Source organism: Arachis hypogaea, chromosome 3, assembly GCF_003086295.3.
Source record: "Arachis hypogaea cultivar Tifrunner chromosome 3, arahy.Tifrunner.gnm2.J5K5, whole genome shotgun sequence".
NCBI lineage: Eukaryota > Viridiplantae > Streptophyta > Magnoliopsida > Fabales > Fabaceae > Arachis > Arachis hypogaea.
In genome coordinates, this window is record NC_092038.1 from 132156699 (window position 1) to 132300023 (window position 143325).

A 143325-nucleotide genomic window follows, 5' to 3' on the forward strand; every position below is an offset into this window, starting at 1 on the left:
ACTTATCGTATCCCAAAGCACCTATTTGATCTTAATCAAGTATCCTTGAAAAAGGATGACAAATAAAAGGAGACGAATTTTATTTCAACGAATATTGCTCAAAATTACACCACTTATTATGAAGTATCTGATTTTTTTTAGGATTTTTTAAGGAAATATTGGTCATTTGAGAAATAATGAAAAAGTTTAATATTTAGGTTCGTTAAATATTTATGTAATTAAATAATGTCAAAAATTTTTTGTTAAGTTTTATTTTTTATGTATTTAAATATAATGTATATAAATAATATTTAATAAAATATTAATATTTATGTTTAAGAAAAAATCACTAAATGTGTCAAGTTTTATAATAATAATAATAATAATAATAATAATAATAATAATAATAATAATAATAAATAGTATATGATACTATTTTTATATACAGTATTTTTTTGAAAAGGTAATTTTAATTAGGAATATAATTTTACTGTGCATGTATTATTACTCATTTTATTATTATTATTTGTCTTTGGAAAAAATGAGAAGGACATATAATGAAGATATTTGCCTTTCGAATAGTGCAAGTTCATATACCATTCTCAAAAATAATATATATTTTATTCATCTTTTACCAAAAGAATGATGTATTAATACTATTATTGGCTTAGGCAATGTGATCGAAAGCTCTGGAGGAGCGATAATTTTGTTTTCTAGAGGAACAAAATTCATAATAAATAATGCACTATTGTCTACTAATTAAGTCTCTAAAGAACTTGTTAAGTTTTAAAGATATTTGTCGAAATGGATATCATACTGAAGTAATGAATAAGGAAAATTATGAGTATTTATATATCACAACTCATGATTCAAATAAAAATGTTATATTAGAAAAATTACCTTCACTTTTATTTGGGTTATATTATACTAAAATTAGTGTAATTAAATCACATGCCTAAATGAATTTATAATTTGTCATGATCGATTGGGTTATCTTAGAACAACCATGATGTAAAGAATTATTGAAAACTCACATACACATTCACTAAAAAACCAAAAAATTCTTAAATCTAGTGAATTTTGTTATGCAACATATTTTCAAGGAAAACTAATTTTAAGACTATCTTGAAATTGAGGCTCCTGAATTTCTAGAAAGGATTTAAGGTGACATATGTAGACCTATTCATCTACTATATGGATCTTTTAAATATTTTATGGTCCTATTAGACGCATCTTCGAGATGATCACATGTGTGCTTATTGTCTTTTCGCAACTTGACGTTTGCAAGATTACTTGCTTAAATTATTCGATTAAAAGCATAACTTTCAAAAAATTCAATCAAAACAATTCGCTTTGATAATGCTAGTGAATTCACTTTTCAAGCCTTTGATGCCTATTGTATGACTAACAGAATAAGCGTTGAGCATTCAGTAAATCATATTTACACACAAAATAGATTAGCAGAATCACTTATTAAACGCCTCCAATTATTTGCTAGACCCTTACTTATGATAACAAATCTCCCAACCTCTGCTTGGAGAATGCAATTTTACATGCTATAACACATACTCGTTTAATGCTAACATGTTACCATCAATTCTCTCCTCTGCAATTAATTTTTGGCCAGTAGTCAAATATTTTCCATTTAAGAATATTTGGGTGTGCGATATATATTCCAATTGTCCCGCCTTATCACACCAAAATGAGACCCAAAGAAAATTGAGGATATATGTTGGATATGATTCTCTCTATAGTGAAGTGTATTAAGATACAAATTGGAGATGTATTTAAAGTCTGATTTGCAGATTGTCATTTTGACGAATCAAAATTTTCAACATTAGGAGGAGAGAATAAGCTTCTTGAAAAGGAACTTAATTATAATGCATCATTCTTGATGCATTTAGATCTTCGATTAGGATAATGTGAACTAGAAGTTCAAAAGATTATACATTTGCAAAGAATAGCAAATGAATTGCTTGATGCATTTTCTGATATGCAAAAGATAACTAAATCCTATACGCCAGTTGAAAATATTCCATTTTGAATTGATGTCCCAATTCGACAAATAGTTATCGAAACAAATTCACGTCAAAAGTTTGGTAGATCTGTCAGTTATAAAGACAAAAATTTTCGAAAAAGAAGAAAGATAAATACTATTTCTGTTGAAAAGGATAAAGACATAGTAAAGATACTTACAGTTGTCCAAAATTCTGATATAGTTTTGATGCCAAAGGACATTCAGGTGCTTGAAAATTGTGAAAATGATAAAATCCCGATAAATTATGTCTTTACAAGAGAAAAATAGAACCGAAATAAAGTAGTTGTCAATGAAATATTTGCATATAATGTGGCATTACACATTATGCATGAAAGTAAGGATCTTGAACCAAGAACAGTCGAAGAATGTCGATAAAGGAATGATTGGCCAAAATGGGAAGTAGTCATGAAGGCTGAGTTAGACTCACTTGCAAAGCGTAAAGTTTTTGAACCAGTAGTCCGTGCACCAAAAGATGTAAAACCTGTTGGATACAAGTAGATTTTTATAAGAAAATAAAATGAAAAAAATGAAGTTATATGCTACAAAGCTTGACTTGTAGCACAAGGTTTTTCACAAAGTTCCGATATAGATTATGAAGAAACATATTCTCCTATAATAGATGCAATAACATTGCGTTATTTTGTCAGTTTATCCACATACCATAAACTACATATGCATCTAATGGATGTGGTGACAACTTATTTATATAAATAATTAGATCCTAATATCTATATGAAACTTTCTGAAGTACTAAAGGAATCTAAACCATCTAACGAATATTTGTAGGGGTTATACTCAGTAAAATTTCAAAGATTTTAATATGGTCTAAATCAATATGGAAGAATGTTGTATAATTGTCTTACTGAATATCTGGCAAAAAACGGATTCAAGAATGATGATATTTGTCCATGTATTTTTATAAAGAAATCTGCATATATATTTATTATAATTACTGCGTACGTTGATTATTTAAATATCATTGGAACTCCTAAAGAGATTCCAACAATTATAAAATCTCTAAAAAAAGAGTTTGAAATGAGAGATCTTAGAAAGACTAGATTTTGTCTCGGCCTACAGATCGAGTATACAAAAAATTGTATCTTTATTCATCAAACAAGATACACAGAAAAGATCTTGAAGAGATTTTATATGGATAAGTCACGTCCATTAAGTACCCCAATGACCGTAAGGTCTTTAGATGTGAAAAATGATCAATTCTGCCCTAAAAAAGAAAATAAAGATATCATTGCTTTGAAGTACCATATCTTAGTGCCATTAGAGCACTAATGTATCTTGTTAATAATACACGACCTGACATATCATTTGTTATAAATTTACTAGTAAGGTATAGTTCCTCTCCAACCAGAAGACATTGGAATGGAATCAAACAAATCTTTCGATATCTCCATGAAACAGTTGATATGGGACTGTTTTTTGCACATGAATCCAAGTCACAATTAGTTGGCTATGCAGATACATGATACTTATCTGATCTACACAAAGGAAGATCTCAAACTGGGTACCTATTCACATACGGTGATACAGCTATATCATGGAGGTCCACAAAACAGATGATAACAACAATATCCTCTGATCATGCTGATGAAACACTAACGATAAATGAAGCAAGTCACGAATGTTTTTAGTTTAGAAGTTTAATCCAATATATTCTATCATCTTGTGGACTAACTGATAGAAAAATAGCTCCAACTGTTCTATTTGAAGATAATATAATATGTATTGCTCAACTTAAGGGTGGATACATCAAAGGTGATAGAACAAAACATATTTTTCCTAAATTTTTCTTCACTAATGATCTTCAAAATCAAGGAACACTTGATGTCCAACAGATCCACTCAAACGATAATTTGGCAAACTTATTTACAAAGTCACTTTTGAAATTCTCCTTTGAAAAATTGGTAAATCAGATTAGGATGCGCCGATTTTGAGATATTAAATAATGTCGACAATAGGAAGAGATTATGCTCTTTGTTTTTTGGTTAGATTTTTGTTCCTATTAGATTTTTCTTGACAAGATTTTTAATCAAGCAGTCATCATCACAAAGAATATATTGTACTCTTTTTTTTCATTAAAATATTTTTCATTAGATTTTTGTTTAATAAAATTTTAATGAGATATGTTTTTAATCGACATACAAAGAGAAGTGTTACAATATAAATGTCCCATCAAAATAATTTTAGATGGTGCAAATATTAATGGTGAACGGTGCTAAATTTTCAAGGTTAGGCTCAATATTAATAAAATTTGAAAAGTGAACATTATTAATTTTATTTTTTATAAAATTTAATTTTAATATAATAATAATATAAATAAAGTTTACATACATAATTGTTCAGTTATATAAGCTAAGTATACCTTAATACACAAACATTTTGAATTAATACATGATTTGAAAACTGCATTCAAGATGTATTAATTATATAAAATTTATTAATTTTAAAATTATTATTTTAAAATTTTTTTAAATGCGACCGCAGTGTATCAATTTTTTTATTATTAATGTAAACTTGAGTGAATAAAAATATTTTGATGAATAAAAAAATAAAAATTTAAATGTAATTATTTTTATATAAAATTGATAGTTAAAAATTATTAAATAATTTAATAAATTTAAATAAATTATTATTTCTAATAGGTTTTAACTAATTAATTATATATAAAATTATTTGTATGTAAATTTTTATTATTAAAAAGAAAGTTATATTTGTGCTTATCAGCTTATGCATGCATGATGCATATACAGTATGAAAAACATTTTAAATGCACAGGCACAATTATTTTAACTGTTGATATTATATATATTTTTTATAATTCAGATGAACAGTTAAAATAATTAGTACACCAATATTCTCGGTGCACTTGAAATCTTTTCTATAATATGAGATGATGAATTGAAGGAGAGGTGCAGCATGGTGCGACCTTCCGCACGAACATGACTGAAAATTCCAACAAACTGATTTTCTTCTCCTTTGTGTTCTGCATGCATCCTTCTCTACACGTAGCCGAACCTCAAACGTGGCCATGCATCATTTGTTCGTAGGTGTCACACCAGGCCAACACAAGCCCATTTTTCCAAATTTTGACAATAATAATTCGTTTGATTCAACCCAATATATATGGTTTATCTTAACATTACAAAAATAAAAAGTTTTAATTAAAAATATAAAAAATTTAAATTTTTAATATATTTATTTTATATTTATTAAATAAAAATATTTAAATTTTTTTAGTAATAATAAATTTATCATATATTCTAAAAACACATATTAGCTAAATCCATATATATAATAAAAAAATACAATTAGTTTATCTTTTAATTAATTAAGACCTAATAAAAATAAAAGACGTATGGTTTCAAGTATAAAAAACGAGAAATAATATATATATGTAGTACTTTTGTGTAAATTTTTTTTATATTTTTATTTTATTTTTATATTGAAAGTGACTAATAAAAAATAAACAAATGAAAACATATTTTTATAAAAAGAAAAGTAAACATCATTTTTCATATAAAATTGATGGGGAAAATGATTTTCGTCTTACTTGTTGGCGCCCGCCGCCCATGAGTTCATCTGTCCATGACACATGCATAGAGGTCGAAAAATAATAATCGTAGTGGAATCAATCATTTCTAAAGCTTTTTTCGAAAGAAAATATATTATATTAGAATTACAACCTAGCTGCATGTTGAGCTGTTGTTTTTTCTTTCTGCATTTGTCAATATATACTTAAGCTAAGTTTTATTTGTGAATATCATAAATTTATAATAAACATTTTATAATGAATGTATTGTTTATCTTTTAAAGTAATCCGTGAATGAACACTATCATTGATAATAACTATATATAGTAAGTACATAAGACAAAGATTGGTTTCTTGTTAATTAGAGGCGTGGAAATTGCCGTCCAAATGCAGCAGATGGCTTGTTAATTTGACAAACGTGGAAATTAAAGCGACGAAGAAAGTGTCATATCTTGGGAATGATAAGAACTCTCCAAACCCAAACTTCAATTTCTTTTCCTCACGCCAAAGCAGGTAAATATGGATGGTAGAGCAGAGAGAGAGAAAATCTATGTCGCCCTTGGGAATAATGTGCTTGAAGGAATTCACACTTTGGCTTGGACTCTCAGTAAATGGCACTCTCACCCAATTTCCATAATTATTCTGCATGTCAAATACAATAACACTTGCAACCATCTTTCAACACTACGTAAGTTCTGATTCTCACACATTTCTGTATCATCAGTTTAATCAACATTTTACTTTCTAAAAACAGAGCAGATTGAAATTTGCGTTTTAAAGATAGTTTCTTGAAGTTTTCAATGACTATAATCCATAAAAATTACATTTTAAAATTACTTTAATCAAAATAAATATAATAAGAGTGGTAGATCTTTGGTGATCAAGATTATAATGACTAAACGCAGCTAAACTTTGACTGACCAATGAAGATATGACATGTGAAGAGTTAGATTCTTATTGTTAGTGATTACTCCATAACAAAAGAATAAATAAATTGGCTAAAATGATGTGTATAGCATGTGAGCCTTTTATTTTAAATCGTCTTATTTAAGTTCAAATAAAAAGCCCACATGATATATACATCATTTTGGTCAGTTTATTTACTTTTTGGCCTTGCAATAATAACTAATAATAAGAGTCTATCACTCTAACTAACAACTTGTACCAACTCTTCACGTCATGTGTTTATTGGTCAGTTAAAATTTGGCCACTCTTAACCATTATAACCTTAGCCACCAAAGACTTATCTTAAGAAAAAATACAAAATGACTTTAATAATTAAAGAAAAAGTATAGATAACCAACAATATTTTTGAACAATGTGTGAACTATGTGAATTAATATGGTTAAAAGAGTAAATTAATCTTAAATTCAATTAGTAGCATTAAATTATGATGTAGCATATTTTTATTTGATTGGTGATTATTCATGTTGTTTAAGATAGTAATTATTTACCTAACACTCCCCATAATTAAATATGGATTATGCTAAGAAATCAATAACTTTCTTGAACAACATGAACAACGAATTTTAAAATGAGTTCAATTCAAATAAAACACACTACATTCCAAATTACTCTCCTAAATCTTAATATTAAAATAATCATCCACATACATAGTAAATTGAACATCCAATATATCTATTATTCATATTATTTAATATTTTTATTATCTACTTGTACTTTTCCATTAACATTATATTGAAGTGGAGTTCAATTGAGTTTTCGCTTATAGCTTATTGTTTTGAGATATTATTTCAGTTGGGAATTTTCCAGAAGGCATTGCATGTGATGTTAAAATGGAGAGAATCCGGAAAGGCGAGGAAGACAAAATCGACAAGATGCTTTCCAAGTATATATCCTTCTGTGACAATGTGAGGAAATTAAATTCAAATTGTAAATGAAATAAAATGATGGAATTATATTATAATATTATACTGAAGCATATTTCCAGGTACCAGCTGAAATACTTGACATAGAGCAATTTGATGAACCTGTTCAAAAGCGCACAATAGACTTAATTTATGGTCTTGGAATTACCAAATTGGTCATGGCATTCTCATTCATGAAGGCTTCATTGTACGTACTCTCTCCCTTGTTCATTCAAATATTGAAAACTTAATTGATATTATTTCCTTTTTGCTATGTATGATTTAGGAAACAAAAAGATGCGATGAACGCAATGTTGTATGTTCATAAGCAGAAGCCTGGGTTCTGTGAACTGTTCTTTGTGTGTGAAGGGATACAAGTGTTCCTCCGAGAGAAGGATAATGATGAGACAGTAATGGAGGATGATAATGGTGTCACAGTTGCAAGAATGAAAGATAATAATAATAATAAGTCAGTTGCCAAATGGTGCCTAGAAGGACTAATATTCAGTAACAGTAGAACCATTGATTCCGATCCTACAAGTTCTTCTTCATCCTCCGAGTTCCCTCTTATTAACCAAAACCTCTGGGAATTTTATCTCCGAGAGATTGAAAATTATTATCAGGAATTGCTGTCTTTGAATTTGGAGGAAGAAAACCACAACTCAGATTTTCCACCTACTCAGTATGAGAGCCTCAGAGAGGAACTGAATGAAGCATACAATAGGATCCAGACAAAGAGAAAGGAAGCCAAGCAGAATATAGAGAGACATGAAAAGGCTGAATGGGCTATTTGGTTCTGCAACCGTCGGGTATGTTATATATGTTCTATCAGTTTTGTACTTTGTAGCACCTGATATTCAAAATTATTTCAATTCTCATCAGGAAGAAGAGCTTGAGAATCGAATCAAGGAAGAGGTTGCTGCAAGGGAAGAACTAAAGAAGGAACTGGAGAGAAAAAAGGAAGAAGTAGATGAAATAAGTGTTGAAGTTGAAGAGACTAAGAAAATGGTAATACAAGTGTCAGAAACAGAAAGACAACAAAGAAAGGTAATAGAAGTGAAAACACAGATTCTTGGGGAGATTGAAGAGTTGAGGAGACAAAGAATAATGGGGAGATCAAGGAGGGTGGTGGCAGAGGCAGTGAATAATAATGGTTGTTGTGTTTTCAGGGAGTACAGAGAGGAGGAGATCGTGGTGGCCACACACAGCTTTTGGGATGAGTTGAGGATGAAAGGTGGCTTTGGAGGATGGAGTAATGTGTATAAAGGAAGGATCAATGGTTATACAGTTGCAATCAAGATGCTCAATTCTCTTCCTGCATTCTCCCAACTACATTATTTCTTAGCTAAGGTAACATAATATGAAGGCTTTGAAATGAAATGTAAATTTAGTTTTAGTTCAACCCAATTGAGAAATCAGTTAGTTAGGTACTGGCTCCAGCTGGCAGTATTTGAAGTCAGTTGCATTGGTTATTTAGAGGTTTTCACCACAATTTTTAACTGCTACTAACAATGCCAAGAAAATAGATTTCTCTCTTGCTCTATCTTCTCTGCAATATTCTGTTGCTGTTTCTTCTCCTTTCATTTCTTGCATTGCAAGTCTTTGATACCATTTTACAGCATGTGATTGAAGCAAGGTGCCAAAAATATCTCTCTTTCAAGTCACTAATAAAAACTTACATCTTAAACCAAAAAGAAAAAAGTTAATAAATTAATTCAACATGGGCTTGGGATCTGGAAATTTAATTCCTTTCCTTTTGCATTTTGTTTCAATGAACATTTTCAGGTGAAGATTCTTGGCAGTATTCGGCACCCACATCTAGTTGATATGCTAGGCTTCTGCTCTGAGCCCAAATGCATAATTCTAGAATACATGGACAGTGGGAGCTTGGGAGACATTCTACATTGCAGGCTAAGAAGATGGTCCTTATTGTGGCATGATCGGATAAGAATAGCGATCGAAGTTTGCTCGGGCCTGGGCTTTCTCCATGAATCTCAGCCCAGGCCCATTATTCATTGTCGCATCGACCCATCCAACATCCTCCTAGACCACAACCTTGTTGCAAAGATCACAGGCTTTGGGCTTCATGGATGTGGTGAAGAATGCAATGTTGGGTCTGATGTAAAGGCGGTAGGGGTTTTGCTGATGCAACTTTTGACCGGAAAAAGAAATTTTCTGGGTATGGTAAGGGAGGATATTTTGGATGGAAGTGGTGGGAAATGGCCATTGGATGTAGCAAAGGAAGTTGAGGACTTAGCAAAGAGGAGCATGTCCAATGAAGACATGAGCATTGCAAGGGTCATGGAGGAACTCAATGAGATTAGAAGAAAGCATGATAGTATAGCTTGGACAAGAATTGATTAGTGGGACTTATTCAAGATTTAGAGCCTTTAGAAGCTTCAATTTCATTGATAGACATAGGTGCAATAAACTTTCTTGTGAATTTACTCATGAGTGCATAAATGGTATGCTCTTCTAAAGAAAAATCTAATGCATTTCTTTAAAGTCATTTTTTGGTACTAAGCAAAAACCATACTGCTATAGTCTTACAACATTAAGCACCTGAAATTACAAAATTGAATTATTAATTTGTCCAAAAAAAAGTAATAAATGTACAAGTACAATGAATTTCTTCTTTCGTTATATCCACCTAACAATTTGACCTATATGTATTTGAAAGTATCTGTGTGATTTTACAATCAAAATTAGAGTTAAGCCTGTTCCTATCTAGTGAAATGTGGCTAAATCCATGTGTGTCATATCTTTATTCTCCATGAACTGCAATGTCTTCTATGTGCCAAGCCATGACCTACTGTTTCAGTTTTTCTCCCACAAAACTAATAGACAGATGAATCAGAAAAAAACTAGAATTCAGACTCCTCCTAAACATTTAGCCCAACACAAGCACCGAGCAACTTTCTTTGGCAGAGAATATGGAGATTTGAGTGAGGGATCAGTGGCAATGTCTTGTGTTTGTGACCATGTGTACACCCCTCTTTCTTGTGCACTTCCTGGGACTGTGTTGTCCAGAGTGAATGCCACTAACAATGTAATCACCATGTTTAATGACATTAGAGCGTTGATTGCAAAATCAAGCTGAAACATTTTAAACACCTAAAGTGATTAGCTCATATATATTCATATTTACAAGTAAAGAAAGTGCATTCTTACTCATATGTTGTTTTGGAGAAGTGCTTACTTGTTTGATGCCTGAATGAAATGGTCCATCAGATGCAGCACCATAAGGGACTAGATAACCGGGAAGTATGAGAGTGGCTTGAGGCTGATATTGCTGAAAATAGTAAGGGATGGACAGACCAAGGAACAATGAAATGCCAACTATTGCCATGTTCCTAAAGCTTCCTGACTGACCATAGTGTAAGTTTGACAGACCCAATGCTGCAACAAGAGCCCACATAAAACACAGTACAGAAGCAGCCAAAGCCTGTGGAATGGAAGCAAGAAGGGCACCCACTTTTCCTACAAAAGTAAATGGAATAGATTAGGCCACTAAATATTTTTTCTATTGCAAATTGTACAAGACTATAGAAGTTGACATCCTATAACAATTTCGAATCTTGATACATTTGTTCTTTTTCACTAAATCTTGATGCTTTACCCATAAATGAGAAGAGGATCAGGAATGCTGCTCCAAGTTCAATTACCCTCCTACTCGCCACCTTAGTGGTTTCAATTGTGTGCACATTTTCTGTGAGAGTTGTTGAGCCAGTACCTGAACCCCAAAGACCAGCCAATATACTACACAAGCCCTCCAATGCTATTCCTCTACTCACAATTCCTGAACTTGGAGGCTTCAAATTAGCTCTCACAGATAACATGTGATAAGTCCCAACCTGCAAAAATAATAATTGATACTTTACACTGCGGTTTCATCTTTGGGTTTTAGACTTTTAGTACACTCATGATAATCAAATTTCTGCAAGTATTGAGTAATGTACTTACTGAATCAACAGAAGCAACAAGTGACACTACGGCCATGATTATGCAAGTCCTAAGATGGAAAACAGGAAGACCCCATTGTAGAGGGTAGGGGATTCTGAGCCATGCAGAAGTTGACAATGCATTTGATATATCCGTCCTGCAATGCTTCATAGTATCTGCATGCTTTCTGCATGAATCGTTCAAAATGTTTGAGCTTGGAATGTTGGGATTGCACCCTTTGTAGTTGTATGCTCCCCCAGCGGTTAAAAATGATGCATATATCCAAATTATTGTAACACTCAGGGGAACCTGTAAATATTAAAAATTATGTTAAACACCAGAATTTATTATATACATTTAATTATGGAAATTTAGTATACTTACAGCATAAATTCGAAATATGTGGTGTCCAAAGATAGATATCCCTCGAAGATGCTTCAATTAAGGAAACAAAGGAACAATGATGTGAGTGTAGGAAAACTATTGACATAATTTAATAATAAATAGATAAAAGATCCATGGCTTATAGACTCACCAGTGAGAACATTATAACCAATGCTATCTGTGGAATGCTAATTTCCAAGCAAGTGCCAGCTTCTGGAAAACCATAGCTGAAGAATGCTAAACCTACAGCAGCAACAGTTGGAGCCACCACAATGGGATTGATTATCCTATAACAAAACTTTTGTAAGTTGTTTAGAAAATTGAAACATTGTTATTATACTTTAATATCCTCATATTTAATAAGGTAGCAGATTAGCAAAATAACAAAGTGAAATTCACTCAGTTCAACACAAACATAAAGGAGGATCATATGCAGCTTCTTGTTACCTGAGAAGAATAGACATTAAACCACTAAACCCCAGGATGAATTGGAATATTGAACCAACAATTATAGCTCCTTGGAGTTCCCTCATTATGTGCCTAAATTTCTGCATTTATCCACAAACAAACAGAATTATAATAACTAGATTTAGTCCCGTACAATATGCGAAATTAATACTATAATTTTTTTTTTGTACAAATTTTTTAGATGATTAAAATGATAATAGAGGAATTTTGAGTTTTATAATTAGTTATAAAACAATCTATATAGCTCTTAAAAAAATATAACAAATTTTATAGTATATTACACTTAATAATATAATAAAAAATTATATATATTGAAGTATTTGTTTGTAGTATTTTTAACTCTTAAAAAAAAGAATTGTATTATAATAAATTTTGTAGTATAATAAAACCTAATTCTACCAATCTATTTTATATATATATATATATAGTACTTGTTTAAGTATAATTTTTGATAAAGTATAAAAAAAAAAGTCAATCTTTTTTCTATTTGGTTTTGATAAATTCTAGTATTTTTGTAACAATTCTTCTTAATATCATTGAATATCAATTAACTTCACAACTTATAATTTTATCTTGAAAATTCAAAAGTTTATAATGAAAATATAATATATATATATATATATATATATATATATATATATATTATTTGATCTATAATGCAAAATATATAAAAATAGAGTAATATTTTAATAAATAGAATTAGTTAATAACAAATAAATAATATGAAAGTTATTTTCTTAGAAAATAATCTAATAATAGTATTAAATTCATTATTAACTAGGAAATCATGCTAGTAAATGCCATTAGATGAGAAAAGATAATAAAGAGAATAAATTTAAAATTCTATAAAAATTATAACTTGGCAAAATAGAATAACTATAAGAGATGTCATTCTCTAATTGCAAGAAAACATGGGTATCAACCTTTGTATAGATAAGATAGATAGGTAGATGCATCAAAGGACAAAGCAGTGCAACGGAAAAGGTTCTGTTGGCTCAAAAAGTAGCAATATTGTACAACGCAATTGTAAATAGCTTAGCATGATTTATATTATTTGATGTAACTGTAAAGCCTGAAAGATCTTAAGAATGATGAATCAAAGTTTCCTGTTTGTCAGTAAACTCACATGTTCTGTAAGATTTCGAAACTCTTCAGCATTCATGATAACTAATGCTGGTGCCAGATACACAAATGAGCTCCCTTGAACAAGAGGCAATCTGGTACCAAAGTAGGAATGCAAAATTGTTGTGACGCCAGAAAGAAACAGCACCGTAGAAATCACATTAGCAGTATCCTTCTGTCATCATTTGTGTAAGAACAATGAAAATTAAATATTATTCCTTGTGCATAATAATCATTAGATATAACGGCAGATGCTTACATCTGATCCACCCATTGTTGGTACCATGATTAATGGGATTAATACTAGTGAGCCAGCCAATGATAAGTAGTGCTGCAGGGTGTAATATATAAGAGATACTGCAATTAAAGAGGCAAAGATGTAAGTCATATAACGAAGTACTGATTTTTTAGCTAATTAACCTTGCAACATATTAGTAATTACATGCCTAAACTATAGTGTAATAGTGTTATGTTCAAATATTTTCATATATGAAACTGATAGGAACAGAATACATTGAAATATTACTTAGGCATAAAGATTCATCATTAAATTTTCCACCAAAATTCAAGCTAAACAAAACCACAGTATTTTCAGAATCCAAAATTGGTATCCTGACTATAATGCTTATAAGAGGCAAGCAATGACAAATAGAATGGTGAATTTAAACTGACCTATACCCGGGTTTTCTGTGACACCATACTTCAATTCTGATAGTTCCTGCCACCCTTGAACGGAATGTTCCTCACCCTCAGGATACAAATTAACCTTAACATCTCCATCAGCTACACCATCCTCCTCCTCCTTTTGATCCGCCACCAGAGCAACCGAAGAGGCTCCATGGCCATTTCTATCCCAATTCATATTCACGATTCTAATTCCATTATCATTGGCATTAGCATCACCATCCCCTCTTAACTCAACTTTCTTCCCATCATCATCATCAGCAGCTGAAACTGAAGCCAAAACAGGCTCATCCCCATTTCTCCTCTTCCAATTTTGGCTCCTCAAAGTTCCATCCCATCCATTAGCATCTTTTGGCCTCAGAACTCTCCCCTTGTCACTCTTCATGGCTCCATGCATTGAATTCGAACCAGAATCTGGTTCAATCTCATCACTGTCCCTAACAGGCCTTGCCAGCCCAAGAACCGGATCAATCTCAATCTTGGGAGAGGACCCTTCTCCTTTATGATCATCAACAACACCATTCTCCACATCAAACCCAACGCTATCAAATTTTTCACTGGCACTAGTCCCAGCTTCCCCTGAGTAATCAGATACAGATACAAAGCCGGTTCTCTTTGCCCATGATCTTAACTCCTTTGGATTGTGCTCACTTCTTGGCACAAAGGGCTCAACTTTGATACCGCTACTTGGACCATTCCTCTTGCCATTGCCACCCTTCATAATCTTTCCCCTGCCCAAGAATTCTGAGCTTGACTCAGTTTCCATTGAAACCTTTTTTTCTTATCTACCTCAAAACTTCCCCTAGACAATGCAAACAAATTCAACCCAATATACTACAAGGAACAAAGTTTGAAGCTTTTTAATGAACAGGAACAATAGGCTGCATCACAGCAAGTGAACAAACTCCATACAGTGAGAGTAGAAGCAAAGGTACAGTGAGATGAGTAAATGCCTAAATGGTGATGAATGAGACAAGAAGAAAGAGAGTACTATGATGTAATTTTTGTGGAATAGATGTACGGTTACTGTTGAAGGATGCAGAATGAACAATCTGACTATTGAGACATGAAAACATATTTTATCTTAAATTAAACTCATTGCAGCTCGCAAGTTGCATTCAGTAACCGTCAAGCGTGACATTAAACTTACCGATAAATTCTATGATACAGTCAAGTGTTGATGTTGACAGAGGAACCAGCTACCACAACTGCACAAGAATCCTCAAAATGGAGGAAGCCACCAAAGCTCTTCACTATTCCATCTTCACTTTGTCTTTATTTTATTATTTTAAATCTTATTCTCTTGTAGACATTTCTCTTTGGCTGCTTTTTGGAGGAGCTATGTGCGAGTCTTTACTTTAGATTGAAGTTTCATATTCTTATTCTTTTATCATAATTTATGCAGGATCTCAGGGAGACTCATCACCGAGTGGAAGAAGTGGAGTAGTTTAATTGCGGTGTGTGCAGTGCATGACAACGATGATGATTGTATGATGGGAAAATATAGAACTTAGTGGTGGTAGCATTGATGGTAAAAGAATATGGTAGCATTGCTGTGTCAAAATCACATTAGTTAATATTATTAGTGATGGATTAGAATGGTTAAGTGGACCAATAAGAAAGTGGATATTTTGGACATGAATTGTTACATTTTTGAAGACTTTGAGCTTCAAAGATAAGTTTGTCTCTGTAAAGTGCTCATCCAAAAGAAGAAGAAAAGAGCATACTTTCCTTTTTCGTTTGAAATACTGCAAGTGTTTGTTTAAGTCTACAACTTTAAGAATCAGCCAACTGCATGTGAAACTTTAGCCTTCATTTATTATTATTGGTACTTGATAGTATAAGTTTATTGTTAAGTTATGATTAATGGGGGAAAAGCTTTTATCTTTTTTTCTTGTTATAGTTTAATCGTTACGTTAAAGCAATGTATATTAGTATGTAATTAGAATGAGAATCCGGTACTCAAGGCCAAGGGTTTTGATTTCCACAAGAGAACCTTTTTCTTTATTTTTTCGGGCTTAGCTTTCAAAATAAAAGAAAGAAAAGAAAAATTATAGTGAATATATTGCATCAAGCACGAAACTAACTTGTAGTATCACTCTTGGGGGTGTTAAATTAACATTGTTATTCACTCTGATGATTGATTGATTAATAATGATGTTTAGAATGCAACGTAAGGTTGGTGATGCAGCTTTGATTATCATCCCAGACCAAGATAAGCAAGCGCCGAAAGGATAAAACGATTAGAGAGCTATGAATACTGGAAACATGGTAGGCAGAAGTAGGGTTATTTGTCTTCATGATTTTGAGTGCACGATGGTTATAAATGCCATAATGATATGACATTTGTAAATTCATGTCCCGCACAAAACCACCTGCGACAGAAACATCTGCACGTTGTAGGTTGCCATGTTAGGATCCAGCACTTATGACAATAAATTCCCTGCTGATGATACTTTTGTCAACACCTAATTCCTGGTAGATTGAAAAATCAGTGTTTTCACTCTATCCAAAAATTTTTAGACTCTCTAATAATGACTATCTCGTAAAAATGCTTTATGCTTAAACAACTTGACATAAAACAAGAGTTAAAAGATCCAAACAAACAAGCTAATTTGCTAGAGATGGTTCAACTTAAGTTTGTAAAAGATGCAAAAGGAATGATATATACGCCCTTCAGATTAGACCAAAAAGCTTTCAGGTACTCAAAATAACAAGAAAAACATTTGAAAACGAGAAAGCAATACAAAATATGAATAATTATTTCCATCCAAAGGGGTCAGAAACTGTATATGGATATCATTCTTCTCCTTCGTATATGACTACTTGTGTAACACACAAGCCACTTGACAGATAGTTAAAAGGATTGAACTATAGTTGGGTTGTTTTACTAACTAAGATGCAGGCTGCAGCACAGGGTTGAATCATCAAGATCATATCCTAATTAAGCTAGCTAACTTTTCATCAATTCCGCTGCTGACCTAGTGTAACAAGAAACAAAAAAATTAGTCATGACCAATTGCAAAATTCTTATTCTGCTAAAAAAGCACAACCAGAAACAAGACGACAAAGTGACACACCAAATCCCGTTGATATCTTTCTTCTAGTGATCCAACTCCAACTCAAATTCAAACACAGCAATTACAATTTAGTTTCAATTTCGGACTGAAATTCGCCAAATTGCTAACTTTCAAATTACGAAATTCAATACAATCTAAAACTAAGGAAACGAAGAGATTGCCAATACATGAAACATCCTGAGAGCTGGATTATCAACACGATGAAGATTGCAACAAGCATTTGTACAACAATTTTTCTTTTTCGATTACTAATTGAAGAAAGGAACACAATTTTGTAATAGGATATAGACATCTTGATCTTAGGGTTTTTGTTCTAGAATGCAGAAGCGGAAGGTGAAGGAGAGAAGAGGCGCTCGACGTGTTGCTGCTGCTCACGGAAGCGTCGCCTGAGGTAGTTTTCGAGTATCTCCATGACGGAGACGAAGCGCTTCATCTGCTCCAGCTGGCGGCTCAGCTCCGCTTCCCGAGCCCTGGCACGGGCAAGACGAGCCTCCGTCTCCGCCAGCCGATCCCGCAGATCGTCCACCGCCGCCGATCCGTTGTGGCCGCCGGAACGGCGTGACGGCGGTGCGCTGAAGATGTCTCTGGATAAGGATCGCTGCTGCCCGCAACACATGGTGGAGGGTCAAGATTGTGAATTGGGAACTCACGATTGAGGGTATGACTTGAATCACTTGATTGAACCCACGCCTTTTATTAATTTATGAGTAATAGTCCAAATAGGTTCCAAGAAATTTATCATTCGATAATTTTGTTTCTGACAAAATTTAACTAAGATTTTGATCCTGAGGTTCTCAGATATCCCCATATACGTTCAAAATCATTTGATCCAGTTAAAGTGGTGACGTGTCTGGTGATAACAATACTGAAATTTTGTGTGAAATATGGTGATAACAATACTGTTTATTCCAAGCTCAGCTTTCTTTTAGACGTTCAAAGGAGACAGTAATTAGGGTAAAGAATTCGGAGAGTGTTAGTATTGAGACAATATCAGCTGCAACCAGTGACACAGTATTTAAGTTGTTCAAATTCATTCCAATACGAGAGTTGAACCAGTCTTTCAAGAAATGATGCTTTTAAGAATTAGTGTGAAAGTTGTTGTCTTAGTTATGTTACCACCTTTTGTTATGTTGGAGGAAGAAGACGTTATGTTGTTTAAAATGGTTTCGTTTACTTTATGTTGAAGAAAATAAACTTTCTTTTGACTTGATTTGGTTTGTGTTGCTATCAAAACCAAATATTTGTGTGATTAACTTGTTTGAGTTCTCAGGCTTATGTTACCATTTTGATAAATGAACAGACCAATGTCAATGTGTTTTTAAGGCTTGCGTTGAAGTAAATATAGCTTCTTTTAACATCACGAATTATAGGTCAAATAGGTCCCCTAAAATACTATTATAAGACAAATAGGTCCCCAACATGAAACGGCGCCGTTTGCATTCTCTGTCTAAGTGGGGACGAATTTGTCCTCCCCGAAACGATGTCGTTTTACCCCTGGTTCCAATACGATGTCGTTTTGTCCAGCATGGATGGGGATCAAAATGTCCTAAAGGTGAAATGTCACAGTTAATCTGATACATCACCACTTTAACCGGATCAAACAATTTTGGGGACATATTTGGGGGATATCTGAGAACCTCAAGATCGAAATCTTAGTTAAATTTTATGGAAGACAAAACTGTCGGATGATAAATTTTTTAGAGACTTATTTAAGGTATTACTCATAATTAAAAAAATACGTAAAAATTTATAAAATTTAAATCAAATTTACAATGTATTTGTTGCTGTAAATTCTTTTAAATAATAAAACTACACAAATAGACCGAAAATTTGTTGCATTTTGTCAATATTTTAAAATAGGAAATATAGCGGGTGAAAAGTAAAAACTCACATGGTAACATGTACCGAGTCCATAAGTATTGAATTCGACCTAATTTAATTCTGGAACTCAATCTAATTCAATTGGAATGGTCAATTTATGGTTAGTAGAGTAAGATGTGGTACAGATTTATCAATTATTTTTTACATATAAGTTATTTTTGGATACAAATTTATATAAGTTATTTATATTCACACTCGCATGTTTTTCTTGGTTCTGTTGCTGTATGTTCTTTTTCCTTTTTGTTGCTGCACATTCTTCTTCTTCATCTTCTTTTTCTCCTCCTTCTTCTTCTTTGTTATTTTTCTCTTTCGTTATTATCATCACCAATACTTAGGGGTGTTCGCGGTGCGGTTTGGTTCGATTTAAGGAAAAAAGTCATTCGATCCGAACGCTTAATTTATGTGCGGTGTGGTTTAGATTGGATAAAATTATTTTAGAAATCCAATCCGATCCAATTACAAGCAGTTTGAATCGGTTTGGATTTGCGGGTTTTTAAATAAAAAAAATACATATAACAAGTCTCAACATTAAATTTTAAATAATCAACAATGACATAACAAGTCTTAACAATATCTTAAAAAACCAACGATAACATAATAATAGAAATAAAATTATAGGTTAGTTAAAATAAATAAATAAATAATATTTTGAACATAAAATATTTATTAAATAATAATAATATATGAATAATAGAAAAATATATAACAAAGTGAACATGTTATAAGTATAATCGTAAATATAATAATAAAATAATAATATTATAGCACATTGTGCGATTTGGATTGGATTGGATCGGTTATGAAAAATAGATCCGAAATCCAATCCAATCCAGCGGTTTGCAAAAAATAGAATCCAATCAAATCCGAATTAATACGGTTTTAATCGGTTTTCGATTTAGATTGGATTGGATGAGCAGTTTAATTTGGATCGGTGAAGAACGAAACTCTTGCGCGATCTAGAATTTTCACAAATATAATCGTGTTGTAAGTATAGCTTCTAGACCGATAAGAATTCCTTTCTTACAAACGTTTTGGTTGTCACAAGTAACAAACCCAATAAAATTTATAAACCGAAGTATTCAAACCTCAGGTCGTCTTCTCAAGTAATTGCAGGGAAGTATGATTTATTATTGGTTATGGAAAATAGTATTTTTGGGTTTTGAAAAATGTTTGAACAAGAGAAATAAATTGCAGGAATTAGTAAATCAATAACTAAGAAAACTCTTAGAAATGTATGAAATTTGGAAGTCCTATCCTAGTTATCCTTATCAATGGTGATGAGAATTATATTTTTGCTCCCACTAAGTTAACATCTAACTATGAAGGTAAGTCAAGTGGACAAATCAATTTAACACCTAAAGTCCTAGTCAACTCCTAAGGAAAGACTAGAGTTATAGGAATCTAAATCAATAAGCAAAGATATCAATTATCAATCACGATGAGTTTGACAACTCAAGAGTTACCAATTAATCAACCAGAACCAAGAATATAAAAAGCTAAATAAAAATCATAAGTCTGAAATACCTCAAATTGTATTAAATAGAAAATCAATCTAAACATAAAGAGTTCATAAACTAAATTGAGAAAATAAATAAAAGGAACATTGAACCTGTAATTGAAGAAGATAAAAATATTTCTAAGTCCTTTAAGAGGAATCCTAATCCTAATCTAAGAGAGAGGAGAGAACCTCTCTCTCTAAAAACTACATCTAAAATTATGAAAAGTGAATTATGATCTCGTATCTTGAGTCTCTGCATGTTCCCTGACTTTAATCTGTGTTTCTAGGACGAAATCTGGGTCAAAACGTGGCCGAAAATTATCTCCAGCGTATTCTGTAATTTCTGCAGATCGCGCAGGTCACACGTACGCGTCAGTCACGCGTACGCGTCATTCAGCGTTTTCCTTGCCACGCGTGCGCGTCGGGCACGCGCTCGCGTCGTTTGCGCAAACTCCAATCCACGCGTACGCGTCAGCACGCGTACGCGTCGCTGTGATTTTGTCCAGATCGCGCGCACGCGTCAGCCATGCGTGCGCGTTGCTGTCTGCTGGTTGTCTTCTTTAATTCTTGTGCTCCTCCCCTTTTTGCAAATTTTCTCTCTATTCTCTAAGCCATTTCTGCCCTATGAAACTTGAAACACTTAACACACATATCAAGGCATCGAATGGTATAAAAGAGAAATTAAAATACACAATTTTAAAGCTTTAGGAAGCAAGTTTTTAGTCATAGAATAAATTTGGGAAGGGATTGTAATATCATGCAATTCACATGAATAAGTGAGTGAAAAGCTAATAAAAACCACTCAATTAAACACAATATAAACCATAAAATAGTGGTTTATCAATCGGTTTGAATTTGAACACCCCTGCCAATACCACCTCCTCCTATTCCTCTTTTTTTTTCATTGGAATTTCTCCTCCTCTTTCCTTTTCTTCCTTCTCCTCCATCATCTTCATTATCATCATAATCATCATCGTTATAGTCATCATCGTCGTCTTCTTCTTCTTATACGTATAGTCGTGATCACTATCGTAAAATTTTTGCCATATTCATGACGTTCCCAAATTCAAAATTAAAGAAAATATTTTTGTACATTTGTAGTAAAATTTCGATGTAAGAGTTCTAAATCTGAATTGTTATTGTGATGAATATGTTCCATTCACGTTTCGTTGTTTTTTGAAAATATTTCGGTGTATTTTTATTCTAATAAGTTCTGCATAATTCAAAACTCTTTATCTTCCTCTTCCTCATCTTCTGCTACTGCTTCTTCTTCTTCTTCATTATCATCATCATTTTTTTATTCATTTTCTTTTCTTGTTTTGCCTTCTCAAATTTCTTCTTGTTTTACTCTCATAACAAGAACAAAAACAAAAAAATCAAACAAAAAAGAATAAAAAATACATAATACTGCGAAATTACTTGAAAGAGGATGAACATACATTCATTCAATTTAAAGAAAGAAAGAAATAAGAAAAAAAAAGAAAAAAATGCATTAAAAAAGAAGAAGCAGCAAAAGATGAGGAGGAGGAGGAGGAGGAAGAGAAATTGTTTTGAATTATGCAGAACTTATCAGTACATATACACCAGAAATATTTAAATAATTCACGTAATATCTTAGTTTTACACTGAGCAAATACACAAAAATGTTTCCTTTAATGCTGTATTTTTTTCTTCTTTTTTTCCTTATTTGTTTCTTTATTTTAGTTGAATGAATGTAAGTTCATTCTCTCCCAAGTAATTTTGTAGCATTATATGTTTCTTCTTCTTTTTTGTTTAATTTTTTTGTTTTTATTCTTGTTAACAGAGTAAAACAAGAAGAAACTTGAGAAGGTAAAATAAGAAAAAAAAGATGAATAAAAAAAAGGAAGATGGTGATGATGATGAAAAAAAAGAAGCAGCAAAAGATAAGGAAGATGATAGTGAGGAATCAAGCAAGGATCAAGGTTGCGGTTCAAGATTTTTATAAATGTCTGTACCACCAAGAAATTTCTCCAAATGTAAGCTTTAGGGATGGATTAGTTAATCGGCTAGAGAGGGAGGAAGCTGAAGCCCTAGAGGCGTTACCATCAGTAGAGAAAGTGAAAGAGGCAGTCTGGGATTGTGAATCTTTTAAGGCTCCAGAGAGTGACGGATACAACATAAATTTTATAAAGAAGTGTTGGAATGAGATTGGAACGGATTTCACAGCAGCTGTGATGAGCTTTTTTTAGACAGCAAGATTACCAGCAGACTCTAATGTCACATGGGTACCGTTGGCTCCGAAGTTCGCGGGGGCTATGAAGATAAAAAAATCTCAGACCTATCAGTATGGTTGGATGTGTCTATAAAGTTTTAAATTGTTGACAAGAAGAATAAGGAGTGTAATGCCAGGTTTAGTGGGGGAATCTCAATGTGCCTTTGTGAAGGGGAGAAAGATACATGATGGAGTTTTAATTGCATGTGAAACTGTGCAATGGTCGAATTGAAAAAGAACATGGAGGGCATGGATCAGGGAGTGTTAGATCGACATCTATCTCGATCTTGGTTAATGGGTCACCATCGAAACCATTTAAGATGGAGAGGGGGCTTCGTCAAGGAGACCCATTATCACCGTTTTTGTTTGTTCTAGTGATGGATGTGCTTAACAGGATGATCAAGGAGGCAGTAAGGAAAGGCCGAATATCTCCACTCCTAGTTGGTAGAGATAATATAGAGTTATCACACTTACAATTTGCTGATGACACTATTTTATTATGTCCGCCAGAGGAGGAGACAATGAGAAACTATAAGAGGCTCCTGAGGAGCTTTGAAATGATGTCTGGTTTGAGCATTAACTTTGAGAAGTCCAACTTCACACCAGTGAACTGCAGCCAGGAGTGGGTTAGACGGATGTGTCAGCTACTGGGTTGTCAGGAGGTGACCCTACTAGTGAGGTATATTGGCATTAGCTTAGGAACAAATCTGAGATCGGTAAAAATTTGAAAATCGGTTATAGACAAGGTGGAAGAGAAATTTAGTTTGTGAAAAACAAAGGTCTTTAGTAAGGCTGAAAAGCTGGTGCTCATTAAGTTGGTAATCAAAAGCCTGCCTGTTTATTACTTGAGTTTGTATAAGATGCCAAATGCGGTTGCACGACGAATCATCTATTTACAGAGGAGGTTCTTCTGGGAGAAGAATGATGGATGTCCTGGTATGGCTCTTGTGAAGTAGGAGATGATCCAAGCACCAAAGAAGTTAGGAGGGTTGGGGGTGGGTGATGCAGTGGTCCGTAATGCTGCTTTTCTGTTTAAATGGTGGTGGCGATTCTCTAAAGAGGACTGTCCTCTATGGAAAAAGATTGTGTGTTCCTGTAATAACTTGAACCCAAATCACTTGTTGTCAACTCAGAAATTACTAGAAAGAGGTGGCCCATGGAGAAACATATGCCAAGTGCAAATAAAGGATCAATATGTAAGGCAGAAGATGATTGATGGCCTTACTATGGAAGTAGGGGATGGTAGATCTACCAGATTTTTGGAGGATACATGGCTCCAAGTGAAAAAGTTGAAAGACTATTTTCCGAGACTCTTCTTGATTTCAAACAAAAAAGGATCAGTTATTGGGGATTGTGGGTTCTGATATGGGATAGAGTAAGTTTGACACTTCCAATAGAAGAGGGAACTATGTCAATGGAAGACAGATATCTTGGACTAAATGCTTCAGGTCTTGCAATCTGTTAGATTGATAGCAGAAGTGTAAGATAGAGTGGTTTGAAAATTTGACAAGGAATGAGTTTATTCTACTAACTCATTTGTGCAGGTTTTACAGAAAGAGACTTTAGATGAGGAGTTTCTGAGATTCAAATTCACCAAGAAAATTTGGAAAGGTTTAGTTCCGCCTCGTGTCAAGTTGTTTACTTGGTTTGTATTGGTTGACCGGGTCAATACAAAGGATCGGCTAAGTAGGCTGAGAATCTTACAACAAAATGATAATTTGTGCGTGTTGTGCAAGAAAGATGTTGAAAATATACAACACTTATTCGTTATTTGTGAGTACTCTTGGCACGTGTGGTGTGCATGGATCTCGAAGTTTAGTCAGGTGTGGACTGCACCCGATACTTTGAAAGAACTTTTTGAGAGTTGGAGATCAATGTCGACAAGAAAAAAGATGCGCAAGTTCTGGCTAGTGGGGTTCTTCTCAGCTGTTTGGAACATTTAGTTACAATGGAATGATGTCATATTTCACATTAAGACAATAGGGGTTGTAGATTGCGTGGCTCAAACTTTTTCATGTGCTAAGGAGTGGTGTGGTAAATAACTCATGTTGTTGATGGCTATGTCGGAAATGACATAAGAGTTATCTTGTCTTTTATTTTGTTGTCTTGTCTTTCATTGCTCCACTTAAGTGTTGAGTTCCTTCTTTCAAAAATTAAAAAAAAAAATAAAAGATGAGGAGGAGGAAGATGAAGAGTTTTGAATTATGCAAAACTTATCAGTACATATACACCGAAAATTTTTAAACAATACACATAAATATCTTAGTTTTACATTGAAATTTGCTGCAAATACACAAAAATGTTTCCTTTAATGCTGCATTTTTTTCTTTCTTTCCTTATTTCTTTCTTTCTTTTAGTTGAATGAATATAAGTTCATTATCTTCTAAGTAATTTTGCAGCATTATGTGTTTTTTCTTTTTCTTTATTTGATTTTTTTGTTTTTATTCTTGTCAAGAGAGTAAAATAAGAGAAAACTTGAGAAGATAAAACAAGAAGGAAAAGATGAATAAGAACAAAGAAGAACAAGATGATAATGATGATGAAAAAGAAAAAGAAGAAATAGTAGAAGATGAGGAAGAGAGAATAAGAAGAATTTTGAATTATGCAGAACTTATCAATACACATACACCGAAAATTCTTAAACAATACACATAAATATCTTAGTTTTACACTGAAATTTGCTGTAAATACACAAAAATATTTTCTTTAATGCAGAACTCCTACATTACATTTAATTCAAACCATCAATGATGAACAACGATTTTCACAAACAAAAACATTATTTAGCTACAGAATCATAAAGTACTAACGAAAACATTAACTAGAATCGAACCACACCTCAACCACTTGATTGGATTCAAAACAATAATCCATTTCGCTTTGGTTCAATTAACAATTTGAACTTGAATAATTCATTATTTTTAACAATGAGATAACTTGGAAGAAGAAGAAGAAACACATAATGCTGTCAAATTACTTGGAAGAAGATGAATCCATATTCATTAACTAAAAGAAAGAAAAAAATAAGAAAAAAAAAGAAGAAGAAAAGATGCATTGAAAAAAATATTTTTGTGTATTTGTAGCAAAATTTCCATGTAAGAATTCTGAATCCGAATTGTTATTGTGATGAATCTGTTCCATTCTCGTTTCGGTGTATTTTAAAAGTATTTCGGTGTATTTTGGTTCTAATAAGTTCTACATAATTCAAAACTAGTCTTCTTCCCCCTCCTCATCTTCTGCAGCTGCTTCTTCTTCATCTTCTTATTTCATATTCTTATAATTCTTTTTGGGAGAAAAAAACAAACAAAAAAAATTACAAAATGTTACAAAATCAATAGAAAGAGAAGAAAAAAAAATATAGCAACAATAATAGTAATAAACAGAAGGGATAAGTATGATTTTGGTCCCTAACGTAGAGGCCGAAAATCGATTTCGTTCCCGATCTTTTTTTTTTTACTCTAAAATGGTCCCCAAAGTTTTAGTCTGTTTTAAAATCGTCCACCAAAATACCCTTCTCCCTTCACCCTAAAATCAACCAAAATCAACCACCACCAGAACAGAAGCCTACGCACAACCAAAACCACCACCACCACCACCAGTATCATCATGGTCATCATCATCTTCATCAGAACTTTCTCCAAAATCAACCAAAATCAACCAGAAGTCTAAACTGAACAAGAACCCACCACCACCACCACCATTATCATCATGGTCATCATCATCATCATCGTCAGAAAATTCAAGCAACATGCACTTTGAACAATAATCAACAAATTCAACAACAATAATATTCCAAATTCAAATTTCAACAATAATAATATTCCACAACAAATTTCACAAAAAAAATTTAAGAATTTCACAAAAAATCCAGTTCACAGAAGAAGCTGGTGGTGGTGCAGTGGTGCGGTGCAGTACGGCAGGACGGCGAAGAAGAATAAGAAGTTGTTGGTGGTGCGGTGCGGTGCGGCAGAACGGCAGGGCGGCAGTGCGGCAGCGCGGTAGTACGGCGATATGGCGGTCCCCCTTCTCTCCCCCCTCCTCCCCACCCTTTTTCTCGCGCCCCTTTTTCTCTCTCCCCACCCCCCACTTCTGTATCCTTTCTTTCTTCTTTTTTTTATTTTATATTTATTTTATTTTATAATTTTTTAATGAGGGGTAATTTAGTAATAAAAAAATAAAATTGGTAAAAAAGACGATTTTAAAATAAACTGAAATTTTTGGGACCATTTTATAGCGAAAAAAAGGCCGGAGAGAAAATAAATTTTCAGCCTCTACGTTGGGGACCAAAATCATACTTATCCCTAAACAGAACGACGATGGGATGAAATATGAGAAGAAAAAAAAAGGAGAAACACAAAAAAAAAAGGAAGAAGAAGGAAGATGAGGAAGAAGAACACGAGATACAAATATTAGAGGAGGAACGCATACATTTTATAAGTGGATTATGTTAGATTAGGGTTAACTTGTTGTATGTCAAAAATACTTGTGTGTAACGGAACTGCGGATTTATATACAGGTAAAATTAGGTGTAATGAACATTAAACACACAATTTTTTTTTTGTAAAAATTTAAAATTACTAAATTAATTATTTAAATTATTAATTAAGTATGCTTGTTTTTTTATAAAATTAAACTAAAATAAAAATAAAATTTAAAAAAAATTCATATATGACAATTTTATAAACCACTAGGTAAATTCATAAATCCTAAGTTAATTTTGTTCGTTTCTCAAATTTTTTTTTACCTAGAAATCGTAAGTTTTTTTTCCTTCTTCCATGGTTGCAATTCTATTTTATTATGTATGAAATATGAAATGATTAAATTTTATATTTATTTAAAAAAATAAAAAAGTATAGATAGATAATGAAAATATTAAACAATGTGAATAATGGAATATTAAATGTTCAATTCAATAGTTATGCAGATAATTATGTTCATTATTTTTAATTAGATGGTTATTTATTTTATTTGATTTACTCATGTACAGTTAATAATAACTGGATATTCAATTCACTAGGTATGCATGAAGATGATTATCTTAATATTAAGGTTTAAGAGGTAATTTGGGATGGAATATTTTTTTATTTTATTGAGTCAATTTCAGAACCCATTATTCATATTATTTATAAAAGTTATTGTTTACCTAGTAAAATTATAAAAAAAAAATTGGTTTTTATATGGCAGATAGAGTATGGTTGAGAATTTTAGAGTGAGAATAGAATTAGGTTTGAGAGATTTTCATCTGACCGATAGAATAGGGTTGAATTTAAAAAAAAAATTAATTCACAAGTCAAATTAGGATAGAATCCAAATTCTATTATAATGTATCCATTATCAACCCTAAATAATTAAAAAAAATAAAATGATTATTCTCCTTGAAATATTGAATAAGAGGGAACAGAAATTTCAGTCCAGGCCAAGGTTTCATTCATTGATTTTAGTTATCCCTGCCTCCAAACACAAACAACAATGGTTTCTCAGACGGTTGACCTCTTGAGGGAGGAGCTCCCCGTCGAACAACAACCTCTGCACTTGTCCTCTGACATCAAAACAGGTCTTGTGCTCGTCGACCTTGTCAATGGCTTCTGCACCGTTGGATCTGGCAATTTGGTACTTTCGTTTTCTCTCTCTTCTTCCTTGAAGCTTGGAACACCATATGTTTGTGATTTTGATCCACTCTTTCTTTTGTCTTTTTCCTTGGCCTTTTGTTCTTGTCTCATTTTCTTATGTTGTTGCTGTGTTTTTTTTTATCTTATGGGTTTGTCTTTATGTAAAAGAATCCTTTTTTCAATCTTGTCGTGTAGGCCCCAAGGCAACCGGATAAACAGATTTCTGGGATGGTGGATGCAACGGTGAGGCTTTCAAAAGTTTTTGCTCAGAAGAATTGGCCCATTTTGGCTTTCCTTGATAACCATCACCCGGACATTCCTGAGCCTCCCTATCCTCCTCACTGTATTGCGGGAACACATGAAGCAAATTTGGTTCCTGGTTAGTTGTTTGCTTTAGTTTTATAATGTGATTTTCTCTTGTTGCTACTTTGCTATTATTGCTCATGTTGTTAATGCAGTAATCGCATTAGTACCAATAAGCGGTTAGTTATGTTATGTGCACATATAGTGTGTATGTACACATAACATGTTTATGGTTTGAATCCATAAAATTATTATTTGGTGTTGAAGACACATGCTGACTCGTTTGGCTGATGAACCAAATGCAAAGAACTCCTGTGGTTGGAAAATGAACCAAATGCAACACTCAGGCGCAAAGATTGCATTGATGGATTCGTTGGCTCAATTGAGAAAGATGGCTCTAATGTCTTCGTTGATTGGGTGAAAAATAATCAGATAAAACAAGTAAGTATTTCCTAGAGTTTGAATTTGATTCTATCCTTTTTCAGGAAATTTTCTTACAGTAGAAGTAAGCAAGCAAGTGCCATGATATATCTACCAGAAAAATAATTGCCACCGTGTTTCACTAAGTTTAAGTTGCTATAGGAACTTCTAGTAGTTTTAAAACTGGTAACATCATGTAGTCATTCGCATGGAAATTATTTCATGCCCAATAGTATCTTCACCAAACCTATCTAGTATCTACCTTATCGAACACTCATGGTTGCCGAGTCATTTCTCGAACCCACAATTCTTTTCCCTGGATATTACTTTCATCAATCTTGAGGTTTTTGCTGAATCTATGAAGCTATGGCTTTTTCATGTAATAGGTCTTGGTTGTTGGGATATGCACGGATATATGCGTGATGGATTTTGTCAGTTCAGCTTTAGCTGCAAGGAACAGGGGTTTACTTCCTCCTCTGGAGAATGTGATTGTGTATTCCAAAGCTTGTGCAACTTATGATATTCCATTACATGTAGCCAAAACTAACAAGGATGTTATATCCCATCCACAGGTATTTTATCCAGGCTTGCTTTGTTGCATATAGACAACTTCAAACATGCAAATCTAGGTTGCTTCTGGAATTCTGGATTACTTTCATAGTTTAATGCATTACGATGAGTCTACTAACCTAAAATGTGGCTATAGACGTCTAAGGCTGAAAGGATACTATTTCAGTTTGCACTTTCAATTGATAGATGACATCTATCTATTGTATACACCTATGGGTAAAAAAGGGAGGATAAACAATGCTTATTCTCTAGTTTACATGAAATGGAACAGAGACAGTGAATAATATTTGGCAGTGTATACATGGTTATCGACAATCAAGTTGCATTAAATATGATTAATTTGGTCTTGCAAAAAGTTTAGAAGATTGAAAGTGACACACTATTGTTATTACTTAAAAACGTTTCTGTAAAAGTTTCCCCCCCCCCCCCCCCCCCTTTGATGTTGCAGGAGCTGATGCATCACATTGGCCTTTACATATCCAGGGGAAGAGGAGCCAAGATAGCATCAGAGGTCTTATTTGATTAACCGAAAGAGCATTAACTAAGTTTTAGTGTGTTAACGCTGTTATTATAGTTTTAAAAGTGTTGGACGAATGTTATTGTTCTGGACTTGTTTTCTTCTTGTCCTTGACATAAACTTATTTGTACAAATCAGTCCTGGTTAACAATAGTATTTTTTAGAAGTGTGGACCACCAGGATACTAATCTCGGATGTGAAACGGTTTAATTTAGTGTGCAGAAATTGGGTCCTCTAGTTTTTGGAGTACAAAATCGGACTTTTAAATTTTTTGAAATCGAACCCTTTGATTTCTATTTAAAAAATTAAAAAATTGAGGAACACAAATTGGATTCTTTAATTTTGGTATCTTCTACAATTTTAAAAAAATACTAAAAACTATAATGTTAAGATATATTACTCATCTTATTCCAAAGAACAAAAAAATTAGCCTCTTTTCATCATGTAGCTTATTAATGATTATCTTATCCTATTATGCGTCTAATCTTTTAAAGGTCCCTTTTGGTTCTGAAGTTATTTTTTCTTTAATTATTTGTAAATAATGAAAACAACAATTAAAGATGTAAATTTGTACAATTCTAATATAAAAAATTTATGTTTTATTTTTAAATAAACAAGTTCAAATTCCTGAATAATAAACTATAAATCTATAATCCATTTCAAATTAAATTTTAGATGAATAATTATATGAAATTATATACAATAAAATATTTTTAATATAAAACATTTTAAATTTATTATTAGTTTACGTATTATCTAATCAATCTCTAAATAATATTAAAATATAATATATAGTATAATTAATTTACATTTTGCACATGACACAAGTCTCACTCTAATTTGGTATAATACTGTAATTTTCAAAATTAACTTGCAAACTCCTTAAAAAGTTATTTAAAGTAAGAAGTTAAAAAAAAGAGTAATGTTACACATCATAACTGATTTTTGTTATATTAAATAGACCAATTTGATTGGACTAATTAACAAAAAGACTTAGATGTATAGTATTATTTAAAAAACAATAACTTTTCCTCTTCTCAAAGCTATCATATCATTGTCATATCATTGCAAATTTAAAATAAATATTTTTATGATTAAAAAAAATCACAAAATAATTTATTTATAAACTATTTTTAATATAAACTCTTATCTAGAATTTAACTAAGTCGTTTATCCAAAATTCCAAACAGACTCTATCTTTATCCATAATGCTTAGCTTGCAACGAGCAACTAGTCTAAAATTACACATAAAGTTCGCCTATGAAAATTTCTACCATTTTTATCCTCCAAACAAACATTGCTGAAGGTTACATGCTGGATTGATTCCACTTCTGATACTGCATAGTGCATACTTCTTCAGCTTTATCAACTAACTAACAATATCCATTGTGCCATTGTCCTTCTTTGAATAACCAAATAATAAAAGCCAAGTCTAATAGAGTTTCTCAAGAAACAAACATAATGATGCTGATGCATAAATAATTTTTTAGAGATTTCAATTTTTAAAGATGCACCAAACCAGTGGAGGACTCAGAAATATTGGCACACATATCCGCTGTTTCTGTCTCATTTCTGCTCAGTCTTTACAAGTGGTTTAGTGTTAATATGTCACGAACATCACGTACGTTTAAGATTCATCTGCAAGGTTGATTCCATGATATGTGAACATTCAAGTGAAGGAAACTTTTTCTTTTGAGGAAAATGAGAATTTGTTTACTTCACTTTCAATGAGGATGTCATAGTAGTACCATTGCACATAGCATTTTGGTGTTTAAAAGACATGCAGAAAATGTAATAGTTGAATATGTCAGAGATAAAGCACAGAATAAACAAGCACAAAATGAATATCTTCCTTTCAAGTGGAAAAGGCACTCTAATATCTCAACTCAGCTATCTAATGAAACCAGTCAAAGAATAATAAAAGAAAAGCCGAAAAGTAAAACAAAAGCAGTACAAAAATTGTACACATGGCTACTTATCTTTTGAACCACGGTGTTTTTTATGCATTCCAGGGGTCATTTTTGAGAAGATGTTTTTATTTTGTTTCTTTGGTTTGACGCCAAAGATAAATGACTTGAGAGGAATCCGGTTATGAGACTCGGAAGATTTAATTGGCTGGTTTTTATTGTGAGTTGATAGCCCAAATTTCTCAACCATCTTTAGAAGAACCTTCTCAACATCAATCTGGAGAGTTGTTATGATATCAAGACCTGTTTGGAGTCCATCAGAAATCTTGTTATTCCCTTGTTTCATGTTTAATAATTCGCCTTGAAACTTGGCTGCTTGATAGCTTGTGAACGTGATTTCATCATCTTCAGCACTGGATTTCAAGGCTGTTAGTATTTCTTCCTGCATATCACACAAGGACCTGAATCTCTGATCAAGTTCTTCTTTCAGCCCTACAATGCTTTCCATCCACGCTTGCATTTCGATTCGGATGGCTGCAAGGTGTTTGTAAAGTGGCCGTACATCTGATCTCAAAGAGTATCTTGTGCTGCTACTTCCCTCTGAAGATTTCCATTTTTCCTCAAGTTTTCTTTCCTCAATCAGCAAGTCTTTGACCTGGGTTTGATATCTCTGTATCTCAGTGATAGTAGCAGTGAATCTCATCCAGAAATCTAAATTCTCCTCCAGAAGTTCATCAATGCTCATTCGGAACTTCTCTTCAATGGCTGATATAGGCTCAGGCTCTTCCATATTTAACATTTCCTCAATGGGATAACCCCTTGAAAGGGTGGGTTCTCTTTGTAAAATCTCCTCAATGGCTTGAATCTCTGCTGTCTGCTCTGGAGGTAAATCTTTCATAGCCTCGCTTCCCTTTAGGCTTTTCTGCAGGAGACTTAGTTTCTGACGCAGGAGTCTAATCTCTTCATCTTTCATGGCATTTGCACCCCTCAGTTCTTTAAGCTGCAAAGATGAATCAAAGAGAGCATCTTGAGTTTTCTTCTCTAACTCAGCAAGCTGGTTCTTCACCTCTTTGTAATTCCTAAGAGCATTGGTATACTCCGTCAGCAAAACCTTTTCTCTGCCTTCCAATCCCCTTGTGAACAACTGCTGCCAATCTGGGCTATCTCCTAGTGCTTGTGTCGAAGCAGTCTTCGAGTCTAATGGAGATTCCCTCTCTGCCGGGGTTGCCTCTTCTTGTGCTGACATATTCTTAGCCTCAACCTCCTCCTCCTCCTCATCAGACTTCACATTCTGTACTTTCTCCGACAGAGTGTCAAGGTTACATTGTGCTTCCGTGAAATGAGTTTCAAGGTTGCTATTCTGGTCTTCAACCACTCTGTTTAGATTCTGTACTCCATGCAGCTTTTCTTCCATTTCTCTCAGTTGCTCATTCAACTTAATCTTGTCATTCATCATAGTTTCCTTATCACATTCAAGAACTTTAATAAGAGCATTAAGTTCATCAGTTTGTGCTTTCCATCTCGCTACAAGAGCTGACTGTGAGGAAACAGCGGATTCTAAGCTGACCACTTTGTTGACCAGCTCATCAATCTTCTCTGCCATTTCAGTCACAGTGAGAGTTGTATGAGAGCCAGCCTCAAAGTGTTCTTTAATCTTCTCCTGTAGTAACTGCACCTCCTGTTGATGCTGACTTATTTTATCAGCATCTTCTTCCAACTCCTTTGTTTCTGCATCATCTTTTGCATCCTCTGGATTGTCATGTAACTCATTCACCAGAGACATCAACTTCCCCCGGGTTTCCTTGACCCTTTTGGACTCAACCCTGGTTTCATCTTGAGATTCTGCCTGTTTTTGTTGCAAGTGAGCCAATGTCTCTTGGCAGGATTTAAGAGCAGCTTCTGCCATCAAACGGCGAGCTTCCTCGTCCTCAATAGCAACACCTTGGCCGCCAAGCTCATCTTGAAACTGAGAAACTTTCTCCTGAAGCTTCTTGATCTGCTCATCAGTGTCCTTGTACCTAGCAACGGAATTATCATAAGAGCTTTTCAGAAACTCTTTAACAGTTTGTAATGCCAGAATCTGTTTCTGGAGCTTGTCAACCTGCTCAATTAACTCGTCTTTGGTCAAACCAGATTTCTTAGGAGGAAGAGTGAATTTAACTTTTGTGGCTGGCTTCTTAGTAGGATTGAGCTTCTTTGTTGCCGTCTTTAAGAGATTCTTCAACTCTTTTGTTGGAGGCATTGGAATATTCCCCTGCATGAAGCCTTCAGGTGGGGTCTTCTTATTGGGTCTTGGTGATCCACCATCATCTTCATCTTCATCAATGTATGTGACTTTATCCGGACAGTTAGCAGCTATGGTGTTGTTGGCATTTTGCAAATCTCTTGATAAGTGATCGTACCGATCAGCCAAAGATCGGTAGGCACGAAAACATTCTTCCACAAAGTTGATCAGCTCCGGTCTCCTTTTGTAGTACATTTCTGCTCTCTTTCCGAACGAGTCTCCCTCTTCCTGTAACAGCTTCAGAACAGCTTGCACTTTTTCCTCCATATCTGCACTTTTTCTTATATCTTTTAGCTTCACATAAAACCTATCATGTTCCGCTCAACCTTATAATATATATATACCATTTTATTTGCACACAAATCAAACTTAATTTGGTTATATTGGCTGCGTTTGTTTTTTTTAGAGAAAAACAAGACAGTGACACAAAATCGTATTTGACAAAAGAGATATGGACAGAAAGGACACAAAAACACTAACAAATGACACAATTTATTTTTCATTTTTTTTTCATTATTTTTGTTAATTTTTTATAATTATATTTTTATTATTATATTTTTCGTCTCAATTTTTTTGAATAAAAAAAGATAATAAATTAGATTTTTATAATTTGTTATAATTTATTATGATACAAAACACAAAATCTTGTGTCTGTCTTATCCTGTTCTCAAAGACGACGACGACGACAACAACAACAACAATAATAATAATAATAATAATAATAATAATAATAATAAGATAGTATTGAAATGAAAGCAGGAAAATAAAAGTGACCTTGGAGGTTCTGTTCCACCCATTTGGATTGCTTTGTTCTGATGTGACTGGCCCACCACCATGTATAAGCATTGCTTGCAGCTCTTTGCAACATATTGGTCTGTTACTTGGTGTTCTTTTCTTGTGTAAAAATGAGAATCAAGAACATGCAAACGTCACTCCATGTGTCTAGAGAGGAAACAGAGGACATTTGAGTTTCTTCACAAGAGAAAATGAAAGATTGGTTTCAGCATAGAGGAAGAGAGAAAGTGTGATGAGTAAGTTGTAGTAATGAGAACATGGAAGAGAGTGATCCTCGCCCGAACTTGATGTCCCAACCTTCCTCCTTTGACTGCAAAACATAGACTAAATCATCCATCCACATCGCAACTCATGCCACTTCTCCATCCTCACTTCTTTTGCCAATTCAAAACATCAACTCATCATTATTCTAAAAATATAAATATTCTATATACTTATTCTTTGCTAATTTATATATATGTTCAATAATTAATACTTTGGTTTCAGACAAATCTATAAGTTACTCCGTTTCTTCATACACATTTTTATTAATATTCTCTAATAAAATAAAAGGACAAATTAATCGTTAATATTTTCTAAAATAACTAATTAGTCTTGAATTTTTTTTAAGAAGAATATGATTGAGAGATTAAATTATCTGAAATTTTTAAAAATAAAAAAATTATTTATCTTCTTTATTATGGACAAATTTTTGTTTCAGATCAAATAATTTATCTTTTTTTTTTTCGTGAATAAAGGAACACACTCTTGATTTTATTTAGTTAACTTTTTAATAAAGTTAACCGAAATTATCCAAATCATCAAATTTTGGTTTGATAGTTAATCATTAAAAAAATTACATACGCATAGTAAAATTTTAATATAATAACATAGTTAATTGTTAAAATAACCAAACCTTGATTTTATGGTTGATATTTGTATGGCATCCTTTTTTTTGTATTTTAAGATAATTCTACTCTATGATATTCCGAAGGGCGAGATATATTTTAATTTCTTGATTATTTATTCATGGTTGAAGAGATTTTGAATTTTTGTTGGATGATAAAGGGCAGAGTCTTATATTAGGAACATTGAGTTGAGAGGTGAATATAATTTAAAGCGAGGTTAAGAACGAACATATTAGTCAATAGTTTAAGTTAATATATTATTTTTATTCTATTAAAAATTAGAATCTATAATTTAATTTGTAATGTTTAGAGTTAGTCAAGTGTTGATTAAAATAATAAAAAAAATATCTTTTGTTTGATAACTTTAAAAAACAACCTATACCAGAAAATAAGAAATGTTATAACACAAATCATTGAGGGGTTTGAAATACCCTATTTCTTGCATGACACCCCATCCAGTTCCAAATTACTTAACTCATTCTCCTTGTAAAGCCTTGTGCTTAAAGAAAGTGTCATTTTCTCATCTCATCTAAAAGAAAAGTGTTTCTTCTATGGAAGTGTATAGATAATACATTTACCAAGAATGTGACAGAATGCCAAAGAATCAAACTACTCTAAGACACTTATGGAGATATAACAATAGTACCTAATGAACTTTCAGTTACAAATCATTTTCAGCCGGCAAATTGCCACCATTCTACATGTGATAGCCTTTGGTTTCACTTCAGCTTCATGTGCTCCACTACATCCATAGGCCATTATTTTGGTACAAAGAGTTTTAAATGATTGCATTGGACTGAAAAGAGAAATGAATGGCAAACTAAGCCATCAACGTTAAAGAACAAAATATATTTTGCACTTCACTAATTATAATCTCATAATTTATGTACTTTTTTTGCTATTTGATTCATTCGGCTAATCCATCCAAATAGAAAAGGCCGTGTTGTTGGCTTCTTTGAGTTGCAACCGTAGAAATCTACTCATAACACAGAAGCATATAAAGAAAAAAAAGTTTACCAATACAATAATATTGAATTAATGATATAAATTTTTTTAATCATATTTTTGCTACCTTTTTATATTCATCTGTACATATAAATAAGACAATAGAAAACGGTATCTACAATGAAGGGACTAGGCAATAGGCATTCAAGCGTCTCTAGCACTTTTTTATTGTAGTCTTCATTATCTTTCTAGCTACCAATAGGGTTGAGAATCATAGAAGATGAGGTTGGTTTCTTCCTACGCTTCAAAATTCTGAAGACAAGCCAGCCATTGTTCCATGTAATTCTTCCCAGCTGCATATTTTCATAACTGTGTAAGCGACTAAATAAAGGAAAAATGCTCAAAATGATAAGAGTAAGAAGAACCGAAATCAATAGAGGTTTGAACTTACAAAGAGATGTCTAACCCAAAATCAATGGCTTAAAAAGAAAATCATATATATTCAAAACAGTTATAGGAAAAATTACCAAAGGAATGACTTTGACTTTGTGCACTTGGATTTGGCAAAACATAAGCCTCTAAACCCTTTCACTTGTATAACTAATTCCCAAGAATCAATATAACAGAAAATAACAAATCCAATTTTACAAAAGGGCCAAAAATATAAAAAAAAAAGGCAACATTCCTATAACTTTTGTGAAAATGGTACAAATTTCTTCATATAATCAATGAACAACAAGGCCAAACCAACCCCAGATACTAGAAAGATTACTCTCAACATAAAAACAAGCTCCCTTTAACAAAATTAGTAAAATTAATAAAACCAAAAGTATATGGGAAGAAATTAAAAAATGCAAAGCAAAAAAAAGAACTTACTTGAAGAAAACTCATAAGGGAGGTTCTGGATGGCACTCAAGAGCACGTTGTTTGAAGCTTCTTCCACCTCCTTGCAGCCATGTCTATAGCAAGGAACCAGGACTGCAAAACTATCATCGTCATCATCATCAACATCACTACTCTGAAAATCAGAACCAAGTGGCTCCAACCACCCAATGGACCAATCAGAATCATAATCATAATCAGAGTCAGAACCATCAGATGGAACCAACACAATATCCTCGTACTCATCCCTATCAACCCTCCTCCTCCTCTCTTCCCTTCTTTGCCATTTCCTTCTAACCCCCCTCTGAGCTGTTGGTGGGGCCATCTTTGTCTCCCTCACCAAAGGGAACTTCACCATCTCAGAAGAAGATATTGGTGAATTCACAGTGGTGCTATTATTACAAACTGGCTCCTTCTCCTTCCCACTCCACAAGGGCCATGAGAAACGGGTCAACGACAAAGCCATGATTTTTCAAACTCCAAATAGCAGCAATTCAAATCTGAAGCTAAGCTCTCTTTTCAAGCCAATATGTGAAAGAATGAAGGAAAAAGCCGCAAACTTTGAGGTCAACAAAAAATGGTTCCTTTTCAGTTGCAGCAGTTACTACTATATATTAGGAAATGATCAATATAACAAGAACAAAAATGGGGGCATGAATGAATCTAACCCAGCTGAGAACAAGCTCATTTCATATGAATAAAGCAATAACTTTGAAGAACAGCTTCTGTAAAAAATTTTGCAAGGTCCTTCTTTTTCTCCCTCAATTATCAAAACCAGTTCAGCAAGTTAATCAATTATACTTGATGGTCCATTTAACAAAACCGAGACACAACGGGGGAAAAACAAAGCCTTCAACTTTTTGAAGAATTTGCTAAACCAATTAAAAAAAAAAAGTGTATCTTCAGAGTTTAAAGATAGCAGAAAGCTAACTATCAGAATTTTCTAATACAAAAATTTTCATCATCTTCTTTGTTTATTGTGAAAACAAGATGATAAACAATAAACCAAAAGGAAGAGCTGAATCAAAGGCAATGGAGGAACAAGGTTTCTTTTTTTTTTTTCACTCACACAGCAGAGTTTTTCTTTTCCTTTTTCTTTTTTTGTTTTCTTAATTTATTGGGAGAAAGAAAGAGAGAAATTGTGGTGATAAATTGATAATGTTGAGAGTGACTCGGTGAGTTGGGAACCTTAACTCGGTAACTCAGTGTGACTCCATGGAGCAAAAAGGTCTCCCCAAAACCCTTGGGTTACGCTGAAGAAACAATTGAGACAAGAAGCTTTCTTTTCAAGTCATAGAAGATTAGAAGAAGATATTTATTTCTTTATTTCTTTTTTGTTTTTTGTTTTTTATTTTCTTGTCTTGTCATATCTGACGGTTGAGATTTCGTCGTTAATTGTGATCTTACGCGGGGAGCAGCAGGGTCTTACTGCAAACCCTCATTCAATTTCCGATGGCCCAATAGCGTGGTGAATTTGAGGCCCCGTTTTCCGACACGTGTAAACGAGTCAGCCTCTGTCTTGTTCACTTTTTAGTTTTCTTTTCTACCTTTTTTTTAATTTATTATTTTTTAAGATTCTTTATAATTTAATTTTAATATATTTTATTAGATAAAAATTGTAATTTGTTTTATTAAAATAATAATGTAATTAATAAACCAATTCTAATTATAACGAATTAAATATAATATCTGTTGCTCAATAAAACATAAAATGAATAAAATTCTAAATAATAAAATAAAAATATATCGCTTTTTATAAAAGATAGAAAAATAAAAGTTATATTAAAAAAAAATACATGATAAAAGAAGTAAGAACATTTGAATAATAATTTTTTTCTGTGTCGTCAATAAAAAAGTAAAACGGTAGAATAAAGGAGAGAAAAAACAGCCAAGAATAAAATTTATTGAAAAATTGTAAAATAGCTTAATGGATTAAAGTGTGTTGTACCTATAACACAAGAGTTATTACTTATTAGGACTGTATTTATTTCTAAAAATAGAATAAGATAATATATTGAGATAGTGATATAAATTTTTGTATTTTTATATTTTGGTTAATGATAAATTAAAATGAATTATAAAAATTTAATTTTTTTCTATTTTTTTATTAAAAAATTTAAAAATATATATAATAATAAAAAATATTTATAAAAAATTAAAAAAATAAAAAATAAATTATGTTTTTGTATCTTTTTTATTATGATAAATATAAAATACATTAATTTAATATTTCTAAACAAAATACTTTTATCTATATCTTATTTATTAAATATAATTTTATATTTCTATATTCTTATTTTAGTATTTTATTTCTATAAATAAACGGAGCTTAAGAGTTAGGAACAATAAAATGTGGTGTACCAATAATCAACAGTTCCTTTGCTAGAAATAATTTTTGAATTAATTATAAAACAAAAGAACTAGAAATAATTTTTGAATTAATTATAAAACAAAAGCTAACAAAAATGTGGTAAGAATTAATCAATAAAAATATAATAAAATTCTTCAATATACAATTTTGGATTACTTTTAATTGAAAATTTTTATTTTAAAAAGTAAAGTTAAAATTATAATCTCAATCTAAAAACAAATTTCTAACTTTATTAATTCATGAGTCAAATTCTTTAACTTATTTTAGATCATTTTTACTTTACACAAATTATAAATTAAGAATAAAAATTTTGTTAACTATCGACAAAAACTTTCAAAAATATTTTTGTTATTTAGTTTGTGTTAATTTTTCTCTAATATTATTTTCTGAAATATTTTAGTTTTATCTTTAGTATCAATTTTTGTTATAATCAATAATCAATAAATTTTTTATTCCAATTTCAAAAAAAAATATTAAGGATGAAATGTAAACTTTACTTTTAAGAATAATACTACTAATTTATAAAATTCAACTCGTTTTTCGAAGAATGGAAATACAAGGACAAAATTTTGAAAATGTTCTTCAAACATCCAAATATTCAATACATCATCATATAGCGTAAAGACATTGACTCTATATCTTTCGAATTGCTAACATATAAATTCCTTTTTCGCTCTTAAAGTTTGTTAATATTCCATCAAACACCTAACTATAATGCTAACATAACATCACGCTAATATTTTATAAACTACATAAATAATTAAATGTATGTCAGCTTCCTTTGATATTACCCTTAATAAACATCAACATTGATAAACTTAGATTGGCATGCCATTTTCAAAAGAAAGAAAGTGAGCCAAACGAGCAAAAGTCAACCAAAACAGGTTTCCTCAGGAAATTATCCGTCTTTAATTAGAATAACTTTTTTTTTGTGCACCGTCTTTAATTAGAATATATGAATCCGATACTTCTACGTTATTTAACGTTGCTTTTTACAATTTGATTTATTTGACATAGTTTTTTTGACAGGCAAAATAAGTAGTTATCATTCATGAATAAAACTTATAATATCAAATAGGGCCAAATTACAGATATAGAGAGTTTCTTCGATCCACACTGAATTTAGATAGCTAAGAGCCAATTGAGTTCATTCATGTGTTACTTTATTACCAAATTTCTTGATATGAGAAAACGAAATCGATCTAAAAAGACTAGAATAATAGAAACAGTCAATAATAAAGCTACTAAAATAATTTCGGCTATATTTTCTGTTTTTCAGAACATTGATCACTTGAATATTATTATTTTTTAGGATTATTTTAAAAAGGCAATATTTATGGGCTAGTTTAAGACTCATTGCACACGCATACGCTTCAGCTTCAAAGAATAAGAGTGACAATTCCATGTTCTGCGTGGCTGCTACAGCAATTCTTTCACACCAATCCCAAATAACTGCCCCTATCATAATTGATCATTCTCCTCCTTTACCTGCATCAACAATAATTTTTCACAGGTTGGGTAGTGGGGATTCCCACTTCCCAGCACTTAAGGCCCCATGAGGTGGTTGGTGAGTGAAATTGATCTCTAACTTCTTATCCATACAAGTTTTTTGGAAATCTTCATTGGCTTTTGACATCCCTTCTACTATCTCTTGAGGAGTTCTCCACTTAACTTCGAATACTACTTCATTTCGAGCTTTCCAGAGGGTAGCCAGGCTATGACAGAAGAGACTTTGATTTGCATGGCTGAGTTCGACGATGGATGATCTGATCCATTCCACGTAGGAATTGGCACGGATGGAAGATGTTTTCACCGCTAGGGGATTGCAGAACCAGAATGCACGGGCAAATTCATAGTCCAAAATCAGGTGAGTTTCATCCTCTTTCCTCCAACGCCTGGGGGATAGGGGTGACACTTGAATTCCTCTCTTTTAAAGGTTGATCCTTGTCGGAGTTGAGCCGTTCAGAAGTCGCCAGACAAAATTGAGAGTTCTGGGATGGGCTTTGATTTTCCAAAATTATTTTCAGATATCTTCTGTTTGGCTTGCTGATGACTCTGTGCTGTTAAGATGGGCTTCGTGTTCTATTAACCGGTGGTATGCATCTCTGACTCTGAACTTACTATCTTATGAGTACTTCCAATAATATTTGTCTTGCTATCTGGTTAGAGGAATGAGAATTTTTTGAATCTGCTCTGATTCGAAAAGTACAAAAAGGTTTTTAATTTTCTGGACATCTCATATAGTTCCATCATCACACATGAGGTCCCTTACCACTGCATCGTTTTGGATATTTGGTACTGTGCTCCAAATTTTGTATCCATTTTGGTTTGGTAGCCATGGAGATCCCACTATTTTGATCGACATTCCATCTCCCATTTTTCATAAGCCTCTCAACTCTAGGACATCTATTGCACTCCTTATACTTCGCTAGGTATAGGTTGGGGCAAACCCCACTTTTGAATCTAAGAAGTTTGATATTGGGTAGTATCTGGACTTGATTATCCTTGCTGTGAGGGACTCCAAGTTTTTTATTAACCTTCATTCTTGTTTGGCCAGTAATACTCGATTAAAAGCTTTGAAATCTCTAAAGCCAAGACCACATTCTACTTTCCTTTTGCTTAGTTTGTCCCATTCAATCCAATGTATTTTTTGTTCCCCATTCCTGCAGCCTTAATAGAACTTTCACACCATTGTGTTCAAATAATGACAGTGTCCTTTCAATATCAAAAAACAGTCCATTATATAGGTTGGAATGGATTGAACAACTGCCTTGATTGTGAAAATTAGTAAAGTTAATTTTAGAAAATATATAAATAAATAATAACTAAATAAAATGAGAGGTAATAAACAATCTTAGTTTATAACCTTAGAATTTTAATGGTTGAAAAAGAGAAGAATTATATACCTCTAATGGACGGATGGTTCATATTGAAGAGACTTACCTATAAATTGAGTTTTTCTTTAATTCATTTCAATCAAGTCATCCAGATAGAATAACATAATATTTCTTTGAGTAGTTTTCTCCTATATAGAGAGAGAAGTGTGTTCTCTTTTTGTCAAGAGAGAGTGTTATTGTAATCTCCTTGTGATAGAGAGAAGTTGTAATTCTCAAAGAAAATTATTCAATTATTTCCATATTTTATACGAATTTCTAATTTGTCATCTTTATATTTTGCTGTGTCATTTATCTAGTACCTAACAGTGGTATCAGAGTCAAAGATTGCTTATTAAAATATTTTTTTTCCCGCTGCGAATTATCGTAAAAAAATGGCAGCAAAGTATGAAATTCCAAAATTTAGTGGGAATAATTTTTCCATATAAAAATTGAAGATAAAATCCATTATAAGAAAAGACAATTACGTGACAAAAATTGAAGGTAGACCCACTGGAATTACAGATGAAAAATGGAAGGAGATGGACAACAATGTTGTTGCAAACTTACACTTGGCACTAGCTGATTCATTTTTATCAAGTGTAGCAGAGAAAAAGACAGCAAAGAAAATTTGGGATGCTCTCACCAAATTATATGAAGTCAAGTCACTTCACAACAAGATATTCTTGAAGAGAAGACTTTATACTCTTTGAATGAGTGAGTCCACGTTGGCAACAGATCACATCAACAATCTAAATACGCTATTTTTCCAACTCTCATAATTGGAATATACCATAGCAGAAAACGAACGTGCAGAGCTCTTACTTCAAAGTCTACCAGATTCATATGATCAGCTTATCATTAACTTAACTAATAATGTTTTGACTGATTATCTTTCTTTTGATGACATGGCTGCTGTGGTTCTTGAAGAAGAATCTAAGAGAAAGAATAAGGAAGATAGATTAGAGAACTCAAAACAAGCAGATGCTTTGTTGATGACAAGAGGAATATCAATGGAGCGTGGTTCTAGTGGGAGTCAAAGTAGACCAAAGTCACAAAGTAAGAAGCAAGTCAAATGCTACAATTGTGGTAAGAAAGGACACTTCAAGAAAGATTATTGGAATAAGAAGAGTATAGAGAAGGTTCGAGAAGGATCAAGTTCTCAAGGATGTGTTGCGAGCACCTCTGATGATGGAGAAATCCTGTATGGCGAAGCAACAATTGGTTATAAAGGCAGCAAACAGCTCACTGATATTTGGATTGTTGATTCAAAAGCAACATGGCACATGACTCCTCATCGTGATTGGTTTTGTACATATGAACCTGTCTTGGAAGGATCGGTATTTATGGGAAACGATAATGCCTTAGAAATTGTTGGAATGGGTACTGTCAAAATAAAAATGTTTGATGGTTCTATTCGTTCACTTCAAGGGGTAAGACACGTGAAAGGCTTGAAGAAGAATTTGTTGTCGATTGGGCAATTGGATGAACTTGGTTGTAAGATCCACATTGAAGGTAGGATCTTGAAAGTTGTTAAAGGAGCTCTTGTAGTAATAAAAGCAGAAAAGATTACAGTAAATCTATACATGCTTGTGGGAGAAACTTTGCAAGAGGCAGAGGTATCAGTTGCTTCAACAAGTCAAGAACAAATGACGATGATATGGCATTGCAAACTAGGCCACATGTCAGAACGAAGCTTGAAGATTCTTGTAGAACGTAATCTCATTCCCGGGCTCAAATCGGTAAACTTACCATTTTGTAAGCACTGCGTTACAAGCAAACAACATAGATTGATATTTGGTATATCAACTACTCGGAGCAAGCACATATGGAGTTGATTCATTCTTATGTGTGGGAATCGCCGGAGATGTTCTTAGGAGGAGTAAAATATCTTATATCATTTATTGATGATTACTCTAGGAGGCTATGAGTGTACTCGATCAAGAAGAAGTCAGACGTGTTTGCGATGTTCAAAGAGTTCAAAGCAAAGTTAGAACTTGAATTTGGAAAGAAGATCAAGTGTTTAAGGACAGATAATGGAGGAGAATATGTTGATGGTGATTTTCTAACATTTTGCAAGCAAGCAGGTATTCAACGATAATTCACAGTTGCATATACGCCTCAGCAAAATGGTGTAGCAGAGTGAATGAATAGGACTCTCCTAGAAAGAGCACGAGCTATGTTGCAAACTACAGGTTTAGCCAAGTCTTTTTGGGTAGAAGCTGTTAAAACCGCCTGTTATGCTGCAATAGGGTTAAAGACACCAATGGAGATGTGGCAAGATAAGCCACCTAATTATTCTTCTTTACATATATTTGGTTGTCCTGTGTACGTGATGTACAATTCCCAAGAAAGAACAAAGATAGACCCAAAATCTAGAAAATGTATATTCTTGAGTTATGCTGACGGAGTTAAGGGGTATCGTCTGTGGGATCCCACTGCCCGCAAGGTAGTTGTCAGTAGAGATGTGATATTTGCAGAAGATGAATTGCAAAAAGAACAAGAAAATGACAGCACTATTAAAGAGATAACCACTATTCAAATAGATAAAAAATGCAGAGAATTTGATCTTTCTGAAGCAGAACCACAGCACGAAGAACAAGAAATAGATGCTAATGACATAGAAGTTCGTCGATCTACTCGACAAAGAAGAACAGCATCATGGCACTCAAATTATGTTTTGACAAACCATGATGCATATTGTCTTTTGACAGAAGATGGAGAGCCAACAACTTTTATGGAGGCTATGCGCAATCCAGACGCTTCTATGTGGATGACAGCGATGCAAGAAGAAATTGAGGCATTATATAGGAACTATACCTGGAAACTTGTTGAACTTCCAACAGGTCGAAAAGCCATTGGTAACAAATGGGTTTACAAGATCAAACGAGATAGTAATGATCAGGTGAAACGATATCGTGCAAGATTGGTTATCAAGGGATATGCTCAGAAAGAAGGTATTGACTTCAATGAAATATTTTCTCCAGTGATGAGACTAACTACTATTAGAGTAGTTTTAGCTATGTGTGCTGCATTTGATTTACATCTAGAGTACTTAGATGTAAAGACTACTTTTCTTCATGGAAAACTTGAAGAAGAGATATATATGCTCCAACCAGAAGGTTTTGAATAACAAGGAAAAGAAAACTTGGTTTGCAGGTTAACTAAATCTCTGTACGGTCTAAAGCAGGCGCCAAGATGTTGGTACAAGAGATTTGATTCTTTCATTATTAGCGTTGGATACAACAGACTTAGTTCAGATCATTGTACCTATTACAAGAGGTCTGGTGATAATGATTTTATCATTTTGCTGTTGTATGTGGATGAGATGTTGGTGGTAGGTCCCAACAAAGATCAAATCAAAGAATTGAAGACTCAGTTGGCTAGGAAGTTTGATATGAAAGACTTGGGACCAGCAAACAAGATTTTAGGGATGCAAATTCACCGAGACAAAAAAGATAGGAAGATTTGGCTATCGCAAAAGAATTATTTGAAGAAGATCTTGCAATGCTTTAGCATGCAAGAATGTAAGCCAATTTCAACCCCACTTCCTATGAATTTCAAATTATCCTCAAGTATGTGCCCTAGTAGTGAAGCAGAGAGGATGGAAATATATCGAGTACCGTACGCATCAGCAGTGGGAAGCCTTATGTATGCCATGATCTGTTGGTGCACGAAATTGCAATCACACTTTTTACAATTCCGCACAACTAACCAGCAAGTGCACTGGGTCGTCCAAGTAATACCTTACGTGAGTAAGGGTCGATCCCACGGAGATTGTCAGCTTAAAGCAAGCTATGGTTATCTTGTAAATCTTAGTCAGGATATCAATACTTATCAGGGTTTCTTGTGAAAAGTGAAAGAACATGAAATAAGTACTTGTTTTGCAGTAATGGAGAACAGGCTGAGGTTTTGGAGATGCTCCATCTTCTGAATCTCTGCTTTCCTACTGTCTTCTTCTTCAAACACGCAAGGCTCCTTCCATGGCAAGCTGTATGCAAGGGTTTCACCGTTGTCAGTGGCTACCTCCCATCCTCTCAGTGGAAATGTTTAACGCACCCTGTCACGGCACGGCTATCCATCTGTCGGTTCTCAATCAGGCCGGAATAGAATCCAGTGATTCTTTTACGTCTGTCACTAACGCCCCGCCCTCAGGAGTTTGAAGCTCGTCACAGTCATTCAATCATTGAACCCTACTCAGAATACCACAGACAAGGTTTAGACCTTTCGGATTCTCTTGAATGCCGCCATCAATTCTAGCTTATACCACGAAGATTCTGGTTAAGGAATCCAAGAGATATCTACTCAATCTAAGGTAGAACGGAGGTTGTCAGGCACACGTTCATAGTTGAGAATATGATGAGTGTCACGGATCATCACATTCATCCGGTTTAAGAACAAGTAATATCTTAGAATGGAAGCAAGCATGATTGAATGAAAAAACAGTAGTAATTGCATTAATCCATCAAGACACAGCAGAGCTCCTCACCCCCAACCATGGGGTTTAGAGACTCATGCTGTGGAAGGTACACAAAGAAACGTGTAAAGTGTCATGAGGTCCAGATACAATGTCAAAAGATCCTATTAATAGTGAACTAGTGACCTAGGGTTTACAGAAATGAGTAAATGACAGAAAAATCCACTTCCGGGCCCACTTGGTGTGTGCTTGAGCTGAGCATTGAAGCATTTTCGTGTAGAGGCTCTTTCTGGAGTTAAACGCCAGCTTTTATGCCAGTTTGGGCGTTTAACTCCAATTTCTATGCCAGTTCCAGCGTTAAACGCTGGGAATTCTGAAGCTGATTTGCAACGCCGGTTTGGGCCATCAAATCTCGGGCAAAGTATGAACTATTATATATTGCTGGAAAGCCCAGGATGTCTACTTTCCAACGCCGTTGAGAGCGCGCCAATTGGGCTTCTGTAGCTCCAGAAAATCCACTTCGAGTGCAGAGAGGTCAGAATCCAACAGCATCTGCAGTCCTTTTCAGCCTCTGAATCAGATTTTTGCTCAGGACCCTCAATTTCAGCCAGAAAATACCTGAAATCACAGAAAAACACACAAACTCATAGTAAAGTCCAGAAAAGTGAATTTTAACTAAAAACTAATAAAAATATAATAAAAACTAACTAAAATATACTAAAAACATACTAAAAACAGTGCCAAAAAGCGTATAAATTATCCGCTCATCACAACACCAAACTTAAATTGTTGCTTGTCCCCAAGCAACTGAAAATCAAAATAGAATAAAAAGAAGAGAACATACTATAGACTCCAAAATATCAAAGAAACTTAGCTCCAATTAGATGAGCGGGACTAGTAGCTTTTTGCTTCTGAACAGTTTTGGCATCTCACTCTATCCTTTGAGGTTTAGAATGATTGGCATCCATAGGAACTCAGAACTCAGATAGTATTATTGATTCTCCTAGTTAAGTATGATGATTCTTGAACATAGCTACTTTCTGAGTCTTGGCTGTGGCCTAAAGCACTCTGTCTTCCAGTATTACCACCGGATACATACATGCCACAGACACATAATTGGGTGAACCTTTTCAGATTGTGACTCAGCTTTACTAGAGTCCCCAATTAGAGGTGTCCAGGGTTCTTAAGCACACTCTTTTTGCCTTGGATCACAACTTTATTTCTTTCTTTTTCTTTTTCTCTTTCTTTTCTTTCTTTTTTTTTCGTTTTTTTTTATTCACTGCTTTTTCTTACTTCAAGAATCAATTTGATGATTTTTCAGATCCTCAATAACAGTTCTCCTTTTCCATCATTCTTTCAAGAGCCAACAATTTTAACATTCTTAAAACAACAAATTCAAAAGACATATGCACTGTTCAAGCATTCATTCAGAAAACAAAAAGTATTATCACCACATCAAACTAATTCAACTAGTTTCAAAGATGAATTCAAAATCCTGTACTTCTTGTTCTTTTGTGATTAAAGCATTTTTCATTTAAGAGAGGTGATGGATTCATAGGACATTCATAGCTTTAAGGCATAGACACTAAGATACTAATGATCATGTAATAAGACACAAACATAGATAAACATAAGCATAAAAATTCGAAAAATAGAAAATAAAGAACAAGGAGATTAAAGAACGGGTCCACCTTAGTGATGGCGGCTTGTTCTTCCTCTTGAAGATCTTATGGAGTGCTTGAGCTCCTCAATGTCTCTTCCTTGCCTTTGTTGCTCCTCTCTCATGATTCTATGATCTTCTTTAATTTCATGGAGGAGGATGGAATGTTCTTGGTGCTTCACCCTTAGTTGTCCCATGTTGGAACTCAATTCTCCCAGGGAGGTATTGATTTGCTCCCAATAGTTTTGTGGAGGAAAGTGCATCCCTTGAGATGAATATCTCCATCTCCCATGGCTGGAGGTGGAAGCTTTTGCCTTCCCTTTCCTCTTTCTAGAGGTTTCTCCGGCCTTAGGTGCCATAAATGATTATAGAGAAACAAAAAGCAACGCTTTTACCACACCAAACTTAGAAGGTTTGCTCGTCCTCGAGCAAAAGAAGAAAGAAGAGAGAGAGTGGTGGGGTAGGTGGGGATCCTGTGGGGTCCACAGATCCTGAAGTGGCAAGGATAATTCATCCCTGCACCAAGTGGTGAGAAAAAATGCTCCTTCTGCCAATCCTGGCGTTAAACGCCGGGCTGGTGCCCATTTCTGGCGTTTAACGCCAGCTTGGTGCCCATTCCTGGCGTTTAACGCCAGTCTGGTGCCCCTTTCTGGCGTTAAATGCCCAGAATGGTGCCAGACTGGGCGTTAAACGCCCATCTGCTAGCCTTACTGGCGTTTAAACGCCAGCAAGATCTTCCTCCAGGGTGTGCTGTTTTTCTTTCTGTTTTTGCTTTTTCAATTAATTTTGTAACTTCTCATGATCATCAACCTACAGAAGACATAAAATAACAAAGTAAAAATAATAAATATAACATTGGGTTGCCTCCCAACAAGCGCTTCTTTAATGTCAGTAGCTTGATAGTGGGCTCTCATGGGGCCTCACAGATACTCAGAGCCATGTTGGAACTTCCCAACACCAAACTTAGAGTTTGACTGTGGGGGCTCTGTTTGACTCTGTTTTGAGAGAAGCTCTTCATGCTTCCTTTCCATGGTTACAGAAGGGGAACCTTGAGTCTTATAGTTTGCATTGTCTGTAAGCCACGGAGCTTCCTGAATAGCAAATAATTGCTCATCCGGAAAGATTTCAGAGATCTCAGTAGGAGGGAGGGATGCTCCTGCTACTGGTTCTATCCGGGACAGGTGATCAGCTACTTGATTTTCTGTCCCTTTTCTGTCTCTTATTTCTATATCAAACTCTTGCAGAAGCAACACCCATCTTATGAGCCTGGGTTTTGAATCCTGCTTTGTGAGTAGATATTTAAGAGCAGCATGGTCAGTGTACACAATCACTTTTGATCCTACTAAATAAGATCTGAACTTGTCAATGGCATAAACCACTGCAAGTAACTCTTTTTCTGTGGTTGTGTAGTTCTTCTGTGCATCATTTAGAATACGGCTGCCATAATGAATGATGTGCAGAAGCTTCCCATGCCTTTGTCCCAATACTGCACCAATGGCATGGTCACTGGCATCACACATTAGTTCAAATGGTAATGTCCAGTCTGGTGCAGAGATGACTGGTGCTGTGACCAGCTTAGCTTTCAGGGTCTCAAACGCCTGCAGACACTCCTTATCAAAGATAAATGGCGTGTCAGCAGCTAGCAAATTACTCAGAGGTTTGGCAATTTTTAAAAAATCCTTTATAAACCTTCTGTAGAATCCTGCATGCCCCAGAAAGCTTCTGATTGCCTTAACATTGGTAGGTGGTGGTAATTTTTCAATTACTTCAACTTTAGCTTGATCCACCTCTATTCCCTTGTTTGAAATTTTATGCCCAAGGACAACTCCTTCAGTCACCATAAAGTGACATTTTTCCCAGTTTAAAACTAGGTTGGTCTCTTGGCATCTTTTCAGAACAAGTGCTAGATGGTTAAGGCAGGAGCTGAATGAGTCTCCAAATACTGAAAAGTCATCCATGAAGACTTCCAGAAATTTCTCTACCATATCTGAGAAGATAGAGAGCGTGCACCTCTGAAAGGTTGCAGGTGCATTGCACAGACCAAAAGGCATCCTCCTATAGGCAAATACTCCAGAAGGACATGTAAATGCTGTCTTCTCTTGTCCTGAGGATCTACTGCAATTTGGTTGTAACCTGAATAGCCATCCAAAAAACAGTAGTATTCATGACCTGCTAGTCTCTCTAGCATCTGGTCTATGAATGGTAAAGGAAAATGATCCTTTCTGGTGACTGTATTGAGCCTTCTGTAGTCAATACACATGCGCCACCCTGTAACTGTTCTTGTAGGAACTAGTTCATTCTTTTCATTATGAACTACTGTCATGCCTCCCTTCTTAGGGAAAACGTGGACAGGGCTCACCCAGGGGCTATCAGAAATAGGATAAATAATCCCAGCCTCTAGTAACTTAGTGACCTCTTTCTGCACCACCTCCTTCATGGCTGGATTTAGCCGCCTTTGTGGTTGAACCACTGGCTTAGCATCATCCTCCAATAGGATCTTGTGCATGCATCTTGCTGGGCTAATACCCTTAAGATCACTTATGGACCACCCAAGAGCTGTCTTGTGCGTCCTTAGCACTTGAATTAGTGCTTCCTCTTCCTGTGGATTTAAAGCAGAGCTTATGATCACTGGAAAAGTGTCACCTTCTCCCAGAAATGCATATTTCAGGGATGGTGGTAGTGGCTTGAGCTCGGGTTTAGGAGGCTTATCTTCTTCCTGAGGAATTTTCAGAATTTCTTTTATTTCCTTTAGTTCCTCCAGATCAGGCTGAACATCTTTAAAGATGTCATCTAGCTCTGATTCAAGACTTTTAGTCATATTGACCTCCTCCACCAAAGAGTCAATAATATCAGTGCTCATGCAGTCATTTGATGTGTTTGGATGTTGCATAGCTTTGACAACATTCAACTTGAACTCATCCTCATTGACTCTCAGGGTTAATTCCCCTTTTTGGACATCAATGAGGGTCCGTCCAGTTGCTAGGAAAGGTCTTCCTAGAATGAGAGTTGCACTCTTGTGCTCTTCCATTTCTAGCACTACAAAGTCAGTGGGAAAGGCAAATGGCCCAACCTTGACAATCATGTCCTCAATAATGCCTGATGGGTATTTAATGGAGCCATCAGCAAGTTGGAGACATATCCTGGTTGGTTTGGCTTCTTCAGTCAAGCCAAGCTTTCTGATAGTGGATGCAGGTATTAGGTTGATACTTGCCCCAAGATCACATAGAGCTTTCTTGGTACACGTACCCTCTAATGTGCATGGTATCATAAAGCTTCCAGGATCTTTAAGCTTCTCTGGTAAGCTCTTTAATATGACTGCACTGCATTCTTCAGTGAGAAAAACTTTTTCAGTTTCTCTCCAATCCTTTTTATGACTTAAGATCTCTTTCATGAACTTAGCATAAGAAGGTATTTGCTCAAGTGCCTCTGCAAACGGAATCTTTATTTCAAGAGTCCTTAGATAGTCTGCAAAGCGGACAAATTGCTTATCCTGTTCCGCTTGGCGGAGTTTCTGAGGATAAGGCATCTTGGCTTTATATTCTTCAACCTTAGTTGCTGCAGGTTTATTCCTTACAGAAGTGGTTGAAGAAGCCTTTTTAGAGGGATTACTGTCAGCACTCTCATGTGTCTGATCCTCCCTTAGCGTCTGAACGCCAGGATTGGGTGAAGATTGGGCGTTTAACGCCAACTTCTCTCCCTTCTCTGGCGTTTGAACGCTAGAACTGGGCAGGGAATGGGCGTTTAACGCCAACTTTCCTCCCCTTTCTGGCGTTTGAACGCCAAAAGTAATCCTCTCTGGGCTCTTACTGTCGTCAGAGGGATTTTGGACAGTGATTTGGTTATCCTCTGTCAATTGTTCCTTATTTGGATTTTTGCTACTTTGAGCAGTGTTATTCAATGTCTTTCCACTCCTCAGTTGAACTGCTTGACATTCTTCTGTTATCTGTTTAGATATCTGCTATTTTGCTTGATTCAACTGCAGTTCTATGTTCTTGTTAGCAACTTTAGTTTCATGGAGCATCTCTTTAAATTCTGCTAACTGTTCTGTCATCAGGAGCAATTGTTGATTAAGCTCAACCATCTGTTCTTGAAGATTAGGATCAGTGGCTACTGCCATGACTTCCTCTTTTGGAGAGAACTCATTGCTAGAGTACAAATATTGGTTTCTAGCAACAGTGTCTATAAGCTCTTGAGCCTCTTCAATTGTCTTCCTCATGTGTATAGATCCACCAGCTGAGTGGTCTAAAGACATCTGAGCTTTTTCTGTAAGCCCATAGTAGAAGATGTCTAACTGTACCCACTCTGAAAACATTTCAGAGGGGCATTTTCTTAGCATACCTCTATACCTCTCCCAGGCATTATAAAGGGATTCATTATCCTCTTGTTTAAAACCTTGGATGTCCAACCTTAGCTGTGTCATCCTCTTTGGAGGGTAAAAGTGATTTAGGAATTTGTCTGATAACTGTTTCCATGTCTTTATGCTTGCTATAGGTTGGTTATTCAACCACCTCTTAGCTTGATCTTTTACAGCAAATGGAAACAGTAATAGTCTGTAGACATCCTGATCCACCTCTTTATCACGTACTGTGTCAGCAATTTGTAAGAACTGTGCCAGAAACTCAGTAGGCTCTTCCTGAGGAAGACCGGAATACTGGCAATTTTGCTGCACTATGATAATAAGTTGAGGATTTAGCTCAAAGCTGCTTGCTTTGATGGGAGGTGTACAGATGCTACTCCCATATGCAGCTGTAATGGGGTTAGCATATGACCCCAGAGTCCTTCTGGACTGTTCAATCCCACTTAGGTCCATGATGGATAAAGGGAAATGATATGGATTGCAAGTGGATAAATTTTTTTTTTTGAATTAACTGAAAAAAATAAAATAAAACAAAAGGAAAATAAAATAAAAATTCGAAAATTAAAAGAGAATAAGATCAAAGCAAATTGAAAACTGAATCAATTAGTTAATTAAAAAGATTTTGAGATTAGCAATTAAAAAGATATGATTGAAAAATTTTATGAAAAAGATTTGATTTTTTTTTTTGAAATGAGGAAAGAGAAAAACAACAAAATGACACCAAACTTAAAATTTTTTTGAAAATCAAACACTAATTTTCGAAAATTTTAAGGGAAAAACACAAAAAGGACACCAAACTTAGAATTTTTACGGATCAAAAGGGACTAAAGACATGCAAATTCGAAAATTAAGAGAAAAACAAAAGCATGCAATTGATACCAAACTTAAAATATGAAACTAGACTCAACTAAAAGACTCTAAACCAACAAAAATAAAACAGTCCTAATCTAAGCAACAAGATAAGCCGTCAGTTGTCCAAACTCGAACAATCCCCGGCAACGGCGCCAAAAACTTGGTGCACGAAATTGCAATCACACTTTTTACAATTCCGCACAACTAACCAGCAAGTGCACTGGGTCGTCCAAGTAATACCTTACGTGAGTAAGGGTCGATCCCACGGAGATTGTCGGCTTAAAGCAAGCTATGGTTATCTTGTAAATCTTAGTCAGGATATCAATACTTATCAGGGTTGATTGTGAAAAGTGAAAGAACATGAAATAAGTACTTGTTTTGCAGTAATGGAGAACAGGTTGAGGTTTTGGAGATGCTCCATCTTCTGAATCTCTGCTTTCCTACTGTCTTCTTCTTCAAACACGCAAGGCTCCTTCCATGGCAAGCTGTATGCAAGGGTTTCACCGTTGTCAGTGGCTACCTCCCATCCTCTCAGTGGAAATGTTCAACGCACCCTGTCACGGCACGGCTATCCATCTGTCGGTTCTCAATCAGGCCGGAATAGAATCCAGTGATTCTTTTGCGTCTGTCACTAACGCCCCGCCCTCAGGAGTTTGAAGCTCGTCACAGTCATTCAATCATTGAACCCTACTCAGAATACCACAGACAAGGTTTAGACCTTCCGGATTCTCTTGAATGCCGCCATCAATTCTAGCTTATACCACGAAGATTCTGGTTAAGGAATCCAAGAGATATCTACTCAATCTAAGGTAGAACGGAGGTGGTTGTCAGGCACACGTTCATAGTTGAGAATATGATGAGTGTCACGGATCATCACATTCATCCGGTTTAAGAACAAGTAATATCTTAGAATGGAAGCAAGCATGATTGAATGAAAAAACAGTAGTAATTGCATTAATTCATCAAGACACAGCAGAGCTCCTCACCCCCAACCATGGGGTTTAGAGACTCATGCTGTGGAAGGTACACAAAGAAACGTGTAAAGTGTCATGAGGTCCAGATACAATGTCAAAAGATCCTATTAATAGTGAACTAGTGACCTAGGGTTTACAGAAATGAGTAAATGACAGAAAAATTCACTTCCGGGCCCACTTGGTGTGTGCTTGAGCTGAGCATTGAAGCATTTTCGTGTAGAGGCTCTTTCTGGAGTTAAACGCCAGCTTTTATGCCAGTTTGGGCGTTTAACTCCAATTTCTATGCCAGTTCCAGCGTTAAACGCTGGGAATTCTGAAGCTGATTTGCAACGCCGGTTTGGGCCATCAAATCTCGGGCAAAGTATGAACTATTATATATTGCTGGAAAGCCCAGGATGTCTACTTTCCAACGCCGTTGAGAGCGCGCCAATTGGGCTTCTGTAGCTCCAGAAAATCCACTTCGAGTGTAGGGAGGTAAGAATCCAACAGCATCTGCAGTCCTTTTCAGCCTCTGAATCAGATTTTTGCTCAGGACCCTCAATTTCAGCCAGAAAATACCTGAAATCACAGAAAAACACACAAACTCATAGTAAAGTCCAGAAAAGTGAATTTTAACTAAAAACTAATAAAAATATAATAAAAACTAACTAAAATATACTAAAAATAGTGCCAAAAAGCGTATAAATTATCCGCTCATCATCTGTACAAGACCAGATATTGCTCAAGCAGTTGCGGTGGTAAGTCGATTTATGGCAGATTCGGGTAAAGAGCATTGGAATGTTGTTAAGAGGATCTTGAAATACATCAAAGGGATCTCGAATGTTGCATTATGTTTTAGAGGATCGGAATTCATTGTCAATAGATATGTCGACTCAGACTTTGCAGGTGATCTTGATAAATAAAAATCTACTACAGGCTATGTGTTTACACTTGCAGGAGGAGCTGTGAGCTAGCTATCTAAATTACAGACTGTTGTAGCTTTATCTACTACAGAAGTTGAATATATGGCAGCTACACAAGCATGCAAGGAAGCTATTTGGATCCAAATGTTGATAGAAGAACTCGGGCACAAACAACAGAAGATTTCTGTGTATTGTGATAGTCAGAGTGCCTTGCATATTGCAAGGAATCCTGCCTTTCATTCAAGAACAAAACACATTGGAGTGCAATATCACTTTGTTCAGAAAGTAATAGAAGAAGGAAGTGTTGATATACAGAAGATTCATACTAAAGATAACCTAGCAGATGCCATGACAAAATCAATCAACACAGAAAAGTTTGAATGGTGTAGATCCTCATACGGCCTATGAAATACATGAGCAACATAAATTTTGAAAATTTATCAAAATTAGCTTTTTAGTGGGAGATTGTGAAAATTAGTAAAGCTAATTTTAGAAAATATATAAATAAATAATAACTAAATAAAATGAGAGGTAATAAACAATCTTAGTTTATAACCTTAGAATTTTAATGGTTGAAAAAGAGAAGAATTATATACCTCTAATTGACAGATGGTTCATATTGAAGAGACTCACCTATAAATTGAGTTTTTCTTTAATTCATTTCAATCAAGTCATCCAGATAGAATAACATAATATTTCTTTGAATAGTTTTCTCATATATATATATAGAGAGAAGTGTGTTTTCTTTTTGTCAAGAGAGGGTGTTATTGTAATCTCCTTGTGATAGAGAGGAGTTGTAATTCTCAAAGAAAGTTATTTAATTATTTTCATGTTTTATACGAATTTCTAATTTTTCATCTCTATATTTTGCTGTGTCATTTGTCTGATACCTAACATTGATTAGGGTCTCCTTCCCCGCTCTAGATAGGTACCCTTCCTTCCAACCTTTCAACTTCTTTCAGACTCTATCCTGAACAAAATCAAATACTTCTCTTTTAGATTTTTCTACGGATGTAGGTAAGCCTAAGTATCTGGAGTGATGATTTACTGTCTTAATTCCAAGCCACTCTTGGATGAAGATCTGTCTATTGGTCGGTACATTTCAGCTAAACGAAACCTCAGATTTGTACAGGTTTATTCTCTGTCCTAAAAATAACCGTGTTACGGTGCACTTATGTGTGAAATAAGTGAAAAAAGAGGATAACCGTTGAAATAAGTGAAAGCACACATAAGTGCACCGTAATACGGTTATTTTTTTCTAACTACCCATTATTAATACTATTGCTTCTTCCATTCACTTATTTTCATCCATTGACGATTTTTTATTAGGATTTATATAAAAAATTAAAATTTTGTTTGTTGTATGAAAATACATAAAAATTTCGTTTGTTATATGAGTGTACATAAAAATTTAAATAACCTTATTCCAGAAAGAACTCAAATGGAGATGGATTGATTGGTTGGATGATTTCCGTTAAAGAATAAGAGTTCATCCCTGTTCGATCGAAAGAAAGCTAACCGTGTTAATAGTGGACTGTTTAACGGTGCACTTATGTGTGCTTTCATTTATTTCGAAGTAAACGTGTCAACGTGCTTCTTTTAAATGGACAATCCATTTTTTCTATTATTTAAAATGGACTGTTTATTTTTTTATTATTTAAAATTGTTCATTTTTCCTATTATTTGAAACGTTCTATTTGTAAGAATTTAATCCAATTTAAATTATTAATATTTTTTTATTAGTTTTAAAAATTATATTTAATTATTTATAAATGCATATATCTCATTTACGATATATAAAAATTGAAAAACTACACATATCTCGTTTACATTGTAACCGAGATACATGCAAAATTATCTCGTTTACAATGTAAACGAGATAAGGAAGAAGTATTTATTTTAGTAAATATTTTTTACATTATTTATTTTTTAGTAATTATTATAATTAATTTATTTATTAAAATAAAAAATTCTTATAATAAGTGATTCCCCCAATAAGATAATTGCATAAAAAAATTTTAAATTCGAGATTTTATGTCAATAGGTGTTTGTATTTCTCATTAATTTTATCTTTTAGATTTGGAGGTATTAACCAAATTTATATCAATGATCTCAATTTGAAAAATAAATGATTCTTTTTGGTAGGTTGCTCTTAAAATTTAAAAATCGTGCTAAAAAAAAATATAAAAAATAATAATTATAAAAAACAATAAATAAGAAAGAATAAATATAAAATATAAAGAATTGAAAATTGTAAAATTTGTATTAAAATATGCAAAAACGGATAAAAATTCGAATAAAAATAACATAATTTAAATAACAAAAAAAAGAATCTCTCAATACTTACACGCACTCATGACTCATGTTTTGGTGTGAATAAGAATTTTTAGAGTGAGTGTGAAAATAAATGAAAACTCACTAATTTATTGAAACTAATCTTATTTATAGAAAATAAAAATTCTATGGTAATTGGTATAATATTGGATTTCAAATAAACTTATACTTCAAGTAGTTTTGAACTTTAAGAAAATTTGGACTTCAAGTAGTCTTGGATCTCAAGTAACGGTATATTCCAATGGTATAATACAATCGATTGAATTTTGTACGTGACTAACGGTATATTTCAATTCAATCAATTGGTATGATCATTCAATTGATTGAAATGTGATGTAAATAAGTTTTTTTTCTGCATTCAATCGATTGGTAGGATAATCCAATCGATTGAATTTTAAATCGCGCCGTTCTCAATTTTCATATTGTTTTTATAAATTTTGAATCGTGCAGTGACTAATGGTTTATAAATTGATTGAGTTATGTGAAACCTGAAATTCAATCTATTATTTTGTTAATTCAATCAATTGATTTTCTAAGAAACACGATTTCAAAATCCTCGACGGATGTAATGTGTCCAAGATAAACTTTTAACTGACTGGAATTACTAAAAAGTTATTACGATTAATGGAAGATCTAATTCATTATTGTTTTTTGTTTTTTATTATTAATAAACATAATAGATGAATGATTAAATAATAATTTATAAAATAAAAAATAAATTTTATAATTAAATAAAATATATAGAGTTAATTTGTAATTAAAATTAAAAATATACTATTTAACCGTTATTGAAAAACTTAAAAAATATATTTTGTTATGAGATCATTTAATAGTCCAAACGTTTTGAGACTATCGAATCCGGTACCATGCTAATTGGTATAATATTGGGCTTCAAATAAACTTATACAGTTATACTTCAAGTAGTCTTAAACTCTAAGAAAACTTAGAATTCAAGTAGTTTTAGACCTCAAGTAAATTTAGACTTCAAATAGTCTTGTACTTCAAACAAATTTGGGTTATTGGACACCAAACATAAAGTAACTAGACCATAAAACCTAACTCATGTTGTTCATGCATATATGAGTTTTGACTTTAACTGTTGAATTTGTTTCAACGTTAACTATTTATGCCAAATTTTGACACAACAATAAGTAATTAATATTTTTGTATTTGTCTAATATTTTAATAAATATTATCAATTTTATTTTTTACTAAAAATACTAGTCCCTTATTTTTTTTATGTAAATAATATTAAATTTATAGAGAGATTATGGCCTTTATTCCAATTTTCAAAGGATTTAGCTACAAATTTTTTTATAAAAAAAATATACAAATTTTAAAAATTTAATATATTTATTATGTATTTATTAAAATAAATATTTTTAAATTTTTATTAATATGATTTAACTAACATGTGTCCTAAATATTGTTAATAATAAAAAATTTTAAATAAACTATTTTAATAAATATACAATGAATACATTAAAAATTTAAATTTTGTATTTTTTTCTATAAAAAAATTTAACTCATAATTTTATCATGTAGACACATATTAACTAAAACGTTACTAATAATAAGCTTATGTATGTTAACCAAAAAATTAAATACATATTGATTCACATTCACTTTCCTTCCTCCACTAACATTGCTTCTTCTTGTATCATTCCCATGTATTGGTCTTGCTGCAGTTTGCTTCTAATTGTTCAACCCTAAAATTTCTCTTCACCAAATCACGCAAAAGTATAGAACCAGCAACTTTGTTGATATTTGGCCAGCATATAACTAGAAAAAAATTGAGTTATTGGATGAAATATCACATCAATCTCACACTATTAAAATCATTATTAATGACTATTTAATGACTACAAATCACAAAAAAAAAAACTATCGGTTAAAAAAGAAAAGAAAGGAAAAGTGGAAAACTATACGGCCACAAAATCCAACTAGTGCAAATTGTAATAATATTCGCACAATATAAAGTTGCCAGGACTTTTGGCGAAAAAATAAAGGAAAATTTGAACGAAAGGAGAGGAAAATTTTTTATCACGTATATCTAAAATTAAAAGGTGTTCAATAATGCTCATTTAGTTCTCAGTTTTACCCTTGTTCGTCTTATAGGCTATGGCTGACATAATACATAGATCTGATATTTTTCTTTGAGATTATCTATTTGATATTAGAGCAATTGGAGATTAATGAAAAACTTATAGTAGAAAAATCAAGTAAGACGGTTAGACCAATAGATTATAGTAGTGGTTTACACGTGATGAAGATAATCAAATTGGCCGCAAAGTGAAATGTTTAATGTGGCCACTTGCATTTTCTAAAAGATGGATGCCGTTTTCTTTTTCTTTTTTTAACCCTTTGGTATGTTGGATGCTATTTTGTATGTTACCTTCCCCACTTGGGCACTCTCCATGGGCCTAGCTAAGACAATCAAATTAAACGACAATATAAGATGTTTAATAATGTCTTATAGTTTCCTTAACACTTCCACAAAGTGTTGAAAATCTCAATTGGAATTTTAGGCTCGTAGGCTTTGGCGTTGTCTGCGCCGTATTTTTATAGTTAAGATTTAAGATCAAGCAAATAAATCCTCTTCAAACGTATATAAATCAAAGACTTGCCTATAATATATATATATATATATATATATATATATATATATATATATATATATAGAGAGAGAGAGAGAGAGAGAGAGAGAGAGAGAGAGAGAGAGAGAGAGAGAGAGAGAGAGAGAGAGAGAGAGAGGTTTGTAGACAATCAAAGTGGAGTGCATATTCATCGAATCTACATATGCGAAATTAAACTATATATATGGTGTGTCTTGTGACAATGCCATGAGCGAGGAATGAAATAATTATGTCATTTGAAGATCCCACAAGATATAATGACTTTAGAATTCAAGTATAGCACCGATATTTCAAAGCAGTTGTCGATCAACATCTAATATGTATCTAATACAACACTTCATAGATATTTTTAGACTTCGTTTTATATTATAGAATTCTTTGTTTTAAGTTTTTCAAATTTATATATGCATAAAAATGGAACGTTTATACATAATAATCAATATGACAAATAAACTTTAGTGTGTTTATACTGTTTTTTATTTAATCAAAATTAAAATCATTACTTCACCCTTTTTAATTTGTGGTTTATATTGATCATGTTAATTTTACACTAAGTTAATATATTATACCACAGCCATATCATCATGTATTATGATTTTTAAACCATCTTATTTTCGTATAAATACCGTATTGTATCCATTGTATATCGTATTTGTGTTTGTGTATGTGATTCAAAGCATATAATGTAAGAAGAATATAAATTAACAAGCGGGAGAAATTTACAATTCATACACGCTAAATAATTCGATCAATCACATCACAGTTATCAACTAAACAAAAAAAAAAACGAATATTATTTCTAAATGCCTCGACTGATTTCTTTTATAGAACTTGTGTAATATAATAAAGGATAATATATATATTTTTTAAAGTTTGATAAAAGTTTTAAAAATATCTTTAAGTTTTATTTTGTTTTAATTTTATTTTAAAAGTTTTTGATTTGCATCAAATATACTTCTGACAGTTAATTTTTCAAAAAATTTAAAACTTATTCAATAATAATTTCATAAGAATAACCCTCAATACAAATAAATCAAATATAATTTTTATATATTATTATTAGATTAGTCTTAAATTTTTTAAAAATTTAGTCATTGAGAATATATTTGATGCAAATAAAAAAATTTTAAGATAAAATTAAAACAAAATAAAATTTATAAATATTTTTAAAACTTTTACCAAATTTTAGGGATAAAAAAAAGATACTTTACCGTATAATAAAATATCAACAATGCTAGGAAACCAACTCTATATAAGCCAAGAATCAGTCAATTGGTAAACCAGAGACACCGGTGACTTTAACCGGATGTTGCTACTGATAGGCACGGATGTTTCTTTTTTTTGTAAATTGGATGGTTTTGGATATGATTTCTATGTTTCATGTGTTACGCATTAATAAAACATAATTAATTATATGGAACTAACTAATGAATGATCAAAGCATCTGTTCCGTGATTCTCTCCTATTATTAGCGTATATTCCCTCATGTTTTGAACGTGGTCAACAATAATTTAAAAAATAAATTAAATTATAAATTAATAAAACTAATTATAATTAATTATGTTGTTTCATTCTTAACTGATTATTAGTTGGTCCATATACTTTTCCATAAAATATTGTTCGCCATTATTTGGGTTGACATCAATGATTTCAGCTTATAAGGCATAGTTGATAATAATGTTCATATAGGATGGTGCATGTTATCTCTTGAAAAGGCGGAAAGTTAGGCTAGTTATTTTTTTTTTACGATATCTCTAATTTAATAGGTTAATTTGTAAGCTGTGTTTGTTTATAGAGATAAGACATTGAGACAAAAATACAGAGATATAAAATTATGTTTGATAGAGAAGATATGGATAGAAATAATGTGTTCAGAAATATTAAATTAGTATATTTTATGTAACAAAAAAGACATGGATACATTAATAAGAGACACAACTTATTTTTCATTTTTTTCATTATTCTTGTTAATTTTTTATAATTATATTTTTTATTATTAAATTTTTTCATCTCAAAAATTTAAATAAAAAAATGAAAATAAATTAGATTTTGATAATTTGTTCTAGTTTATTACTAAACAGAATATAAAAATACAAAATTGTGTGTCTTTATCTATTAGTGTCTTTTTCTATTCTGTTCTCAATGTTTTGTCCTATTCTATTCTAAAAAATAAATACAACCTTATAGCATTGTGGATTGGAGTTTCATTTAAATCTGACCAATGAGTTGGTGTATAATTTGTGTGTGGGCTCACTATAGATGAGCTAGGCTATGCCCCGAACTTGAGCCCAATATATTGATCCAATTAAAAAAGAGATGCCTAAGCACGACAAAAAAAAAACAAGACATGCCTAAGGTCGTAGAAGAAATGAGAGTGAGAGAGAACAAATCTTTGATCAACGGCTAGTTTTTCATTTGAAAAGCCGGATAATAGTGCTACCACAAACTAACTTTCTCTTTTTTTCTCCCATCAAAAGCGGTTAGTGTAGTGTAGTAACGGTAACTTCTGATTTCTCTTCTGCTTCTCCAATTTCCGTTTCACTAACACAGCACTTTCTTCTGCCAATTTCTTCTTCAAATGCAGCATTATTCAGATCTATAATTCAGGTCAGTTTAAGTGTTCCGCTTCGTTTTTGCTCTTGAAACTTGTGTTCTGTAATCTTGAATTCTTGATCTTATTGTTCAATATTATCATAGTTGTTTTGCGTTTGTTATATGTATAGTCTTTTGTCATACTATGTTAGTAACTGCCTTGTGCTTATAGAAAAATGGCGACAGTTTGTTAGTCTTTATAAAATGTAAGATTCTGAAATTGCTGTGAATTTGGGTATGCTTTTCCTTGTATTCCCATCTCACTAGGGTTTCTTGAAATAGATGCAGTCATATAGTAGATTTCCTGGGAAAAAATACTCTCAAATCGCGATATTTACGGATAATAGTCATAATACAAAGAGAATACTTACGGAGAAAGATATTATATTTACAAAAAACTTGTATTGATTTTTGAGGGTTATATTCCTTTTGGTCTTGTTTATTTTTTGCACACTGCTACCATTACTAATCATACGTACAAATTAAATTAAATATATAGAAATGGACAAGGTTTATGAAGAGCTGGATGAAGTTAAAGCTGAAGTTGATAGACTCAAGGCAGAACTAAGAGCCAAGACTGATTCACTTGAGAACTTGAAGAAATCTCACAATGCACAGGTCAACCAGATTCAAGAAGCAAGGCTCAAAGCTGAGGAGCGGAAACATGAACTGCTTCGAAAGGAGGATGAGATTGCGGAGGCAAATCAGGCTTGCCAAGATCTCAAGGGGGATTTGAATAAAAAGGAGTCCATCATCAAACATCTCAGTGCTGCAAACGACAAGCTTCGAGCCGATTGTAATGAGAAGCTTAAGAAGTGGGAAGATGAGAAAAGGGATTTGTTATTGACCTTAGAGGAATCAAATGAGAAGGCGGAGAACCGTGAACAACAGATTAATCTATGCAGGCAAGAGATTGAACGCCTGGAAGGCTATCTTGCAGTTTCAAACAAGAAGTGTTCTGAATCGCAGAAAGGCCTAAGAGCTTCCACAGAGCTAAGAGAAAGAAATGACATGTTACAGGAGTTAGAAGAGGAGAAGAGGAAGGTGGAAGATCAATTGAAGTGGAAGAAGGAACAGTTTAAGCATCTAGAAGAAGCACATCAAAAGCTCAAAGAAAACTTCAGGTCCAACAAGAAAGACTGGGACATGGAAAAGTCCACATTGCTTGATGAGATTTCTTCACTGCAAGAAAAGTTATATTCTCAGATCAGAATTTCTGATGATCTAAAACATCAGCTACAGACATGCCACCAAGCCCTTGCTCATGTAGAAAGCCAGAAAAAACGTCTGCAAGTTGAGGTTTCAGATTTAAAGGCACGGCTAGATGATGCTAGTAGTGAGTACCAGGATGCTAAGTCAGAGCTTGACTGCTTAAGCTCTCGACTTGAAAAAGATATTGGAGAGTTGAGATATGCACTGAAAACAAAAGATGCATATCTTAGAGAATCAAAGTACAGAATTGAGAAGCTCGAGCAAGAAAACCAAGAGTTAAGAATTCCCCTCAAGGAACTACAGGAAGCTCAAATTCAAGAAGCTGGAGCTACATATTCTCAGTCAAAGCTGCGGTCAAAGCTAAAAAACTTGGAACAAGCTCATAAAGAGTGTGCTTCAACTCTTCAGGTTAAAGAAGCAGAATGGAAATCTCAGCTAGAGAAACTGGCTAAGGACCTGAATAGCTACGAGTTTGAGTTGGAAACCAAAGTTGCAGCAACAGAAGAGCTGAAGAAGGAGTTGGAAAGATCTCAATCTCTGAATATTGAGATGGAGTTGCTGAATGAAGAGATGTCTGTGATGCTGCTAGTGTTAAGACAGGGAGTTTCTGAGGCTCAATTGAACCTTGCCAACTATAAGGAAGAGATGGATGTAATGAACAGGAAGAGAGAAGAGAAGGTTCTGCAACTGATGAAGGAGTTGGAGATTAAAGAAGCTGCTTTAATCAGTGTCCAGAAAGCTATGAATGTAGAGCGCGAGAGAGCAGCGTGTCTAATGAAGCAGGTTGAGTCCTTTGGAGTCTCCAAGGAACTTCAGCATCCGCTTGAAGATGAACTTGATAGGCACATGGAAATGTTGGAGGAATCAAACATATGCCAGCTAATCCTCAAAGATAAGGTCATGGAGATGGAATGTGAATTGAAAGACCAGCTTAAAGAAGTTCATGATGCTTTAGACAGTGCAAATGTTGAATTGGATGAGACAATAAGTGTGAGAAATGAAATGGAATTCGAGTTGCAGATATGGATGTCGATCGTTGAACGTTTGAAGAATGATCTTGAAGAGAACCACATAGTGCGCAGGGAACTGGAAACTTCACTTCTCACACAAGTAGATGTTGCTGAAAGCCTCAAGCAAGAGAAAGATATCTTGGTCTACAAGTTGGAGGAGCAAGAGATGAGAATAGACCAATTGAATCAAGAGCTGAAAGTAAGGAAGGAAATTACCTCAGAAATGGATGCTATACTACAGTTAGAACATGTGAAGGAATTGAATCATCAAATGGAGACAAAGGTGCAAAACTCAGATGATGTGATTCAGAAACTCATGATTGAGAATAGAAATCTGATGGAAAATGTCACAAGATTGTCATTAGAAAGGAAAAATCTGTTGCAATTTGTTCAGGGATTGGGGGATAAAATCAATGAGTTCTCCACTGTAGACTCTCAATTAATGGAAATGCTCAAGACCATGGCACAATCTTTTGAGAATGATGGTCAAGGAGGAATATTAATTTCAAAGAAGGATGATCGTTTCTTTGTAAATGAAAATATGTTGATTCATTCTCCTACAAGTAGAAAGAAACTTGAAGTCACTTCTGATATAAGATCACCCTTTAAGGAAGTCAACAATTAGCTACAATGCATGGCATGACTGCTTCTTTGAATTGCAAATGGAATTCACTATTCCACTGAGTATTTGTGATGCTGCTAAACCTTTTATTTCTCTCTTCCACTAGATACCCATTTAACAAACTCAATATCTAACTTGTCCTGTATGAAAACAATGTTCTATCTCAATATGATTATATTTCTGTCATATTGAACTATGTTGTGAACAATGCAAACAATGAATTTGTTGGATTTGGCTCCTCTGAAGTTGTTCATTTACTTTAGAGAGAAAAGTAATGCAATCTAAACCATTGATAATATAAATGTTTCTGATCATCTTAAATAAATAAATGCATTAAAAGAAGTTAAAAGTAGATTTTTTAATAAGATTCCTTGAAAATTGTGCGACAACTGCAGCAGCTTCCAAGACCGCGTGATTTCTTCCTTTTTATTTCATCTTCTTTCTATTTTATTTTGTTTTTTCTTTCTTTTTCTTCAACAAAAAATTATTTTCGGTTCTATTTTTTCACAATATTTAATTCTCTTTTTATATTTTATTATCATGTTCTTCTATGATATTGTTAGTGTTTTGGTTATCTTCTTCTTTTTTATTTTTGTCTTCTGTAACTTACATTTAAAGTTTTGTTATGAAAGAGATTAATGGTGATCACTAATAATTTTTCATTTTTTATGAATCTTGAATAATTTTTTAAAAAATCTGATAAAAAATAAAATTAATTTATTTAAATTAGGTCAAGAAATGTTTTTTATTTATTTTTTATTTTAATATAAAAAAACTCATATAAATGTATTCAATCTTTTTTACATAGAAATATAATTAAAAAGAGAAGGTTTAATCATGCGGATATATCGGATCGGATCCAACAAAAAAAACGCTGATATCATATCCGATAGAAATTATGTGAATCAGATCGGATTCGATCCGCCCCCTAAAGTTACATCTCTCTCGCCCCCTCCCAATTCTGGAGGCATAAGTTGGCCTGATATACATTGTCTTGCCATTAATTAAGGTAAATAGTTTGAACAGCAAAGCTCCACAACGCTTCTAGGATTTTTTATAAGATCTAATGATGGTTTATCGCTGGTATAATAGATTGTCCTTTTGAATTTTGTTTCTAATATAAAAATATAAAAAAAACAAAGACATAAAAACAAAAACGAATATCTTAATGTGTTACTTTTAGAAAGTACTGAACATTAAAATATTTTCCATCTCTATCTTTTTAAAATGTATTTATTATCTACTCTTTCTATAATTCCATGTTAAAGACAATAACCAAAAGCAGCCATAAAAGTTATGATTTGTGTTGCTGATGGTTAATTCTGGTAGAACTATGTTTCAGACATCTGAAAAGTATTGCATAAGGATGCCAAACAAATGAAACTCATCATTTGATTACTTTCATGCTGCAATTATTGCATTGTGAATCTATGTTCCAGCCTTCCAGGCATGAAATTCAACATCATTCTTACAACTAATTAGTTTCATTTAAGATATCTTTCACTGATTGGATAGCATAATTTTTTATTCAGATTGTACTCACGTGTATACATACATGGTTGCACAGAGGAAGAAAGCTCTCTCAAAATCAAAGAAGGAATAATGTGCAGCTTCTATTTATTTTACGTTAAATCTAGGATATATATATACATATAAAAGAAATGTCATGTTTGATTTTGGTCTACAAATATTTATAAGGAAAAGTAACTTCCTATAGTTGAGTTTTGTTTCTCAATTTTGCTGCTATGGTCTATGGCGCTCTCTGCATGAAATATCTATAGATCAAAATAATATATTACTAAAAGTATGATTTTAGCCTTAACCCAAACTATAGTATGGACTATGGAGATTCTCTAACAGAAAATCAAGCATGATATACTGATTTTTTTAACCCCTCTAGATTTAACCCAAGAGGTGTTGAATATAAAAAGAAATATAATGCATTTTATATTTATGGTAAATTTAAGTTAAAGTAAATTAAAACTTGGACAATACTTTTCATAATACCAAGAGTTCAACAATGGCAGTATGGAGTATGGAAATTATGTTTTATGGCATGCTATCAGTCTAAGCTGTTAAAAGTTAAAACATAAAACAAATATGCTAAGTATCTCTTTCCGATGGCTAAGCAGCACTCTAGTCCAACTTTATACCATAAAATAGACACATTGTTGTACATAAAAAGGACAAAATATCCATGTCAAGAAACTTCTAACATATATGAGAGGCCGTTTCATTGATATTCCTTTTTCATTTTCAATTTGTCAAGTAAAATATTTAACGTGAAGGCGAAGGCGAAGGCAAGAAGGGAGCCCTTAACAACCCCCAAAACACGCAGCCATAAATCAATTCATCCAGCGCATTCAGTTCAGTTCAATATTGACACTTCACTCCTCACATGCTTTACTTTTTGTGCCTTAGGCTTATATCCTTCAAAAACGGAACAAAGAAACAGCGCGTAATAAATATACTTGAGAGCGAAGGGTGAACAAACATGAAGCGCAGAATATTTGTGACCCATAAAAGCCCAACACCCACAATTCCATCCCAAAACGACGCCGTTCTCCCTCCCAAACGAAACCAAACACACTCCCTCCATTTATTATCGCTCACACAACAAAAAACAAACAACAATCCAAAAAGCCATATATTAGTACTACGAACCAACACCATGTAATTATCATCATAAAATTAAAATTAGAATACAAATTTAATAAAAAGCTCTCCTTATTTAAATTTCTTTTTCTTTTTCTTTTTCAATTAAAATTGTATACAGTAGTGTATTGTATTTTGTTCCACTTTATTGTTGGTTTCAAATTTGAAGCTTCGAAATCTGAGTCTGAGGGAAAAAGGCAAAAAGCAGAGGGAGGGAGCAATGGCGGAACACAAGAACCGCTGGAGCTGGGATGTCACCGGATTCGAGCCTTGGAAGTCCTCGCCGTCGTCCTCGCCGCCGGTCGATCAAGTCGATCGGAAACCTACTGCGCCACTTGTGAGACGCTACTCCGTTTCGCCCTCGTCTGTTCTTCCTCCGCAGTCAAAGCAGTCCACGGCATCCAAGGTTCAGCGCCTGCAGGAAAGGCTCAAGGTCATGCGTTTTTTCACTTTCATCTCTTACTGTAGCCAGCTGTTTTTTCTTCTTGTTCTGCTCATTCATTCCGGTCGCTGATATTTTAGCTTTTCTGGTGTGTTCTGCCGAGATGCGAGTGCTTGTAACGACAGTGTTTTAGTTTAGGTCTGTGCTGTGATTCTAGCTTGTTTCAGTAGTTGCTTTGATTGTGCTTGAGGTGCATCATGTGATGTGAAGGTGCTGCATGTGCCTTTGTACGAATACTTTCATTTCGACAGGTGAGTTTGAATCGAAGAAACTAAGGAGGATGGGTTTAGTGTGTAAAGTAAGCTATAGTTCATGTACAACTTCCTTTACGGGTGCAGCATTTGAGGATTCTTGTAGAATTTGACAGTAGTATGGCAATTTGACATCAGAAATTGCAATTGGAGTTTGTAGTTAGTGGTAGGTGAATATATCTTCTCGGTAACATGAGGGGAGTGCGCTCATGACTCATTTATGTGTTTGATAGAGGATTTGGCTTTTCTTGATTATGTAAACATAGGTGTGGGAACAAATTCTCCGTTGTCAATGGGTGAACCTCAATTAACTTCCGGAAGGATGTTGCAAATTATGAATTTAGTCCTAGGGTGTGTTGATGTAGGAACAATATGGCCATGGAGAATTTCGGGGAAAGAAAGTTTAGATCCAACAAAGTGCTGGTTTGGACAATTTGAAGATGTAATAGTGCATTTTAATATTGTTATATAATAAGGATCATTGCTTGCCACCATTTAGAAAACTTTGTGGCACGGTGCTAGTGGTCTATGTTCTACAATTTAATCTGTTTCCTTTATATGATATGTAACAAATGTAAGCTAAACAACTGGGTTGTTATGTAGTCAAATACTTGTATCTTATAAAATGAATTATGAAGCTCTTTTCTGCTTAAGGATAGATCGTGTCAATGAAGTGTTTTGGACTTTTTGTGTTTTGCATTAAATTTGAACCTTGGTACCACCATTCATACAAAAGAAAAAAAAATGGTTGCAAGAGATAATAATATCTAGAATGTATTTTATACTATTTAAATAATGGTTCCTTATTTCAGGTCAGTCCTGCTGGTTGAATTATCCTTTTATGTTGTATCCTTTGCAACTCTGTTCAAGTCATGTGCTAACAGTATCATCAGATACTTTGTGCAGCTTGCTAAAGAAGACCATTTGCAGCTCAGACATGAAGTGAGTGAACTTCAAGAATATTCAAATGCAAAACTTGATCGAGTTACACGATATCTTGGTGTTCTTGCTGAGAAAACCCGAAAGCTAGGTAAGAAACTGACTTGTGTTGACTAGACTAGAAAAACTTGACCGTTGGCTGGTTATGCTAGACTAGAAAAAGTTTTGGGATTTTACACCAACATGAACTTTTTTGCTTGATTGGATAACTTAATTTCTTTGACTATTGAGACTTATGCTCTAAATTCTTGTTGGGAATTGGGAATCTTGTTTTTACACACTCACAGGTTTGATCATAACATAATGAGAAATATGGCACCTTTTTATCTCAAAAATGCATTTAGTTTCTTGGAGTTGTGCAAAATTTGTCATACTTCAACATTTTATTTGGTAACTTATTTTATTTTATTTTTTTGTTTTCTTGGGGGTGGGGGAGTGCTGCCATGTTAAAATTTTGATATACTGATTGTACCATTTTTGAGACGTAATTTGTCTTTATGGTTTTCTATCGTCAATTTTTTAATTTCATTGTCCGCTTGTGAATTCCAGATCAAGTTGCGCTTGAAACTGAAGCAAGAATATCTCCAATAATCAATGAGAAAAGGAGATTGTTCAATGATTTATTGACATCTAAAGGTAATTGCTATCTGTAAGTTTTCATTTGGTCGTGGGTTGTTTCCTAATATGCACTTTGTTGTCACGTTGTGTCCCAAATACATTGTTTATTTCAAATTTGCATATACGATAACTGGAATTCAAGATTAGTTGGATGCACAACCTCTTGTTATTTAAGCATAATTCAAATGTAAACTTTACTGAGCTGAAAACATTGATGTGGCTGTTAATGTTTTGCAGGAAATATTCGAGTATTTTGCCGGACAAGGCCGTCATTTGAAGATGAAGGTCCCTCAGTTGTTGAATTTCCAGATGACTACACAATTCGTGTAAATACTGGTGATGAATCCTTGTCCAATACAAAGAAAGATTTTGAATTTGACCGGGTCTATGGACCTCATGTTGGACAAGGTAAAATGGTTCCTTTTCCCCCTTTTGGAGTTCAAACCCTGGTAATGTCTGATATGCATCTTATTTATCTTACCTTTTATACTCTATTTGCAGCTGAATTATTCAATGATGTTCAACCACTGGTGCAGTCAGCTTTGGATGGATATAATGTTTCCATATTTGCATATGGACAAACCCATTCTGGAAAGACACATACTATGGTTGCTCTTTCTTTCTTTCTTTCTTTCTTTCTTTCTTTCTTTCTTTCTTTGTGTGTGCAGGTGCAGATCACCTCCCCTTAAAACTAAAAAAAATAAAAAAAGAATGGATTTGGACAAGTTTTTCCAAATTCAGAGTTGACTAAATATTGGAATGTGTCAAGTCTCACATTGGCTAGACATGGCAAAAGATAACCTTTATAATAAACTTGGATAAATTTTCCTATTAGGTAAGCTTTTGGTTGTAGAGTTAGGCTTTCAATTCAAAGATGGTATAAAAGCCTATTTTATGCTTTAGATTGGGCCACTTGCTGATGTGCAATCTGATAGACTTCTCAGTCCATGTGTAGTTCTAGATGTTAAGGATGTGTCCCACTGTCCCACACCAGCTAGGCATATGGTCACGATAGCTTTTGTAATAGCTTTGATAATCTTTCCCCCTTAAACTAGTTTTTGGAGTGGAGTGAGGCTCACCATTGTTACAAATGGAGATTCAATGGCTGAAATTATTTATATTACTACATGTCTGTTTACTTCAAATCAAAATGTTTGGCCTGCCCAGTTGCTTATTTGATCTTCATTGATTGTTCTTAGGAAGGATCAAGCTATGATCGAGGTTTATATGCGCGATGTTTTGAGGAGTTGTTTGATTTAGCCAATTCAGATACAACCTCTACTTCTCAATATAAATTTGGCGTTACAGTTTGTGAGCTCTACAATGAACAGGTCTCTTTCTGTTGACTTAGACAGGCACACATTTCTGTTGTTACTGGGATCCGCATCCTTGTTTTTTGTTTAATTAGGATTATTATGGTTTTCTTATAGTCTTCTTTATGTGCTTTCAGACAACAGACCTGCTTTTGGAGTCAGGAAAAAGTATGCCTAAACTCTGCTTTGGATCACCTGAATGTTTTGTAGAACTGGTGCAGGAAAAAGTTGACAACCCTCTGGAGTTCTCTAGGTCTTTGAAAGCCGCATTTCAGAGTCGAGGAAATGATTTATCAAAGATTAATGTATCTCATTTGTATGGTCTAAATTCCATGCTCATGCTTTGCATGATTATATTGTAGTCTGACTATATTTGTGCTGTTTTAACTTGCGTTATAAACTTCATTGCTAGCATAGCTTCACCCTAAATCCTTAGCATTATGTTTCATTGTTTATGCTTCGATATACTATGCTAAAGGTTTTAAGGACTGAACCTTGAAAGATTATATTTCTTTCAAATATATCACATTACAGACATCTACCCTATTGCATGCATACATTGTAATAGGATAGGATCAGGTCTTCTAAGCTTGCTATACGCTAATTCATCTCTATGGATTTTGTAATTTGCCGAATTAGGATTGTCACAATACACATATTTTACAACAATATGATCACTGGTGAAAATTCATATAGCAAACTCTCTTTGGTTGACTTGGCTGGAAGTGAAGGTTCAATAACAGAAGATGATAGTGGTGAGCGTGTCACAGATTTGCTGCATGTTATGAAATCACTTTCAGCGTATGTAATTTCAATACAGTACTTATTGGCAAAGTTACCTTTCTTTACAATTTTGCTTGATGCCTGCCCCCTTTTACATCAAATATGTGTTTCCTTCGCTATTTATGTTTTTGGGCAAATTTAGCAAAAAGAATGTTGTGTGGCAAGATATTTCAGTGTCTAACTTCTTGTGGCATTAAACTTCTTTTTCAGATTGGGTGATGTTTTATCTTCTTTAACATCAAAGAAGGATGTCATTCCTTACGAAAATTCTGTGTTAACAAACCTCCTTGCTGATTCACTTGGTATTGATTTTTCCTTCCCCCATTTTATTTATGATCTTGTGCTGCAATATATTTGATCTTAGGTTGTTACACTTCATAGAGATATCATGTAATAGTGATACGGAATTGTCTGCTGAGGTGTGAATAATATTTTACCAGCAGGATATGGTTTTATCATTCTTATGATCTATCTTGCCAAATACTTGAATATTTTACATGTTGCTGTAATTTGGCATTAATATTGGATTTTTTCATCATTGTAACTTGGAATCATTTCTTTATGATCAGTTTCAGGCACATGATATCTTTTGACAATTTTTTTTTTTATGTTTGTAGGGGGGAGTTCAAAAACCTTGATGATTGTTAATGTGTGTCCAAATTTTTCAAACTTATCTGAGACATTATCATCGCTCAATTTCTCTACCAGAGCTCGAAATGCTGTATTAAGTCTTGGGAACCGAGATACAATAAAGAAGTGGAGAGACATTGTAAGTTTCCACTCCTTGGAAAATGATAATAAATTCTATTTTGATATTCTTTAACCAATAGTGACTATTTATCAGAGACATCTTATAATTATCACAATAACTATGATATATTAATTCAGATTAAACTTTATGTGGACCGAGTCATTGTGGTATTGCATTACATTTTTTTCACTTTATGATGAACATGTATAGGAAATCTAGTTGCTCAGTTGGAAGAGTAGATGATGGAGAGTGCATGTAGAACTTAACTAATAGTCTGCATCATGGTTTTTTATAGGCAAATGACGCCCGTAAGGAGTTGTATGATAATGAAAAAGAAATCCATGACCTGAAGCAAGAGGGTCTGCGGCTCAAGCAAGCACTTAAAGACGCAAATGATCAGTGTGTTTTACTCTTCAATGAAGTACAGAAGGCGTGGAAAGTTTCTTCTGCTTTGCAGACAGATTTGAAGGTTTGGCAATTTAATCTGTTAGTGTTTGTTTTCCAGTTCTGTGTACTGACAGGTTATTTGGTGACAATTTTGTTTTCTCCATATTACATCTACATCTATTGACTAATTATATAATTTTCCTGCTGCAAGATGTTAGTAAACATGTGCAACATTAAATGAGTTTCTCGGGTACATAATAACAAAGATTCTATCAATTCCATCATTTTGAATTTTCTGATATCACTTCTGAGTTGGGTTTTTACCGAGGTCTGGTGAGTGTTTTTGCCAAATGTTTCTGTTCCTTTAAATGATAAGAATACCATAGTTTTACTGTTTTCATTTTTCTTATACCAACATAATGCCAGCTTTTTCTTCCTTTTTTTTTCTCTTAAACTATTTTTTCAAATGTTCAAAAAGATTAATGACATGTACTTTCTTTCATTGAACGGCATAGATATCATGTTGCAATATGTGCTCTATATTTTACAAACATTCATACATTTTTTCAAGAATGGATTTTATGCTTTGAATATGAAGGCCTTAGGCTTGTCAAAGAATACATCCTTTATTTTTTGGGTTTGCAGTCAGAGCATATTTTGCTGTCGGATAAACATAAGATAGAGAAAGAACAAAATACTCAGCTTCGAAGTCAAGTTGCTCAACTGTTAGAGTTGGAGCAAGATCAGAAGTTGCAGATACAACAGCAAGATTCAACAATCCAAACTTTGCAGGTTTGTCATATATAATTCTAATATGCACAAAATATTCATTAGGAATTTCTTGAGTATAAGTCCTGTTTCTTAGTATTTTATTGACAATTTCCTAATAGAAAGTTAAAATGGTCTAAATAATGCCAAAAAGGGATGGGATCCATTTACGTAGAATGAATGCAAATCCATGTTTTTTGGTTGGTGCTTTGCCTTTCATATTTATCTTTTGTAATTGAATTTTTTATTCTTGTGGTTTCTTCATTGAATTTCGCCTCCTTATGGGTTCTTTATTTTCTGTTGAGACGGGGGGAGATAATCTGAGAGATTATTTCTATTTGCAAAGCTATGAAAGCTAAGAAAATGATTTTCTGCTTGTAGGTTTTTTGCCCCTCTATTTTGTTATTTTCACTCTTATTTTGTCGATTAGGCCAGTGCTTGAATATTGTGTGTCTTTTCTACGTTTCATTTACGAAGTTGTTAGACTTTAAATGGTAGAGAATTATGTTTTATTGATTATTTATTTTCCCTCAATAGTAAAACGTACACAGACTGTAATGGCCTTTTTGAGACTTGATTATGATAGAATACAATAGTTTATTTGATATGTTTTCGGAATCTGACATGCTTTTGTTACTTTTTTATTTTATTTGCCTTTATTCTCATTCACTCTCTACTCTGCTGGAGTTTTGGTTTTCTTCTTTATGGTTGCTTCTATGGCATGCTGACAAGTGCTATGTTTAGTCAAAATCTCAATTATGTGGGTACTGGCTGTCTTTTGTAGCACGAAACTGTAGGACAGTAGGAGCACCACTTTTTGCCACGAATCAGTCACTGTGCATATTTAACGTCCTTATGTTACTTTGTTCACATTCAATTATGTCATTTTCTGGATTATCTGAATTTTCACACAAATAAGTTCAAGTTGAGTTAATCATTAGTCCCAAATGTATGTTACCATCTTCTTTTTCTCTTTTTCTTTTTTTCTTTTTTTCTAATTTCTTTTTTAAATGCTTGTGAGATAATTTATGGGTTCTGTTTTCTTCCATGACATAGGATAAAATTAAAACCCTTGAAACTCAACTCAATGAGGCTGTTAAACTGAGCAAAACTAGGTCAACTTCTGCCTCAGAACCAGAATCTGAAGCTCTATCCGATACCAGGCCAACTGCAGATGCTGTGGATTCTTCTGCAGTAACTAAAAAACTAGAAGAGGAACTCAAGAAACGTGATGCTCTTATTGAGGTGTGCTATACCAGATAAATTGTGTCTGTTTTTCCTATTAATTTTTGGTTATTACTTGACTTCTTTGATCTTTGCTATCATTTTCTCTAGTCTCTTATACAATTGTGCCAGAAGTTTAGCACGAGGTTTGATGTTTGATGTTTTGCAGAGGTTGCATGAGGAAAATGAGAAATTGTTTGATAGATTAACTCAGAAAACATCTGCTGCTCAATCACCTCAGGTAGGAAGGTTCCATTTATTGACTGCATACCATCACAATGAAATGTTATTTAGTAAAAGGGACTTTCTTTTCAAACTTTTTGTCTTGAGCTATCTTTCCAAAAGTTTAAACTATCGAGTAAAAAACACATGAATGGTTTTATGTTATAACTCATCCCTTTTGGCTCTTGCAAGAGCTTCTTTAAAAGAATAGAGGAAAATAAGGATTGAATGACTGCTTAGTCATAGAAACTTTAATATCATGTCTTGAATAATCTAATCATCTCTCTCAGAAGCTTTGTTAAATATAAAATAACTCATATGTCTTTATGTAACAGCATAAGCTTTTAAGAAAGATTGTTCATAATAGAGTATTAGATTTTATCCTATTATTGTTATTGTGCCATACATGTCTTGTTAATCAAAGTTCATGCTTTTAAGTCCTCATTCAATCCTAAGCAGATGTATGAGTCTCATTGCCTAGGGAAAAGGTCTAGATAGACTTTCGAAGTCTTTGCCAACTCTCCACCGTTGATATAACATATGCGTTTGAATCAGAATCATTCAACTAAGAAGTTCAAATGGTTGGATAGAAACACGTGAATAATTGTATTTCTCAACACTTATAATTAGAATAACTTCCACAGTTCATTTGCACAAAATCCTGTTGTATTCTTTTGATTATTGTGCTTGAAATTATCGAGTTGCAACATAATAGCTGAACATGTCTGTGTGCACAAATAAATGTTTTTGATGGTGAAGAACTTTTGATATTTAATCTGGATTCTTTCTTCCAGCTAGAGAGGTTCTTGTGTTCCATCAGGGTTTGCTTTAGTTTGATTAATCACAAAATCAGCAACATATGGTAGTATGTAGATACGTACGAGGTATTATAGATAACACAACCACACAATAACCCGACCATATTTGCATTGTTAATCAATGATCATGCTTCTGTGCTATCCATATGGTATTTTTGTCTCTCTGAAATTGGTACTTTATTTTCAGCTGTCAAGTCCATTATCTCGAGGATTGGTTAATGTTCAGCCTCAAGATATCGGGAGGTACAGTCTACTTTATATCTTCTAAGTTTTTCTGTTGTGGTTTGTTTGTTTGGCATGTGAATATTGGCTTGATTGTTCTCATTTGATTGAAATAGGAATGGAACCAGCAACAATACAAGATCTCGTTCTGTGGATGTCCCTCCTCCATCTTTGGCCACTGATAAGAATGATGGCACAGTTGCTTTGGTTAAATCTGGCTCCGAAGTAGTTAAGACTACCCCTGCTGGTGAATATCTTACTACCGCCCTGAATGACTTTGATCCAGATCAATATGATGGGCATGCTGCCATTTCTGATGGTGCAAACAAGCTTTTGATGCTGGTAAGCATGGATGATTTATGCATAACTTATTTGCTGAAAAAGACTGAACTTTAACATCTGCAGGTATGTTCTTTCCAAAATTATTGCAGGTGCTTGCTGCTGTCATCAAAGCTGGTGCCTCTCGAGAGCATGAGATACTTGCTGAAATTAGGGATGCTGTTTTCTCTTTTATCAGGAAAATGGAACCGAAGCGAGTAATGGACACTATGCTTGTTTCCCGTGTTAGAATCCTGTATATAAGATCTTTGCTTGCCAGATCTCCAGAGTTACAATCAATTAAGGTAACAAGAAGTTGAGATCAAACCCTAAAGCAAATCTTCACTGGTTCTCTTTTTTTATTAGGATAAAGTATATTTTTTGTCTTTAACGTTTGTGGTTTTTTTCAAAAATACTCTTAACATTTAATTTCATTCAATTTTGTTCCTAATGTTTTTTATTCATTCAATTTTGTCCCTGACGTTTTCGATTTGTATCAAAACTATCCCTGGAAGTTTTTAATTTTATTCCTAATATTTTACATGGAATTAATGACCAGGGATATTTTGACACAAATAAAAAAGTTAGGTATAAAATTGAATGCAACTAAACGTTAGGAGTATTTTTTAAAAAAATTGCTAAAGTTAAGGACAAAAAGTATAATTTACCATTATTATTATTATTATTATTATTTTATTATTTTAATCTAGTGGGGTAGCAACTTTTGTTAATTTGATAAGTGTTGCACATTCAATTGGAAGGTCTTGCCAGTTGAGTGCTTTCTTGAGAAGCCTAATACTGGACGTAGCAGAAGTTCTAGCCGGGCGAGTAGTCCTGGAAGGTCTCCTGTGCAATATGTTGATGAGCAGATCCAAGGATTTAAAGTGAATCTAAAGCCAGATAGGAAGTCCAAATTTTCATCTGTTGTGTTGAAGATACGTGGGATTGATGAGGTAGCCCCAGTTACCTATTATTATGCAATCTTGCTTTCTATTATTCTATTTGCACAAACAAGCAGAAGTGATTGGCTGCGGAGGAGCGGAAAACGTTTTTTTGAAAGGGAGTTTTAATTGTTTCCATGACTTCCTTTCACACTTTGAACATTATAGAAGCATTTGCCATTTCTTGGTGTTCTTTTTTCTTTTCATTATAATAATTGGCTGATGAACAAAGGTTGAGAAAGTTGGCCTTTATCAGTTTCCATGAAGACGTATCATTTTTTCTTAAGTTTCTGGGTAGCTTGTCTTCCATTTCTTTTCTCGCACATACTGAACAGAATTATATCATTATTGAACTTAATTACACCCAAATTATTCTTTTGAGTTTATTCAGTCTCAATTTGAAATAAACTGCACAGGACATATGGAGACAGCAGGTAACTGGTGGAAAGCTTAGGGAAATTACCGAGGACGCCAAAGGTTTTGCTATTGGAAATAAGGCTCTTGCTGCGCTTTTTGTACATACCCCTGCAGGTGAGCTGCAGCGTCAAATTAGATCCTGGCTTGCAGAGAACTTTGACTTCCTATCTGTTACTGCAAATGATGCTTCGGGGGGATCAACTGGTCAGTTGGAACTTCTTTCAACTGCAATAATGGATGGTTGGACGGCTGGACTTGGTGCTGCTATGCCTCCCCAGACTGATGCCCTTGGCCAGCTATTATTTGAATATTCAAAACGTGTCTATTCTTCTCAACTACAACACTTGAAGGTATGCCTCATGTTGGATGTATGTAAAGTAACTAATGAAAAATGCATACCTGAAATATTCTTGATTACTTAGAATTTTGCAGCATTACTTTATCCAAGTTATTACATATTTACATGCACTCAAATGACTTGGGTAACCCCCCTCCCCCCCCCAAAAAAAAAAAACCACAAACAAACACACAAATTAACCACAAAAAGAAAATGATTTACTATGTTCATCTTCTGATATTGCACTTATTGTGTTGCTTCTGTGTTCATTGATATTTTGCTATCAGGATATTGCTGGTACCTTGGCAATGGAAGAGGCTGAAGATGCGGCACAAGTAGCGAAGCTGCGTTCGGCTCTAGAGTCTGTTGATCACAAAAGAAGAAAGGTGGTGCTTTCTCTTGTTCAACTGTTGTATTATTGCTTGCCTGTGGTCGAGTTAGATCAATTTATGCTTCTAGGTCTTAACTCTTAAAGAGATTTCTTGTGTTTGGTTTTCATTTTCATTTTCTGTAGTTTTTTTTTTCTAGGTTATTGGTTGATGTTCTATTTAGTTTGTACTCTTGGCTTTATGTCCATTGGTTGTTGATTTAGTCCAAGTGGATATTATTACATTGTTAGTGGTGGATAAGTTTATACACGCAATTAGAAATTGATCATGATGCTTTATTGTAAAATGAATTTCTTCTCTTATGAGAAGCTGGCATTGATTTCATCATTCTTTTTGTCACCAGATTCTGCAGCAAATGAGAAGTGATGTGGCTTTATTGACATTGGAAAAGGGCGGTTCATCTATTCAAAATCCTTCTACTGCAGCCGAGGATGCACGATTAGCATCTCTCATTTCTCTTGATGGCATAATAAAGCGAGTCAAGGTTGATATCTTCTTGTTCAAAGTTATTTTTTGAAATTCAGTATACTGATTGGAAACTATTAATAATTCAAGCTACCATATTTGAACAGGATATAACGAAACTTTCTTCTGTGAATATCTTGAGCAAAAGTAAGAAAAGAACATTCCTGGCTTCTCTTGACGAACTAACAGAACAGATGCCTTCACTCCTTGAGATTGACCATCCATGTGCTCAGAGGAACATAGCAGAAGCTCGTCGAATGGTTGAGGTATGTAAAATATCCCGAGTGTTTTTAACCAATTTTATCGTAATTATCCAACCTGAGTGCATGAACTCATGAAAATTAATTTGGCTTGATGTCATATGAATACAGTCAATTCCAGAAGAAGATGACTCCGTTCAAGATCTACAACAGGCTCGTAGGTTATCAATGGATCCTGGCTCTGGATCCGAAATTGATGTAGCACAGTGGAATGTGCTACAATTCAATACAGGCACTTCCTCACCATTTATAATCAAATGTGGAGCAAACTCTAGTTCAGAACTAGTCATTAAAGCTGATGCACGAGTTCAGGAACCTAAAGGTGGTGAGATAGTGAGGGTTGCCCCTAGACCATCCATACTGGAAAATATGAGTTTGGATGAAATGAAACAGATATTTGCAGAACTACCCGAGTCTCTAAGCTTGCTTGCCCTAGCAAGAACAGCAGACGGTACGCGAGCCCGGTATTCTAGATTATATAAGACCTTGGCTTCAAAGGTTCCATCACTTAAGGATCTGGTCAATGAACTTGAAAAGGGGCGGTGAGAACATAACCTTCAAAGGGCTAAGGTGTTTTCATCTTCCAAGTTGTATACGTGCCTCCAATTAAGTTTGCATTGCATATTCGTTGTCTTGCGTTTGCTTTATTCTTTGGGAGGCCAAATGTAATGTATGTACCATATACTCGAACCTCTTGCAATTTATTAGTGGTAATTATCTTTCTATTTTTTTTACTTCCGAGATTTTGAGTATCCGACCCAAGAAAAAGTAGACTGAATTAACATTTTATATCAGAGCAAAATAAGAAGTGAATGGTAATGACAAAGATTAAAATATTAAATGTACTGTTCACCTGTTAATCTTTTTGGACATATATTGAGAAAATGTTATGTCAAAACCAGGAACATAAATTGTTTAATATAGTATAATCATTGGTTGACAAAATCACTTCCTAAAAAAATACATCAATAAAAACGGGTGGAGCTAGACTGAATTGATAAGAGGGGCCAAACTTAATAGTTAGTTTTATGCAAAGGATAATATTTAGTTTTTAATTTTTAAATTACTGAAAAATTTAACTAAAATTTATAAGACATAAAGCAAATGAAAATGAACATTTGACAATTAAAACTCCTTAACCCTTAGCAATTGGGGGCTCATGTGGCTATATAAATTTGGGAATGCTCACTAATTATTTAGAATCGAGATGGACACGAGTGTTATTCATGAGAAAAAAAAGTCAACAATATTTTTTCTACTATTTTACCGAAATAACAGAATCCTGAGTGTTAAAAAACAGAAAGTGAGTGAAACTCTTTAGAGTATATTTGGTGTGTGTTTATTTTTATTATATGTTGTGTTTTAAATTTTGTGAAAGAAAAAATAGAAACAATAAAAATAATAAAATATTATTTTTATCTTTAAATCCTATTCTCAGTTTTTATCTCTTATTTTCATTTTTTTATAAAATTTTAAAAATAAAAATACTAAAACTAAAAATAAAAACCAAAAACACCTTCATTACTTTAAGCTTTACTTCCTCGGAGAAGAGAAATGAAGTCATGAAGAAATGCTGCTTCGTTGTCTATTGTTGGCTATAAATAAAAAAGCGCTGTCTATGTCGCACTCATTAAGCCACAAACACAAACAACACTTTCAAAATGCAATCAACCTCAGGCGGGTCTGGATCCGGGTTCGAATCCGAAACCCTTATCCGCTCTTGCACGGAGCGCCTCTCACGCCGCGACTTCACCGGCGCCCGCGAGTTCGCCCACCGGATCAATAAGTCTGACCCGGACATCTCCCTCCGGGTCAACCAGATCCTCGCTGTCGCCGACGTCCTCAGCGCCGCCCAGCCCCGCCCCGGGAGCTGCCACCCTGACTGGCCCGCCATTCTCCAGCTCCGCCCCGCCGACGCCTCCAACCGTGACCTCGCGCGTCGGCAGTTCAAGTCACTCGTCCGCCTCCTTGACCAGAACGCCAACAAGCTCCCCTTCGCTGACGACGCGCTCATGCGCGTGCGCGAAGCCTGGCTCGTCCTCTCCAACATACACCGCAACGGCGCCGACGATAAAGGTCCGTCGCAGGATCGTGCTGGCGACGCGCCAAGGGAGAGCGTGGCGACTACGTTCTGGACCATGTGCCCTTACTGCTGGTATCTGCATGAGTACGAGAGGAAGTATGAGGGTTGCGCCTTCCGGTGTGAGACTTGCCGGCGGGCGTTTCACGGTGTGGCTGTGAAGCCGCCTTCGCCGGAGAGGATGGTGAACGGGAAAGAGCAGTACTACTGTTACAATGTGAGCTTGCCGTTGAGGTACCCAATGGGGGACGAACGGCGCCGTTTTGACACTGATGATGGAATTAGGGATTGGTGTGAAAGTGGGGTTCTTGAGAGGAATGGAATGAAAGGATTTCAGGGAAATGGGAAGAGAAGAATGAGAATAAAAACTACGGCAATGAGGGTAAAAATGAAGTCTTTTGATCCCATAAATAACTCTGGTTTGGATGCAGAAGAAGAGGTGTTGTAGTTTTGCATATGTTTAAGAAGAATGCACTTTCATGTTTTCGTTGCAATGATGTGGATATTGAGATGAAGGTTAATACTTTGCTGTTTCCTTTTGTTGGGAACGTTGTAGCATGGTGTAAGCAGTGTAGAATGTAGTAGTTGACTTATTTATTTTTTTACTGTGAGCTTGATCTATCTGTTAGGGAGAGGAGCGTGCATTGCTTATAGTCTACAGTATTTTTCTGCAATGCCGCAACAAAATGTAATTTTTGTGCATATTATTATGAATGAAATGGTTTAGGTCTTTTTGTTTGTGGTGGATTATGTGGAGCCAACACTTTTTTCCTTTAGATCTTTCTTCCTTAGTCTGTTCAACAGCTAACACTTTATTTGACACCCCTTGTAATTAGTTGCTAAATGTAATTACTTCGAAAGTAAAAAAGTAAAAGGAGATGAGTAACCAATGATAGATATATCAATATGACATGTTCAATTCACCATGAGAGAATCCAAATTCATTCTTGTGCTATCAGACATAAATATCAGTTTATCAATTACTAGAACTCTAGGTGCTGCCATCAATTATGCCAGCTAAGTGTCATAGCACTGCAAGGAAAATGTATTCTCTATGTAGACTTGTAAAACGCTCTACTGAATTTACAAATTATGTAACATAATTGCTAAATCACAAATACATTTCTAAATGATTGTTACACAAGCACACCTAGGGCGTGTCAGCAGATTAGTCCTATCATCAGCACGAATGTGGGTAGAGGTAACAAAAGAATTTTACTGGCCATAACTGTTACATGATCACATCATGTAGCGAAGATGTATCTACAATGTAAAAGAAAGTTACAATTGCAATGCTCATTTTCAAGTCTCATCGCTTAAAAAACTTCAACTCTCGGCTACAATTGGCTTTCACTGCTTCCTCCAATTTTTCAGCTTGGTCAAAATCAACTTTAAAAGTAACCATAGTTGTGCCATCCTTACCAGTATCATAATCCTGCTTGATACCTTCAACTTGAAAAGATTGCAGCTGAAAATGACACGAGGCGTGAGTATAAGATGCTGATTTGAAACACATGTATAGTTCATAAAATAAAAGCTGCATGTAGACATAATTGTAATTTTAAAAAAATAACCAAAAAGAAACCCGAACTAGCTTAATTTCACCAGCATCTCCAGCATACAGAAACATAAGCCAATTATGCTTTTTAGACATTATGGAAAGTGGCAACAATGCTAGAGACAAGGGACCACATAGCAAGGGAAGTATAAGTAGAAAAAGAAACCAAATATGCTCCTCAAAGCTTACATAAAATTCCATCATTCACAGGGCTAGTTATGACTTATGACTTATGACAAAACAATAAGCATTCTCCATATAAAATTTGATGAGAAATATTGTACAATATCAGTAAATAGATCATCATGAACTAACCTGATGGTATAGAACTCCCAGAAGGTCAAAAGGGACCTCTACTCCCATCGGGACCTACATTTTTCATAAGAGTTAAAAATTGACCCTCCAGATGCATAATATGTTCTTAAAACTGGATGGATTAGAGTCTAAGAAAGAAGCACCTTTGTTTTCACAAGGCATCTTGGAGCATTTCGCAAGCATTCTGATGCAACTCCTCCATAAGCCCTAACCAATCCACCTGTGCCTAATTTGATACCTCCAAAGTATCTGAGACGATAAGATCATGAAACAAATTTTATTCCAATTTCCATATTCAACACCCAAATCAAAACAGCTCAATGCTTAAAGCATATATATAGTTATATACTGTGTCCTTTGTTAGATTGTCAAGGAAACAAAGATAGTAGAAGTTGTGAAAGTATTAACCTGATCACAACCACCATCACTCTATCTATTCCTGAAGAATCAATTGCAGATTGTATTGGTTTCCCAGCTGTACCTGAAGGTTCGCCATCATCATTGGACCGATACTGTTCCCCAACCTGTTACATAAGATGGCAAAACTGATGAACAAAAGATAGTAACACGCGTTCACAAGCTACAATCACCTGAATAATTTGATTATCCTTTGGGTGAAATTCTCATACAGAAAGCAATAAAAATAACCAAAATTGTGGTTAAACAAAACAGTGGCCAATAACAAGCTTTCCAATTTCCACTCAGTGTTTCATACAAGTGAAAAAATAAAATATCGACCTTTATTGTACCTTATAAGCCCAGCAATTATGGGTAGCACGCGGATCCCGAACCTAACAATCAATGAATGAAGTAAAACAAAATTCGCATGAAGAAATTTTAAGAGAACAAAGGGAAGTGCAGAATGGAGGAAGAAAAGAACCTGAGAGAGGAAAGACATGGCAGATTTCTCATCGGAGATGGGGCCAGCGATGGCGATGAACTTGCTCTTCTTAATCTCTTTATCGAAGGTGACCTTTTCTTGGATTGTGGTGAATTCCCCTGATTTGCTGGTGCTGGCCATGGTTGTATTCCTCCTCCTCCTGCTCGTGGCGGCGGCGGCGGAGACGAATGAAGTGTAGATGCGGTGGCAGTGATAGCAGTGTTGGTGATAAGTCGGTATAGTGATTGCCACACGCATCTGCGATTCTCTTATGGTGGTGCCTCAGCTTCACCATTCCTGTTCCTTCAGGGACTATTTTCTTTATTAATATGGAATATTTTGTATGGTGCAAAAACAAATAGGCCTTTTTTTTTTTTTTACTAAAAGGTTCATTATTTACATTTTTATATTAAATTCTAAAAAAAGCATGCAAAAATTTGTTAGTAGTACTGTAGTAGAAAATGGAAAAATAATTCACTTTTTTTTTTTTTTGCTTTTTAGTCTTTACTAAACTTCAACGGAACTATGGCAGTAAACAATGTGGGGGTAAACTATATTTTAGAGATTTTCTTTTTTTCTACAGAAAATTGTATACATACTATCTGCGGCTGATTTCTTTTATATGATTTGGGGGTGTGAGTTGGAATATGATCATTATGGGTGATTTATATTGTTATGACAGTGTTGCTTTTTAGAATCTTGAGGAGAAGAAATCGGACCCACCAATTTCAAACAGAGAGAAAGGAACACAAATCGGACCCACTGATTTGTGTGAGGGAAACCTTGAGCAGCATGAAATCGGTGGCACCGATTTGTGTGAGGCACCGATTTCTGGGTGGAGAAATATTTTACTCGAAGAGTGCAGTAATCGGTGGGACCGATTACTGGCGACAAAAAAATTTATTTTAATCTGGGGTGAACTAATCGGACCCATTGATTTGGGAGTTTACGCGGTCGGTCCGTCCGATTTGCCCGTTAATGCATACAAAAACTGGAAAGAGCTCACAGAACCCCCATTTTTTTATCGCCGGTTTCAGCTAATGTTCATCTTCTTCTCTTCTCTTCTCCTTCATGTTTGTAAAATAAATTTCTATGAGGTTGAGAATAGTTAAGTACGTGCAGTGTTATGGATGATAAAGTTGTATTGAAGATTTATTATTACGGACAGATATTATTGCAAACATATGAGGGAGTTCAATTTGTGTGTGAAAATCTATTAGATGTTGTTATTCCGTTCACATTGTCATTTGAGGAATTGAAAGGTGTGATTTGTGAGAAGATAGATTCTCAAAGATGTAGGAGAGTATCATGTATTTTGTACAGGTATCCTTTATTTGTGTTTGGTGGGTTTGTTCAATTTCATACCAAGTACGTGACGGACGAAGCGAGTATGCATGAAATGTTTTCAATATACATGGAAAATCGCCACCAAATGTCGTGCATCGAGTTATATATTGAGTTTGAGCAATCTAAAACGGACCGTAACATTGAATTGGAAGATTATAATAGTGAAAGCGAAGATGAATTTGAAAGTAACATGAGATCGTCGGTCCAGGTGAAGACGAAGATGAAGCTGGCGGCGCCATGAACACAGATGTGGCGGAAGTTGCAAATGCACTAGCAAACCCACATCCGTTTCAGGAGCCTTCTTTCATGCGGTCGTTGGATTTGGAGGCTATGCACGCACCGGAGTTTCCGCAGTATATGAACACAGGTGCGTAAACCTAGGTAGCTATGTGAAATTCTGAAGTAGCAGATCAATAAGTCGGATGAGTAATGTATGTGATATGTGACTAGGCATTTGTGACCATAGCGTTTGATTTTTTATTAATTAATAGTTCTTTGTTATGAATTATATTTAGTTGTTCTTTACGTAGATGGAATAGCGAAAAAATAAGACTGCAATGATCTTACATGGTAAAGTGTGTTTATTAATTTTGATGTATGCAGTGCCTCCTGTTGTGGCGGATGGTGAGTTCACAGTGGGGACGGAATTCAGTTCAAGGGAGGCAGTAATCAAGGCAATAAAAGATTATACCATCCAGAGAGGTGTGGACTATCGGGTATATGAGTCGGAACCGACGACATTCTATGCCAAATGTACAGAATATGGAAAGAGTTGTGACTGGTTGATCAGGGTTACCAAAATGCAGAAGAAGTACTGTTGGGAGATAAGGAGGTACAATGAAAGTCACACTTGTACCAGGTCTACTATTTCTCAAGACCATTCGAATTTGGATTCCAAGACAGTTGTAGAAGCAATTAAGCCGTTGGTAGAGGTTGACCCGTCTATAAAGGTAAAATCAGTAATTGCTGAAGTCCAGTCAAAATTTAGCTACACCAGCAGTTATCGCAAGGCTTGGTTAGCGAAGCAGCAGGCGGTGGAATCAATTTTTGGAGGTTGGGAAGCATCATATGAAACTTTGCCCATATGGATTGAGGCCATGTGTCACAAGGAGCCATCAGCAGTGGTTCACTTTGAAACAATGCCTGCTTACCAGGGAGATGATTTGGTTCCTGATATACGTGTACTGCATAGAGTCTTCTGGAGTTATTACCCTTGTATAAGGGCCTTCAGACACTGCAAGCCAGTGGTGCAGGTGGACGGGACTCATTTGTATAGAAAATACAAGGGTTGTTTATTGGTTGCAGTCTCACAAGATGGTAATAACAACATCGTGCCTATTGCATTCGCCATAGTGGAGGGAGAGACTTCTGATGCATGATACTTTTTCCTTAGTAACTTGCGTCAACATGTGGTGACACGTGATGGTGTGGGACTTATTTCTGACCGACACGATTTTATTAGGTCAGCTATTGAGAGAAGTAATGGGGCTTGGTCTACTAGGTAGTTATCAATCTCATCATCAACTGCCCTATTACTCTCATGAATCAGACTCATCGGAATATGTCTAGGGTTTCCACTCTGTATAATCCCTCCCGCCCCTTCAGCACTTCTGCTCGAGTCAACAGACATTCTGGCACCAGAATTAGCAGAGAAAGTGCGAACCCGAGGTCTCGAATCCAATGACCTCCTACCTGGAGTAATCCCTCCTGAATGTGCTTGATGGTCGGTGGAAATGTCAACATAATTACCTTAACGTGAGTGTTGCGACCCTGATGCCATAAAACCAAGCAGCTGACTGAATGAAGTTTGCTCTCCATACTCAAACTGCCGACCACCCCAATACTGTTGATGTACCGGGACTGACGCTAAAAAATAATCAGACGGATGCGTCTCAGGAACATATGGTACAAAATACCCACCCCCTGTTGTGGCGGTGGTGGTGGAAGTACCGGTGCCGGTGGTGGTGGAGAACTTTCTGGATTCTCTTTGAATACAAGGTTCGACAATTGCAAGTGGTCACCAAATGCTTGTCGGTACCAATGCATATAAATTTCCAATGGATAATGTAAATGCACTGAGTCATCAGAGAGAGTGTGACTATACCGATTGGTCCACTGCATCACCCAATAAGAGTGGGTATTGGCCCAATCTTGATTCTTAGGTCCAGTTAAAACTTCGCCGTGTGATGCACCTAGATCTCGCTCTTGATTAGGAACATCCTGACTCAATCCAAATTGCCTCCTGACTCTATCAGATGCATGCCACTCGATGCATTCAAAAGATATAAGTGGCACCGTGGCACTCCAGATAACCGAATTATGATGGATGTCTAAAGGAATCACGTCTGGGTCGATGTTTGCAATGCCATAAGCCTGCCAAACAAACTGGACACATCGAACCACTCAGATGATTACACAACAATTAATTCACTAAACAAGTTACATACGGTACTTTAATTTACCAACATACATGTCCTTCTTGTAGATCATCCAACAACCTCCTGTAGTGCGCAAGCGAATTATATCGGTAGGCATAGTTTTCACGATCCCAGTTACGCCACCTATCGTCGGACAATCCATTAGTTAACTTATCTTGTGAAAAATAAAAAACAATTTCTATCATTTCTTTCAATGCATACTTTAATCAAACTTACCTGTTTGCAATTGGAAACACTCGGGGATTGCCGGGAATCGGCCCTAGAAATGGTAGCCGGATCCAAGCCCAAGTAAGCAACAGTGTCAATGGACCGTCCATCTCCTTGCAGTCGATACGAGTTGCCCTACATAATGATCTATACAAATGTGCCAGACATGCCGAACCCCAACTAAACTGTATGATTTGGCCAAAATTACTGAGCAAAGGTAAAAATTTTCAATGCACAGCTGCACTCGACTTATCTCCAAACAGAACTGTCCCAAATAACAACATTATATGACACTTTACATACATCTGAATGTGCACAACATCATTCAATACTATACGATCTCTCAAGCCCCTAAATCATGTTAATTTTATAAAGCTCCCTCTACACTCCGTCTTCCTCGGTGCAACTCCAAATTGGTGCAAGCACTTGACTTCCAAAGCATCAAACTACTCATGGTCGGTCCTGTAACCGGAAGACCATTTGTCGACAGACCGAGAATTATCGCCACATCCTCCAAAGTCACGGCACACTCACCAACCGGAAAATGAAACGTGTGAGTCTCAGGCCGCCATCTCTCAATCAGAGCATTAATCATTGCTCACTGACATGGGATAAATCCAATTTGGGAAATATAATAAAATCCATTCTCGCGTAAGTGTGACTCAACAATTTGGTTGTATGGATCCGGCGACTTTAAATGATCACACATCAACATCCGTGAACCCTACAATATCACATTTCCGCTATAAGTACCAGTATAATATAACTATATTCTCAAAAACACAATTATCGTTACATGTCCATTATAACTAATTCCATCATAATTGCATTTCAAACATACACAGTAAATCTGTTATACAAAAATCCTTCAATCATATTCATTACCTTATAACAAAAATTATTTAATCTTAACTAACTAACCAGAATAATTTCACAACTGATAAACTATTTATTCGTAAAACAGCACACTAATTTTATTATTGTTATTATTATTCATAAAACAGCATACTAATTTTATTATTATTATTATTATTATTATTATTATTATTATTATTATTATTATTATTATTATTATTATTCATAGCACAGCATAATTTTCTAATCCAAGTTTAGTTACTACTAATTTATTGTCTAAATTTTAATGAATTAAAATTCAATTATTAATTATCATAAATAAAATAATTTATTAAATTTTTATTATTAATCATAATAAATTATTAAACTCAATTACTACTGCTAATAATAATAACAACAATATTATTCTACTCTACGAGAGTATGTACAGATTTGATCTCATTCTCCTTCTTCTTTCATTCATTTATTAACTATAAAAAAATCCAATTATTCCATAGAACTTACCATACCATACCATATCATACATACATACATACATGATTAATTCCCATTTTAATTTCTATTTCTAACCACCTAATAATAAAATTATACACACATACATGATTAATCTCTACTTAGTGCCATTATAATATATATTGCTAATCAAATTTAATATTATCACTATTATTATTATTAAATCAGATTATTAAAAAATAAAAACTTACATAATTTGGATCTCCAAGATAATCAACAATATGAAGCTCTGGTTGATTTACTTCTTTAATTTTTTGTCTTCTTAACATTTTCTTTGAATTGTTGTGGTCCAACAATGGTGATGCAGGAAGCAAGTGGTGGGATTGAGTGTGTGCAGGGAGACGAGAGTGAAAGAGAGTGAAAGGGATACGAGAGTGAAAGAGAGTAAAAGGGATACTACTGAATGGGGGTTACTCTTTTGGATGAGGGAGTTACGGGAGGCAATTGCATGCGTGACACGTGGACAGGAAACACAAATCGGTCCCACCGATTTGTGCACCATCCGCGTTCTGAAATCGGTGCCTCCGATTTGCTTCCTACTACTTGGTGCCACCGATTTCTTCTACCCAGCCGTCACAAATCCGTGAAACACCAATAACTCCCATATCGCTGCTATACTCTATCAACGGATTCATATCAAAATTAAAAAACTCACTATCTGCTCAATAAACACTATTGTCTCCTGTTTCACAGTCTTTTATATTTCTTAAGTTTAATTATTTTATACTGATAATTAAAAATATTATATTATTCAATTAGGTTTATATATTTGTTGATAATATAATTGAGTAATGTTAGAATTAGATATAGAAATAGAAATAATTTTTTAAAAAAATGAATATATGGATTTGGAAAAAAAATATAAGAAAAAATGAGAAGAAAACATCATATCAAAAATGAACTAAGCAGTGAAGGAAATGGTGAGTGCACTGGTGAACAACAATATTGTTTTTATATTTAGTGAAATATGGTTTAGACTATTAACCGACGCTTTGGCCGAGTGGTTAAGGCGTGTGCCTGCTAAGTACATGGGGTTTCCCCGCGAGAGTTCGAATCTCTCAGGCGTCGTAACTTTTGAACAAGACTACAAGTTGTCTAGTTAATCACTTTTATTAGTAAAAATCTGCAGAGGATTATTCTCATTTTTTTGTATTTATACTACAGTACGTACGAAAGGGGTGTTGGATGCGAGGAAATCTATATAGCATAATGGATGTTGGTGGTTAAATTGGGGGAAAATAAATCACGATATATATTGATCTTTTGTCAATATTTAGGGTGAGATCTTTTATTATAAAGATATTCTAAATAATTCTCAAATAATAAGGAAAGGAAAGTAAATAATATATTTTTTCTTGATTAAAAATTGCAAGCACATACGATTAAAAACTTTATTCGAACAAAGGTATATACAGGATATGGATTAGTGTTCCCAAATTGTTGCATTCCGTGTGAGATCTGAGCGAGTGGTAGCTAGATGCCTAGATTCCACTTTCCATAACATAATATCCATCTTTCTCTGCCGTGTCCAAATATACAAACCTTTATATATTTATATTCTTAGTTTCTTTCCTCTTCACAGTTCTTTCAGAGTAGCTTATGTCTAAAAGACAAAGGCCCAACATTATATTCCTCACTATTCATCCATACCCTTGGTCTCTACAATCATCAATCCAAAGTTCCAAACTCCAATCGGTCCATTCCCTTACGCTAATATTTTCCCGGAAAATTCTCTGACAAAATCAAACACCACCCCCCACAAGCTCAATTTCTTTGATTCTCTCAAAGCTCGAAACTTTTGCGCATAACTCCAAATGGGTCTCAAAGGTTTCGTGGAAGGAGGCATTGCTTCCGTCGTTGCAGGATGCTCCACCCACCCTCTCGACCTCATCAAGGTCCGAATGCAGCTCCAAGGCGAGACCACCCAACCCGCCCTCGCCTTACACTCTACCTCAACCCACGCGCCGCCGCATCCTCCCGCTCCCAAAGCCGGTCCAATTGCCGTCGGCATCAAGCTTGTGCAACAAGAAGGCGTCGTCGCCCTTTTCTCAGGAGTATCCGCTACCGTCCTCCGGCAGCTCCTCTACTCCACCACCCGCATGGGCCTCTACGATATGTTCAAGAATAAGTGGTCCGATCCCAATGCCGGCGGCAGCATGTCACTATCACGGAAGATCGCGGCGGGGCTGATTGCTGGCGGAATCGGCGCCGCGGTTGGAAACCCCGCTGACGTGGCAATGGTCCGCATGCAAGCTGACGGAAGGCTCCCGCCCGCCCAACGACGGAACTATAATTCCGTGTTGGATGCCATCACAAGGATGGTTAGGAATGAGGGTGTGACTAGTCTCTGGCGCGGTTCATCGTTAACGGTGAATCGCGCCATGATAGTGACAGCCTCACAATTGGCCTCCTACGACGAGTTCAAGGAGATGATACTGAAAAAGGGATTGATGCGTGATGGGCTTGGGACCCACGTAACGGCGAGTTTTGCGGCGGGTTTCTTGGCGTCCGTGACCTCAAACCCCGTGGACGTGATCAAGACAAGGGTGATGAACATGAAGGTGGAGCCGGGGGCCGCGCCGCCATATTCCGGAGCGTTGGATTGCGCCATGAAGACGGTGCGCGCGGAGGGGCCTATGGCCCTATACAAAGGATTCATTCCTACGATTACGAGGCAGGGACCCTTCACGGTTGTGCTGTTCGTCACGTTGGAACAAGTTCGAAAGTTGCTGAAAAATTTTTGAGGTGTACCGTGGTGTCCAAGAACAAGCTTCCACACAAGATTTCTTTTTTGAAGACAAATTTTGTTTAGTCTTAAGATAGAATGTGTGTTATTTAATTTCTTCCTGTTATGCTCCTTTAATTGGTGATATTGTAGAACACTTTATGACTAAGATCAGAATTAAGATCATAGTTACTATTTCAGTGAAGCATGGATATCGGTTGCGGCAAAATAGTTCGCGTAAGGAGTAATAAATAATTATTTTGACATGCAAATGATTCTGATTTTAATAAACGAATTCTAATTTTTGTTTGGAAAAGTGGACCAGCAATTTTATCAAATTTTGGCAAAGAAGAGTGAACCATTGGATGAAATCTCACATTAATCTCACATCATTAAAAACCTTATTAATGGCTATTTAATGGGTATAAATCCCAAATATTGATGTCCCTAACATTCTTCTTTTTGTTTTAGACATAATAAACTTTTAACTATTAGTTCTGATTGATAAAATAACTTAAATGTTCAGGATCATAATTTAACAATTAGTCAAAATAACTATTTACTCTCACTTAAAGTTAGGCCATGTTGATTATGTTGAAAGCTAAGGTGCGAGCGAGAAAAAGACATATGGCGTGATGAACTTTTGTTTGTTCTAGAAGAAAGAGCAGTAATAACTTGGATGTTAGTATAGATGAGATTGCATGGACAAAATGAAATTTGATCCTTGACGTGGAATGTTGAGAGAGGAATGAAGAATACTTGTCATCGATACAGTTAATTTTAATTTCCTTATTATTTTGAATACAACTTCAATTCCGCAATCTTCCAACATAGCAAAAGAGACGTAAAAAACATGTGGCGAAAGATGTGTAACTTTCCACAACACGTCTTTCTTTGTTAAATATTAAAGGTTAACAAAATTTATTATTTTTTATTTTAATGTTTAAAAATATAGATTAAAATATATTGTTAAATTATTAAACTAAAAATATAATTAGATATAAAATATATATAATTCTGGTAAAATCCTTTATCTATATGATATGATGAGACAAACTACTTTACGACCTATCAAAGTATATTTGAAGGATTTAATTTTGTTAAGGAAGCATTACAAACCGAAATAATATTTACTCCTTTTTTTTTTGGGTATGAGATTTGTAAGAAATGCTGAACCATATATATAAAGATTCTTCCAGTAACATGGGTAGCAATGGCATTTCCTCAGATTTTTTTTTTTTCTCTTTTGAGTAGAAGATTTCAGTTCGTTAATATTGCTAATGTGATCAGACCCTCAACAAAAAAAAAAAAAAAGCATCATAGTTACGTAAATGTTCAGCTCCAGTTGTTGGTAAGTATTGCTGTTGAAAGCAAGGGGAGCCCATATAACATGAAATTTTTTAGTTTTTAGTATGCTACATAAGAAAGATTAGTATCCTCTGTTCCAAAAACAATAACGAAGAAAAAAGAAAGATTAGTATCTCAAGTCCCAAAAATTGAATTTTTCTTTCAACTGCATATACTTCTCTTCTAATTTCTGTTTAGGGCTGCTATAAATATTAGTTAGGAATTTTAATATGTGTTAAAATTACCCATTTAACCTTTTACGAAAAAAAAATTACCCATTTAACCAATATATTCTTTGCATCCATATATGCTTTGTCTTTTTTATTTTATTTTTTTGCATCGATATATTACTGTACGTAATATATTTTTGTATTTATGCTTTGTTCTAATGAATTTCAAATTTTCATTCAGAAAAAAAAAAGAAAATTTTATTCTTCTCTTCTCAGAGATGTGAAAATAATATTTTTCTCCTTCTATTTATAAAATATGCACTTTTCTTTTTTATAATTTTTAAAAATTTTTATCTTTAATTCATTTTAAATTTTGTGTTAACCAAATGTTAATTTTATCTATTTTTTCTAAAAAATTATATTATTTTTACAAAAAATATCTTTTAATAAAAATTTTATTTTTTGTTATTAAATTTTTTATTTTCTAAAATATTTTTTAATAAATTATTTTTTTATTTATTAAATTGTATTTATACCAATATATATATATTTTTTAAAAAAATTTAGGAAAATCTGAAAAGAAAGCCATATGAAGAAGGAAAAGTATGATCCTCTAAGACAATCTTCAGAAGCAAAGGTGACTATCATTTGTTTTTTTTTTTTAAATAATTTGATCATTAAAAAAATAATTTAATCATTAAAGTTTTTTTAAAAGAAGATTTTAGTAAAAATACAATTTAATTAATAAAAAATTATTTGTTAAAATAATTTGATAGACAAAATTTAATCATAAAAGAAAATAAAATTTTGCTAAAAGATATTTTTATACAAAATAATTTTAAAAAAATAGGTAAAGTTAACGTTAGTCAACACAAAAAATTTAGAATTGATTAAAGAAATTTTTTTTTAAATTATAAGGGAAGAAAGTGTACATATTACAAATAAAGGAGAAGAGAATATCATTTTATCATCTCTCAGAAGAGGGGAGTGTAATTTTCTAAAAAAATGTAATAATTCTTGTAGGTGAAATATATCTTTTAAATAAAAGATAAATAGGTGACCTCAGATATTTAAGTCCCTAAGGATTGAAAAATATATTTACATCCCCTACCTTCCAAAACACATGATTATACCCCTCCGTATAGTTGGGATTGAAAACGGTAACGGAGAATATTGATTTGGAAGGGAGAGTGATGATGTGGATGGTTGGAAAAAAGTTAATGGACAATTAGATCCTTGTGCATCAAAACATTGTTTTGACACTGAGCGCTATTTGTTCGAAATTTATCGAAGCCATGGCCATTGATGGTGCTCCTGGAACTTGGTGGGAGTGAGGAATGATTGTCCGTGGCGAGTGAAGGGGATTCTTCATGTACAAGACCTGGAGTGGGTAGACAAGAGAGATCCGTTTCAACTAGGAGTGGTTGCGTCGTGCTAGGAGGAGATGAGAGAGATGGATTGCGCCAAAGTGCTTCTTCAGTTTATATGTCATTCTCTATAAGTCAAGAACACCAATTAATCCTAATAGAATATTTTTTAGGTTCCCATACTTTAAGGTAAGTTCATGTTTTGGTAATTTTCTGCAGGTTAAACAATGGTACTGTAGGTATTTTTTTTTTTGCCTTGATGAGCACTTGAAAAAAATTAGGGGTATGAAGACTTAAGCATTAGGTGCTAAAGATTATGGTGAGAGAATAGATGTTGAAAAACAGCTTTTTAGAAGGCAAGAATTGGAAAAAAAATTGAAAGATTCGAAGAAGAAATTGTTATCTTTAGAAAAAAAAAATCTATGACTTTTTTACCTACTGTGATTATTGTAGTTGTTACTATTCTTGCTGTGTATTTTTTAAAGGGATAAAGACTATTAATGTACTTGTTGATATTGTAATGAAAATTGCAACTGCTGTCTGTGTTATGTAAGTCTATTTTGGACTCATTCAATTTCTTTTTTTGTTTTTTCTGCATTAAAAATAACTAAACAAGAACACAAGTCACATATCATTCTAAATAGATTATAACTACATAAATAATACTATCATAATATAAGCATAGTTATCAATAAATATTTCTGGCTTAATCCTAAACATGAAGACCACAACATAAATTTGCCACAAAACAATAAAATAACTATATGGCATGAAATCAAGTTTGCCAACTAAAATAGCTAGAAATTATTATTTAATTGCTACTATTAATTAGGTCAAAAAATAGAATTTATTCAGCTATGTTAAGTTCTTCTGATTCTTGGAGTCAAGATTGGGGATGAACTTGAAAATTCTTGTGGTATCACTGCTAGCTACTTTTAAGGTCTCTTTTGATGGTTTTCTACTGGTGCTGGTGGTTTGAGTTTGCGATTTTCAGTTGTTGGGGCTTTACAATTGCTTGTTTGGGTCTAAATTTAGAGATAGCATCTTGGAGCTAGGGTTGGCCCATTCTTGACAGCTAGGATGGAGCCCTGAATGTAGTTTGGACTAGAGCAGATGGTACTGACACATTTGAAGCATTCTGACCAACATTACTTTGTAAGATTGACCTAAATACACAATAGATTCAAATTGTGGGCTAAGAAGTAGATTCTTGTATTTAAAGTAGAGAAAGTCTAGTGGGCCAGCACTTTTATTAAAATATGGTCAACACTTAACCAGCAAAAGAAAAATGAGTAATCTCATACTATTAGATGTAATCTCATACCATTAAAAATACTAATAATGACTAACTGATGGCTACAAATCACAAAATCTGCTGGTCTCTTAGCACTCCTCTTTAAAGTATATTATGTAAAAAGGTCTTACGGATAATTGTGCTGGCGCAGTGATTGTTTCAGTAGCTTTTTTACCTTGTGATTGGTTAACATCTGAGTTAACAATGAGCCGGTAGATTAACTTAATGGACACATTAGTCCCTATACAATATTAAAAATGGCATAATAACCACTAACTTATATTGAAGTATACAATATATCTTTGAACTTGAATATGTACAATTTAATCCTAAATATGTACTTACTTACCTCTGGTTGAGGTGTTGACAATGAAGGGGAAAGCAAAATTAATGCTTGTGAGTCAGTAACAAACTTCTTAGACTTTTTCCACCTTGGCTTTCAATTGGAGTTGCTTGGTGCTCCTTTGCAGGTCTTATAATTGTGCCTTTTCTCATTTCACTTGCTACATGTGACTTAAGCTCTTTTTTAGCTTGTCCCTTTGAATATGAGCCTCAGTTGGATCTCTGTGGCGGTTGTGCACCTTTGGCCTCCTAATAAGCCGCTTGATGGGTGGTGGAGTAGGCCCAAACAAGTCAGTTCTGGTCCAGAATTTCTTACTGAAAACTGGTTATATGCAATGTGCGTATGTCTTGTGAATGGATTCCATGCATAGCTAGGGATGCACATAATCCTGTACCTGATTATGTCTCTTTCTGATTACAGCAATACCATGTATGCATGACATCCCTGTTGTCAAGACAAATCACATTTATATAGCATTCAACCAAAATAAGAATTAAAACAAACTCTTGTAAATTAAACCACTTACCAGTCAATTGCCATTTGTTGCATGAACATGTATGTTTGATGAGCTCCACATCTACTTTGGTTGCTTTTCGACTAACTTCAAATCTTTTTCATTCATTGTCTCTTACCCACTCTTCAATCCACCTGTTGCTAAATTTTATCAGCCGCTATAACTTTTTCTCTTGGACTGGTGCAAGCTTTCCAGGATAGTGTTCTAGTAGCCTAATATGCTTGGTCATTCGCCTCATCGAATAACACCTGATTTCTTCACACATTTCAATATTGGTTTGCATCTGTACTTTACAACTTTTGCATTAAACACCTCACATATGTTGTTTGTAAGGTTATCGACCTTGGGTCCGTGACTGAAATAAGCTTTAACCTAAGTGACAGGGTCAAACTTCATCACATATTCCCATGCAGCCTTATTAACCTCTTTCAGCTTCTCCATGGTCTCTTTAAACTCTGGTATTGTTGTGCACTTAACACACTCCCAAACTATCTCTCTGATATGCAGGTCCTTAAAACGATTGATGATATTCTTTCGTATATGCATGACACATTTGCGATGGTGTGCATTCGACATGACCTCCTTTAATGCTGGTAGCAAACGCTACAAGCATATCATGTTGCAAATAGGGGTGTGCATGGGCCGGGTGAAACCGGGTTTGATGCGACCCAGACCCGGCCCAAAATATGTACCGGGCCCATTTATGAGACCCGAACCCGACCCTAGACCCGATAAAACCTATACCTTTTCGGGCCACAACCATACCGGGTGAAAACCGGGTGAAAACCGGGCCATTCACATTACCTTACCTTTTCTAAAATTAAAATATAACCATTAACCACAATCAATACTAATATTGTCTAATAGCACTAAATATTTAAGTCAATACAAACAATACAATATTATACATTAGTTTTAAAGTCTTATGCATTCTAAATATAAAACATTAACTTAGTCTTATAATAACTAAACAAGTCAAAATATTAAAGTTTACAAAACAATAATTCCACATGAATGACCATCATCCATCAATAACCATTAATGTTGTCAACTTGTTCCTTGTGATGTGGATGCATTAGTGAAACCTACAAAACATATAAAGTTACTCATTTTTCATATAAAAGATTATTACTTTTACTTGAAATAAATAAGTCATGAATAATAAAAATATCATAAATGTACCTTCAACAATCTTCTGACTGTTATCAAATAAATCAAACTCTTGATCTCCATCTCTTTGTTTAGAAGGACACAACCAACTTTGAGTGCATATCAAAGCTTCAGCCATTAATGGTGACAAAGAGCTACGGAAGACATCAACCACACGTCCACCAGTGCTAAAGCATGATTCAGAAGCAACAGTTGAAACTGGAATACCTAAGATGTCACGGGCTATGAGAGAAAGAACTCTGTATTTTGAAGCATTCACTTTCCACCAAGCCAATATATCAAAATTCTCATCTTCCACAGTATCCTCAGCCAAATATCTCTCCACATCTGACTTGCTATCTGCATTAGCCTTCTCTCTTTTTTGTTTTTTCCACATATTCACTCTATTTTCAGAAACTCCCTTGGCACCAGCTGAGACTTTAATAGTGTCATCAAAAATATCTCTTGATGAATCTCCACCATCATCCCTCCTTTTATCATCGGCAACCTCTTTTTCATAAAACTTATGCAACGTGTCTAATGTGAGTTTAACAAAATCAGTCATATTAGTAGACACTTCGTTGTCATAAACATCCTCCAAACACCAACAGAGATAATCTAGTTTGTACCGAGGATCCAATACAACAGCAACAAGTAACAATGGATTAAATTTGTCAACCGGTCCCCAATATTTATCATATTTATGTTTCATAGAACATGCCATGCTTCCTAACAATTCAGATTGATTTTGGCTCCAAGATGTTAATTGAGAAGCAACAGATGCAATTTCATGAAAACATTTATTCGATGTAACATGCAAAGAAGATGAGAAGCTCAATGTTATCTCATAGAATATTCTCAAAAAGTCAATAAATAATCTAGCATGTTGCCAATCAAGTGGTGTTGGTGGACCAATTTTCTTTTTTTCCCCACTGTCCTCTCCAAACCATCTAAGATAATCAGGTTCTTGATCATAAAGTCTATCAAAAGCTTTTTCAAATTTCTCGGCATGTTCCAACATTAGATAGGTAGAATTCCACCTAGTTGGAACATCCAAGCACACAAGACTTTTAGATTCAATTAACTCGGCCTCAATGTAATCTTTAAATTTTTTAGTCCTTTGAGGAGAGGACCTAACATACCTGACAGCATTTCTAATGCTTTCAATTGAAGTTTGCTGCTCTTTAATTCCTTCATTCACTATCAAATTAAGAACATGAGCACAACATCTCACTTGCATATACTTTCCTCCACACACCAATCCACCTCTTGCACCTAATTTTCTTTGAAGATAAGTAATAGCTCCATCATTTGAACTTGAATTATCTACTGTGATTGTGAAAACTTTTTCAATTCCCCACTCTCTCAAGCATTTCTCGATTTCTCTGCCTACCGTATCACCCTTGTGATTCTCAATGTGACAGAAATTTATAATCCTCTTTTGTAACTTCCATTCGTCATCAACAAAATGTGCCATCAAACTCATATAATTATAATTTTGAGTTGATGTCCAGCAATCAGTTGTCAAACAAACCCGAGCACATGACTTTGCCAACCATTCTTTTAGCTTTTTTTTCTCATCTAAATACAGTTGAAAGCAATCTCTTGAGACTGTCCACCTAGATGGTACCGTAAATCTTGGTTCAAAATGATTTAACATCTTACGAAACCCAATCCCCTCAACAACTTTAAATGGCATTTCATCTAGTACAACAAACTCAGCTACAGACTTCTTACAATCTTCCAAGTTATAACCCTTAAAGGCTTTGCATAGATCCTGTTCTTCCTCAATTTTGGGCATATAGCCATGAAGTGTTCCCTTCTTCCCCTCTTTAGTAAATATCCACTTATGAGCATTCTTTAAGTGCTTATTTAGAGAATTTGTTCCATGCTTAGTAGGATGACAACCGTATTTTTTCTGACAATGATTACATTTGGCCTGGTGCTGTCCCTTTGTCTCAGTCAACAGAAGCACAGTAAAATGCTGCCAAACATACGATTTCTTTCCCCTACGAGAAGCTTCTGGATTCTCAATGTTTGTATCCTTATCTTCTTCATTAACTTGTGGTTTAGCTGGAGTTGTGGCGGCATCAATAGTAGAAGCAGTGGGATTTTCAGCAGAAGCAGCGGGATTTTCAGCAGAAGTAACAGGATTTTGAGCTTCAATTTCCATTCTTGTGTTCTCCTCAATCATAAAGATAGAAACCTTATAATAATTCATGAAGAACAAAACAATAATCAACTAAATAGTACACTGAACAAAACAATAATTAACTAGCAAAAAAATCAGTAAACACCAAACTCATCAACAATTTAACATCTCTAAATTCACAATAATCAAAGTTCACAATAATAAAGGGTCAACACCCACAACCTTAATCAGAAATTCAGAATTCTAATAATCAAAATAAATTAACTAAACAAATTAGCAAAAGCATCAGTAAACACCAAACTTATCAACAATTTAACATCTCTAAATTCACAATAATCAAAGTTCACAATAATAAAGAATCAACACCCACAACCCTAATCATAATTCTAATAATCAAAATCAACAACCACATCCTTAAATTCACAAATTTTTATAATCAAATTATCAAAATCCCTAATCCCTAATCAGAATATTAATTACATAACAAAATAAATTGTTTACCTGAGAAGAAGACCGAAGAAGAGAGCGGAGCAGAAGGAGAAGGAATAGCAGAGAACCAGGAAGAAGACGACCGGGACAAGCACATATGCGACACGTCACGAGAAACAAGGCGGCACCATCGTCAGTTGAACGAACGGCTTCGCCAGAGACTTAACACTGGGGTAGTGGGGGTGAGACTGCCTGCTGCATGCTTGCTGGGAAGACGTCGACGGAGTCGCGAGCACCTGCGTGATGTGTGCTTGCTGCTGCTGTGAGTGCGTCGTCCGTGGCTGCTTGCTGGGAGATTGAGAATGGGTCGTGGGGAGAGAGGATGAGATCGAGGGTTACTGGGTCAGCGTCGGCCGTGGGAAGTGGCGGAGTGGAGACTGCCGAACTGGGGTTGTGGGGAGTGGGGACTCAGGATTGGGCGAGTGAGGTTGAATGGCTGAGGGAGTGAGGCTGAATTTCTGAATTCTGAGATCTGAATGCATGAAATGTGAATGCCCTAGCCCCTTTTCCACTGATTCAAATTGTATAAGTGAAATGCTATTGAGACATTGAGTTACCGGGCCGTCGGGCCGGGTCCGGGTGACCCGAGCCATGGCCCGGTCCCGGTTTCACTAAGCTTCAAGGTTTCATTTTTCTCTCCCGGGTCAACCCCGGGTCACTTCGGGTCCGGGTCTTTATGACCCAAATTTCATTGGGTACGGGCCGGGTCTCGGGCCGGACCGGGCCATGCACACCCCTAGTTGCAAACATATATTATTGAAACAGCAGCCTAGAATAGTGCAATATAATAACCAAAGTATATTAGTATATTGTTATCAAAATAAATCGTAAAATAAGCAAAGCATACTTGTCTAATCTTATCAAAATAAACATATGTTATCAAAATAAACAATATAATAAGGATAGCATACTAGTCTTTATCAAAATAAGAATTAAATAACCAAAGCATACTAGTTTAATATATTTACCTTTTGCTGGTCAGACATAAAGTTCCAACTAAATTGAGTAATTTCACCCAAGTCTTTTTGAAGCTGTGTGAGGAACCACTTCTATTATTTCTTAGTCACTGATCTTGCAACACCATAGGCCACCACATAAAATTGATTGTTTGCATTCTATGCCACTGTTGAAAGTAGTTGGCCACCATGGTATGTTTTCAGAAAAGCTCCATCAAGATGGATAAACGGCCTATATCCACTCTTGAACTAAGCATATATAAATTTTGTCAAAAACAAGGGGATTGTGGGATAGGTTTGACATCTAATCTTGCTGTTGACCCGTGATTACTCTTAATTATCTCCAAGATGTATTCCCTAAGCGTCCCATACTGCTCTTTTTCATTTCTCATAATCCTCTCTTTTGTCTCTTTCACTGTCCTGTAAACCATCTTCGAATGCACCACCAAGTCAAACTCTTCTCTAAGAAAGTCAATTGCCTCATTAATCGTCATATGAGGTTGAGTTGCCATTCTCTTCTCCACTTTCTTACTGATCCATTGCTGATCAGTAGCATTACTACCCAAATCTCTTGCACAGGTATGTTCTGCCTTGTAGGTCTTCACTTGGAAGCATAACAGTGTATTATTGTAGGATAAATGTGACATTTACGGACAGTCCTCACCGTTGCAGCCAACTCTCACTCTTTCCTTATCATTTTTAATCCAAACTAGTTCCCTCCCTTCAGATATAAACATATCCCTTATCACCTCATTGAACCTATCAATGGTTGAAAACTTGGTTCCAACTTTAAATCTATCCTCACCAAACCCATACTCATCATCAAACTCTGAAAATTGATGTTTGTATCCCTCACCTTTCGAAGACACTGGTATGTGAAGCTCTTCTGATTCATACTCATGTACAGGGTCATCATCGTCTGAATCTCCCTCTTCCACATAAAGTTTGATTCGAGGCCTATTATTGGGCTGCATAGTAGGACCAGATCCTCTAGGATGTACAACAGGCCCAGTTCTCGTGGGTTTTACAGTAGGCCCAATTCTTTTGGCACCACCATTTTTACTTGCACTCCTTGGTCCAGCTCTTTTTTAACCCCAGTTAACTCTGCCATTTCCCTAGATTCACATTGATCTTCTTCTTTGGCACAACCTTCTCCTTTTCTTTCAAAATTTTTTTTCTCTTGATCCCATCATCTTCATCATCAAAGCTAAAATAATCCTCATCTAAAATAGTTTCAGTCACAGTAGGAGGAGGTTTATATAGTTCGTCCTTCACACTTTCATGCCTATCACCGTCTGTTGATGATGATAACTGAAGCTCCCTCAAAATGTCATCAATACCAAACGGATCATCAAATTCTTCCACCTCCGTTTCTGTAGCAGCATCTTCTTTCCCAGCATTATCTACTATCTCTGGCTCATCAACAGTGTGGTCAAAATATATGTAAAACTTATCAATCTTTGAATTCTTCAGCTTGTTCTTTTGATGCTAATTGATTCTTGCATCCTCCCTCAAAATGAGCAGCCCAGATTCAATATCACTACTAGTTGGGTCATACCAATAAACTGCCTTATAGGAGGCATATCCCAAATCCTTGAATAACGTTACCAAGTTTTCAAAATTCACAAAGCCTAAGTCTATCTTCAAAATTTTTTCAACTTTTTCATTAAGATACACAAGAGTTCCACTGAGCATTCTATTAAAATGACTTCCGTGATGAAAAACGATAACCGCATATAAATCATCCATTTACATTATTAACTTATAAATAAATCAAAGATTACATTCCACAAATCATATATAAACCATCGTAAAGATACACAATCACATATTAAACCCCACAAACCATATATAAATCCTAGCTCAGATCCCCTGAAATTTTGGAATCACTCAACTCCACATAATTTTTTCTTCTTTTACACGAATGAAAACATGAAATAATAACTAAACTCAAAATCATGCATTATATATTATCATAGTCATTTAAACACCAATGCACATAGCATCAAAGATTTTTCTTATCTCTATAGAAGAAGGCAGCTTCTTTACCAACGATACTTGGTGTTACCTTCGCCAATCACAACTTCAACTAAGCATATCACTACTTTGAACTGAAAGACATTTTTTGGAGGGAGAAAGATGTTGTTTGTCTGCTGGTAGGATTTGCTGTAATAACTAGAATGGGTTATGGGTGTTACGGAGATTACGAAAAGGTGAAGTGAGGTGGAAAACTGCAACAGCGTCGTTTTAATACACAGGGATTTAATTGTCCATTAACTTTTTGTCAATCATCAAGACATCCACATCATCACTGTAATGGACACATTATCACTCTCCCTTCATTACCATTTTCAATCCCAACTACACATAGGGGTATAATTGTCATACATTTTGGAAAGTGAAGAATGTAAATATATTTTTCAATCTCGAGAAACTTAAATGTTCGCAGTAAAAAGGTCAAGGACCTATTTATTATCTTTTAATCATATCTTTTTGTTTGTATCATGTGTCAATTATTACTATCATTCAAATTTTTAAGCGATTATTAAAATTGCAACTTTGGATAATCCGAATTCAACTAGAAAACAATACTGAAGAATCTATTAGAACTTGAACTCAACTCAATTATTAATTCCTCATTCAAGTTGAATTGTGGTCTTACCCTGTTTCAGTACATAGCATTATCTCTGAATATTGTTTCCTTTTGCTGGGACACTTTAGAATCGCTAAAACCAATGCAACCAACCTCATCATGTTCACTAAGAACTCTAAGCAACCCAAATTTCAATAACAATGGTACTAGCTAGTGATACCCTACATACATGAAAAGATAATTCATTCATTCATTCATTCATGTAAATGTGCCCAAAGCTGCAATTTCTTTTTAATTCAACCCCAATCACATTTCCAGCTCAAAAAATGCTGCCACCAAATTAAAGTATATGTTAAGTGCTTCTCTGAAAACTAAAAATAAACTAATGATAACGGATATTATTACAAGCCTTCAAGTACAATATATAACTCTTCTTCTTCATTTCTCTTCTAAGTGTAATCAATATATAGAAAACTAAAATTAGGATTAAATAACATATCTGAATTTGTATTTTAATCGTGAAGGATCACCCCATTGCTATGGTCCAATTCCATATCCGTAATGTTGTAAAATGATTAATAATGTGCAAGTCATATTAGCATACGAGTTACATTATGAAGTGCCGTGGATAGCATACTAGTTTGCAGACTTGTTAAGGAAGACTGCATGTGTCTGTATATATATATATATATATATATATGAATTTTCCATAACCATAAATCATGATAATCATGTGATATGATATACGAATGGTTACTTAAATTGCACATTTTCAATGCATCATAAGCTAAATCCATCAGCAACATGTGTCAAAGGAGGATTATTCCTATCTTTCTCTATTGTGCTGTACCGAGTTTACTAGTAAAAGCTTTTCCATATGTTTTTTTTTTAATCCAAGATTCTTTGTGGTTGTGTTAGATACTTGGAGTTTTATATATATTCACAAGTGCCAAAGCACAAGGGCCACACATGGAGGCAGCATTGGTCTGCAAAAGACTCACACATATATATACATACTGAGGGAGAGATTCCCTTTTTTAAATGAAAAAAAAAGTGCTTATGGTTATGGAGTGGCAGGAGTAGCCATTAATACTGTGGCCTTTAATTTTTGTTGAGGCTACTTTCAGTTTGTGTTAATTAAGCACTCTCTCAAGTGAGATTGGATCCACTAAAGGTTGCTTTTGGATCATGCAAATTAATACTAATTAAAAGGCATACTTTTCATTGGACCATCCATATATACATAAATCTCTAAGACTCTTAACAACGAGTAAAGTATTGTTTTTATCCCCAATGTTTGGGGTAAATTCTATAGTTGTCCCTAATATTTTAATCGTCCTATTTAAGTCTCTAACGTTTTAAAACTAACTCAATGTTGTCTTGCCGTTAGGGATCCGTTAACAGAATTGACGGTGGAACAAAATTGAGACGATTTTAAAACGTTAGGGAGTTAAATAGGATGAAAACGTTGGGGATAAAAATGATATATAAAAATAAATTTTAATTTTATCCTTCAATAATATCAATTTTTTACTATACATAGTATTCAATTATTTTTTAATCACATCTAAATAAATTACACTTAATCATATTACTTTCATTTTAAATAAATTGTTTTTTTTATAATTTTACTCTTAAAGATTTTTAATTATCATGAAATGTTTGTAGAATGACTAGTATATAAACTTGCAAAAAAGAAAAAAATAATATATATACAATAAAATATAAATTATACATTTTGTCTCTAATGTATCAAAATTCTTTAAAATTATAAAAAAATAAATTTATTTAAAATGAAAGTAATATGATTAAATGTAATTTATTTAGATGTAATTAAAAAATAATTGAATAGTATGTACAATAAAAAATTAATATTATTGAAAGATAAAATTAAATTAAAATTTATTTTTATGTATCGCTTTTTGTCCCTAACGTTTTTGTCCTATTTAAGTTTCCAACATTTCAAAATCGTCTCAATTTTGTCCCGCCGTCAATTCTGTTAACGGATTTCTAATGGTAGGATAACATTGAGTCAATTTTGAAACGTTAGGAACTTTAATAGGACGATTGAAACGTTAGGGACAACTTTGAGACTTACCCAAACGTTGAGGACAAAATAATAAAATATAATTCTTACACGTGATAATAGTAATACACGTGATTTGATTTTGAGCTATATGGTGTATCTAAAGTATAGGATTTTTTTATTTAAAATAATAAAATATAATTTTTACTGAATTGTGTAAACTAATTTTTACTGGATACGTGTGTAATGGTGGTCTCAATATCTAAGACATATTCAGCTTGGCTGTATATAGAGTGCAGCCGAGATGTTTATTTATTTGAGTTATTTTGTTAGTTTTAGAAAGTATATATGGCTCAACGCTGGATTATATGCGCTTAGAGAATACTAACAAACTAAATGTGACGTGACACGTAATTGGGGTATTAGATTTTGAGATTGATTTGTTTATCTCTTTATTTAATTAGTTGATTAGTTAACATGTTAAGATATTTTGATTTAGTTAATTTTTGTTGATATGTTAGAATATTTAGATTTAATTCGTTAAAAAATATATTAGACTAGTGACATGTTGGAAGAGTAGTAGTTAGAAGTAAATATTAGAATATGATTAATTATATATATAGTTATGTTTTTTATCAAAAATTTTATTATATTAACATATTATTAAATAATTACGTTTTATGATTAGTTTTGAAAAAATTAAATATTTTTTAATTAAAATATTTATTTACTTAATTATAATATTTAATTACATTAAAATATTTAACTACTCAATTTTAAAATATAATTAAATTATATTTTATTATTTAATTATAATTAAGTTATTGTTAATATTGTTATACACAATATAAGTTAGAAAAGATTAATTAACGGTATATTTATAGATATCTCGATTGTTTTTGTTACATCATGTGATGTTGTTGATCTATTCTATTGTCTGACGTCCTACTATTTTATATTAGAGAGGTTGAGTTTGAACATGTAGTAGAACTAAGTGATTTTAGGTTTGACAATGTCTTACTTTCTGCATTTGTTTAGTAGTGAAGGTCTAAGACCTATACTTTTCATTTTCTCTCGGACAAGGATATCACCATCACATTTTAAGATGTGGTTTACCATCTTGGTTTGCGCACAAATGGTAACCCGATTGAAAATTGCACTAGAGATTTTTAGCAGTATCATAGACACCCCACTTGGCAGTGGGTTAAGGACTTACTCGGAAATAAGCCTCCACCTCAGCCAAAGGATAGAAACAAAATTTTGGCCTGGAGATGACTTGGCTCAGAAATATGGTTGCTCATATTTCGCCAAGGGTAGATCCAAATACTCTCCGCTAGTTGATGCTTGCATCAACAATGGATTTCAACCTATCCAACTCTAAAACTCTATATTCAGCGTTCTTTCTAACGTTGTAGTTCTTTATTACCATAAGAACAACATATCTATTCCTAAACCTATGGTCCACCCGAAATTTTTGCCGTCATCTGTGTTGTAATCTTCGCTTTGCTACGGTTAAAAGAATTATCTAGTTACATTACATCCAAGTTAAGAGTGTGACAGTGACTTAAAATTTCTGATAATTGTAGAATGACCAAAGGGGAAGGAAGAAGAAATAGAGCACCCGTACCAACTAGAGTCTCCGGTGCAAACTCCTCGGAGGAATCACTCTCGTTAGATGATCCAATTTCGGCAACGTAATCTGAATCGGACTCACTCTCGTCTTCTTCAACACTATCGCGAGGTTCGGCAAAGTGAATCGGTGTTGCCGCTGCTGGGACTGCTTGCGAGACTGAAAAGGATGGCTCACAACCACCACTTACGTCACGAACCGTAGCATACCACTTCATCACATGTTTTGGCATTAGTCTAGCATGTACGTCGAACATGAGCCTTACATGATGATCAACTTCGGTCCAAAATGTCCTATTAACTAACCCCCACTCGGCAGCGTTGATAGAAATCTATATGCAACTCTTCCAACCTCTTTGAAACCAATTACACCTATGTTGCTTAATATGACATTATTTAGCGCCTCTAGAGAATCAAGACGATAAGTGCACAACTTTATAGGTGAATTGCACTCAAATATCATTCTCTCCTTAGTGCTTCCAATGGGATAAACTACTGTTACAAAAAAAAAAAGCTGACTATTTACTGTGAAGAAGAAGAAGAAAAAAAAAATAGAGAATAGTGGAATTGGTGTAGTGTGATCAGCTTTTGAGTTAAAAACCTCAATATATAAATTTTATTTTATTTTTTGAGGTAGTTATTTAGAATGTTGAGACACTTAGATAAATAAACACATATTCTAAATATACTGGATACTAAACACTCGTTTATGTACAATTACGCAATTGTACCATATCTTGGATGTAACCGTGTTTTAAAAAGAATAAGAAATTATATTTTGGATACATTAGTTTCATTTTGTTTACTTAATAGTTTTTTAGTCTATGTATCTAAAATGTATAATAAATATTTAAAATCGTAATTTATCTATATATTATATATTTTAGTAAATATTATATTTTATTAATTCAAATAAAAAACTCCTAAAGTATTCTATATGGGAGTATATGGTGTATTTAAAGTATACTATATGGCTGGGAAATTTTGGGGAGACATCCCCACCAAGTGTATGGAAACTAAACAAGAAAATAGTTTGAAAGAGTAAAGGTAAAATTCTCGTAAAGAAATTAAATTTAATCATCTCAAATTTATACACATATAACTTGAAAAAAAATATATATATATTAAAAGATGTAACTTTTTTCATTGCAAATACAAGTACGTAAAGGCGAAGTGATAGATTTGTGCATATGCATGAAGCATCTCTATTCTCTAGGCAGGCGAAGAAATTGAGTAGGAATTTGTGTTGCTAATGCTAAACAGCTAAAAGAGATACATGCATCTTTTACATTTCTGAAAGTCACCTTCACGAAAAGGGGGATATGATTTAATTAAAGAATTGAAGTATTACGTGCTTCATCGTCGATCGGAGTCAATTCCCCAATACTTGCCCATAACTAGGATTAATTAGACTTTAGTTTTCAGAGTATTCTTTTAACCAAGTCTCTCCATATAGCATTTTCAATTCTCTTTTGTAAATGCTTTTTATATATGACATCATTTTTAGAACTTCGGAATATTTATACTTGTTCGGTTCAATTAATGACAATCCGAGCTCAAGAAATAATGGGGCTACTTTTTTTTGCTTACGCAAAAAACTAGACTGAAAAGACAATCTACAAAAATATTTTAATATTAAGTCAATAAGTATTTTTGATGTGATGTGTGTAAATTTTTTACTTTTTCGGATTTTAAGGTAGTTGATTTTTTTTTTTACTCACTTAACTCATCTTTAAGAATTTAGCTTTAGACGTTTGGCTTTTTCTTGGATTTTTCGACCTTGTCCATAATAATATTTATTTGAAAAAATGACACACTCTTTTCATTTATTTATAAAATATATATTATTCTCTTTTATTAGACTAAAACAATTTATTATTTAAATTTTTTAATCAAAATAATAAAAGACACTAATTAGTACTTATTTTACGATTTGTTTTTAGGTTTTTAGCAGCTTCTAGTATAATATATAATATTATTATTAAATAAATATAATATAACTCTCGAATTAAATAAGAGTAAAATATGTTTTATACATTACAAGATTTTTATTATGTTATATTTATAATTGTTCGAACTAATTGATGATAATAATCCAAGTAAAAGAGTTGATGGAATACTTTTTTTTGTTTATACCAAGAATCAAACTAAAAAAATAATTTGTAAAGACACTCTGATACTTAAATTAAATAAGTGTTTTATACGTATAAATCTCTTATATTTTTTTTGCATTGTTTTTTTTCCTTTGTTTTATACTCATTTAGTATTTTACTAGCAAAATAGTATTGTTGCAACTTAATTCTCATTATGACTTGATTTTATAGTATCTTTATATTTATTCTCCTTTTATCAGATTTTAAGGTAGCTGATTTTTTTTATTGACTTAACTCGTTTTTTAACTTTAGTTGTTTGACTTTTTTTTTCTTTGATTCTTTGACTTTGTCTGTAAAACTGTAACAATACTTTTATGAAAAAGTAACGCATTATTATCATTTATTTATAGATATACACTCCCTTCTTTTATCTTATTAAAATAACTTACTATTTGATCCTTTTGACCAAAATAACAAAAGACACTAACTATAACTGTGATCTATTTTTTGGTAGTTTCTAATATAATGTATAATATTTTTTTCTTTTTCAAATAATAAATGTGATATAGCTCCCGAACTAAAAGGGATTAAAACAAGTAAAATAAACAAGAAATGAATATCACTTGTATTATTTTTTATATGTTTCTATTACATGTATATCCTTTGCAATATCTTCCTATAGTATTTTCTATTTTTTTAAATATATGATATATATTCCATTATTTTTACTACTTAGATATATTTATACTTATTATTTAATTTTTTTAACCAAAATAACAAAGAATAATAATTGCCATTTATTTTGGGATATATTTTTTGACAACTTCTACTATGATGTATAATATTTTTTTTCTTTCTCAAATAAATGTGATGTAACTCCCGAATTAAATAGAGTAAAATAAATAAAAATAAATAAAAAATAAAATAATGCCGGTATTATTTTTTACGTGTTTCTATTATATGTGGCCATGAATAACAAAGGACACTAACGGTAATTGATTTCATGATTTATCTTTTGGCAGCATCTAGTATGTGTGTCTGATAACAAAGGACGAGAATAGTAACGAATTCAGAAAATTTTGGTAGTGGAACAAAATTTATATAACATAATAATAATTTTTATAATAAAAATAGTATGTATATATAAAAAATTAAATATTAAATTATCTATTAATCACTATATATATGTGTATAAATATATATATTGTTTAACTTATTTTTAATATGTATTTTATATTTTAATATATATTTTATACAAATAGTTATTTTTTATATACATATAGCATGATTATTATGATAATTATATTTTATTATTGTAAAATACGATTAATTTTTAAAATATCTAATATATAAATTAAAAACACTAAAATAGTAATTTAAATCATAATATATAATTTAAAATTCTATTGTTTTAGGTTTTATATTTTTAAAAAATTAAGTAATTTTTCTCATAACACCACCATCAAAATTTCTTTCTTTTTATATATTACTAAATAATTATTTAAAAATTCACTTCCCAACACAATTAGAAGCCAACTCTTACTGATATTTATAGTTAAAAAAGTTCTTTCAATTAATACAGTTGTTACGCAAAAATTAAAGCTAATTTAAAAAAAGATAAATAATATTCTTTTGAGTTGATTTTTAAGAAAGAACACTAATTTCGTTTAAATATGAGAATTGATAATTCTAACGAATATCTAATAAGAAATTTTTTAATTGACAATTAAGTACCAATAATTGAGTAAAAAATTAGTATGGGTCAAATTTAATAATCTAATGGGGACAAATAAATATTATTATCATGTACTACTCAAAAAATTTCAAATTGTAATAAGAGCACTTGCCCCACAACATTCCAATTGGATCGTCTCTGACGCGAAGTACTACTGATTTTGCGATCTATTTTTTGACAGCTTCTAGTATGTGTGTGTGAATAACAAATGACACTAATTGTCATTGATTTTGCTATCTATTTTTTGGCAGCTTCTAGTATAATGTATAATGTTTTTCACTTTCTCAAATAAGTTTGATATAGCTTCTGAATTAAAGAAGAGTAAAATAAGTAAAATAAACGAAAAATAAATAGTCTGTATTATATATATATATATATATATATATATATATATATATATATATATATATATATATATATATATATAAAACAAAGAATAATAACTGTCATTTATTTTGGAATCTATCTTTTGGTAGCTTCTAGTATAATATATAATATTTTTCTCTTTTTCTTTTTCTTTCTCAAATAAATGTGATATATATAATATTTTTCTCTTTTTTTTCTCAAATAAATGTGATATAATTCAGGAGTTAGACAAGAGTAAAATAAGTAGAAATAAATGAGAAAAAAAAATTATGCCTACATTATTTTTTATATGTTTCTCTCTCTCTCTCTCTCTCTCTATATATATATATATATATATATATATATATATCCTTTTTATTAAATAATTTTTATAAATTATATGATTTTTACTATGTTATATTTATACTTGTTCGGACTACTTGATGACAATCCAAACTAAAGAGTTGATGGGATGTTTTCTTTTTACTTACACTTAGAATCATATTAGAAGAACAATTTTTAAAGACACGCTGATACTAAGTCAACAAGTGTTTTAGACATGATTAGTGTAAATTTGTTACCTTTTTCTTGCATTGCTTTTCCTTTTATAATCATCTAGCAAAATGGTCATTGTTGCAACTTAATTGTCCTTATGACTTAATTTTATAGTATCTTTATATTTAATCTCCTTTCATAAGATTTTATGATGGTTGATTCTTTTTATTGACTTAACTCATCTTAAGGGGTTTTTAGCTTTAATCGTTTGGGGTTTAGGGTATAAACTGGTATTTAGATCAAATGACTCTTGCATCATCAGCTGGGCTACATAAAAAGAAAATGGATTATGGAGAATTTCTTTTGAAAGAAACAAACTAAGAAACCTCATGCAGCAGTTCACCCAATATGCATCCATTTTGCCGGTCAAAAGAAATTTCTACATTTGAATAAATGGAAAGAATTGGCTAATAAAGAGAACAATCCAAGGATTATATGGTGTTGATTACAGGTGTTTTGGTAAATTTGTTTTCCCCTGATGGGAATGTTATAGGGGGAATGATTTGCCAAATCCTCACCAACCTTTTCCTTTGTAATATTTTTAGGTGTGAGATATAGAATTTTTAGGTATCACTTTATGATGGTTTAAGATATTTTGATTGTTGTTTAATTTCTTTTGTACTATTGAACTTTTTTCTCCCACCCCATGGTGGTCGAGAGTACTTCAATTAATCGAAAAAACTTTAGTCGTTTGACTTTTTTTTGGATTCTTTGACTTTGTCTGTAACAATACTTTTATGAGAATGTGACACACTCTTCACATCTATTTATAAGATATACATTTTCCTCTTTTATCATATTAAAATAATTCACTATTTGATCACCTTTTGACCAAAATAACTGACATTTATTTCGGGATATATTTTTTGGTAACTTCTAGTATAATGTATAATGTTTTTCTCTTTCTCAAATAAATGAATGTGATGTAGCTCCCGAGTTAAACAGAGTAAAATAAAATAAATATATGAAAAATGAAATAATGCATGCATTATTTTTTACATGTTTCTATTATATGTGTGTGTGAATAACAAAGGACACTAACTGCCACTAATTTTATGATCTGTTTTTTGGCAGCATCTAGTATGTGTGTATGTGTGTGAACAACAAAGGACACTAACTGGCACTGATTTTGCGAGTGTGTGTAAAAGAGAGATAGAGAGAGAGAATAACAAAGGACATTAACTGCCACTGATTTTGTAATCTGTTTTTTTTATAGCTTCTAGTATATGTGTGTGTGAATAATAAAGGACACTAATTGCTATTTGTAAACCTCACAAAATTAATAAATAATTATATAATAAATTAATTATTATTAAAAAATAGAAAAATTAGTTTTTATAATTTATAGGAGTAGAAATATTAAAAATACAAATTTTGACACTAATCTTAAATATTTTGGCCTAAATCCGGGTCAAACCGGTTGGACCGGACCAAGCCCACCAATAAGACAAGCAACGAGTTTCCTTTTCTCCATTTCACTCCCGCAGATACATTGAGGAAAGGAAATTGATGTTAAAACCCTGAGCCTCGCCACCGAAAATTCAATCGTCCATAACTTTTAATTCGGAGATCCGATTGATGAGTTATCAGCAGCCACGTGTTCATCTCGAAATTCTCTTTAATTCTATCTGAACAAAGTGGTAAGAAATTTGAATTTATCGCTCATTTATTCCTCTCCTAGATTTCATGGGTTTTGAGTTTAGGTATTGAGAAATTGAATGATTTTGATAATTTAGGTGAACTTTAGTAGCGGATAATCACTGGGTTTTGTCCAATTGATCCGTGGGTAAGGTAAGAAACTATTAAACCCTTGTGAATCATTGAATTAGTGAACCCTATCATGATTATAGTGACATTGTGTGAACTAGATTGTGTTCTTCTTGATTTGGAATTCAATTTGACGGTTTGGAACGAAATCCGAGTGATTAAATTTGAGAAATTGACATTTGGAAGCTTGAAGCTTATGAAAGGAAAGGTTTTTTAGGAGTTCAGAGCTTAGACAGGAATTGGCCAAGGTATGGTTTTAGTTTCTCGTACATAATGTTTAATATCACGTGAAAACTTAGGTTAGAAAATCTTAAGATAAGAATGAACTGAATCTATTATTGATGGATTGTGTATAAAGGATGAATGAATTTGTATGTGTTAGATTATGAGTTTAATGAGTACAAAATAATGATGATTGTTGATGCGTTGAGGGTTGATGGAGGGTTTGTGAAATCGAATTGAATGAATTGGTTGAGAAATGTGTGGTTTGATTTTGTAAACGATTTAATATCGAAAGTGGTTTGATTTTGAAATGATTTGATACTAGAAATTAATAGAATAATCGAGAGGTGTTTAGTTTGGTAGTTGGGACCCTTGAAAGGTGGCAGAAATACGAGTTTTAGAGGAGATATTACCAAAATTTCTATAAAAAAATTGGAGTTTTAATTTGAAGTGTTATTTTAAAAAGAAAAAGATTATTATGTGGCTTGTATATTTGAGACTATTCGTTGACCCTCTGACGCAAGATGTGACTATGCACTTTAACTCCCCAGGTTCCTCCATGGGCATGCATATATATATATATATATATATATATATATATATATATATATATATATATATATATGGATTTTGAATATTATATTATTGAACTTGGAGTTTGACTCCATGGAATATTATATTTGAGCTTGGAGTTTGGCTCCATAGATATTATTGTTGAGCTTGGGGATGCGCACACAGAGGGACTATCTAATGGTTAACTACCAGGACATGTGGGGTTGGCTATATAACCGACAGATGAGACTCATCAGCCATAGGACAGGCATACATCATATCCATTTGTTTGTTTTGTTTGAGTGTGCATTATTTAGGTTTGCTTAACTGCTTAACTATGCTTATCTGCTACTTGTTCTACTTGCTGTAATTGCACCTCTACCTGTGTTTTCATTACTTGAATTGTATGTGTATATTTTATAAGTAACCCCTCTTGGTAGAGGTGTGAGGGGGTTGTTTCACCGGTGATTCGGAGGATTGGAGGATACAGAAAGTGAAGTGTTAGATTAAAGTTTGATTTAGAAGTTAAAATACCTTAAATAACTTACTTAATTTCTGGTTTAGTTTGATCTTTAAGCTAAAATCTGAGTGTCGATGTTCTAGGAATATCTCTGACTTTTCCGGGACCTTTTATATTAACTATGCAGACACCTTTATCATGTTGAGAATCTCTGGTTCTCATTCCATACATATTTCTGTTGTTTTTCATATGCAGGTCGAGATGCACCTTACTGAGCGTCTAGAGTTTCCTATGCAAGCGAAGTTTAGTTATTTTGGGTTATTGTATTTTGTATTGATACTATGTATATATGTATATAGATTCTCTTCTGTATATATTTATGTTTGTCCCTCCTAGAGGTTGACTTGAAGAAACATGTGTTTATTCTGTAGTTTGAGTTATATTTTGGGTTCTATAAATATATATAATTACATACTCTGCCTGACCTTAGCTTTGCAGGTCGAGTCTGGAGTTTGATATCTGTATTTTGGAACTCTGATTTGTATATTATGTCTTTAGCCTTCTTTTGATCTTACCTATCCGGTTTACAATTATCCATGCGAGTGTGACACAATTTTTTGTTTTCGTTTTTGCTTAGCTTCTACTTCAAGACTCCTAGATATGAATTCTTTCAACTATATTAATGTACGTATTTTACTTTTAGAGGTCGTAATACCTCACCACCTCTACTTTACGACTTAAGTGTAAGGCTAGGGTGTTACACCACTGATTTCGCTATATAATTTTTGGAGGCTTCTAGTATATAATGTATAATGTTTTTCTCTTTCTCAAATAAGTTTGATATAGCTCCCGAAATTAAAGTGGAGTAAAATAAGTAAAGTAAACGAGAAATGAATATCGCCTGTTTTTATTACATATATATCCTATGATATATCTTCCTATAGCATTTTCCATTGTATTTTCGTAAATATATTATATATATGCCATTATTTTTACTACTTAGATATATTTAACTTACTATTTAATCCTTTTAACCAATATAACAAAGAACAATAACTGCCATTTATTTGGGATCTGTCTTTTGGTAGCTTTTAGTATAATGTATAATATTTTTCTCTTTCTCAAATAAGTGTGATGTAGCTTAGGAGTTAGACAAAAGTAAAATAAATAGAAATAAATGAGGAAAAATATATATATATATATATATATATCCTTTTATTATCTTTTATTAAATAATTTTTATAAATTACATGATTTTTAATATATTATATTTATGCTTTTTCAGACTAATTGATGACAATCCAAGCTAAAGAGTTGATGACGTGCTTTCTTTTTGCTGACGTTGAGAATCAGACCAGAAAGGCAACTTGCAAAGTCACTTTGATACCAAGTCAATAAGTGTTTTAGACTGATGTGTGTAAATCTATTGCCTTTTTCTTGCATTATATTGCTTTTTTTCTTTTTTATTCTATTGAGTTAAGAAATTAACTAAATTAATTAGTGATGACAAACATTATTTTTGGGCAAAATAAATAAATAGTGTTGAGTATTAATAATTGTATGTTGTTAATTATTTATTAAATATTATAGGTCAAAACTTAGTTTAGCAGCCCAATTGGAATGAAAATAAAATAACAAGGCTGGTGGGCTGGTAAATCTAGCAAAGCCCAAAAGAAACAAAGCCAAAGAAATCAAACGGGTTGCCTAATGGATATCCGATCCAAGCCCGATTTGATTTCAGCAAATCCCTCCATCTTGCTTCCAAAGTAACGTTCTTTTCTCTCTGTCCAAGTCAAATCACAAAAGCAAGAGAAAGTGCTTAGTTCCTAAGCTATTCAAAGAAGAGGAAAGAAAGAGAAGGCCAGGCAAGAAAGACTGAGGTCAAATCAACAAGTTCAAACCAAATCCAGCTTAGGTAAAGATTAAAGGTAACCCATTTCCTTATACATGCATCACACTTTTTTCTCTTCTTCTTCAACACTCTGCCACTCCATTTTAGGTGATATGGAAAATAGAATTTCTGTTCTTTACTGATGTGCATCAACGGTTGAAAATATGTCTTGGGGACCAAGTTGTGTTTCAATTGTCAAGATCTGTGTTTACCATTGAAGAAATCCTTTTCTGCTGATAATGTGGCTTTCGATCAAGATAGAGAAGTCAAAAGCAAAGTTCCCATTTTGAGGATTACTGGGAAAAAGTGAACGGCTGGGTTGGTGAAGCTCAAGGCTCAAGAAGTTGACCTAGGAAGAGCAACCAAGCAACATGCAAGGAGATAAAAGAGGTTTGTTGTTCATTCAGAAGCCAAGGAGAGAAAACCAGAGTTTGGTAAATGGTGTTATGTGAAGAGTTCCTTGAAGAAGTTCTTCTACTTGGATAATGCTTTCTTTTAAAGAAGCATTCGGCCAATACTGAAGAACTAAATCAGAGGCTTGCAAATCTGGTTTATCACATAGCAAAGAGACTGTTGATGAAGTCAATCTCCTTCATGTTTTACAGATTGTAATTTACTTTTTAATGTTTATCTTTCCGTAATTTCTTGGTGAAAAGGCATAGTAAGAGAGCTCAGTAAAAGCCATGAGTGGAAAAAGGTTGAGTGATACACTTGAAAGAAAAGTCTATAGTTATTTCAGATTTCTTTAGGTTGATTAATTATCTTGTATCATGTACCTGTTAGGTATCCCTTTCTTAGTTGGGTTAGCACTAAGAGTAAAGAGTTAGGTATTAGCATAGCCAATGTCAAGTTAGGTTAGAACTTGAGTGTGAAAGGATTGGGTCAATCCTATGAAATTGGTGTATGTAATACTTTTAACTATAGTAAAAATTCCTCCATTGTTGTAGAGGAGACTGGACGTAGGTTGCATAGCACAAGGCAACCGAACCAGGATACATGCTGGTGTTAGATTTTCTCATCTCTGTTGTGTTCTGTTTTCTGATATTCATGAGACAAAAATAAATTGTCTCATAAATTTCTGCTGCTGAGTACAAACAGAATCAGAATTGAAAGTTTGTTTTAAAGGGTCGTTTTAGTAATCTAAAAGGAAGACATAGATTCAACCCACATTCTCTAAGCCTACCACAACCTTCATATTCATTTAGTCGTTACTAGCAAAATGGTCATTGTTGCAACTTAATTGTCATTATAACTTGATTTTATAGTGTCTTAGAGTCAATTTGATTTATAATTAATATTTAATCTCTTTTCATCAGATTTCATGGTGGTTGATTCTATTTAATCCTCTATTCTTTGACCTTGTCTGAAATAATACTTTTATGAGAAGGTGACACATTCTTCTCATCTATTTATAAGATATACACTTCCTTCTTTTGTCAAATTAAAATAACTTACTATTTGATATCCTTTTGACCAAAAAACTGTCATTTGTTCGGGATATATTTTTTGGTAGCTTCTAGTATAATGTATAATATTTTTTTCTTTCTCAAATAAATGTGACCAAGTTAGATAAAGTAAATAAGTAGAAATAAATGAGCAACGAAATTATGTCTGTATTGTTTTTTACATGTTTCAATTATATGTGTGTATGAATAACAAAGGACACTAACTGCCACTGATTTCGCAATCTATTTTTTGGCAGCATCTAGTATGTGTGTGGTGTGAATAACAAAGGATACTGACTACCACTAATTTTGTGATTATATGTGTGTGAGAGAAAGAGAATAATAAAGAACACTAACTGTAACACTCTAATTACCCTTAGCCTTACCTCTAGCCGTAAAGTAAAGGTTAATTAGAGGTTACGACAATCCTAAAGCTTATACAAAAATATATATAGAAAGAAATAATAATTTTAGAAGCCTGATGAAGAAATAAGCTCAAAAACCGAGAGTTACAAAAACGTGAAACGTTCACACGAAGCCAAAAACTTAAGGCACAAGATAAAGGTACAAGATAACAAAATATAAGAGTATAATGATCATAAGATACTAACCAAAGTCCGCGAAGTTTAGGCCGACTAGTTAAATACTGACATACAGAATTTTGAAAGTAAACAGCTTATACAGAATATCTCTCATAAAGTAAGCCTCTAAGACAAAATAAAATACAAAAGTGAGAGTACTAATAAAAATAAATTAAAAGACTCCAAATAGTGATAAAGGTCCTCTGCTCTGTCACCATTAAGCAACTCACCGAGATGGGTTGCGACCTGCATATGAAAAACAACAACAAAGTATGGAATGAGAACCAGAGGTTCTCAGTATGGTAACAGTGCCCAGTAATGTAAGATATAAGACTCCGGGACGCCAGAGGCAATCCTAGAGCTTCATATCAACACAAGATTCAAGCTTAAAGTATAACTAAAATTAAAACCATAACTTTAAAACTTAACATTTATAAAATAGGGTAAACTATCCTAAGGGATTTCTAACTATCAGATCACCGCTGTTCCACAGCTTTCACCAGCCTAACCGCCATGCGATCCCATTGCCACCACCTACCGAGCCTCCTCAATCCCAGTAGAAAGCACAATTAATTACAATGCAAATAAAACACAAGTATAGGCATATATGTCAAGTAATTCAAATAGGCAATTAGGCATATTATACAATTAGGCATACAATTTAAGTCGGCAAAGCAAGCAAGTAGATAAAATATGCACATGATGAATGCTTGTCCTATAGGCTGTAATATCATATTGTCGGTTCAACTGGCAACCCGATACATCTCCATGGAGATGTCGTCCTTTGGAATCATAATGGGAACCCCCAAAATATGGTGCTCGGAACAACGTTCTAGATTTTGTGCCGACACACTCTAGTGATCCGAAGGGATGCGAGCGGGATACTATTGCCACGGACCTCACATCTCAACATAAGCAGGACGAACTGCCGCCCTTACGCCGCGGCCGCTACCTCGACAGGCGGGATCCAACCAAACCGTCCCTGCCAGGCGCATAGCGTCTCAACAATCTCAGTATAAAACAGTGATTCAGTGGTTTTCATAAATCATTTTTCAATATATCATAGATCCATCACTCCACTCCGAGTCCCAGACTCATCTCAACCACTGCCAATTCATAATTTCCATTCCAAACTCGTTAGTTCATTAGTCTCTCAATTCATATACTATTCTCTCTTCTCACTCCATCAAACCCATCCTCAGTACACCAGAAATCTAAGCCTTCATTCTCTAACTTTTCAAGATAATACCAAATTAAATCTCCTAGGACCTTTTCTATGTTTTGATACCCAAAAATAAGCCAAAGAGTCTTATATAAGTGTCACAGAAGTTTACAAGCTTGTCTGAAAGGTGAAACAGTTGAAAACAAGGTTTTTATTGAAAAACAGGGCAGTGTGCGTACGCAAGGGTGTGCGTGCGCACGCCTAGAAGAATTTTCAAGATGTGTGCATACGCATAGAGGTGTGCGTACACACAGGGAGTAAAAATCTCAACTCTGTTCATCCGCACAAGGCGTGCGAATGCCCTCAACAGAATGCACCTTCCAACGTGTGCGTGTGCACAGCTTGTAAATTTTCGTTGGTTGTGTGCACGCACAGGGCGTGTTAGCGCTCTCAACAGCAAGCCTTGCCCTGGGTGTGCGTGCGCACATGAGTGTGACACTTTCAAAAACACACAGGATGTGCGTGCGCACAAGGCTGTCCGTGCACATAAAAACCGAAAATCACAAATTATGCAACATTCACAGAATTCAGATTTCAACACCAAACTTTCAATGATCATATATTTTTCTACAAAATTCAAATTTTCACAAAATTTAAACTATTTTAAAGCTTGTTAAATTATCTTTCATTTGATATAAAAACCGTTCAATTTCAAAAACGGTAACTCAAGATATAATCCGTCAAAGTTCACTAAAAATCCATTTTTATCAAAATTCACTAAGTGTTCAAAACTTCAAAATTTACCACCAAACCAAATCAAAGCCTAGTCCATCCCACCATAAAACACTATTAAATATTATACTTTACCCTTCTATCACATTTCGACCAATTCAACACCTCTATCAATTAATTCCACCTTTATAACCCAACAATTCCATAATAATAATCAATAATAACAACTTGCACCAAATTTCACTACTCATAAGCTTCATTTGTCATACCTCATCATAATTTTCATCTCAACACAACAAAACCATCACAAGCATTAACATCGTCACACATGATCAATTTAACAATACCATCATGCATTCTCAAATCCAACAATCAATTCAATCCAAACCTATTCTATGGGTCATTAGCCTAAATGTCCAGAGATATTACATATTACATAGAGAAAATCAAAACCATACCTTAGCCGTTCCCAATATGCACAAAATCCCAAAATTGAGTCCAACCAAGCTTCAACTCACCAACAAGCCACCAATCAACTCCAACAAGCATCAACAATCAATATTCCAAACTAGACATACATAATTTACCATAAATCAACTCCTAGGGTTCATCAAAATCACAATTTCACAAGGGTTAAGAGTAAACTTACCTTACCCACAGTTGATTAGGACAAAACCCAATAATAATCAAGTGCTAGAGTGTACCTAAATAATCAAAATCACAAGAACCACTCATACACCATAGCCAAATTTCAAATCTGTTATGGAAGGAAGAACTGGGCAAGAAATTGAAAGTTTCTTACCACTTTGTTTGAATGAAATCGAAGAGCTTGACAAGAGTTTCGCGTGGCAACTGACGACACGCGAATCGGAGCTCCGGAGAGTGAAATATGGCTCCAAGAAAAAGAGGATGAATAGTGGAAGGAAACCTCACCTCTCCTCTCTTCAATTCAACGTTGTTGCTGCTTGTGTTGTGTTAAAGTGGCTGAATTGGCCACTTAATGCACTTATATAATGTTGCGCTTGGGCCTAATTTGGACTCGGTCCAATCCGTTAGTGTTTTTGGCCCGTTTAGACTAACTTTGGGCCAAACCTTTTTAATTAGTGTCCGGTTTTAAATTCTAAATATTTTTCTATGGTTTTTTACTGTTTTTAATTATTCTCGCATAGTACTGGACATGTTTAAGCTGGTACTGTCGGTTAATTTACCGGTATGCGTTTTTTAAGCAATTTTTCGAAAAAAATTACATTTTCCAACTCAAAAAAATCTACTGAGTCCAAAAATCATATTTATATTTTCTAATTAATATTCCAAAATTTTAAAACTATTCAAAATAATTAAATTATTATTATTTTACATTAATTAATTGATTAAATAATTTGCGGCTCTTACACTAACTGTTACTGATTTTGCGATACATTTTTTGACAGCTTCTAGTATGTGTGTGTAAATAATAAAAGACACTAACTACCACTTATTTTACTATCTATTTTTTGGTAACTTCTAATATAGTGTATAATGTTTTTCTTTTTCAAATAAGTTTGAAATAGCTCCCAAATTAGAGAGGAATAAAATAACTAAAATAAACGAGAAATGAATATCGCATGTATTATTTATTATATATTTCTATTATATATATATATATATATATATATATATATATATATATATATATATCCTTTGATTTATCTTTCTATAGTATTTCTATTATCTTTTTTTAAATATATGATATATATTCCATTATTTTTACTACTTAGATATATTTGTACTTACTAATTAATTCTTTTAGCCAATATAACAAAGAACAATAACTGTCATTTATTTTGGGATTTGTCTCTTGATAGCTTCTAGTATAATGTATAATATTTTTTTATTTCTCAAATAAATGTGATGTGGCTTAGGAGTTACACAAGAGTAAAATAAGTATAAATAAATAAAAAATGAAATGATACCTATATTAGTTTTTATATGTTTCCATTATATATATCCTTTTTTATTATCTTTTATTAAATAATTTCTATAAATTACATAATTTTTACTATGTTATATTTATACTTGCTCAGACTAATTGATAACAATCCAAGCTAAAGAGTTGATGGGATGCTTTTTTTGCTTACAATAAGAATCAGACCAAGAAGACAACTGACAAAGATACTCTAATATTAAATCAACAAGTATTTTAGATTGATATGTATAAATCTCTTACCTTTTTCTTGAATTACTTTTCATTTTATAATCGTCTAGTACGTTACTAGCAAAATGGTTATTGTTGTAACTTAATTGTCATTATGACCTATTTTATAGTATATTTTTATATTTAATCTCCGATCCTTTCATTAGATTTCATGATGGTTGATTTTTTTTATTGACTTATCCTTAGAGGTTTTTAATTTTAGTCATATGGCCTTTTTTTTTGGATTTTTTTATCTTAGTCTGTAACAATACTTTATGAGAAGGTGATGTACTATTTTTATCTATTTATAAGATATACACATTCCTCTTTTATCATATTAAAATAGGTTTAATTATTCTGTTGGTCTTTATAGTTTTATCAATTTTTTAATTAGGTTCTTATACTTTTTTTTTAATTGATCCCTATACTGCTCTAATTTTATAATTAAGTTATTCTTAGCCCAGTTTGGATAAATAACTTAAATAAGTTCTTTTGGAAAAAGAACTTAAAGTATAAGGACTTTTATTAATAGTAGCTTATAAACAAGTTATTTTGTGTTTGGATTTTTAACTATAAAAGTACTTATTTTAAAGTTGTAGCATTTGGATAAATAACTCAAAAAATACATTCCAATCAACTTTAAATTTTCTTCTGGACTTGCCACTTTCATAAATTTGTTGGAGAAGAACATAAAAAAAAAATTATAAAATTAATTATAAAAATAATAGCAAGCTGTATAAAAATAAAATCACATATAAAATGGTGGTGGAGGGCCAACACTTCCAGTAGATGGAACATTGCGTGAAGATGACGGTAGAAGGCCAGTGCTTCTAGAAAATGGAACCTTGCGTGAAAATGGTGGTGGAGGGCCAGTATTTTCAGCAGAAACAAGAAACATTTTTTCACAGAATCAAGAATGAAAATAAATTTTTTTATTTTGAAATCAATTTTTTTTTTCACGGAAGTAATAAAATGACTTATGGAAAAGGAGATAAGTCATCTATTTTTACTTCTTCCAAAAGTTATAAATTAACTTTTCGGGAAGTCAAAAATTCTTCTTTAAAATGGTGCCAAACACGCTTATCGTAACTTTTCATAATTCAAAAGTAAAAAAAAGTAGCTTTTGGCACTTCCCAAACTGGCTCTTAGTGTAAAAAATATTAGAGTATTGAAAGTATTTATAATTAAAAGCTTAATTAAATTTTTGACCGCATGTATTTTGGTAAAAATATTATGTTAACTTTAACATTTTTAACATAAAAAAGACGTAATTACAAAATTAAAAGCAGTGTAACGACCCAATTGAAAGAAAAAAAGTATAGGGACCTAATTAAAAATTTGATGAAACTATAGGAACCAATAGAATAATTAAACCATTAAAATAACTTACTACTCGATCTCCTTTTAACCAAAATAACTGCCATTTATTTCAGGATATGTTTCTTGGGAGCTTCTAATATAATGTATAATGTTTTTCTCTTTCTCAAATAAATGTGACGTAGCTTCCGAGTTAGACAGAGTAAAATAAGTAGAAATAAAAGAGAAATGAAATTATGCCTTGTATTATTTTTTACATATTTGCTATTATATGTGTGTGTATGTGTGAATAACAAAAGACACTAACTACAACTGATTGCATACACTACAAGAAAAACACCCATTCAGGTACATTTGAAAAGTGTAGCTAAAAGTGAAAAAAAATGATGCCTTAGGCTACGGCTACGTTTTTTGGGCTACGGCTACGCTTTTTGGAGTGATTCCTATTCGGCCGTTGCCTATTCTCAAAGGCTATGCTTTTCTGCACCAAGGGCTACGCTTTTGGCTTTTAGGAATAGGGTACGCTTTTCAAGTGATGCTGACCAAGACCAAAGGCTACGCTTTTCAGCTTCCATTTTTGCCAGAATAGGCTACGCTTTTCAACGCTACTGCATCACCTGTAAAGCGTAGCCATATTATATACCATGGCTACCATTTATAAGTGTAGCCTTAGGTCCCTCTTTTTTTTTTAATTTTCTATGTATATATATATTCTAATAATTTTTTGTACATAATATTTAGTAATCATGATTACATGTATCATTTTAGATTTTTAATTAAATGAATTAAATATTATAAAACAAAAATAAATACATAATAATAAATAATTTCTTTAAATAATAAAAATAATCTTTCAACAAAAAATATATTTATAATGAACCAAAAATATTGGAATGAACATAATTTTGAATATTTATACATCTCACACTAAGTTAAACATACCCACTAAATTAAACATATTCTAAATAAATTATCCATCTCAAAATCTGGCCTAAAGAGCATTTTTCTAGGAGGGACTATTAAAAATCAAGCTGGATGAACAAGCATTACTGTCATAATCAAGATTCTCCTCTTCTATTGTTCTCACCGGGTGAATAGTGCTTGAAATTGTAGATATAATTGGGCTGAGTTTGAGTCTGAAGGAGACAGCATTTTGACAGCAACTTCAGTCTCACCTACATAGCCATGATACACTGTTCCAGATGCTCCTTTTCCCACAACCCTTTTAAAATTTTTGGTAATTTTTTGGACTTCAGCATAGCTAAATTGCTGTTTATTTGACTCTAACTCCATCTTTATTCTTGAATATGCTCTCAGATTCCCCATTTCAAAGGCTACTGTATGTGGAAACAATGCATTGAGTAAAATATAAAGCTAACTGTCTTAGAAATTAAACCAAACATAGAAGATTATCATGTACCTCTGTGTCTTTTGAATATGAAGAAAGAAGTGATTGTTGTTGCTAGAATCACAAAACCTCCACCTAGTGATGCCACCAATGGGACCACAACTTTATTACTATTGCTGCATGAACCTGAATAGCAAAGACCTTGATTTCCTCCAAAATTTGCACTTACAATAATAATAAAAATAAATAAACATGTTAGTAACATAAAATATTACTATTTGGAACTGAAATTTGAGGTATAAACTATAAAACATACCTGGTTTTGAACATGCCATTATTTGAATTCTCTCTGAGTTGCATTGGAACTGCTCCTGTTAGTTGATTCCTTTCCAGGTTCCTTCATTGGAGGAAAATGTTGAGTGTTGTCACTTATTTTATATTTTATAAATCTATTCAGAAATAAGTTTTCAATATAAAAATATCTTACTTACAGAACTTTCAAGGAATGAAGTTGAGATAAGAAATAAGGCACTGATCCTGTCAAACTGTTGTTTGATAAATCCCTGAAATTGGAACAAATTATTTTTACTCAACTCTTGAAATTTATACCTCAGCATTTATATTTGTACATCTGATGGATTCAGTGACTTACAAATATCCTATTGACTTCAAATTGGATATGGCTGATGCTATGTTTCCAGTTAAACCACTGGAAGATAAGTTCCTACAACCATCATGATTATAAATAAATTTCATCAATTTCATCCAATAGAAAACTATGTAGTTTCATCTACTATAAAATTAACCAAAACATACAAGTATATGATCCTTGGAGAAGAAGAACCAGCATAGCTGCAATTAACACCATCCCACATGTAACTTAGTGGAATGCATGGATCTCCTTGTCAATTTCTTTTATCCCATAATTTGACTTCACATTCATGATAGTTGACCATCGCATCCCTTGAAGACCCACACTAGGAGGGTATGAACCCAATGGAATAAAGAATCTAATCAGCTTTCACATAAAATAAATCAAGAATTATTATCCAAACCATCAACACTACAACACTCAAGAACTAGAATAAAATGTTCAAAGTTCATTAACTAAAGCTAATTCTAATTTGAAATCCTAATTCAAACTAAGTTAAACCTAAAAATTCAAGTCTAATTAAATTCATACAAAATCTAAACAACAAAATTAAAATTAACCTAGAGACTTAATCAGCTACAAGATCAAAAAAAATGGAACCTGGTGCAAATTGACAAATATGAGTTACAGGGAGAGGGGGAGGATGCTGTTTGAACTTAGAAAAGATGGTCATATCTATCCAAAGTTCTTTACCTCTTAATTTGACCCAAAATGCCAATGTTGCAACAAGTGAAATCCCACATAGGTAGAATGCTCCTAGATTTATGAAAAGCCCAAGGTGCTGCCATCCACAGCCTCTAGATATGCAAACAGAAGATTTATGGTAGATAGTATTTAATCTAACGTGGTAGCAGCCCCAATTCCAAAAAGAATAGAATAGTGTTAAGATCGTATCGAGACTGCACAAGAAAAATCTGACTTAGATTTCTAACAAAAAAAGTTATGCTATGTTATAAAACTTACCAAACTGAAAGAACTGATGTTTCAAGTTCTGAATCTCCTAAAATGATAGAATCAAAAGTCAGTAAATAATCTCAACAAGAGGAAACAGAACATAATTCATAAGGTATTAGTTATACTACAGGAATCTCAAATCTAGCATTTAATTATATATAAAATGCAGTCAATTACAACATGAAGCAAACAATAAGTTTTGTTACCAATTTAGAATTATGGACCTGACTCAACTCTAAAAGCAATTTCACAGGAGAAGGCTATTTGGCCATATTCCTAGACGATATCGATATGGAACTTGTCAATTACAAAAAAATCATCAAAAAAGGAAACATAAAACCATATAAATTCACTCAATTATTGTTTAGAGCTTCACACATTTATCTGATGTTATCAATCCAAATATCATCATCACCTACACAACTGAATAAGCACTTTCAGGTTCCAACATCAATTAAGATGAAAGAAATTCTCACAAGCTGCACATAAAAAAAAGATACTCACCCTGTACTAACTCTGGACTCAACTAACTTGGAGAGCTGTGTCAATGCCTCCCTTGAAAGCTTAACTTTCTGAATGTCACTGTCCTGCCTGTACCCTTCATCTCCAACAACAAATCCATGTCCTGATTTTATATCTGTACACCAAAACCAACATAAAAATAAAAACAATAATCAATCAGATAAATAACAGATTAAATCTTGTTTGCCTACAAAAAAACACATTTAGTTTTCAGATGAATTTCTGGTTTACATGATTAAGGAGAATTTAAATTGGTAATCAAATTTCTATGTAAAACACCCAAAGCAAAGAAAACATAACCAAAAAAAGCATCAGAGAGGAATATAGCTTGAAGCTGGAAATTGAAAGCAACCACTATGTTCAAGGAATGCGTATGAACCAAGACATCAATCAGAATATTTCAGTGTGATACTTGTTCTTTTCACTAATTTTTCCTTCAGATACTAAACTAATTGAAAACCTAAAATTAGAACCCAAAACCTCCCAAAAATTCACAGAACCAATTGAAAATTGATATATACCTTCTTTATCTCAATTAGCCACTATCAAAACCATACACACCTTCGAACTGAAAAGTGAGAGCAAGTTACAGAATGAGCGAGAAAGAGATGATACAGAACAGAGAACGCTTACCTGGTGACAGAGGATACGACCATGGCGATGAGCGGCGATGGTGAAGAAGAGATGAGCGGCGATGCAACAGCTTGGAGACGGTGCAGCAGCTCAGCGGCGAGTTCCAGACAACGGCAGCGCGGCGACAGAGCACAACGGCGGCGATACATCCCTTCGAGATCCTCGGCGGCGGTACATCAGCCTGGCGGCGGCAGAACGGCGACGGCAACAAGCCCTAGCAGTGGCGGTGGAGCTTCAGCAGCACAAAGAACCCCTTTCTTCTCTCCTCCATTGCGTTTTCTCTCTTCCTCGAGCTTTCTCTCTCTCACTGGCATTCGACGATCTCTTCTTCTTCCCGTTCTCCCCCTTAGCTTTCTGATTTCTTCGTGTGTGTGTGTTGAGTGAGGATGAGGTGTTGCGTGAGTGAGGGAGTGAGGACTGAGGGTGGGTGATCGAGGGTTCCTCCAAAATTTCACTAACTGTTTATTTGGTATTTTATATTAGGAGACACTTCTAAAGCACACCCAAAACTTAATAAATGGGTTACTTTTTAAAAGCGCTCCCTTTGGTCTAAAAAATGTACCCATAGCTTTTTAGATTTGGCTACGTTTTATAAGTGATATTTAAAATATCTAAGAAAACGCTTTTGAAGTGATGCCTCAATAATGTTTCCTTTTCTCTTATAAAAAGGTACCATGCGAAAAAGCGTAGCTTATTCTTAGAATAGGCTACGCTTTTCAAATGTAGTTTAAAAAAAGTGTGGCTGAATGGGTATTTTTCTTGTAGTGATAGTCTTTTTTTTGGCAGCATCTTGTATGTGTGTGTGTAAATAACAAAAAATACTAACTGCCATTGATTTTGCGATTGTATGTGTGTGTAAGAGAGAGAATAATAAAGGACACTAACTGCCACTAATTTTGCGATCTGTATTTTGACAGCTTCTAGTATGTGTGTGTGTGAATGACAAAAGACACTAACTCCCACTGATTTTTGCTATCTATTTTTCGGCACCTTCTAGCATAATATATAATATATTTTTTTTCTCAAATAAGTTTGATATAGCCCTCAAATTAAAGAGGAGTAAAATAAGTAAAATAAACGAGAAATGAATATGGCCTAAATTTTTTTTTGGATTTTTCGAAATAAATAAAATAAAAATTTTATTTACGGATATAAGTAATTTGGAGCGTTTTTACCAATTTGCATTGCATTACTTATCTTGTTTATAGTGTAAACAAAACAAGTGTGTATATAAATCATTTACACTGTAAACTAGATAAGACACGTTTACTATTGCACGTATCACATGTGCACATGTGATACATGGGAGAGAACAATCAACATGTAGTGTAAACGAGATATACACACTTATTTCGTTTAACTGCAAACAAGATATTGAAAAAGTTATGACGTTTGCACTGTAAATAAGATAAAGTACCACAAATTTGGAGCATCTATAAAAGGATATGCAACCATTTGAATTCTTCACAAACATTTCACTTCTTCTTCTCCTCCGTTTTTTTTTTTCCAAAAATTAAGCAAAAATGTCTAGTGGTAGTGGATATGTGGTTGTAAGTATGTATCCCAATTGTCATATGAGAAACAATGACACTTGGGTTATATTTGAGTGTGATAATCCTATTCTGTTGCGCACTCGGAGAGTAAATTCTTTGTCTGAGTGTTGCGCACTCGGAGAGTAAATTCTTTGTCTGAGTTAAAGAGTATAATATTGACAAACATTGGTGCTAGCGGGACAAAAGAAGTTGGAAGAGTTAGGTATAGGTTGTTAGCACCAATGGAAAATGAAGTTTTTTGGTTTCGTATATTTTGGCTCCATGGTGATGAGCATGTGCGCCTCATGTTTGATATTCACCGGAGAATCATGGCCAAACAAGTGATGAAACTTTCTGCGGAGGTTGGTGATGTTGGTGGCGGTGGATCTGGCCACTCAAAATTTGTCCAGGATGACCTACCTCTTGCATCACCATTGCTGTACTGTGCTAGTACAGTGGTAGACATAGACGTGGAGGGTAAGGAGTTCGACAAGGAGTATATTGTCAATAGCAACAATAGTGGTTCTTTTGAGGATGATGAAGAGGAGGAGTTTGTACCAAAAACTCCGGTCGGTGCATCAGTTTAGTATCTTCTACCTATTTCACAACCAATTCCGGCCTTATTAGCTGTATCCGGTCACTATCGTACATTAGATCTGGACATGGTGTACGAAAAAACTCTATTTTTCAATATGGGTGGGGATGATTACAACATAGACGGTGATGTGGAGTTTTGCATTGGCCACAGATTCAAAAACAGAGAGGCATTAATGCAAGGTGTGGAGAATTACAGCATTCAGAGAAGTGTTGAGTACCAAGTCGTGGAGTCAAATCGATTAAAGTACCAAGTGCATTACAAGCAATTTGCAGCAGAATGTCCTTAGAGTCTCCATGTTGCCCTCGGATAGAATCTCAGATATTGGTGAGGTCAAGTTTAATTATGGTGTATATTCTTATTTATCATGATTATTAAATGTCTAGCGTATATATTTTATTTCGTTAGGGAGGTGCGCACACCTGTTTAACCCCACCATATTCCAGGACCATCGACTGTTGGACAGTAATCTCATTTGTAGTGTCATCCTACCTGCCATACAATCCAGCCCATCAGTCACTATCCCCGTTGTACAAGGTACAGTTAGGCAAAGCTATCACTTCAAAAACCCTTATACAGAAAGGTCTAAATGGTGAAACAAAAGGCAATTGTGCAGATATACGGTGATTGGAGGAGTCATATAATAAGGTGTCGAGGTTGCTACAAGCATTGCAGATTTGTTGTCCCGGAACAATATGTGATTTCAAGGCCGTGCCGTACTATGATGGGTACTTGGTGGTACGCGACTACAGCCAATTTGATAAGATGTTTTGGGCTTTTCCTGCCTGTGTGGAGGCTTTCAAGCATTGCAAGCCCTTTATCTCCATTGATGGCACACATCTGTATGACAAATATGGTAGTGTTTTGCTAATTGGAGTGGCACAAGATGGTAACAGTAATATCCTTCCTTTGGCATTTGCAATTGTTGAGTTTGAGACTACGGAGTCTTTCTCGTTCTTTCTTACTAACTTGAGGCGACATGTGACACCACAAGAAAGAGTTTTAATTGTATTTGATAGATCCCAGGCGATCAAGGCTGCACTTAGAGCTGACGATAGTGGTTAGAAGCCTCCTAGAGCGTTTTGTGCTTATTGTGTCAGGCACATGGTTGCGAACTTCATGTCTCATTTCAAATCTGCTGAGGAAAAGCGATATCTCGTGAATGATGCTTATAGTCCAAGCAAGGCTATGTACAAGTGGTACATGAATGCTTTGAGAGATTTATTGCGAGAGATGGCAGACTGGACCAATAGATTCAACAAGAAAATATGGTTACAATATTGTGATAGCGGTCGCAGGTTTGGCCATATGACAACAAACATTTTCGAGTGCATAAATGCAGTTCTTAAGGGTATGCATTATTTACCGATTTCAGCCATCATGCGATGCACTTACGAGAGGTTGCAACAGTTGTTCGTTAGGAAGGGCAGGGAGACACAGGCACAACTGACCAATGGTAATAAGTTTTCTCACTGTCTTGTACATCGGCACGTGCCATAACGTTCGGGTATCTCAAAGATCTCAAGAAAAACGTTTGACAAAAAGAGAAATGAAGGTTAAGGGGCAATAAGAGTGACACTTGAGGCGCTGTGAACGAGTTCCTTATATAGGCGCGTCTAAGTCTTATCTCGTTTACAATATAAACGAAATAAGTGTATATATCTTGTTTACATTGTTATGTAAACGAGATATGCTACGTGTCATAACATGTGTGCAAATGTGATATGTGAACTTCGTGACGTGTCTTATCTCGTTTACACTGTAAACAAGATATACACACTTATTTCGTTTACACTGTAAACGAGATAAGTAATGCAACGCAAATCAGTAAAAATGCTCCAAATTATCTATATCCATAAATAAAATTTTATTTTTTTATTTTATTTAAAAAATCTTATTTTTATATATTTCTGTTACATATATATCCTTTGCTATATTTTCCTATACCAATTTTTATTATTTTTTTAAATTATATGATATATATTTCATTAATTTTACTACTTAGATATATTTATACTTACTATTTAATACTTTTAACCAATATAACAAAGAACAATAACTGCCATTTATTTTAGAATCATTTTTAGGCAACTTCTAGTATAATATATAATATTTTTCTCTTTTTTAAATAAATGTGATATAATTTAGGAGTTAGACAGAGAAAAATAAGTAGAAATAAATGAGAAATGAAATGATGCCTGTATTATATATATCCATTTTTATTATCTTTTATTAAATAATTTCTATAAATTACATGATTTTTACTATGTTATATTTATACTTGTTCGGACTAATTGATGACAATCTCAGCTAAAGAGTTGATAGAATGCTTTCTTTTTGCTTACTTTAAAAATCAGATTAGGAGGACAATTTACAAAGATACTCTGATACTAAGTCAATAAGTGTTTTAGATGTGATGTGAGTAAATCTGTTACTTTTTTCTTGCATTGCTTTTCCTTTTATAATGTCTAGTGCATTACTAGCAAAATTGTCATTCTTGCAACTTAATTGTCGTTATGATTTGATTTTATAGTATCTTTATATTTAATCTCCTTTCGTTAGATTTTATGGTGGTTGATTCTTTTTATTAACTTAACTCATCTTTATGAATTTTTAACATTAGTCGTTTGGTCTTTTTCTCATATTCTTTGACCTTGTCTATAACAATACTTTTATGAAAAGGTGACACACTCTTTTCATTTATTTATAAGATATATATTCTCCTCTTTTATCATATTAAAATAATTTATTATTTGATCATGTTGACAAAAATAACAAAGGACACTAACTACAATTGATTTCACGATCTATTTTTTTATAGCTTCTAATATAATGTATAATGTTTTTTTCTTTCTAAAATAAATGTGATATAGCTCCCGAATTAAATATGATTAAAACAAGTAAAATAAACGAGAAATAAATATCACTTGTATTATTTTTTATGTTTCTATTACATATATATCCTTCATTCCTTTGCTATATCTTCCTATAGCATTTTCTATTGTTTTTTTAAATATATTATATATATTTCATTATTTTTACTACTTAGATATATTTATACTTACTATTTAATTCTTTTAACCAAAATAATATAGAACAATAACTGCCATTTATTTTGGGATATATATTTTTTATATCTTCTAGTATAATGTATTAATGTATAATGTTTTTCTCTTTCTCAAATAAGTGTGATGTAACTCAAGTGTTAGACAAGAGTAATATAAGTAGAAATAAATGAGAGAAGAAATGATGCCTGCATTATTTTTTTTGAGAGAGAGAGAGAGATATAGAGAGAGAGAGAGAGGACACTAATTGCGGTCTGTTTTTTGAACGTTTTTGGCACGTGTGTGTGTGAATAACAAAGGACGCTCACGACCATTGATTTCGCTATATATTTTTGGCATCTTCTAGTATAGTGTATAATGTCTTTCTCTTTCTCAAATAAAGGTGATATAGCTCCTGAATTAAACAGGGTAAAATAAGTAAAATAAACGAGAAATGAATATCTCCTGTATTATTTTTTAGGGTAAAGTGTTATTTTGGTGCCCCAATGTTTGGATCGAATTTTAATTTGGTCTCTAACGTTTTAAACGTCCTATTTCAATCTCCAAAACTTGTAAACTTCCTATTTCAATCCTAAACAAGTTTTAAACATGTTCAATATTGTCCCATCATTAAATTTGACACAAATAGTTCGTATATTGAGAATTTAATAGCATTTAATTTTAGTATGTAAGTAAAATTGATCTACTAAAGATCACTAGTATACAAGGCTTTTCTTTGATTTTGGAGCATTGATGATTGATTATTAGGATTTGAAATTTTATACAAAAAAATTGAAAAGAAAAAGTATTACAAGCAGATTTTGGTTATTTTTTTTAACACACAGAAGAAGATATGACTTAACTAGTAATATTATTAACATCCACGTCACTCATTCCATTAACTATTAGTGTTAAATTTAACGAGAGAATAACATTAAACATGTTTAAAATTTTTTAGGACAAAAATAAAACGATTAAAATGTTAGAGACTAAATTAAAATTTGACCCAAAGAAAACCAAAATATTATTTTATCCTATTTTTTTATATGTTTCTATTACATATATATCCTTTGCTATATCTGATTCTTAATAGCTTCTAATATAATATATAATATTTTTCTCTTTCTCAAATAAATGTGATGTAACTCTCGAGTTAGACAAGAGTAAAATAAGTAGAAATAAATGAGAAATGAAATTATGCATGTATTTAGAGTTGGGTATACAGGTCATAATATGTGGGTCAACACGTTTAATTTGCAATCTGCACCATTTAAATTCGCAATTTGTTTATCTGTAATTTTAATGGATTTTTCAATCTGCACCATTTAACTCATGGACTAAATGGGTTGAACCCGCAGTTTAGCATGCCAACCCATTAATCCGCGTTAAATATACATAATATTAACAAAAATGTATTTATAAGGGCTAAAAGCTAACAACTCATTTAAAATTTATTTTTTCCACCTCAATGTTTACTCTTTAACTCTTTAGTTAGACCTAAAATTGGCATAAATATCAATTAATTGTTGTGCAAGATTTATGCATTCTTCTATGGTCCGTTGCCTTGTCAATTTTTTAGTCATAAATCATGAATTTGATAATAGCAATGAAAAAAAGAAAGACAAATAAGAAAAATTACGGTTTAGTTGACCTGCGAAACCGCGGACCAATGCCGTGCGGACTCAGGCCCTCTCTCAAAGTAACCTATATATATTGCGAGTTGGTCCGGCTCAGTCTATTAATATTTAGCCCGTTGTAATTTGGACTAAACGAGTTGGGCTAGCCTTTACACCCATGTCTACCTATATTATCTTTTACATGTTTATATTATATGTGTGTGTGTGAATAACAAAGGATACTAACTGTCACTGATTTCATGATATGTTTTTTGGCAGCTTCTAGTATGTGTGTGTGAATAATAAAGGACACTAACTGTCACTAATTTCATGATTTTGTGTGTGTGAGAGAGTGACAAAGGACAATCTCCCCGCACTGTAGATAAAACGTGTGGAACTCAAACCTCCACCTCTCTATCAAAGTCAAGGCAAGTGGTCAATTATACTCGAACTCGACCATATAGACCACATATTTAAATATGGCTTGTCTGAGATATGGCCTAATCTGCTCCGATGGCCGTGTCATCAAATTTCGCTTGGTGCGCAAGATCCGAGGCGCCTACCAAACGGAAACAAAAAAAAAGAACGGTGAACACATGAAATAACAACTTTATTGCTTATTAATTACAATAAAATAAAAAATATTTAAAAAAATATACCACTCGATTAAGCCTGCCAGCAATGTGCTCAGCATGATCCAATTTATACATCTCACCTTCATAACCCACTAACTGCTGCTCCATCTAAACACAATCTAATAAAATAAAATCACATACATTGAACTTAATTCTTTTTGTGTTAACTAAATTCTTAAAAAATATATTTAAATCCAAAACAACTTAAAAATTTAGTACTTCTAATTTTGTCCCAACTAACTGACACCGTAAACTAACTAATTAATTAGTAAATAACTAACTGAACCTTAAATTTTACTAATCATGTTTCTTTCTAATCCAACTTAACTTAATTAATTAGTCCACTAATTACCTTTTGATTCATAACTTAAACTAATTATTCTCACTAAACTAACTAATAATTTACTTTGTTATCTTATACTAATTAACATGTTATAAACAATAAACAACAATTCTACTTAAAAACAATAACAAAAAATTTAACTAGCATAAAAACAGTAAACAGTAAATCTAACTAACATGTAAACAGTAAATCTGTAACTCTAACTAATTACTTTATCTAACATGTAAACAGTAACTCTAACTAAGCTAAAAAAAACTCTAAATAAGCTAAAAAATTAACTCTAACTAACCTATTATTTACTGACCTGGAACTGAGAACGTCGTCCACAATGAACTTTACGGGCGTTGAAAAGACAAACAAAAAGGAGGACCAGAGTGAATTTGAAAGAGAAATAGAAAAAAAGGACAAAATCAAATGGTCCCACTAGATATTTATAGTGCGCTGAACTCATCATAGATTTCGTCGAGAGTGCAGCAAACTCTATATAAATAAAGCTGAAATATCTTGTTTGGAGAAATAAATAAATTTTTTATTTTATTTAAAAAAAATCCCTCCTGAATTTTTTTTATATCACCATGAAATATTAAAAAATTTGTTGTTAGGTCTCTTACGTTATGTGTAGCAATTTTAATTTTATTTTTGTTTCATTTTTCTTCCTGTTATCTTTAATGCTTTCCAAAAGATTTTAATTCCATCCTTGCAATATTTAATCGTAAGATAGAGTATTACTTTTATCTTAAATGTATGAGGTCAAAACCAAATTACCAACATTGGTTCTAGCATTTTTTTTTCATCTTATTTGCGTTCCACTTTAAAAACATAACAAAAATATTTGAGAGATTAAAAAAAATCAATCCAGATCAGTTTAAAGTTATTCTATTTAGTATTTTTTTAATTACTGTTTAATTTATTCTGAATTTTTTAATTATTACCGAAACGATTGAATAATATTCGATATAATAATTATGTAATTGTAGATATTATATATAATTATAAATATTAAATTAACATTTTATATTATTATTATTTTTCTAACATTATCACAAATTATTTTTACTAACGACTTGATAGCCGCTCTAAAATGCTAAGACAAAACAATTTTTTTCGGCATTTTTTATTGTTGTGATTATTATTGGTAGTGTTTTGCTACTTTGGTCTGTGATATTTTTCTTTTTCTTTTGAAGTAACCATAGAGAATTAATATTATAGAAGTTAGCAATATACATCATAGTGTATTGCTAAACAAATCTATTATAAAATTTATTAAAGATAAATTTTTTGTTGAGTTTGAATTTTAGATATTTTTTAATTGAATTTTTTTGTTTTAATTTTTAAGAATTTCAGAAATTTTTTTATGTTCAATATTAACTGTAATATTTGTAGTGTAATATTAGATTCCAAGACTTTATATTTCTTTTAATGTTGATTGACAATTTTTTTAATTATTCTTTTGGGTGAATACTGAATAATAATGATCTCTCTTATTATTTAAGAAAGTGCCTAATTCTCGTCAAGAAGGTCAAACATGTTTTATCAACCTAAAAATCGAACCGAAAATTTTGGGGTCCTAAAATGACTGTTACATATCTCTCTTGTTGGTCAATATCATTTCAATAGCAAAATAAATCCATTAATTTTCATTTTTATTTGTGTTTTTTTCTGTTTCTAATTTTCAGTGGAATAAATAATAAAAATATTCTCTTAAAATTTTGCTTATTAGTTAAATTATCCATAAATTTTTACTTAATCAAATTACTCTTCCAAATTTATTATAATTAAATGTGCTCATCCACGCCAATAAATTATAACTCAAATGACATTTAAATCTTCTTATTTTTAATAAAAAAAAAAAAAATGGACTCGTCCCCACTCCATTGTTATCCATATTACAATTTTCTTTACTTATTTTGTTTTATTTATATTGTTGGAGTTTTAAACCTTCAGAACAGTGCAGCTAATAACGCTGCTATATGACTTTTAAACCCCAATACTCCAATAGTATACAATGCATTTTTATAATAGATTTAATTTCTAACCAAACTGCATATAGATTCAATTTATCTAAAGTGTGATTTTTAAAATCCAAACACTTGAATCAAAGAACAATTGAAATGAAATAGCAATGCAATGTTAAAAAGGGAGAAATAATATAGTGTTCGATCTCCTAAATAATGACTGTAATGATAAAAAAAAATGATAATATATATAAATAAAAAAAATGTTACTCACTTTTGTATTTTATAATCATACTCTACACAGGATTATTTATAATTTTTCTATGCTGTATATTTGTATAAATTTATTAAGAAAACAGATATTATCAAAATAAAATAATAATAATAATTAAATTAGTCTCCTAAAAATGAATTATTTTTAAATTCGTTCCAAAAAAATTTATCAATCACATTGGTCTTTTAAATATTATAAATTAATCTTTTTTGTTTGTTCGTCAATTTATTAACATTTTTTATGAACGAGTGATGATATGAAATGTTAACGGATAACAAACATGAAATTTAGTATATCCAAATTAGATGTTGACCAAATATATTTATAAAAATCTGTCAATTTAACTCCTTTCTTCAATTACATTAACTCGAATTCTAATATAACTCTATGATACTAAATTGATAGATTTTTATAAAAAATTTTGTTCAATATTTAATTGGACATGTTAAGTATCACGTATACTATTAAATAACGTTTTATATCTTCAATTGTTGACAAAAATTATTAATAGAGTAATACAAAGACAAAAATGATTAATTTGTAATCTTTGAATGACCAGTTTAACTAATAACATTTTTAGGAATGAATTTAAAAAACGAATCATCTTTTAGAAACTAATTTAACTATTAACTCTTATTTTTACATAATAAAAAATTGTATTTAATTATTAAAGATATTGACAAAAAATACTTTTTAATTTTGTTAACGAAAAAAATATTCTTAAAATATTTTAAAACGTAACAAAATATCTAATATTAAATATATATTTTTAACATTAAAGTATTTTGATGTAAATTTTTATAAACATAATTAAAAAATAAGATATTCATTGTTAAAATTTAGTGATTTACGTTAAGTAGACCTTTTTTCGTCAATAATTATAAATACTTTTATAAAATAAAAAATATTTTAGAGTTCGAATTTTATTTTTTATATATTTTTTAAATAATTATCTAAATATTTTTATACAGTTTTAGATCAAATACATAAGTAATTTATCAAATATAAAAATTATTTATTATTTATAAAAAATAATATTTTTTATTATTTTTATTATATTTTAAGATTATTATTATTGTTATTAAAATTGAGTGATATTTCTATCAACGTATTAAAAAAATAACATTAATTTTTTTTAGCACAGAAATTAATTTGTCCCATGAAAGTAAAATTTAAAAATCGGGTTAAATATTTTTTTTATCAAAAATTTCGTTATCTTTTGAGATAATTGTCGAAATTATTTATAGTTTTTTCTCTAATTTTGATAGTTTATTCTTAGGATTTTTTATTTTAATAAATAAGGGAGGAATAATTATTTTAGTAAATATTTTTTAAATTATTTATTTCAGTAATTATTATAATTTATTTATTTATTAAAATAAAAAATTCTTTATCCTTGACACGAGTTTTAAACAGTAATAAATAAAATTGAAATAATAATAATTATTTTGACCATTTATTATAATTTTTTCCTCGGAGGATTCCACATTTCCTCAACCCCGGTCTCACACTTAGTCACCGCTCTCTTTTACCCTAAACGCATAAACGCACTACGCACATGCCACAGTTTCCTACATAAACCTCACACCTCACCACTCTTTTGTTCCATCCTTCTCCACTCTTCATTTCTCATTGTCCTCCATTTCATCACTCAATGCTTCATAAAGATCTCTTCTTTTAATCCGCCCCTTTTTTCTCTTGAGGTTTTTTTTTTTCTTTGTTTCTTTTCCCAAATGGAAGATGAGAACTTTGACCCTGCAACCTCAAGCCTTATGTGTCTGGAAAACAATAACACATGCTTTGATGATTTTGAATGTAGTGCCGCAGATGGGTACCACAAAAAACTTAACTTTAACGATGATGGATCGGAACCATTCGTGGGGTTTCTGGTGCTGAGTGATGAAACTTTTGGGGTTATGGTTGAGAAGGAGATAGAGTTTTTGCCCACTGATGATTACCTCAGGAGGATCCTTGGTGGGGATTTGGACTTTGGTGTTAGGAGGGATGCTCTTGATTGGATTTGTAAGGTTGGATTAATGGTTTTTTCATCAAATGGGTTCTTTTTTTTTTTTC

The 143325-nt window shown here is 33.3% G+C and overlaps 14 protein-coding genes, 1 long non-coding RNA gene and 2 other non-coding genes across 47 annotated transcripts in view; 9 read left to right on the plus strand and 8 right to left on the minus strand.

The window, feature by feature from the left end:
- Window positions 1-5843: 5843 nt before the first annotated feature.
- LOC112791729 (putative U-box domain-containing protein 50) lies at window positions 5844-9915 on the plus strand. Of its 2 annotated transcripts, XM_025834665.3 has the most exons (6): window positions 5844-6249; window positions 7320-7432; window positions 7513-7637; window positions 7716-8238; window positions 8312-8779; window positions 9215-9915. In XM_025834665.3, exons 1-6 carry the CDS (start codon window positions 6081-6083, stop codon window positions 9791-9793), a joined length of 1977 nt encoding a protein of 658 aa, XP_025690450.1. In that variant the 5' UTR covers window positions 5844-6080; the 3' UTR covers window positions 9794-9915. The 2 variants fall into 2 exon arrangements, with proteins under 2 accessions (XP_025690450.1, XP_025690451.1); XM_025834666.2 differs by lacking the exon at window positions 5844-6249 and having other exon boundaries at window positions 7520-7637.
- On the minus strand, window positions 9898-15554 carry LOC112791728 (nucleobase-ascorbate transporter 11). Of its 3 annotated transcripts, XM_072233554.1 has the most exons (11): window positions 15180-15554; window positions 14018-14831; window positions 13605-13702; window positions 13350-13520; window positions 12203-12303; window positions 11907-12042; window positions 11756-11806; window positions 11393-11680; window positions 11049-11283; window positions 10629-10909; window positions 9979-10525 (listed from the first exon to the last, which is right to left on the minus strand). In XM_072233554.1, exons 2-11 carry the CDS (start codon window positions 14793-14795, stop codon window positions 10301-10303), a joined length of 2364 nt encoding a protein of 787 aa, XP_072089655.1. In that variant the 5' UTR covers window positions 14796-14831; window positions 15180-15554; the 3' UTR covers window positions 9979-10300. The 3 variants fall into 3 exon arrangements, with proteins under 3 accessions (XP_025690449.1, XP_072089655.1, XP_072089656.1); XM_025834664.3 differs by lacking the exon at window positions 15180-15554 and having other exon boundaries at window positions 9898-10525; window positions 14018-15149; XM_072233555.1 differs by lacking the exon at window positions 15180-15554 and having other exon boundaries at window positions 9979-10470; window positions 14018-15151.
- A 1238-nt stretch (window positions 15555-16792) lies between these two features.
- On the minus strand, window positions 16793-18565 carry LOC112791730 (uncharacterized). Its single transcript, XR_011880386.1, has 2 exons — window positions 17110-18565; window positions 16793-17010 (listed from the first exon to the last, which is right to left on the minus strand). It is a non-coding gene; the product is annotated as an uncharacterized protein (transcript).
- A 9477-nt stretch (window positions 18566-28042) lies between these two features.
- On the plus strand, window positions 28043-30394 carry LOC112791731 (nicotinamidase 1). Of its 2 annotated transcripts, none has more exons than XM_025834668.2 (5): window positions 28043-28331; window positions 28526-28709; window positions 28941-29074; window positions 29440-29625; window positions 30072-30394. In XM_025834668.2, exons 1-5 carry the CDS (start codon window positions 28191-28193, stop codon window positions 30147-30149), a joined length of 723 nt encoding a protein of 240 aa, XP_025690453.1. In that variant the 5' UTR covers window positions 28043-28190; the 3' UTR covers window positions 30150-30394. The 2 variants fall into 2 exon arrangements, with proteins under 2 accessions (XP_025690453.1, XP_072089657.1); XM_072233556.1 differs by having other exon boundaries at window positions 30107-30394.
- A 1584-nt stretch (window positions 30395-31978) lies between these two features.
- Window positions 31979-35331, minus strand: LOC112782913 (kinase-interacting protein 1-like). Its single transcript, XM_029297477.2, has 2 exons — window positions 35106-35331; window positions 31979-34600 (listed from the first exon to the last, which is right to left on the minus strand). Exons 1-2 carry the CDS (start codon window positions 35197-35199, stop codon window positions 32112-32114), a joined length of 2583 nt encoding a protein of 860 aa, XP_029153310.2. The 5' UTR covers window positions 35200-35331; the 3' UTR covers window positions 31979-32111.
- Window positions 35332-37025: 1694 nt separating this feature from the next.
- LOC112791732 (uncharacterized) lies at window positions 37026-39162 on the minus strand. The gene is made up of 2 exons (XM_025834669.3): window positions 37835-39162; window positions 37026-37311 (listed from the first exon to the last, which is right to left on the minus strand). The coding sequence occupies exons 1-2, from the start codon at window positions 38304-38306 to the stop codon at window positions 37256-37258; spliced, it is 528 nt and encodes a 175-aa protein (XP_025690454.1). The 5' UTR covers window positions 38307-39162; the 3' UTR covers window positions 37026-37255.
- Window positions 39163-41559: 2397 nt separating this feature from the next.
- Window positions 41560-66948, plus strand: LOC112791733 (uncharacterized protein At4g38062). 4 transcript variants are annotated; one of them, XM_029297226.2, is made up of 5 exons: window positions 41567-41778; window positions 41915-42078; window positions 42239-42306; window positions 63801-63823; window positions 64308-66948. In XM_029297226.2, exon 5 carries the CDS (start codon window positions 64310-64312, stop codon window positions 66653-66655), a length of 2346 nt encoding a protein of 781 aa, XP_029153059.1. In that variant the 5' UTR covers window positions 41567-41778; window positions 41915-42078; window positions 42239-42306; window positions 63801-63823; window positions 64308-64309; the 3' UTR covers window positions 66656-66948. The 4 variants fall into 4 exon arrangements, with proteins under 4 accessions (XP_072089658.1, XP_029153059.1, XP_072089659.1 ...); XM_072233557.1 differs by lacking the exon at window positions 63801-63823 and having other exon boundaries at window positions 41560-41778; XM_072233558.1 differs by lacking the exon at window positions 63801-63823 and having other exon boundaries at window positions 41593-41778; window positions 41907-42078.
- Window positions 66949-68904: 1956 nt separating this feature from the next.
- LOC112791734 (kinesin-like protein KIN-14B) lies at window positions 68905-81906 on the plus strand. Its single transcript, XM_025834674.3, has 23 exons — window positions 68905-69740; window positions 70907-71030; window positions 71489-71575; window positions 71795-71965; window positions 72059-72165; window positions 72757-72888; window positions 73008-73186; window positions 73510-73671; window positions 73864-73955; window positions 74271-74422; window positions 74700-74873; window positions 75437-75583; window positions 76616-76804; window positions 76953-77024; window positions 78011-78066; window positions 78162-78387; window positions 78477-78668; window positions 79125-79316; window positions 79721-80071; window positions 80346-80444; window positions 80791-80931; window positions 81020-81178; window positions 81284-81906. The coding sequence occupies exons 1-23, from the start codon at window positions 69528-69530 to the stop codon at window positions 81716-81718; spliced, it is 3852 nt and encodes a 1283-aa protein (XP_025690459.1). The 5' UTR covers window positions 68905-69527; the 3' UTR covers window positions 81719-81906.
- Window positions 81907-82681: 775 nt separating this feature from the next.
- On the plus strand, window positions 82682-83999 carry LOC112791735 (uncharacterized). Its single transcript, XM_025834675.3, has one exon. It carries the CDS (start codon window positions 82834-82836, stop codon window positions 83698-83700), a length of 867 nt encoding a protein of 288 aa, XP_025690460.1. The 5' UTR covers window positions 82682-82833; the 3' UTR covers window positions 83701-83999.
- Window positions 84000-84149: 150 nt separating this feature from the next.
- Window positions 84150-86381, minus strand: LOC112791736 (uncharacterized). Of its 2 annotated transcripts, XM_025834676.2 has the most exons (6): window positions 86006-86381; window positions 85875-85916; window positions 85534-85649; window positions 85269-85374; window positions 85126-85179; window positions 84150-84720 (listed from the first exon to the last, which is right to left on the minus strand). In XM_025834676.2, exons 1-6 carry the CDS (start codon window positions 86261-86263, stop codon window positions 84562-84564), a joined length of 735 nt encoding a protein of 244 aa, XP_025690461.1. In that variant the 5' UTR covers window positions 86264-86381; the 3' UTR covers window positions 84150-84561. The 2 variants fall into 2 exon arrangements, with proteins under 2 accessions (XP_025690461.1, XP_025690462.1); XM_025834677.3 differs by lacking the exon at window positions 85875-85916 and having other exon boundaries at window positions 86006-86356.
- A 149-nt stretch (window positions 86382-86530) lies between these two features.
- Window positions 86531-88731, plus strand: LOC112782921 (uncharacterized). Its single transcript, XM_025825598.1, has 4 exons — window positions 86531-86551; window positions 86701-86869; window positions 87561-87719; window positions 87956-88731. The coding sequence occupies exons 1-4, from the start codon at window positions 86531-86533 to the stop codon at window positions 88729-88731; spliced, it is 1125 nt and encodes a 374-aa protein (XP_025681383.1).
- Window positions 88732-92351: 3620 nt separating this feature from the next.
- TRNAS-GCU (transfer RNA serine (anticodon GCU)) lies at window positions 92352-92433 on the plus strand. Its single transcript has one exon. It is a non-coding gene; the product is annotated as a tRNA-Ser (tRNA).
- Window positions 92434-92861: 428 nt separating this feature from the next.
- LOC112791737 (mitochondrial uncoupling protein 5) lies at window positions 92862-94362 on the plus strand. The gene has a single exon (XM_025834678.3). The coding sequence runs from the start codon at window positions 93180-93182 to the stop codon at window positions 94107-94109; it is 930 nt and encodes a 309-aa protein (XP_025690463.1). The 5' UTR covers window positions 92862-93179; the 3' UTR covers window positions 94110-94362.
- A 5135-nt stretch (window positions 94363-99497) lies between these two features.
- LOC112782928 (zinc finger BED domain-containing protein RICESLEEPER 1-like) lies at window positions 99498-102447 on the minus strand. The gene is made up of 2 exons (XM_025825610.1): window positions 100308-102447; window positions 99498-99715 (listed from the first exon to the last, which is right to left on the minus strand). Exons 1-2 carry the CDS (start codon window positions 102445-102447, stop codon window positions 99498-99500), a joined length of 2358 nt encoding a protein of 785 aa, XP_025681395.1.
- Window positions 102448-121761: 19314 nt separating this feature from the next.
- LOC112771468 (uncharacterized) lies at window positions 121762-124641 on the minus strand. Its single transcript, XR_003187089.3, has 4 exons — window positions 124462-124641; window positions 124309-124363; window positions 124118-124227; window positions 121762-122011 (listed from the first exon to the last, which is right to left on the minus strand). It is a non-coding gene; the product is annotated as an uncharacterized lncRNA (long non-coding RNA).
- A 3359-nt stretch (window positions 124642-128000) lies between these two features.
- LOC112791738 (probable LRR receptor-like serine/threonine-protein kinase At1g05700) lies at window positions 128001-131746 on the minus strand. 22 transcript variants are annotated; one of them, XM_072233573.1, is made up of 11 exons: window positions 131259-131746; window positions 131147-131193; window positions 130608-130740; window positions 130113-130140; window positions 129843-129944; window positions 129314-129474; window positions 129150-129221; window positions 128989-129060; window positions 128814-128894; window positions 128570-128721; window positions 128001-128486 (listed from the first exon to the last, which is right to left on the minus strand). In XM_072233573.1, exons 6-11 carry the CDS (start codon window positions 129370-129372, stop codon window positions 128233-128235), a joined length of 690 nt encoding a protein of 229 aa, XP_072089674.1. In that variant the 5' UTR covers window positions 129373-129474; window positions 129843-129944; window positions 130113-130140; window positions 130608-130740; window positions 131147-131193; window positions 131259-131746; the 3' UTR covers window positions 128001-128232. The 22 variants fall into 22 exon arrangements, 20 of the variants coding, with proteins under 20 accessions (XP_072089674.1, XP_072089673.1, XP_072089668.1 ...); XM_072233572.1 differs by having other exon boundaries at window positions 129843-129988; XM_072233567.1 differs by having other exon boundaries at window positions 129843-129946; window positions 130113-130149; window positions 131259-131703.
- An 11008-nt stretch (window positions 131747-142754) lies between these two features.
- The window catches only part of LOC112791740 (cyclin-D2-1), a 2500-nt gene continuing 1929 nt past the window's right edge, over window positions 142755-143325 (plus strand). Inside the window, exon 1 of one of the 2 annotated variants that reach the window (XM_025834691.3) lies at window positions 142755-143279. In XM_025834691.3, the coding sequence (XP_025690476.1) occupies window positions 142986-143279 (294 nt within the window). In that variant the 5' untranslated portion in view covers window positions 142755-142985. The remainder of the gene's footprint in view (window positions 143280-143325) is intronic. The other variant, XM_025834692.3, reaches the window with a different exon arrangement.

Bases quoted from the DNA above. Each gene is read 5' to 3' on its own strand.
- LOC112791729 (XM_025834665.3), top strand. From the start codon at position 6,081: ATGGATGGTAGAGCAGAGAGAGAGAAAATCTATGTCGCCCTTGGGAAT. The intron at 6,250-7,319 runs GTAAGTTCTGAT...ATATTATTTCAG, and splicing joins CAACCATCTTTCAACACTAC to TTGGGAATTTTCCAGAAGGC. The intron at 8,780-9,214 runs GTAACATAATAT...GAACATTTTCAG, and splicing joins TACATTATTTCTTAGCTAAG to GTGAAGATTCTTGGCAGTAT.
- LOC112791728 (XM_025834664.3), bottom strand. From the start codon at position 14,795: ATGGAAACTGAGTCAAGCTCAGAATTCTTGGGCAGGGGAAAGATTATG. The intron at 11,284-11,392 runs GTAAGTACATTA...TTATTTTTGCAG, and splicing joins TTGTTGCTTCTGTTGATTCA to GTTGGGACTTATCACATGTT. The intron at 10,910-11,048 runs GTAAAGCATCAA...TTACTTTTGTAG, and splicing joins GATCCTCTTCTCATTTATGG to GAAAAGTGGGTGCCCTTCTT.
- LOC112791731 (XM_025834668.2), top strand. From the start codon at position 28,191: ATGGTTTCTCAGACGGTTGACCTCTTGAGGGAGGAGCTCCCCGTCGAA. The intron at 29,075-29,439 runs GTAAGTATTTCC...TTCATGTAATAG, and splicing joins AAAATAATCAGATAAAACAA to GTCTTGGTTGTTGGGATATG. The intron at 29,626-30,071 runs GTATTTTATCCA...TTGATGTTGCAG, and splicing joins ATGTTATATCCCATCCACAG to GAGCTGATGCATCACATTGG.
- LOC112782913 (XM_029297477.2), bottom strand. From the start codon at position 35,199: ATGTTGCAAAGAGCTGCAAGCAATGCTTATACATGGTGGTGGGCCAGT. The intron at 34,601-35,105 runs GTCACTTTTATT...GAAAAAGTGCAG, and splicing joins GGTGGAACAGAACCTCCAAG to ATATGGAGGAAAAAGTGCAA.
- LOC112791732 (XM_025834669.3), bottom strand. From the start codon at position 38,306: ATGGCTTTGTCGTTGACCCGTTTCTCATGGCCCTTGTGGAGTGGGAAG. The intron at 37,312-37,834 runs GTAAGTTCTTTT...GAAAATATGCAG, and splicing joins CCCTTATGAGTTTTCTTCAA to CTGGGAAGAATTACATGGAA.
- LOC112791733 (XM_072233557.1), top strand. From the start codon at position 64,310: ATGGACAAGGTTTATGAAGAGCTGGATGAAGTTAAAGCTGAAGTTGAT.
- LOC112791734 (XM_025834674.3), top strand. From the start codon at position 69,528: ATGGCGGAACACAAGAACCGCTGGAGCTGGGATGTCACCGGATTCGAG. The intron at 72,889-73,007 runs GTCTCTTTCTGT...ATGTGCTTTCAG, and splicing joins GTGAGCTCTACAATGAACAG to ACAACAGACCTGCTTTTGGA. The intron at 73,672-73,863 runs GTATGTAATTTC...CTTCTTTTTCAG, and splicing joins GTTATGAAATCACTTTCAGC to ATTGGGTGATGTTTTATCTT.
- LOC112791735 (XM_025834675.3), top strand. From the start codon at position 82,834: ATGCAATCAACCTCAGGCGGGTCTGGATCCGGGTTCGAATCCGAAACC.
- LOC112791736 (XM_025834676.2), bottom strand. From the start codon at position 86,263: ATGCGTGTGGCAATCACTATACCGACTTATCACCAACACTGCTATCAC. The intron at 85,917-86,005 runs GTTCTTTTCTTC...ATTGATTGTTAG, and splicing joins CCATGTCTTTCCTCTCTCAG to GTTCGGGATCCGCGTGCTAC. The intron at 84,721-85,125 runs GTTAGTTCATGA...TGTCATTTTCAG, and splicing joins TGGGAGTTCTATACCATCAG to CTGCAATCTTTTCAAGTTGA.
- LOC112782921 (XM_025825598.1), top strand. From the start codon at position 86,531: ATGGCAGTAAACAATGTGGGG. The intron at 86,870-87,560 runs GTAATCGGTGGG...TCGTCGGTCCAG, and splicing joins TATTTTACTCGAAGAGTGCA to GTGAAGACGAAGATGAAGCT. The intron at 87,720-87,955 runs GTGCGTAAACCT...TGATGTATGCAG, and splicing joins TCCGCAGTATATGAACACAG to TGCCTCCTGTTGTGGCGGAT.
- LOC112791737 (XM_025834678.3), top strand. From the start codon at position 93,180: ATGGGTCTCAAAGGTTTCGTGGAAGGAGGCATTGCTTCCGTCGTTGCA.
- LOC112782928 (XM_025825610.1), bottom strand. From the start codon at position 102,447: ATGGAAATTGAAGCTCAAAATCCTGTTACTTCTGCTGAAAATCCCGCT. The intron at 99,716-100,307 runs GTACATTTATGA...GTTTGCTACCAG, and splicing joins CAGTCAGAAGATTGTTGAAG to CATTAAAGGAGGTCATGTCG.
- LOC112791738 (XM_072233573.1), bottom strand. From the start codon at position 129,372: ATGTGGGATGGTGTTAATTGCAGCTATGCTGGTTCTTCTTCTCCAAGG. The intron at 129,222-129,313 runs GTATGTTTTGGT...TGATGGTTGTAG, and splicing joins TCTCCAAGGATCATATACTT to GAACTTATCTTCCAGTGGTT. The intron at 128,487-128,569 runs GTACATGATAAT...TTCCACATACAG, and splicing joins CATATTCAAAAGACACAGAG to TAGCCTTTGAAATGGGGAAT.